The following is a 135886-nucleotide window of genomic DNA, read 5'->3' on the forward strand; positions in this document are numbered from 1 at the left end:
TGTGGCAAAGTGAAGTGGAGGGTAGGGAACCATAACACTTTGTATTGTATCAGCAATTCCATCCCAGCAGTAATCCAGTCACAAAATAAATAGTTAGCAGTCCTACATGCTTTGAATTTGTGTGGTTAGTATCTCCATATTTCCTGCTTGAGTTTCACTAGTGTTTTCACCATGTTAGGTAATGCATGTTTTATTGTGTAGTTTTGAAGATGAAACCCATGCTCAATCATAATGTGGCATGCTCAGTACAACTTGATCAGTGGTGATTCTTGAATAATATGCTGAATTGTCCCATTTGAGCCCTTGCCAGTAAAAATCACCTAGAAGAACAATTTAATTTTTTTTAGTTGACTGCTGTAATATGTTCCATGCTCACACTCACCTTCACATATAGAATGTTTCATTCAACAAGCCAGTTGACAGGACAAAACTTGAATGCTTGTCCTGTTGGGTTGCATAGCCAATTCAGATGTATTATCTGCCTAGTAAGATGTCACTTTTTATAAGTGTATAGCTTGACTGAACCAGAGAATATGTACTTTAGGTCCATTGTATATACATACCGCATGTAAATCATGAAGCATGTTGTAGAGACTCGCATCTCTACAGACACCTCCCTCTGAATTCTCCCACTTCTCTTACACATACCAGCTCTAATCCTTAGGATATGTTTTGCACATTGGTGCACATATAATTTCTATTGCAGGTTTTGCACGTGGCATCTCGCATTGTACACACACCCATCTGTCCATCCTTCTTATGTCCTTAGATGTCCATTGGTGCATTTTCCCACTATATTCTCATTTTGTTTAATTATTTTCCCTTGCTAACACATGGCTTTGTGTTACACATGCAGCCGAGACCCTATTACCTACTTTGTGTACTATTTTTAGCTTGTTCAGCTCATCACATCGGACCTGTGCACCTAGTGGCGCTTAACTATTTTACTTATACCATTCCTCTACTCTATATTTGGGGTTGATTTTTCACCCACTTTCTCTGCATACTTAGCTACAGAAGGGTTTTACTTGTTGTTGCAGTGACTATCTAAGTCTTGCATGCTAGTAGTCCGCCTTTCACTTTATCATCAGCCAACCTTAGTTGGGGTAATATCAGTTGTCTTGTCTTGTCTCTCTTTAGTCTTTATTGTTCCTTTGCACTTTGCTCTTGCTCGGGCACACTACTTTTGCATTGTGTATCTTGCACTTCACCTTTCACACTTGTGCATCCATATATTGTTTTTTGCATCGTTCTCACCTCGCGCTTCACACATTCCTTAGTCCTATTACCCTAGTAGTAGTTTTGTGTCCCTCTTTTTATAAGAGAGGTTTCCCTTGACTCAGACAGCTGCCCTTAGGTCAATATTTCACTCACACCTGGGACTATCTGTGTTTTCATGGCTTAGCACCAAATTTCCCTGCAGTTTAGATTCTTCATCTTCAGCATCATCTGACATGCATATTTGTGTTTTCCTATCAACTTGAACATGTAGATCCATGGCAATATTGAAGCCTCAACACAACCACTATCTTCTGAGTTTATTATATGATACAAGTCAACATACAGTAGTTCATCTGTATCCTCTATTGAACATGATTTGTGGATTGCATCCAGATGCTCCTTTGTCGACAGGTTGCCATAAATGAGGATAATGTGCTCTGACATGTCAACATTATGACATAAATTGAAACCAGCAGCTTAAGGCTCACTGATCTCCTCCTGCTTGAATAAACTATCTATTATATTGATGTTACTGTCAATTATGGATTGTTTTGTTTAAGAGAATCATAGATAGGATATCTGGCTGACCATGGTGCAGCTTTAGAAAATCAAAGTACTTTCTATGAAAAATGAGAATGTCTCAGACATGCCAAGCGAAGTTCTGCATGTGGGGTGACAGGTGCTGGCCTTATGCCTTCTTGTTGAAGGTACCCTCTTTATGGAAAATGTGTAGGTCCTTGAGTGTGAATTTTTCTGCCATAATGAAATTACTCACATCACTACTTTGTTCATGCAGCCTAACTGCTGCTGCACACCACAACTGTGTGGGATTCTTGACATCAAACAATGAAATTGCTGTTGCTGAGGTCAAGCTGATAAATGTTGATTGATGTTCAACAGTAGGCTGAGAGGTTTTGAAGTTGATATCAAAGTTATCATGTGTGAGTGCTATTTTTAATGTTCATATGAATTGTTTAATGTGGATACTAGCTTCAACTGACAGTGATGCTACTGCCTTTTCAATAGATGTGATGTTTACAGAAAGGCCAGTATGAGCGAGTAGGTTAATAACCTTTGCTGAAGTTCCTGTTGAATGGGCAAAGATGCATACACAAATGACTACTTTCTGTGGTATGTCTTGGTATTTTTTGCCTCCAAAGTGATGTTTAGTTTCTTACAATTAGCACCAGTGCTGCATTCTGTTTGCTGGTATTGTGCCAACACTTATGTGGCTTCTCTCTCTTTGCATCAAGCTCTTCATTATCACCCTGGTTCATAGTGTCATCATCACCTCCAATATCGCCTAAATCTTACTCCAGCTTCTTGTCTCCTTCTTCATGAAGTTCTCAGACAAGTTCTTCAACTTCAGCATCATTCAAATGTCGGCATTGTATGGAGTTTGCATCAAGAAGTGAAAATATGAGATAAAAGAGGTTTGGTATGATTTTTTTGATCTTCTGTGCCAGTGTTATCATGAAAGAGTCTTCTAGCTGTAATGATGTTGCTGTTGTAGTGAAGTGAAGGCCACTTCGCTGTAAAGAGTAAATCTCTGCTGGACTCAGCAGAAATAGTACTACCTAGACAACAATATTTAGGTAGATCTTTAGCACGACCTATACTGCTATACTTGTAGAGCAAGTGTGTTTGATCCTAAAGGGGTTGCTATATGGTATTAGTAGTATAAATGTGTCAGTAATGCAAATAATGAATGTCTGAAGCTATGAAACAATGTCTGAAAATAATCCAAAGACATCCAAGGGTACTTATCCAATGTTCAAAGCCAAAGTGCAATGTCCGAGATTTTCGGACTTTTGGACTTCATGAATATAGGTCAAAAACTATGTAACGAGTGTCAGGTTGCGAGTGGTGTGCACAAGTATAACAAGTGACGGAGTATGACAGTGAAGGAACAGTAATATTTCACAAATCAACTAAGAACTACAAGAATATTCTGAAAGTGACCCAGCTACAGGTGGATGGATAAATAAGAATCACTACAGAGTATTTATCTATCTATGTAGGAATCTGGAATACCATAGGCGAAGGTAGTAGTCCCACATTCGCTTCAATCAATAATCACTTAGGGGTTGACCTAGGGTCGCCGTGATGATCTTGAGTCGCTTACATACATGTTGATCTATTTGTTGTATGGCTCCCTTCCATGGTTAACTAGTGTCCATGAGAAGCTCTCTAGTTGTAGTTAATACCACCATTGAAATTCTATGCAATGGAATCCCTGTTGAGTTTCCAAGTATTCTCATCTACACACACTCTCTTACGTTCTCAGAAGACCCTGACTATGGGCATCTTCATTTGTTGCTTCACGGCCTTCGAGCCACATTGTCCACACCAGCTATGTGCTTGCTGGATTTCAGCCAGCCTGATGATCACATCATACATCCACCTCCAATCTCCCATGAACACTGGATGAACAAGGGGGTGTCCCCATGTTTGCTGGATGCAACACCTCTTTGCAGATCAACTCGTGTGTGAGTGATCTGTTTCATTCTCCTGTGATCTGAAGCTCAAGTGATTTCTAAGTTTGCACCCAACTACTTCAGCTCCACCCTGAAAAAAGACATTAGTTACTAGATCACGCTGTTGAATACTTGTATCTATCTGCACACAACCTGTACAAATGAACCTGATGTGGCCAAATATGTGTTGATGAATCATCAATCATCCAGATGCCCAATTCCCGACTCTCATGCAGTGCTTCTTATCTTTTTCACACTCATTTCCCTCCTTGCCTATCCTCGCAATATGTAAGTGTTATTCTTCTGCAGATCAGCCAGCCTGCCACAGAAACAAAATTGTCCTGGATATGTGTTTCTCAGGTCTGAGTCCTGACTCCCGACATCTACCTGAGATACCTCATTGACAGGCCAGCGGCCAGCCTATTGGATGATGCATGGGAACCTACCTTTCACAAACACCTGACTCCCATTTCACTAAAGATTCAAAATTCAATTAATCAGTTGTTGACTATGTGAATGAATGTAAGCTCAACTCATTAATGTGGTTGAAACACCTGCTTAGTGATACAAGCTGAAAACAGACAAAGCAAACCACCCGAGCTGACAACAATAGACCTCAGTACTGGGTATGAATCCTCACAAATATCTTACTAACACTCATCAAAGACACCAGCATATAGTAGAGGCTTGGTATTCATGAAGATATTCCCTACTGGATGGTGAATTGGGAACTTTTTATAAACATGCCATGTCCCTTTCGCTGGATGACATCGCTGTATTGCAATCTCGCTTCTGGACTTCAGCTGATTGACTCCAGGGATGCAGGTAAGCTTTACTTCACTTGATATATACTGATTGCGAGATTAAGTGCCCATCAGAATACATGTCTTATGGTGGTGGGCATTGGAGAAACCCCACTTACATGTTATGCTGCCTAGGACTACTCAAGTGAAGAAAATCTTATGGTATGTACCCTGGTCCCTGAGTGTATGTTCTGTTGTTCCCCTTGCGTCACATTATACTTATTGATGCTGTATTTAGACATGTTACTTTGTTTGTGTGACACATTGAAACTGTTGTCATTAGTTGACTCAGTACTGGAGTTTCCCCGTTATTTTCCCAGGACAAAGTTTTATAAAGACTGTCTTTGAATCTTCACCGTTACACTCACTTGAACATGCCTCCTTGCCAACAAGGGCAGAAGTCCCAGGTTGCCACCATGCCTACCCCTGCTGCTGTACCTCTAATTGTCCTCATTGCTGCTGCTGTTGCATTCAATGTAACTACACTTCAACACCCTCATAGACAATGACAACTGCCTCTGAGGTTCCGCGACAATAGCCCAGCTTGAGTTGGCACCAGTCATACAGCAGATGATGGAGAATATATTAGCATCGGCAACGTCTCTGGGGAAGAAGAGGACAACTTACCTGCACCTAGAGTCAGGGCTCCTCCAGTCACTGGCCCACTGCAGACAGCTACTAGTACCATTTACTCTACCCAAACTAATCCATTAGCCACGGGTATTCAAAGAATGCAGCCTAAAAGCACTACTGATATCTGTTACTTCTTTAGGCTAGATCCAGCTACTAATTGCAAGGTCTGCCAACCCTGTAAGTAAGTATTGTTTGTCATTCTTTCGCTCTTTCTTACATCCTTGTCCAGGGTGTTGCAAAAGGTGAACAGTTCACACAAAATCACCACATACAAGCACATGACTAGCACTTCTGCCCATTGTAAACACACTTTCTATTGCCATACCAACCTTTACATACAAGAGGCAGAGCGCCAGCACTGGCCTATTCTTGTAAAGTCAATCAAGGAGTGACTTAATGAAGGGTGGACTTTGGCAACCATCCATAAAAGACTTCAGGACCCTGCTTATGATATCAACTCACTTGGTCCCATCCCTAATCATAGATCTAATGATTCGCTAACCAGAATTGGCTTATCTCCAGATGATTACATACCAGATTTTAGCATTGATGAGATGCACCGTCAGTTAGTGAAGTTCATAGTTGCGGATGATCAGGCGAGTTGGTATCTACTTTCTATGTGCCTTGCTAATTGATTATCTGTAGGCAATAAACATGATTGAATGTGTGGAGTTTCAGCGCCTAATACATTTTCTGTGGAAGGATGTGAATGAGTCAGACATTCCTCACCATACAAAACTTCATGAATTGATCATTTTCGCATGACATGAGTATTTCCAGGTGTTAAAAAGTGATCTTGCAGTAAGTTTTTAGTTGTCAACACTGTCCTATCAAGTGTCTTATGTATTCTTACAGAGGGCGCAAGGCAAGATATCCTTTACATCTGACCTCTGGTTGGATCAGAAACTCTGCCCATTCATGGCACTCACTGCCCACCAAACCGCCAAGGAAGAGCAGACATCAGTGCTTGTCTTGAAGGCAGCTTTGATTGCTTTTTACCACATTCCAGGAAGCCATACTGGCAAATCTCTTGGTTCAATAATACTGCATCTCCTTGATCGTGCCAACATTGCAAAGGATGTTAGTGTTTAGCTGTACTATTTGACACACGCTGACTTTGTTTATCCTGGACACTTCACTTTGGACAATGTAGCAAATAATCAACATTAATGAAGGAGCTCTTCCGCTTACTCAAGGAATGCCAGATCAACTATGATCTGATCAAAAACAGAATTCCCTGTTTTCCACATGTGATCAACATATGCGTGAAACATATTGTCGATGACTACACCACGGCAGACTTTTCATGCGTGGAGGACGAATGGGATGTTTGTGATCAAACTATTAACAAGAAGGAATATATTGGCACTATCACTGGTAAAGCTCTCAAACAGGCCAAAAATGTTGTGCGCTCCATCTGTGCATCAAACCTACAATGTGCAAATTTCAGGGATACTATTGTGACAGGTAATGAAAAGCAATGGTTCCAAGGAAACAAAGGTGAGCCCATAAAGCTCCCTATAGTCGAACTGCTACTCGACGAACCAACATGCTGGGATTCAGTTTATGTCATGCTTAATTGTCTATGAAATCTATGTCAGGTGAGGCCTCATCTCACTAAACATCTGTCATGGACTAACAGTTACCCAGGCGGTTGATTTATTCTTTGAGTCTGCCACATCAGGAAACCTACAATTTTGCTGATGTTGCTGTTGCCTACTGAACTGTCTGATATCAGACATACAGGTAATGCAGTCATGCAGCAATTGCTGAAATCAGTGTCATGCCTAAAATCAGTGGTGAACAGCTCTACAGACACCCAGAGGTACTGTTTGTGTACAATTCAGGGTGCCAGTTTCTAAGAGATGTAATACATCAGATATGTAGTTTAGTTTGTATAACAGCCCCACAGCACATAACATAACATCAGGACATTGCAATGGTCAAAATATCAAAAATACAAAAAATCATATTCAAAGTAACTACTACATTGGCATCTATACTACTGACTAAGAGAGACACTAAAATAGACAAAAATGCGAAGATAGAGGCCAAAAAGAGGTTAGAGAAAGAAGAGACTTACTGAAAAGACTAAAGAATGCGAAAATAGATAGACTAGAAATGAGCAGGGAGTCAGTCTTCAGAGGAGAGGAGAGGAGAGGAGATAAGTGACTTACCAAAAGGACCAAAAATGCGAAAATATATAGGCTATAAGTGAACAGGGTCAGTCTTTAGAGGAGAGAATAGGAGAGGGGATAAGTGACTCACCAGGGCACCAATTCCAAAGTCCCATCCACACCAACACTCACATCAACACCAACATATCCCAACTTGAATATCCAGGAGCCTGGCCTAAGAGTAAGGGTGGGGAAAGAAAAGGATTGAAAGGAAAGAAAGAGAAGAAGACAAGAAGACTTGAATAATAGGGTTTGGGATAAAAATATTTTGGTAATTATTAGCAAGCTTTTTAGCCAGGTAGGTCTGGGGGAGTTATTAACTAGTGGATTATTAGCTGCTTTTTAGCCAATCACATGATGTTGATTTTTAGCAGGTGAAAAACTCGCTAATAATCCTAGCTAATTAGCCAATGCAAAAAACACTCATTCCCATACCTCCAGCCACTTGTCATCACTTCCATTGATATCCTCAGCCTCAGCCTTGCCCTTGCCCTTCCCTGTGCTGTCCACATTAGGCCACGATTCTGCCAACACTGCCAACAAACCATCCGCACTCAAATCTACCTCGGATTCAATGTCGAAGTCGGCATTTGTCACCATGGCTGCCACAGAACTTGTTTGAGCATGATCAATTGGGCTGGAGTGTGGAGGTTCCAAGCAGAAATATTGGTGAACACTTGGCAAAGCAGCCTGATGGGTGGAAGTGACGGACGGAATGGCAAACTTGACGAATGCAGAGATGGGAATGTCTGAGGCAGGGAAAAGAGTTACGGCCAGATATTCTGGAATCGAGTACATCTGCATGAATCCAACATCAGCGTGACCGTGATGCTCAATGTCGTCGTGAACCTCAATGGTATTCATAAGGGTGATCTTTTGGTGTGGGTGTGGTTGGTTGAAATGATTCGCAATGTTGAACGGCACGCACAGTGTGGCTCATACCTGGAAAATTTTAAAACCATTATCTATGGTAACTATTCGATCATATGTCAGTAGTAGAAGCTAGCCGGTCGTATTCCTGACCTGATCACTTGATATCTGAGGCACAGCCAGTTGTAGGGAGTTATTAGCATTATTAGCCTCGTGAATTTTGCGGCGAGATATTAGTGTGTTAATAGCTAGTTATTAACAGGCTAATTAGCATGTTGCTAATAAGCAGGGAGTTTTCTCCCAAACCCTATTGAACAATGTTAAAAGACTTGAACCATTGAACACATTTTTGATTATATAAGCTTTCCCACCTAATTTCAACCAACATCACATGACTGCTTAGATTATCAAAAATGCGAAATTTCACTACGTCCCTACAACACTATGGTACATCCACATTAGTGTAATAATGTAGTATATATATTGTATGCATATAATACAATACAATAGAGCTTATTTTAATATATATCTATCTAATATAACTATTCAAGAATCAGTATTGTACACCATCAGATAATGAACAAACATGTTAAATGTTGAGCTGATTGTAGTGTGTGGTGAGCGGGCATTTCCTAATTAGGCAATAGGGTGCTAGTGCAGACATCTGCACTTGTGCCTGACATACTATATATGGTGTCATTTGGTTTGCAAACTGTCATTCGTTGATTCTCAATTTAGACAACCTCAAATTTCTGGCAGTGGTAAGTCACTGAGATCTATTGAGTACTGAGTGATAGGAAATTGTATACACTGCAGAATTGTATATATGTACCTTCTGATAATCTAGAGGCTAGTCAAGCTAATATTGCTGAATGACTGACTAACTTTTTTTTTGAAAGTCTGATATCCCTGGATGTTCTGTAATTTTTTTGGTCTGATAATCTGATGTGTCTGCACAATTGATATGTGCTGATTGTTACTGATTGTTACTGATATCAGAAAAGCTGATGTTCTGAATGACTGTATAACTTTCTTTTGAAGTCTAACATCCCTGGATGTTGACGCATTAGCGCACGTGTTTCTGCGACTCGACCACGGCATGTCGGAGCTACAATGTTTGGCATTCAAACATCTCTATATATGTTCCATTTCCTGCTGTACTACTCTTCCCTCAGTCCATTGTATCACACTGAGGGTGAGTTTTATCTTTCTGTCTTGCTGTATCTATATTACTTACACTCATACTCAGGATACTGATACTAGTGTCTAGGTTCTTAAAGGTTATGAGCCCTGGCTCATTGTAATCAACAGCCGGAAACCTGCTAGACCAATCAGTGTTCAAACAACCTGATATGGACACTTGCGCCCTGAGCACGTACCTCCTATTTGACAGAACTTCCTCAAACATAGAACCATTGCCTCTTCGGGCAAAAGGCCTGAGCACACACATATATAACACAACAGAGACAATATTTCCCTCCGAGCTACCCTTAGCCTTAAACACCCATCATGCCGCCTCGTGCCCCTCATGCATGATCCAAAAGTTCTCAAGCCACACCTGCATTGGTACAAACCACCACAACCTCTGTAGCACAGCCATCGATCACAACTATACTCTTAGTCAAACTGACTTGAAAGAAATAGAGATTTTAGATCAAAGCAAGAATAACTGGGGATTATGGTCGGACAAAATGCAAAATTACCTTTTTCTTAAAGCATGGTGGCAGGTACATTCTCGGCCTGATTCCTCATCCGAACCCTGTCACTGACCCTTCCAGCGCCAGTCACTGGGACCTTAACAACCTCTGCATCATTGCAGTGCTTCGTACTCACTCCAGTCCTGAGGAACAAGAATTCCTTTGTCCTCATACAAACACTTACCTCGCTTGGGGGGCCCTTCGATCCTGCCACGAGAAAATAGGTCCCATTGCGCAAATTCTGATGATCCAACAGGCCCTAACCATGTGCTATCATCGGTCTGAACACCTCTCCACAACGCGCACTGAGATCAGTGATATGGTTAGATGCATATATGCTATAGGAATCCCTAAAGAAGACGACTTTACCACCATCATTATGCTCAATGCTATGAGTGACAAACTCCCTCATGTCAGAAACCATATTGCTGATGCCCTCTCCACCAGCACGTCTGCTGCCACCTATGGACCAGCAAACATTCGCTCATGCTTAGACATGGAACAACAGCTCCTTGACGCTGAGAAGAAAGGATCTGGCGATATTGCCATGGTTGCTAATAAGGGAAATCGTAGCCGAGAGGCCTGCCCGGGCAAAACCTGCACTGAATGTGGTACCCTCGGCCATTCGACTTGTTGTTCCACATGCAACAACTGGGGACATGTAGCTAAGGATTGTTTTGCCAAAGGGGGGGCTATGGAAGGCAAGTGTGATGAGGTTCCATCATGCAAATGCAATGCACATGAGGATAAGAACTCCACCAATACTAAACCTACCACCAAGTCTACTACAACCAGCAAACCTGGTGGATTGTGGTATGACACTGGCAGACGTGCTTACCTCCTCGATAGCGAAACTCACAAAGCCATATATGTCGCTAATATGCAGTCTTCTCCTACCCCCGAGCCTCCTTCCTCCACTCAGAAATTTGTGGGTCTCGCATATGACCCCCTTCCTTCTGCTCACATCCGAGAGCTTCCTGGCTCTGATGACAAAGAGTACAATGCTCTATTCATGGCTGTCAATGAGCTAAAGATGAGCATTGACTGGCGAACTCACACGAAGCATGTCGACTTCACCGGCATCACTTACAAGGCACCAAACCAGCACAAACACACTATTGTGGACCCATCTCTAACCCTTTTCTTTCTTGATAGTGGGGCCTCCATTCATATTAGTAACACTGAGTCCGACTTCTATTCTCTGTGCCCAGTTCCTCCCCGTGCTGTTCATGGCATTGGTGGATCATCCATTGCAGCTATTGGTATTGGGTCTATATGCCTTATCATTGCGAAGGGCATTCATTTGATGTTAGACCACGTTCTTTTCATTCCTACCGCCAGTGTGTTTGATCTCAGTGTCTGCCATTTGCGCTGCCCACTGCTGCATTGCATCGTTCGACGCCACATCCTGCTGGGTCCAGGGACAAAATGGTACCTGCATGCTTACAGGCTCTCTGACATCTTGTTGTCTATACACCTTATCCAGGGGACAACTCTCGGCGGATCATGCCCTCCTTGCTACACATCAACCAGACCTTCAATCCTGGCACCATTGCCTAGGACATGCTCATTATCGTGCTATCTACGATCTTGCACGTTCTGGCTATGCAACTGGTATGCCCATTAACCTATCTACTCAACCCTCCATTTGTGACGACTGCATTCTTGGAAAACAGACCAAGTCTAGCATTTCGAAGGTTAGAGTGGGGGTCCGTGCAGACAGACGGTTAGGCATAGTACACGTTGACTTGATGGAGCATCCCGATGTTGTATCCGCTGCAGGGAATAAGTACATAATGGACATCATAGATGATTTCTCTTCCTACTGTTGGGCCATCCCCCTCGCCTCCAAAAGTGACACTTTCAAATCACTTGTCACCTGGGAACGTGCACACGAACTTGAAACTGGTCTGAAGGTCAGGATTTACCGCTCAGATAACGGAGAACTCAAGTCTGATGCCATGCATGAATAACTCCTCACGTGTGGTACTCAACACCAGTTTACAGCACCGTATACATCTGCTCAAAATGGCAGGGTTGAACACCTCCACCATACGCTCATGGGATGTGCTCGTGCAATGCGCTCTGATTGCAAAGTTCCCCCCAATCATTGGGATGAATTTGTACTAACAGCATGTTACCTCTCCAACTGTACTCCTGTCATTTCACAATTAGGACATACTCCCTTTGAGAGTTGGTTTGGACGCAAACCAGACCTCTCTCACTTATGAGAGATAGGTTGTCGTGCATTTGTTAGTCGTGCATTTGTTTTTATCCAAAATCGCCACAATCCTAAGATCTACAACAGATCAATTGAATGTGGGCTTATTGGTTATTCCCTCGATTCCAAGGCATACCGGTATTATCATTGTGCCTCACATAAGGTTTTCATTTCATACAATGTGTCTTTCATTGAGTCTCACCAATCCAATGCTGTTCTACTACACCCTGGCGTATCAATCAGTTGGCAATCAGACTGACCCTGCGACCGACCCATTAGGGAAACCCCCATCTCGGTGCACATCGGTTGAAGATGACCCTGTCGACAATCTCTCCAACCAGGACAATGTTGCCGATCAGCTTCGTCAATCAACCCATACAATTATACCATCCAAACGACAATGTGCACTCGATGGTAAACCATATACCTCCGCAACACAATGAGCTGTCCTGGAATCCATGAAAGCCACAGAACGTCTGCAGGCCCTAAAGCCATCCATACCTTCTACTGCTGATGACATGGCTTTGTTCTCTGACCTCCTTGCAGCCATGCCAGATCATCTAGTGACAGAACACCCCGATGATCCTTCCACATATACTGAGGCAATGGCTTCACCCGACCCTGCTTCCTGGACCAAAGCACTCCAGGAGGAGTTCAATTCTCTGCAAGACCTTGGCGTATATAAGCTTGTACCACGCACATCTGTCCCAACAGGCCGAAAAATCATGAAAGGCCGACCTGTCTTCAAACTGAAAGGTGACCAAAATGGTCTTCCTGTTCATTTCAAAGCATGGTATGTATGTCGAGGATACTCAGCAGTCTGGGGTCAAGACTATACAAAAACTTCGGCACCCACTGCACGACTCGAATCCTTTTGTATCCTCGCTCATATAGGTGCCGCACTTGACTGGGAGATCGATCAGCTTGATATCAAGACAGCATTCCTCTACAGCTTACTTGATCCCGATGAGGTGTGTTACATGGAACAACCTGAAGGCTTTGTTGAGCCTGGAATGGAGGATCACGTCTGGGAGCTACAACGAGGGCTCTACGGCATGAAACAAGGTGGTCTTGTGTGGAATAGAACACTAAATGCTGCGATGCTTGCCTGGGGTTTTACACACCTGAAATGCAAACATTGTATGAATTACAGATGCACCGATTCCGGCACTCTCCTTGTTGTGATCCACATTGACAATTTCTTCACCATCAGCAGTACTAAAGATGCTATAACTGCATTCAAGGCTGAACTATGAACCAAATGGACGGTTTCTGACCTTGGGGATGCACACTTTTGCCTCGGAATTGCACTTGAATGCAACCATGCCTCTCATACCATCAAACTCTCTCAATGCGCTCTAATTGACAAGATTGTCAAGCAATTCAGACCTACAGATGCAGTCCCTGTCTCCACTCCCATGGAACCAGGTCTCCAGCTATCTCAAAAACACCACTCCCCAACCTCTGACGACGACCGTGCTCAGATGCCTTGTACACCTTACCAATCACTTGTCGGCTCACTGACGTATCTCACAATTGGAACCCACCCCGATATCGCCTATGCAGTACAACAGCTTTGCAAGTTCCTTGACAGTTCTGGTCAAGCACATTGGGAAGCTGCTAAACAAGTGGTCAGATACCTCAAGGGAACCTGGGAGACTTGCCTTGTTCTTGGAGGTGAACACACCACACGACTACTTGGATACACAGATAGTGACCTAGCAAGCTGTGTTGACACACAACGATCTGTAAGCGGGTACTGCTGCACCCTCGGTAGCTGGATTATCACATGGAGTGCAAGACAACAAAAGACTGTTTCTCTCTCGACCTGCAAAGCTGAATATGTCACTGCATCTGAGGCTGCCTGCAAAATCAAATGGCTGCATACCCTCCTCAGTGAACTCGAATTTCCCCAATTAGCTGCCACACCCCTGCTTTGTGATAACAATGGCAGCATTGTTTTATCTGAAGACTCATCATTTCACACACGTGTTAAACAAATTGATATCAAATACCATTCAATCTGTCAGCACGTCAAACAAGGTCGCCTAAAATTACACTACATCAAATCGAAAGACAATCTTGCCAACATATTCACAAAGGCACTCCCTCATAAAGACTTTGAACATCTTCGCAGCTGCTTGGGCCTCCAGTGAACTCATCGAGAAGGAGTCTACAACCGTGGATCAAGTCGAGAAGGAGTGTTGATGCATTAGCACATGTGTTTCTGTGACTCGACCACAGCATGTCGGAGCTACAATGTTTGGTGTTCAAACATCTCTATATATGTTCTATTTCCTGCCATACTACTCTTCCCTCAGTCCGTTGTATCAGACCGAGGGTGAGTTTTATCTTTCCGTCTCGCCGTACCTAGATTACTTACACTTGTACTCAGGATACTGATACTAGTGTCTAGGTTCTTAAACTGGACACTCTGTAATTTTGTTGGTCTAATAATCTGATATATCTGCACAACTGATGTGTGCTGATTGGTACTGATTGTTACTGATATCAGTAATACAGAGAAATCAGGACATTCAGCAGAATTGTAGGTTTCCTGATGCAATCAATGCTCCATATACAACAAAAAGTTGAGTCCAATAGAATGGCATTTCCTACAGGACTTTGAAGTAATTCTGGAAGTCAGAACCAATGTCTTCACAACCTATGTCGCATTTAACTATGTAATGTCAGCCCCCCCACAGAGCTCAGCAATCTATGTCAAGTGAGAGCACTCCCATATTAGGTAGTGCAGTTCCAGCTTTTAAAAGATTACTCGAGGATTGGAAGCAGTTTGTCGATGGCGCCCCACACTGTGCACCGCTTGTCAACATTGGTTTGACTTGGGTGGAGAAGTATGATGACCGGATGGCTTGCACGAATGCATATGTGTTACAAGAACATCTAGACGCTTGGGCCCCTACCATTTTTCTCCTAATCCTCCTCGTATCAGCCCTCGCGTCATACCCTTACCCCGACCTTACCCTTGTTATCCTCGTCATCCTCGCATTCCCTTTTGCCCTCTACCTGTCGCTTCAGCAAAGCCAGTACATCTGGCCGGGCCCTTTCGCTGACGAAGCATACCCGTGCTCCGTTTCACCACCTGACTGATCCTGTGGACAGTCCCTTTGCCCTTACCGTCCGGATAGTAACCTATGATCTGATGCACGACGCATCCCCTTTGCCCTTTTCCCTTTCTTGATCTTTGACTCGGTGCGCAGTCGCACATGCAACTTATACTTAGATCTGCAGCTGCACGATCGTGCCCCTGCATGTTTCACTTCTTATTCCGATCTTTGACTCATGTTCTTATCTAGCACGTTCTACCTCGACCGAACGTGCCTTCCTGTTATAGTCATACCCTTTAACGATTGCCTCTCCCGGTAGTACGAGTTATCACCCACTAATATGTCTCCTGTCCTCTATATAAACTCGCTACCATGTACTATATTCCCTAACTTGAATCTACTTGGTTCTTGACCTCCTACTCTCACCAGAGTGATCTTTCTGCCTCGCCAGCAGTCTATATTCTATCTTCTTATCTGCTCCTCGCGGATAAGCCTATAGTCTCGATCTTTACTCATCGACTTCGTTGACGAGCAAAGCCCCCGTTAACTAGTCGGACTTCTGTCCTTCTAAATTAACGACGATCCTTACGATTAACCTTCGGGTGTCGTAAGCCTAGGCCGATATAGCTTATCGTCTCGCACCCGCTTGACATAAGCTACCCAATTTGGACATAGGCGTCAAATCTTACTTGCCGAAGCCTCGCCAAGTAAGACCCCTAACCTTGGGCTAGCCCAAGGACGTCCTTGACCGTTGACGACACACGCTCTGTTTGAGCGTCGCCAACAGATACCATCCAAGTCGTAACAATATGCAGTTGCGATGTGTCAATCTCTCGTATTTTCATAAAAGTTGATGTCTTATAATTTATTTTATAGTTGTTGATCCTATGTGCCAAATGTCTTGGGCCATGGATCATTGGGATGAAAATTGAGTTAATTTAGCGAAGAAATTCATTCTCAAACTAGTACGTTTATTTAACTAATGACATCATGCACTCATATGTCCTGCAGATGCATACCAAGAGAGCACAAAGGACCCCTGATGTACCAGTTCCAACCCATCAAGTCTTGGGACTAGGGTCACGTATCTATGGACTTCCTGAGAGGAATGTACTGCCCAATTGCCACGATATTGTCCAGACAGTCGACCAGGAATTTGGGGCTTACAGCACAGCTAATATCAGCCCCGAGGGAACAAATGTACTCTTCTTCTGGCAGGTGAGAGTCTTATTCTCTCTTAAATTATATCTTTCATCATTGACCACGAGGTTTTGACAAGATGTCCAAGGCAACGTTCCCAACAGTATACGCCATCGCTATGGACTACCTCCCAATCCAGGCATCTGATGTTCCCTGTGAGCGGGTATTCTCATCAAGCAGCAAACCATATACAAAAAAACGCAACTCCATCAGCCCAGTCCTCATGGAGGCACTACAGATGGTGAAGTTCTCTGTAAAAAAGGAGCGACTCAATTTTACCAGAGATTGGGCAGCGTCACACTGGGCCATGGAAAGTGTGATGGTGTCTGACAATGGCTCTGGCAAGCTTTTGGCGCCTGTCTCCAGTGGAACTACGGGTGACAGTCGTGCATATGATGCTGTTCTCAAAGCCATTGCAGAGCATGAGTGTGATGATGTTGACGACCAGGTCACCATCTATGATACCTGATATCTCCTCGGTCTGAATGGATTTTTTCTTCATGTTTCTTAATTTTGTTTACCATCACATATCTTACAATTCTTTGTGTGCTATGTTTTTATATCTGATTTCAATTGTCACCTTAAATGCATCTGACAAGTCTCTTGGTCTAGGCTATCCAGATCTTCTTCAGTACCCTTCTGGGTGAGAACATCACATCCTCAGATTCTATTGAGTTCGAGTCATGCTGACCAGAGATGTTGCTCATCTGTTGACAATGACAGGATGTCGGTTTGTTGATACCATAGAAATCACTGATGCACTATTAATGGGTCTTCTGCAAATCCAACTTCAGTCAGAAAGAAAGGTGAGTTGTCCATCTTTGTGCTTTGCACAGTTGATGTTACTCTGTCTTATGTTGCTTAGTGTTTGAAGTGTTTGATGCACTCCTCTACATTTTTCCCATTGTTAAGTTATAGTTTTTTTTAAATCTGTGATGCCTGTTCCATTCATATGGCACTCTGAAGTCAACATTTTCATTATCATTATTGCCACTGGCCCTGGCAAATGCAAGAGTGATTGATGTCTGCATCATTGACCAAAGGTCAGTGATTCAATCACTTTCATTTCTGCTTTTAACTTGACTTTGCACTAGAGCTGGTGCCCGTGGTCGTGAGAGTCCTAGTAGCTATTTGTACTGTAAGTTTTGTTGCCTACTATGAGGGAGCTACTGGCCGTTTAGTAGTTGATGCTGAGTACGTGGTTGTTGCTCGCTATCCTGAGTCTATCATAACTCATTTGTGACTCATTAGTCAGGCCAAGGTCGAGTTTGGAGAGGTAATGGCCTCTTACCTAAAACTTAGCCCTGACGGGTTGAAAGTTCTCTGGCCTCAACCCGCCAATGACCCAAACACCCACAAAATCGCATCAATATTTGGCCTCGCTCAAACTTATGACACGACCTCAGGTGTCATCAACAATGTGATGTTGAAGTGCGTGATTTATTGTTCATTACTTACATTTACATTCAATAACAACTTGTTGAAGCTGGAGCATCTTCCTTCTGGGTGAGGTCACACCTTTACATGGGAATAGCCTTTTCTCATCTGTAGTCAAGGTTGGGGAGGCATCTTCTGGGTCATGCTCATGAGACACTATGGTCAGCTGCCAGTGCTCTTCTGAAGTCAGGTATATGTTTCCAGTGATTTGGCTAACATTAACCCTGAAACTGTTAAGTGCAGCTTTTTGCACTTGTGTTCTTAGTTGGTGCTACATTGGCACCAAATATAGCTGCCTTTGCAAGTTGTCATTTTTCTCATGCCTGCATCAAGCTGATTACAGTTTCAGAACATGTCCCCAGGTGACAGTATGATTAGTAGCAATTCTCGTGGTAGCTCCAACATTTACCAACCTCGAAGGGTCTTTACGTCATGACGGATATCTTCCCCTTCCATTTTCAAGTATGGAAGCTGAACATCTGAACTTCGGATTTTGTTATGTCAGAGAAGAAATTCCTTTAGTGGGAGAGGCATTTCTCACTATCTCATAGATCGCCTTTCCTATCACCATTCACATTTGGCTTTCTTGTTGCGTGTATGAGGTACATCTTATATATGCTGTCCTTGATTCAGAATATTTATCAATTGTTGGATAGCTGGAGGTGGGCCTATGCTATAGGATCTAGTTACGGTGCCATTGTATTATTTCTCATTGTGTTTTTCATGAAAGAAACGTACATTCTGATATACTGTTTTTTTGGGCAGCTGATGTTAACTTTGCTGAACAAGTATGTATGATCATCGCCTTGCATCACATGGTGAGTTGTAATGATTATTTTTTTTGAATCAAATTATTGTTCTTTGGGGTATGCTACCCTATGTTGGACACTACTAGCTAGTGTTACGACTTGGATGGTATCTGTTGGCGACGCTCAAACAGAGCTTGTGTCGTCAACAGGTTGAGGACATCCTTGGGCTAGCCCAAGGTTAGGGGTCTTACTTGGCGAGTTTCGGCAAGTAAGATTTGACGCCTATGTCCAAATTGGGTAGCTTATGTCAAGCGGGTGCGAGACGATAAGCTATATCGGCCAATGCTTATGACACCCGAAGGTTAATCGTAAGATCGTCGTTAATTAGAAGGACAGAAGTCTGACTAGTTAACAGGGGCTTTGCTCGTCGACGAAGTTGATGAGTAAAGATCGAGACTATAGGCTTATCTGCGAAGAGCAGATAAGAAGATAGAATATAGACTGCTGGCGAGGCAGAAAGGATCACTCTGATGAGAGTAGGAGGTCAAGAACCAAGTAGATTCAAGTTAGGGAATATAGTACATGGTAGCGAGTTTATATAGAGGACATGAGGAGTATTAGTGGGTGATAACTCGTACTACCAAGAGAAGCAATCAGTAAAGAGTATAACCATAAAAGGAAAGCACATTCGCATTGAGACACGGGTGAGGCAGAACGTGCTGGATAAGAAAGTGAGTCAAAGATCGAAATAGGAAGTGAAATGCGCAGGGACACAATCGTGCAGCTGCGGAGCTATCTATGGGTCGCATGTGCGACTGCGTACTGAGCCAGAGATCAAGAAAGGAAAGAGGGCAAAGGGGATGTGTCATGCATCATCTCATAGGTTACCGTTCAGACGGTAAGGGCAAGGGGACTGTCCACAGGATCAGTCAGGTGGTGGAACGGAGCATGGGTATGCTTCGTCAGCGAAAGGATCCGGCCAGATGTACTGTCTCTGCTGAAGTGATAGGTAGAGAGCGAAAGGGAATGCGAGGATGACGAGGATGACAAGGGTAAGGTCGGGGTAAGGGTATGACGCGAGGGCTGATATGAGGAGGATTAGGAGAAAAATGGTAGGGGCCCAAGCGTCTAGATGTTCTTGTAACAACTAGTCTATGGGGCCCCTGTGCCCCATGCCTCATCTCTGGGTTTGTGGGTGTCCCAGGATAGGATGGTACTTCCTGGTTTGCCATTTCTGCCAGCTGTTTTAGGTACACAACTTATCGAAGATGCGAGCATTTGATCATTGTAAATGTGTACTCAGCTGCCAAAGCATCCAAGACTGTAAGATTTTCTTGCAATCAAAATGGTTAGAGAGTCTGAATGTGTTCTAAACTAGGCTCAGAACTGTTCACTCAATTGTCCCTCCGTCTCTCACACACGTCCCCACAAATGGCTCAATATGCAAGTGCATTCTACTCATATATTCTCCATACAGCACAAGTTCTGCATACTTCTGCAACAACTAATTCCTCTCGCACCTTCCAACCTGACCTCTCCACACATCTGCAACACTTATTCCTCCTGCACTTTCCAACCCAGCCTCTTCAACACTGCACACCACCATCTCTTCATTGGCCATTCCTGGACTGATCTCTCACTTTGCGAAGCCTCTGCTAGCTTTGTTGCCCTTATCCTCTTCACCTAAGCCCGCTCTGCCTTCATCTTGCGAGTGCGATCAATGCTGCAATACAACTAATTTTCTTCAACTTAGCATTCTGAACATGGATCCAATCACTTACATTTTTTTGAGCACCCATCATGAGTTGTGATTCTCAGTATCAAATGTGCATTCAGTGACTTTAGGGTAGCATTGAATCAAGTAGGATCAAATCCGATCGCTAAGGCCTACAGCATATTTCCTGTTTTGGTGTTTGACCCGAATTTTCTATTCTACATCTACATATTTTGCAACAAGGTAAGCATCAGGTACAGAGACAATTTTGCAGATGCTCATGCATGCCTCAACCACGCATTTCTCTCACCACAAAACACATTTGTTGACGAATTCGAGGTATGATGACCTGCTGATGTGCGCTTCCCTCTGTTAATTGCTTTTCATCCTTAGATGATCAAGCATGGAGACTGGATGGTCTCTGACATTACTCACAATGCCTTTGATCTCAAGGGCAAGGTCATTGGCACCATTGGTGCTGACCATATTGGTTACTGTGTCCTCCAGTGTCTGCTTCCCTTTGACTGCAAGGAAGAACTGTTGTGATACACAGTTATTTACAGTAGGTAATGAAGACAGAGATACATCGAATATTGTGTAATATGTATAAAAGTCTACTTTGATAATAGTGTTGATAAATCACAACGACCAAAGGTCACCACTTGTAGAAAATATGGAGATGTAGAATATTCTGATTTTAAATTTGGCTTAAGCTGGCTAAAGCCTGTAAATATAGTTTCTTTGGCTGGACCGGGCCATGTATTACATAATGTATAACTACATACATGGCTTGGCTAACTATGGCTCCGGCTCCAGCTAAAGCTGGACATAAACCAGAACTATGGCAACACTAGTGACTGGACATAGGTGCGACAATATCCAATGATGTCCAATGCAATGTCCAATGGAAAGTGCGAAAGTCCAAAGCTAAGTGCATCAGATCTGATGCAGAAAGGCTTGTACATGTGCAGAAATGTGTCAGACATGTTTAGGAATGATTCAGATATGTTGCGGATGATTTGGAATAAGTAGTGTTTGATGTATGTGTTGAAAACACTGGTTCTGAGCTCAGCCTGAGGACCATCATTACATCGCTCTTGTGACAACTCAACCATCTCATTGTACAAGATTTTTATAACTGCATCAACAGGTGAAGGGCAGACAACTGGTGCACGAGACTTAGATAGTCACTGCAAACCATGAGTAAAATTCCCTTGTATCTAAGGACACAGAGAAAGTGGGCAGAAAATCAACCCAGAATATAGAGTAAAGGAATGGTATATATAAAGTAGCTAAGCGCCACTAGGCGCACAGGTCTGAAGTGACAAGCTGAACAGGCTATAAATAGTATGCAAGGTATGTAATAGGGTCTCAGCTGCATGCATAGCGCAAAGCCGAGCATTAGCAGGGGAAAACAATTAAGCAAAATGGGAATATAGTGAGAAAATGCACCAATGAACATCCAAGGACATGGGAAGGACAGATGGATGAGTGTACGGACAATGCGAGGACGGATGTGTGGTGTGTGCGAGATGTAAGTGGTTGCACATGGAATCTGTTACAAGAACATCTAGACGCTTGGGCCCCTACCATTTTTCTCCTAATCCTCCTCATATCAGCCCTCGCATCATACCCTTACTCCGACCTCACCCTTGTCATCCTCGTCATCCTCGCATTCCCTTTCGCCCTCTACCTGTCGCTTCAGCAAAGCCAGTACATTTGGCCGGACCCTTTCGCTGACGAAGCATACCTGTGCTCCGTTTCACCACCTGACTGATCCTGCGGACAGTCCCTTTGCCCTTACCGTCTGGACGGTAACCTATGACACGATGCATGATGCATCCCCTTTGCCCTGTTCCCTTTCTTGATCTTTGACTCAGTGCGCAGTCGCACATGCAACTTATACTTAGATCCGCAGTTGCACGATCGTGCCCCTGCGCGTTTCACTTCTTATTCCGATCTTTGACTCACTTTCTTATCCAGCACGTTCCACCTAGATCGAACGTGCCTTCCTATTATGGTCTTACCCTTTACCGATTGCCTCTCCCGGTAGTACGAGTTATCATCCACTAATACGTCCCCTGTCCTCTATATAAACTCGCTACCATGTACTATATTCCCTAACTTGAATCTACTTGGTTCTTGACCTCCTACTCTCACCAGAGTGATCCTTCTGCCTCGCCAGCAGTCTATATTCTATCTTCTTATCTGCTCTTCGCGGATAAGCCTATAGTCTCGACCTTTACTCATCGACTTCGTTGACGAGCAAAGCCCCTGTTAACTAGTCAGACTTCTGTCCTTCTAATTAACGACGATCCTTACGATTAACCTTCGGGTGTCATAAGCCTAGGCCGATATAGCTTATCGTCTCGCACCCGCGTGACATAAGCTACCCGATTTGGACATAGGCGTTAAATCGTACTTGCCGAAGACCCGCCAAGTACGACCCCTAACCTTGGGCTAGCCCAAGGACGTCCACAGACCGTTGACGACACAAGCTCTGTTTGAGCGTCGCCAACAGATACCATCCAAGTCGTAACAGAATCTGCGAAATAAAATATTGTGCTCTATTGTGCAAGATGTATCCTTAGGATTAGAGCTGGAGTTTGTAAGGAAGATGGGAGAATTTGAGGGAAGTGTCTGTGGAGATGTGAGTCTCTACACTGGTGCCTGAATTGACAATGGTGCCTTGGTGCTCTGCAGGTATGTTCATGGACTTAGCAATTACAGCAAGATCTGACATTATGAATGCATAGTTGTCCTGGGTTTCAGACTCCTTGGCAGCATTGGCACTCTGTGTTAAGAATGTGCTCAAGGGTCAAATTCAAAGGGCTTGGCTTCAGCTCATGCGCTGCACCCCTTACCTGAGTATGTGCCCCTAACTTCTGAAGGCTAATGGACGATGTCCAGAGTCTGATGTCCGAAGCACAAGAGTTCCAGCAGATGTTCAGGAACAGGTGATAAAACTAATCCAGATGATGTCCAAACTAGAAGGGAAACAGCGGAGGACTACCAGAGGTAGAGGCAGAGGTGATAAGTCTATAGGGATTAACCCAAAAACTTTAGCAGAGGTCAACAAGAGGAGAACTCAAGACAGACAGAGGAGGGAATGAGCAGAGTCTAAGATAATATTTGAACTAAGGTAGTCTAACTTTAGAGGGAACATACAAAGGGATAAGGCACAGAAGTTAGACGTGGGTCGGATCCAGATGATAGATAGAAGTCGGCCAGATCCGGAAACTTGGAAATGGTAATGGTTTGTGTGATAGGTCCAGGTCCGGAATGCGGGATATGACACTAATGGTAGGTAGCAGTGGCCGCCCCAGACCATTTTTTGTCAGTACTGTGGTAAGGATGTTGTATTTTTCTATCTATTGAGGATCACACTTGCAAGCCATGACATATTCTGTTATGACTTGGATAGTATCTGTTGGCGATGCTCAAACAGAGTGTGTGTCGTCAACGGTCGAGGACATCCCTGGGCTAGCCCAAGGTTAGGGGTCTTACTTGGTGAGGCTTCAGCAAGTAAGATTTGATGCCTATGTCCAAATTGGGTAGCTTATGTCAAGCGGGGCTCGAAGATAAGTGTATCTGCCAAGGCTTACGACACCCAAAGGTTAATTGTAAGATCTGTGTTAATTAGAAGGACAGAAGTCCAACTAGTTAACAGGGGCTTTGCTCATCGACGGAGTCAATGAGTAAAGATCGAGACTAAAGACTTATCCGTGATGAGCAGATAAGAAAGTAGAATATAGACAGCTGGCTAGGCTGAAGGAATCACTCTTGTTAGGAGTAGGAGGTCAAGAACCAAGTAGATTCAAGTTAAGGAATAGGATACATGGTAGCAAGTTTATATAGAGGAGAGGATGCATATTAGTGGATGATAACTTGTACTACCAGAAAGGGAACTGGTCAAAGGGTAATACTAGAAAAGGAAGGCACATTCGAGGTGAGTCATAGGCGAACCGGAACGTGCAAGTAAGAAATGAGTCAAAGATAGAAACAGGAAGTGAAACGCACAGGGGCACAATCATGCAACTGCAGAACTAAATATAAGTATACATGTGCGACTGCGCACCGAGTCATAGATCGAGAAAGGGAATAGGGCAAAGGGGATGCGTCGTGCATCGTATCATAGGTTACTGTCCGGACGGTAAGGGCAAAGGGGACTGTCCACAGGATCGGTCAGGGGGTGGAATGGAGCATGGGTATGCTTCGTTGGAGAAAGGATCTGGCCAGATGTACTGGCTCTGCTGAAGCGACAGGTAGAGAGCGAAGGGAAATGCAAGGATGACAAGGATAACAAGAGCGAGGTTGGGGTAAGGGTGTGATGCAAGGGCGGAGACGAGGAGGATAAGGAGAAAAATGGTAGGGGCCCAAGCGTCTAGATGTTCTTGTAACATATTCCAACACAATTGTGAATGTCTTATCTTTAGATGCCAATTTGTCAATGCTTATGTATCACTTTGTCTAGCTTTACCTTTACATACAATTTGGTAGATTTTTGGTCTGATCTTACCAAATAAATCTAGGAAAAGCATTGTCTCACCAATTTTGTGATGTGGTAAGCTCTAAATCCAACACTTGCAAGCTGGAGAAACTAGCTGAAGGAGGCTATGACAAAGTCTGTCTGGCCTCATGGGGGCATGGTGCCATCCCATCATGGTACAAATTATGTTTGATATTTTTATAGGTATATGATATCTTGTGATCAGATTCTACTGTTGTTTGAATGGTCTCTCCTGCCAATGTGTTGAATCCTGTTCAACTTTTCAAGCAAAATTCATGGTCTTGGATAAAATAAATTGCCAAACCTAACATGTCCCATCTGAGATGTTTTACTCATTCCACTCAAGGTAAATGAAGAAGACCATAGCATTGCAGGTTGCACATTAGTTCTTGGAGATATTCTCTCTTCGATTTGAAAGCACAGGATCTCTGAATACTTTTTGAGCTCGGCCATTCATAATACTGGGGCTGCAACTGCACTGTTTCTGGGATTAAGGAGATAAAATTATAGGAGTTGACAATGTAAAGTATACAGAACAAGATAGCAAAAGGCACATACTATTCTGCAGATACATTGCATGTCAGTTTATGGACGAATTAGGTACTACTAGATAACCTTGAACTATTGGAGCAATCTTGTCAGAAACGCCATTCAGAATGTCTATAGTCTCATTCTGATAGAAATGTCAGCCATGGATGATAGATGATCAGTGGACTTGGACTCTTACCCAAACAGTGTTCTGAAATTTACGACCCTCGTCGCTCAGCACAAAATCAGCGACCTCTATGAGGCGGCCAAGGTTTACGTATCCGGCTTTCATATTGTCTTCATTGTCTCGTCCGCCCACCGCAGCAAATACAAGCTGACGGCTACCTTGTTCGGCCGTCCACACCAAGAGACATTCATGGAAAGCGACCGCTATTCTGGCAGATGAAAAGGTCGGTTTCTTGTACCAGTCACGCCGTAATTGTGAATAACAGTATCCTGGGTTCACGGCCACAGCGCTGAGTGGTGTGATAGACTGCAACCTGTCCGTCAAGGCGCGAACGAAGAGAATATTCAACACTGAGTATGGGTCGGATTAAAACAGGAAACAAAGATAGGAGGCACGTACGCTTTGATTCATTATGCCGGGATCGCATGTGTCTGAGAGATATTGAGCATAAGGAATTCCTATGAAGATGAAGCTTTGTTTGTTTGCTTACTCAGGTATACACCACTCTTCGTTGCTCAGCGTTTCAAGTGGTGTCGTGGAAGCCTTGACCTCTTTCGCGGGTGTGACCCAGTAGTGGAGATCACTGGACACAATTACTAACCGCGAAGGTGTTGAAGACTTTCTCCCCGCAGCAACTAATTGCGGAATGAGGAGCAAAGAAAGAAGTGACGTTGCAAGATAATTGACTTGTAGTCTGAAGGGCGGATATGAGCCATAACAATGCGCAGAAAAAGTGAAATAGACCAACAGGGACTCCCAGCCATCAGCCGTGGGCTGGTAAACGAGCTGCAGGATTGCTGCGTTCATGACTAGGATATGCAAATCACCACCCTCCCTCTTGAATTTATCAGCAAATGCGGTCACTGATGCAAAGTTTGCAAGGTCGACTATCCAGAACTCGCATCCCTTGTATCCGTTCAATTTCTAAGTTCAAAAGATAGAAGTCAATCGTCTCACATCAAGTTTATACTAAACGATCATACATACCAGCCAAAGCGGCCTTCCCCTTGGCCTCGTTACGGCAGGCAATTATCAACCGCGCTGGTTGCATACGGGCAAAGTGTTTTGATGCCTCGAATCCAATGCCTACATTGGCACCGACGACAAGAACTGTTTTTCCAGATAGATCAGCGGTCTCCACTGGGGGCACCACCGACCATTGATCAATCACAGCTGCAAGTATTGACTTCTTCATGATGATTGGGAAAGCTTGCAGATTTAAAGAGTCCATTCTTACAACCTTTAATAGTACTACACGCCGTTCGGCATTTGGTCCACGTCATGCATCATGGAGGGGCCAATAGTAGTCACTGCATCAGTGCTCGATGTTTGTAATACTTAGTGGCGACTCGGTTGATGCAGATAAGACCTGTATCCAACGAATAGGATAGCTCCATCAAAAGCATAGGTATGCTCAAGAAGGGACCAACTGCAAGAATGCGTCAGCTAAAATGCATACGTAGTAATTTGGCACTTGCTCTTTGTCCATGACACTGCAATGACACTATACCACTTAGTCATGAGTGTAATGTAAGCCTGTGCTGGAACACTGAATGAGTCAGCTCTCCGCCACACAGGACCAATACAAAATAAGGCTTGAAGCCGGCTCGCTGAGAGACGACTGATATCCAGAAGCGATTTGAAGCAATTGAAATGCGCATGTGTAAAGCGCAGTCCAGACCACGATAGAGTTCTGTATCAGTGTACCAATATCGTATGGACGGAAGAACACGAGCTCCCCTAGTGATCAGTTGGGAGCCATTGGGAGGCAAGAGACGCGGCGTCAGGGAAAGAATAACTGTTAGAACAAAGATAGGCTCCTCCGAGTCGAGATGTTGCGTAGGCTGTGTTTGCTTCATCGACTTTCTCCCCTACCATCTCTGGCGATATTCGGTGGGGAGGGAGCCTAAGAGCTATCCAAGTCCGCTCCACCGAAAAACTGGCAAGACGGCTCAAAGCAGCATCCGAGTCACATTACAGGTGCATTCGCTTGCCATCGCACATTCTGCCCTCCTGGTGTTCTCGTTTAGACTGCCGTTAGGGACATTCTCAGCTTTCATGGGGGTATCGGGACAGTCACAACAAAACGAACCAGCAACAATGGCATCGAATTGTGGCTGGTTCATTTTATTGATACTTAAATGGCATCAAAATACCGCATCCCAGTACTTGAAAATTGCTGCCTGCGTCGGTAGAAACCTCGTCACTTGACTTGAATGTCAAGTTGGTTGTTCTTACCTGAGAGTTGGAAAGCTGGGTGTTGCTCAGTCACAGATGACAACAATGCAACCAAGTCAGCTGCCAGTGTATAAAGTTGTGTTCTTACTAATAGCGCTAGCGAGACTAGCGGGAGAGGCACGCTAGGTTACATCAGTACTAGTGAATTGTGAGTAAAGAGTAAAGAGACGCAGCACACCTCAGTAAGTTTGTAGAACAAATACTGACGTTTATGATATGAGACGACGCCGAAAGACCGTGAGATTAGACAATGGTACCGGCGAATGGACATGCGTGTGGTCAAGATACAAGAAGGTACAAAGACAGATCGCGCTGCATGTAGTGTAGAAAATGGTACCGGGTGATACGGACGGAGAATAAGTTTCTCTCTCTCCGAGCTTGCCCGCTGTCCCACGGTCAAATGGGTTTGCTCAGCACTTGGCTCTTCGTCGCACACAAATTCTTCCCCATCATCTTTGTCGTTAATCTACGTACGAACAAATAGATCGTCCAAAGGTCTTCAAACATTACGAGTCAGTGAGGTGGATGTAGAAGTGTGTGACTTAGGGTATTCCATAGAGCACCACGAGGTGAGTTGGCTACGATAAACATTAATTAAAATCAAGGTGGTTTTCTTTCATACTTGAGAGTCTGGGCGTTAATACTTATAATATAATCGCAGAACTGTCTGTGTAGCCTTTTCGAATTCATTATTGTCTTTGTGTCTGGCACCCATCGCTCATTGTCTTTCCAACCGTGACTATACACCTGTTCTCTCACTACTATGACTTCAGCGTGCTCTTGGCATGGTCTCGTCGGCATCCAATACACTACTCCTCATGCTTTGGAGCCTGGAAAGAGATTTTAGAAGATAACACATTTAATTCATCTCTTTTCGGCACAAGCAGATCTCATTCGAAACGCAACAATAATAATATTGCATGAATTGCTTGTAGCAAATAAAGCTGCATGGGAGTACGTCGACGTATTATGTTGTTGAGAACGGTTACAGCAAACCCTTTGGCGGCATTTTACTCATCGGCTTGGATGACTTTCGCCGAGTAGTGGCACCGTTGTCAACGGGACAGGTGAACTGGCATCCTTGCCTCCGTCAAATCATCTCCTCTGTGGAAACCTATGCGCATGTTCACTCTCACAATGCCTGTAGGAATCATTGGAGACACATCATACACCAATTTTGTCATACATTGGGACTGCTCAGGCGTTCGACAATACCTCGACCTCATCCAGCATATATCCAGCATATATCCAAACATCGCCGATGTTGTGGACTTCCTCTTCCCTCCTCACATTCTCTAGGGTCCCATAGCTTGCAGCGCATGTTCATATACCCGCGAAACATTTCTGTAAGACGAATTCAATGACATTATCTTGGATGCATTACCTGGCAATTATGGGTAAGCATGAATGGAAGATAATTGCCTATCTCGCATCACCTTCTGTTTCAATCCGGCTCATTTAAGCTGGACAGTGAAACACAAACTTGTGGCCTGCTTGTGCAACAACGTCCAATAGATGTAAAGAGCTGACGCTAGAGAAAGCCGTGCTTGACTTGCGGACAGATTCGTTTACACACGGACAGCGATACACCCGCGCTGTCAAGAGCACAATGTCGAGAGACATTCAAACGTTATTTGCAAGAGAAGGAAAGGGAAAATAAAAATGTAAACGTAATATACAGACATCTATTGTAATTAACATTAGGTCCTACGGAGCGCTTGTAGTTGTCCAATAGTAAAGGCCCGAATCTATAAAAGTAGGTCTCAGAGAACAAAAAAATAAAGGAAACAAATGGGGCCTGAAACCCACCATCTACGTTAGTATTCACCATCCCTCCAGATAGAACCGCTTGCCCTTAGACAAGGCGTTTCTTGCGAGATTCCCACATCTGCGATGGTTGTGAGGGCCTGTGAGGGCTGGTTCCGCCAATGTCGCCGCGGCGCATAGTGGCCTAGTTCGGATAGTAGAAGGTTGATGATTGGGAAATAACATGTGAGGTATTGCCGAATGTCGCAACGTCTGTTTCGATCATTGAGATTGGAAAGTGGTTCAAGGGTATTGTCTAATTGTTTAATGATACGTCGCAACGATGGATATTGTTCATGGTCCATCAAGGAAGCATAATTTGCTGCAGAGTGCTCTGTAGCACCCTGTAACACTCTGTAGCGCTGATGTCTTGTTGATGAGAGTTGAGCCTCATGCGACGGAGTGGGGACATACAACCGATCGATAACGCAAAAGCACCAGTACTGCCTTCGATCGATATCATGATGCATCCGACACAAAGTTTCCAAGCACGAGAGTATTGTCATTCTTTCACAACCCCTATCAGCAATTTTGAAAGCGACTCTACAAATCTGAGAAATCACCCTACTAGTACATAGAATTCGTACTGAGGGAACTAGGCTTCATCCAGGCATTATAGGCGCGTTAAATGTTACCCAAGTTGCTCATGGGCATTCTAAAGTCCCACTTCAGTCACCGACATCCATTCGACCAATCAGATCATGTGCTTACTTCGTTGTGCCGTGATGAACCTCAGAAGATATTCAATGGTTGGTCGAGCATTAAAGGGACTCCAGCAGCGTTCGATCATGCTCCAATGTTCTTCCGCGATCTTCGGCTCCTCCGGGCGTCTGGGTTTTTTGCCACCCACTACCATCACAACAATCTGCGTCTGCTGTTTGATGTAATAGTAAGGGACCTTTCCAGAGAGCACCTGAAACAAAGAAATACGTCAGTGAGCAGCTATGCAAAGGACTGTTCACACCTGTAACATGACGCTGCCAAATGAGTAGATATCAGCTTCTTTACTAGGGAGATTGAATGAGTCGTCTTGGTTCTCCGGTAAATCAAACAACTCTGGGGCCCCCCATCGGATATTTCCAGAGATGGTAGAAGAGAAAGTTGATGAACCAACGAATTCGGATATGACACCGGAAAGCCCAAAATCTGAAAGACAAGCGGTGCCATTCTCCATTATTAGAACATTGGACTGGAACATTGTCAGCGTATCATATTGGAAGAGCTGCACTCGACGAACCCCAGTGAGGTCCCCATGTACAATTTGGTTTGCATGAACTAAGGGAATATTCAATGTGGTTAGCACTGCCAAATATCAACATGCCGGACAATACGGACGATAACGTAGACCACTTGCGATATCGGATAACTAGCAGCAGAATCGTCTCAATCAGCTTTGGATAAATCGAACATGAACTCACAAGTTTGAATCGATCAGATATCACAAGGTCTTGATGGGACTCAAGATAGGTAGTCAAAGATCCGTTCTTTGCCCATGGACACACCATGGCAGCAAACGGACCGAATCCAAGTGCAACGCCATACAACGGAAGGATGTTGTCGTGGACAAGTTTTCGCCATATGATTAATTCCCGACGCAACCTCTGACGAAATCAACGTCATAGATTGGGTTTCTTAGACGTAAGACAAAAATACTTACCTTATCCTTCTTGATTCTATCATTCTCATCAAAGAAGTAGGATCTAATGGCTTTAACTGCCACGTTCTGTGGAGATTTCTTCAGTGAGGCTCCACTATCTGTTGCAAGTCACATCGGCGAACCTCTTCAGTGAACCATGTAGGTAATAGTAAGTTGCATTTCCAAATATCCCCGAAGCCTCCGTGAGCAATTGGATAGTTTGATTGCTTACGAAGATACTGGGTAAGGTTATCGAATGGTCTGATGGCAACAGAATAAGTGGGTCTCCGACAGACGCTCAAAATCGACATTCGTACCTTAGCTCCTCACCTCTGACTTGATCGACTGCAGTAGGCGACATTGACACCGTTTTGATATTGAGTGCGACTAATTGATCAATATAGCCTTGAAGGAAGAGACTAGTCAACAACACACGTATGAGTAAACTCGAGGATGACTGAGCACTTGAGCGCCGACGTGTTCACCGTGGACATTTCTTAGTTGCATCTATATCGGATAATCCATATCCGAGGGCCCAATGATACTCATGATTCTGATACCACCTGATGTGACCAGGAAGCACTAAACACACCATAACTCCATTTGTCATTCAACTATAACTTGCCTAGTGGGGGAGCAGCGCCCCAACTTCTGTTTACATACCTGGCGAGATAACGTTCAAGGAGGTGAAGATCTCGATTCTCGACTTTACATTTCCGTTCGCCCAAATCCTGAGTATTCGTCCGGCGAGGAAAAGGACGCACCGTTATGAACAGGCGGCGCCTCGCTGCCGCTTTCTTAAATCTGGATTCAAAAAGATGAGAGGCATTTAAATACATATCAACTCTAGACTTGGCATCATCCAATTAGAGTTGCTCACCAAAAAAAAAACAGACACGTGCACTCACGTGGGAAGCCTGATTTCTTGTTTTTCAGTGATCTTCTGTCTCAATATAAGTCCGTTGAATTGCGTATTTGAAGTTTCGAACGTGAGTGTACGTATAGTACTTACCGGTGAGGTGAGGAAATACACCATCACGGTAGTATTCTGTAGGTCCAGGATCGTTATCATATGTGTTAGCAACACTGCGGGTAGAATCTAGACCCACTTGTGCAGAACACTCTTCGGCGTCAGCTTTGAGACTCATCACGGTTGCAGACAAGTTGTGCTGGCACTGGTATGTACGTCATCTAAGTTGCCATACAAGGGTCACTTATTGCCGTAAACGCTTTCACAACACCAACCACGACCGTCGCCAGTACGAAGAAATATGCCGCGTAAAGATGCTGGCGGTGGACCTATTTCTGCTCAGGCTCAGCAAGATCTAGTCTCAGAGGGTATCGAAAACTTCGAGCTTCCTAAGAGTCTTGTCACGAAGATAGCAAAGTCAGCAGTAAGGCTTGTATTATATGTAGCACAATACTTCATGTTGATCATTTCTTCAGATGCCAGACAATGCAAAACTACAAAAAGAGACAGTATTGTCTTTGGTGAAGGGTTCGACGGTATTCATCAACTACCTTGGTACGCGAATACATCTTATGTTCACGTTTTACGGAATTGCTGATCTCTGCATTAGTGGCGACGTGTGTGCTACTGCTGGTTTTACACAATGTCTTCTGATATATCTCCTCAGAGCTCATGACGTGGCTATGTCCAAACAGCACAAAAGTATCTCCGCGTCCGATGTGCTTAAAGCTCTAGAGATGATTGAGTTTGGAGATCTTGTCGAGAATCTACAGAATGAACTCCAAAGTAAGACTCCACCCTCTTGTTCCCGACTTTCGCTGAGGAAGCGCAGTTTATAGAGATAACACGAAAGGAGACAAGAGTCGTAAATCCGGAACAGCAAGTTCCTCGCACAAGGGCAAGGCCAGAGAAAGTGAATCAGCGCCAGTTGTCTCAAAATCAAAGGGGAAGGACAAGGCGACGAATCTGCCACCGCCATTCACGTTCACCCCGCGGGCAGCAGTAGCATCTTCCGCGTCCCAATCAGACATGTACAACGCTCGGCCCGAACAGGAAGTTGACGACGAGATGGGTGAGCCAGGCGAAGGGGAAGACGAAGAAGATGAGGAGGACGAGGAAGATGTGGAGGATGAAGGGGAGGATGACGCACCGGTTGATATGATGGCTATCGAAGATGCGGACCAAATCGATGCTGCAGATTTGGCAGAACTTGAAGCTCTGCTAACAGCAGAGGACTGATCTTAATGTGAGTCCTGCAATGAAAATTTTTATGTACCATCACTACATCAGACATCGTGGACAGCCTTTGGCCCTCCTTTGTCATCGAATAGGCAATCTGAAGTTGGTGTATACGATATCATCAAAATTGATCCTGCCTTCCGTAGCTTGAGCCAGTCTGAACGAGCACAGTGCAAGTACTTCTCACCATGTAAGTCGCTGATTAGATGGTGTGATGCCAAGCTATTCATACTGGTAGGGAAAGTCGTCGAAATCACTGAGGCATCAAAGTGTGTCGCGGATGAAGACATGGGTCTGGTCGTATGAGATGTCCTTGAAGGCAATCTGCTTCAACGTGCTTCGACTTGCAATTTTCAAGTATTTTAATCCCTCTTCATACTTTTCTTCGTAACTGACAAAGACAAAAACACTTGTATTCCAAATCATAGACGCGAACGTAGTAAAAATGCCTGTATGCATTGAGCGACGACTTCTGTTTGGTGCTTCCGGGCTGGCTATTCGCACCAGAAACAAACACCTATTCGAACATCCAGGTTCTCCATTCCGAATCGTTGTGGTGTTGTGTCCAGCACGGACTGGACTTACTTACTCATGCTTCCGAGTCTGATTTGAGTGCCATCCAACGCGAGAGAGGCGGGACAAACCAAGATTCTCCTTGTTGATCAGTTCCTTCTTTATGGTAGCAGAATCCAGGAGTAGTGGAGAGGCTTAGGACCACCTCGCGTCTGGACTGCAATTTTCGGTGTGGTGAGTTTGACTGAAACCTCGTCAAACGTCTTTTCATTGCCGACGGTAGTATGACACGCTGATAAGAACGCGAACTCAGTGTGAGAATGTCGTTCTCCATAATAGCAAACAGCATTAGAGGGTCGTCTTTCATGACAAGACGTGAGTTATAGGGCTGCTCGCGATCTTGCTTTCCATGACAGGTAAGGTACACCTGCTCGTGTGTCTGCGTTGCCAGAATAGTGGTACAGTTGACCATTGCAGGGATAAGTTGTCTGACAAGCTCGAGCTCGTTGTCGACAGCCAAGAGCTCCGTGCTTTCCCCTGGCCTTTCCCTGGACGTTGACCCTATCCGATCGCCACCAAAGACAGGGGAACACGCTTATACATCGTCTGTCCAGATCTGATCAGAGCCGAAAGTGTCGGCGTGTAAAAACAAATATAGAGATCCTCGAGGCATGGCTCCTTCCCAGGGCAATCTGCTTTCGTTTCGAAAAGGGTGGGATGCATAGAGGAATGGGAATGGACGCGAGAGCTGTAGTTGGACACTACCAGATTCAAGAGTGGGATTTTAATTTCAGGTCATGCTGAAGGACGTTGACGAGGGGTAGCATGATCATCCCATACGGTCCTCAAGAGGACAATGAATGATTCCGCGGGACCGTTGGACCCATGATAGATGCGTGTCGTAATGCCCTGGCGAAGCGATCCTTGAGATTCTTTGAATCTGTACTTGAAGGGATTCGAGGGAACATGATCAGGATCGGTGACCACCTACAAAACAAAAGTCGGACTTTCTTTCCTCTTGCAAAAACACCAAGTTGTGAGTAGGTTTTCGGGGTCTTATCATTAAGTGAATGCTGTTATGCATATATAGGGTTTGAAGCTTTTCGAGTAAGATCCGAATGATAGCTTCCATAAATCACATAATTTTTCAAGAATGATATACATCAATGGGTTTCATAACAGTCGTAACTGTTCGGCTCGTTCAAGTCGGAGCACGAGGAAAAGCGTAATCAACACGTCTTGAGACCTGTCTCCATGTCCTCATCACCCTGCTTGTCTGCGCACGGTACTAGGTCGTTCCGGGCCGGCTTCCGCAATTGCTTGCACGCAGCCGGAATGAATCCTGTGATCTGTCGACCTATCATTCTCCAACTCGAGACCTCGGGTGGGTCCACAACTTTCTCCTCCTTATCTCGTGGTCCAGCTGTATACAAAGACCCAAACACTGATAACAAAAGCAAGGATATCGCAACTGCAACAGGCGTGCGAGTCTGGACATCTGTACTATTGAAAGTGATCTCGAAAACTGCAATCGAAAACAAAATTAGGCTAGCGAGTGGGATGAATACCAGGTATTGATGAATCAAAGAAAAACACTCTCACCTCCACATCAGCAAGATATACGGCAGGCTGCAGATAACAGCAAGCCTCTCAAGACCATACCGTTCGCGGAGGATCCGCTTCAAGACTATGATCTATGATCATTATGAGCAGTTTCAAGAATAAATCATGTCAGCCTCTTACCGCTCTCAGAGGAGTATCAGCACTCTTTGCGCGATATTGTTTGAAGATAATGAGCCCGATGATGATGCTGCCAATGCTGCAGACGATGGAGCAATATATGACAATCTGTGCCCCTGACCGCGAACCATCCGCACCCCTCGAGTCCACACTTCCAATTGTCAAAAATCCGATGCTCGTGCTAAGCAGGACAGTTGCCTGATATATAATTGAGCTGCGTAAACGATGGGGACTCCGTAAATCGTACCAGCAGATTGGAATCGCGGATGCTGATATCCACCTTGCTCACAAACTTCCTCCACCGTGCAAGTGAGAAATTGTCTCGAAAGCTGTGTAACTCCTCTGCGTAGACTTCCGCAGACTTCAGCATTAATGGAGACAAAAGCGCCATCAGCATAGAGCGTTGGTAAGGTTCCGAATTTGACTCAGAGTACTCGATGTCGAAATAGTCGTCGTTTTGACCATATGAACTTCGTAAGATGCCGATGTCTGACGCATCAGCAAGGACTCAGCAGAACGATCGATAGCAACAGATGAGACACGAACGATATAGTATCATGAATTTCGCTGCACCATGTTATGAGTCAACCAAGGGAGTTGATATTGTGTAAATTCATACCTATCGTCCAAGCTGAGCGCCCATCCTTGCTCTTGCCCAGAGCTAAGTTCCAACCAGTTGAGCATCAACAAATGAGTGTAGTTCCAATAGTCGCGTACGTTCGATGTTATTCACAAGTTCTAACATGGTCGAAATACTTTCTGCATCATAGGGCGATGTCGAGAATTTTGAAGTCACGCGATCTGTTTCGAATCGTCATCGACGGTATCTAAGACCAAGCAGCGTAAATACCAACCTGCAGATGCTTGAACTAAGATACTCTTGAGTTCACGGATGACAACCTCTGTGACGTTGAGAGTATTCGGAAACAGCTCGCAATGCTTCCTGTTCGAAGTCGCACTGCTCGATTGTTTGGCAAGTTGTCGATTACTTACCAGTACTGAGTTTCAGCACCTAAAAGACAGGGTGATTCGTACGCATAACCACCGAGCATGAACTTGAGCTTACTTACATCTAGAAGATGATTCCACAGGTCCATCGCATTCTTCTGATAAACAAGCAAGGTTGAAATCTTCCAGCCAAAAGACTCGCTTGTGAGTATGAGAAGCAAAATAATACCCGAAGGTGGGTCTTTGGTCTGCGCTGACGGTAGATGGGATCAAGTCCAGAACAATAGTCATCTCGGAATCGGCATCAGAAGGAGCCCTCTCCTTCAAATCGCGAAGTAACTGGGTGATGACGCTACGTAGGGCGCCCGTTTCATGGTTGGTATTGCTGCAAACTCTCTGTTTTTTTTTTGGTTAGCATGCAAATTGACGCACGTTGCACTCACCATCTCCTCGTGAAAGTAGTAAGAGCCAAAATCCGGATGTCGTATCCTGGTCCAGCCGGTGGTGAGTCCAGACAGTCTACACAATGCACATGGAGCATGCTAGATTAGAATAAAGGATTTGTGTTGACCCATGACCTTACTGATCATCCTGAACACTGACAGCGACCTGGGAGTGCTCTCTGAAGATGAGAGTGAATTTGCTAGACTGGCATAGAGAGTATGAATATTATGGGTGGGTGCCAATGAATACTGCATCAATGGGTCACTAAGCGCTGGACTTCTTTTCCGTCGTATGGTGGATGGTGCCAACGGTCGCAACGAGTAATCAGATGCAGAAGTCATTGACGCTGGTATGTACCGGCCAGTAATATGATACGGAGTGCCAATGCTTAGACCTCTATAAGCGAGACTAGTGACTAGGTTTTCGATATGCAGTTTCAAATTGGTTGAAGCATACTAGATATGGAATGTTCTAGACCTTCTCCCGAATCGGCTCCGGGATCGCAGTTCAACGGCTTCAACACGGGCAAGCTAACTTGAAGGTTTGACGTTTAACTTCGACTTGAACTTCCATGCGTCACGGTTGTACTACTACTCGCCCGGGCCTCGCAGCGACAATTACTTGAGCATGGTGACAGTGAGTAAATATTATAGAATTATCTTGTAACTTCAAGTTCGATGATTGCTCAGGCTATACGACCGGCGTACGCGTGAAAGAGATCATAGTCACAGGATATCCACATTGCTCGAGGAGTGCGCAAATTATCCAAACTGTACTGAACTAGGTATTGCACCATCAATTATGATCCCAACTTTGAAAGCAGAAACATCACTTACTGTCGCGAAGTGACGTTTGACCGTCAACCTATGTATCAACAACACACACCCGTAGCACTTTGACCGTGAAACATCTAATGTGCGCAGGTGAGACATTTGGTTGCAAATCGACCTACTCATACTCACAGTCGGTATACATGACCAGGCATTGCAGCAATCTGCATCTACTTTGCAATATAATCTGCTACATGCACTGGCACTGATAGACATATACGCTGATAAAGCTGCAATGGCGACGAAGGAGAAACGCATTTTCTGTGCGAGCTGATGTGGAATCGTTCAAGGGGGATCTCAAGTGATATATAAGAGGGTGAAGGAACGCTGTAGGAAGATGACCAGCTTTCATATCCTACATATACCTATGTGCGCGATTCTCAATTCGACAGAGTTCTGCCGCATGTGCCATGAATTACTGATTTGAACCGTCTTTGCAGCGTTCCTGCTAGACCATTTCATTCTGTGACCTGGCATCTGCTGGCTCGTTTCTACCGGTCGTGCCTATTTGCGCGTTGCTGGCCACGGCTGACTCATTTCAGGGGTGATTAACCAAACGTCCGATCGGAAGGAACCTGGAATTGTACGGTCGACGCAAAACCACCTTTAACCTGAGCAGTTTCAAGTTGGATGCGTACTAGATACGGAATGCTCTAAACGATCCTTCTTTCAATTCAGCTCCGGAATCACAATTAACATTAGCTTCAACACGGGCGAGCCAACTTGAAAATTTAACGTTTAACTTCGACTTGAACTTCCATGCGTCACGGTTGTATTACTCGCCACGCAGCAACAATTACTCGAGCACGAGAGCCAGAGGTGGCAGTGAGTAAATATTACTTATAGCGTTCACGTGAAATTGATAGTTACAGGATATCCGCATTGCTCGAGCAGTGCGAAATCTATCCAAACTGTACTAATTGGCCCTGAACTAGGTATTGCACCATCAATTATGAGACCAACTTCGAAAGCAGAAACACCACTCACTGTCGCGATGTTACATGTGACGCTCGGGCTGCTGGCTCGATTGTCAACCTATATGCACACCATAGCATCAATAATCTAATGTGTACAGGTGAGTCATTTGGTTGCAAAGGGACCTGCTCATACTCACGGTCCATCGACATACCAAGTTATCGCAGCAATCTTTATCTACTCTGCAATATGATGTGCTACATGCACTGGCACTGACAGACATAGACGCTGATAAGGCTACAATGGCGACGAAGGAGAAACGCATTTTCTTTGAGAGCTGATGTGGAATCGTCCAAGGGAGATCTCAAGTGATATATACGAGGATGAGGGAACACTGTAGGACGATGACCAAGCTTTTATATCCTACAAATACTTATGGATAATGGGCACGATTCTCAATTTGACAGAATTGTGAGCTCTGTCGCATGAATTACTGATTTGAACCGCTCTATGTGCGTGCTGCTAGATCATTTCATTCTGTGACCTGGCATCCGTTGGCTCGTTTCTACCGGTCGTGCCTATTTGCGCGTTGCTGGCCGCGGCTGATTCGTTCCAGGGGTGGTTAGCCAAACGTCCAATCGGAAGGAACAGGGAATTGTACAGTCGACGCAAAACCAGCTTTGAGCTCACTTGCCCACCATGACATACACGAGAGTCAGACCACTGCAATGGCGGTAGTGAGGTAGTGAGTAACTACTCATAGCTTCCACGTGAAATTGATATAATTATCTTGCAACTTCGATAAATAATGATTGCTATACACTCGTAAAAGAGATAGTCGCAGAATATGCGCCAGCGTTGTCAGAAAAACCGGAGCAGTATTTACCTCCCTTCCTGATTTTCACAGTTGCTCTACCCATACTCAGCTCCTGAGTAAACCAGTCCAAACTTTCCTACCGAATCTTATCTCTGTCTCCGCTCGTGAACGACGTGTGGACGCTGTCAGGCGTCTCACCATCCGTAGCCGTGACAATGCACGACCAGACGTGATAATTATGCATGCCGAGCGGCACTGCAAAACTCTCGCCGGTTATTTGATGGCGATAGAGCAGCGTGCTAAATATTCCACTGCGAGTCAAGCCCAGGATGAGCCTATCCTCTTCCTGCTGCCACTGCCCATCCCCCGCATAGCCAACCAAAGAAAATCCATTTTCTACGACCCCGTCGGTTTTAATGAAGAAACGATATGATTTAGGGATAGGGTCACGCTTGGAATCGATTATCATGAATAGCGATGTATCATCTTCTTGGACGTAAAGATCTTGAAAGGTGAATTCGGATGGAGCCTCTACGTCGTAAAGAAAGTTGGGCCAAAACCTGAGAAATTGTTCAGTTTGGTCTTTAACTGGATGGAGCAATAAACCGATTGGACGGGAGTGTGGTGCGCCTTGACGACAGCATCTTAAAGCCGCCTGATAAAAGGTGTCCGTACCGTGACGCACTGGCATGACAGGTAGGTGAATATTCAATCCGCGATTCGTCACCGAATACTGATGTCTGATGGATGGGGTAGAGCTTGAAAAGATACTTCTGAATGAATCTGAGGGAATTTTGACGATGTTGCGGGACTCTGCAAAATCATCCGGGGATGAAGCAAGTAGGCCACTTGTGTTCCTTCGATCTGATTTCCAAGCGAAAATGCTTTGATCGTTGGAGCTCTTCATGATTTCGATCTGAAGTCTGACGAACGCGTTTTCCCCCTCTCCATATATCGTAGGCATGTATACCCCAAATAAACCAAGCAGCGAATACGCCCGATCCTCTACCCTCGTCGTCTGCCTTCGCGAAGCCCAGAACATCCTCGTTGCTACACTGATCTCTCCTGGGTAGTTGGTAAGTAGGACACCGCGGACAATCCCCGTGATATTTTCGATCGAGGGAGCGAAGCTGGATTTGCTTCCTATCTCCTCCCAATCACGCGAGAAAAATATGACATTGTTGGGGGCAATAAGTTCCTGGAGGTCCACCCTCTTTTAATCCATTGGTTATTAGAAAACTCTGCCATTAAATCATCAGATCTGGGCCTTCTTGTACCACATGAACATCGAGTTGATCGCTTCGGAAAGTTCAGAGCTGCTGCTCTTATTGATGCAGCAAGTGTCTATCCAGACATAGCGATACCCGTCTTCGTGAGCCTGGACACGACAACCTTCAATCTTGGAATAGCCTGGCATACTACGGGCGTGAGGCTGGCCGATATCAGAGAACTGTACCTCACCATCACGCCATCGATGCGAGAGTATCGCATATTCTGGGATCTGACCGGTTCAATAACCGCATGTTGTCTCATCGATAATGTTAGATGGATAAAAAAAAATCAAGCAATGGAAGGGGGTACTTACTTTTCTGCAACGTCAAATCAATGATTAGAAATCAGGTCAGGGTCATGCGAGATATCAACCTGCTGAGTTGCTGACTGAACGTCAATCATCAACGCGCACTGGGGAAAAACTCGCTCACCCACCCAAATCAGAGTGATACAGGAACTAGCTAAGGGTTTCGCTGCGTTGGAGCTGACTCTTATCAATGATGCTGAGTGGAGCTGAGGGCAGGCATCGACCATGTACATAGTACCCAATTGTCCTGAATTGGCAAGTCAACTCCATCTACCGACCAATATGGATCAGAAGCATACCAGATCATGCAGGGTCTCCGAAATGCGCAACTGGCAATCTTCAAAGCTGAAACACTCAGGCCTCGGGATCCAGACACGATCACTAAAATTAAACCAGATATGCAGCTCAATGATATGTGATCGGAATCCACTTTATAGCTTCCAATAATTTTCTGAGCCTCAAATGTCAACGCAACACTAGTCAAGCAAGGACTCTTACAGGAGGAGAGAGGTCATTGATGAGAGCATGTTCGCTTCAGTAAATGAGATAAACAGATCGTGAATCCGGTTGTTGTCACAAGTATCTGTGTATTCCATTCCATCAGAAAAATGCTAAATTGTCATAGTTAATACGTACTGTGGGGCTTACAGCATCTTACAGCAGTGCTAGTGTCATGAATGAGCGCTCGCCAGCGACAACTTGAAATTAGTCTTGAATTGCTCGAGCCCAACATCACCTCCTCCTGATCAATGGGACCTGGGTCGTTGTAGGACGTGAATGATGTCAGGCTAGTAGCTGTAGCAATATGTATGACCAGACGTGTCAATTCCTGTCAATCCCGTACGGATACCGAGCGACACCGCAAAACCCTCCGGTGTGCCACCACTCCCAGGCCGTTGGTTTTGGAGAGAAAATATATGCAAGGTATAAAAAAGGTAGTGCTTGAGATCTTGTATCGGATCATGACCTGGGATGCTATTCCAGCTGACTGGTCTGGTTTGGTGAAGATTAATGGCAGGAAGCTCTTGCTCAGCGCTCATGATCAGTGACGGTCCGATAATTGTTCCCACATGATGAGATAACATCAAAACTCCGCAATTTATCACGATGTAGTCTGGGTGGAACCCTTACTAAACGGCGACTGCCGCATCAGTGAACGTTTGAAACGGTGAGCAGATCTGATGATATGGAACGATTGAAACTTATCACTGGAACCGCCTCATGGAATTCATGCCTCGCCAGGTGCGTTCATGATACTTGCCAGAATGTTAGTAACGATCGCGCTAATCTGTTGCGCTTGAAAATTATTACAGGTGTTAAATGAACATAGGTATTAGGCTAATACTAGTCCTCATGAGGGTCGTGCTGGAGAATACGCAAATATGATTAGATACCCGTCCAGGTAAATCAGACCAGGACTCGATCATGATCATGATGCAGTCGATGGGATACGTACTAAGCATCATTTTCACTCTAATTTGCTAGATTCCGACTTGTAACATGGTAACCCGTTCGGATACCAGAGGATTCGTACGTGATGGTCTTTTCGTCCGATTTCTCTAGCGCATTTAGCCGTGACTCGATCTATAATGCATTCAGGTTCAATCATGCCTGTGCACGATGCCTCGACTCTAACAATTGGGCCACTTCCGACGATCCAGGCTTCGATAAGAGATTGCCTTGACCGAGAATGCATTCTGCATCTTTCTGGGATGTTCATTTTTTGCATCGTGTCTTTCTTCAATGAGAACGATATGGCAACTATCGTTGATAGTTTTTACAGTCTACAGTGATAGCTGCAATAGTGCTCCATGAACTTCTCTGCTGAGACCTTGGTAAGCCTTTCGTCGTACATCAGATTGAATTTGACGGTCATTGTTTATAGGACAGTTTATGACACCACCTTCAAATTCTACAGATTAGGGTCATGTACTCTAGTCGCAAGCGCGTTAATGCGATATTTCCCAAGGAAGGTTACACTTGACCTCTCCTGTCACATCGACATGCAGAACAGCGGCACCGTCATCTTCAATGGTACTAATGAACGGCGTCTCTGAGACTTCGTGACTGAGTTGCAGCATCTGCCAGAGGGTCTTCACGGTTCAGTATTGGTTATTCTAGACCCACCAACAGACGTCGCTTAAACTGCTCCACGATTCGCTTCGTCCTCGATACCAAGGTGCGTTTCATTACGTCTTCATGCCCATTACCCATACATCAACATAGGCACATCCCCCTATTTGTAGGCGATTACTGCTCAGAAGGCAATGCCGAACACTCGGGGCCGTGGCAGTATCCTGTTCGCGAGAGCGTGGCTTGGGTATGGATTTCATGAGGACGGGGTTTACGTCCGGATTACGCGCCATTGTGGAGCATATTAACGGAGTTCAGCTTCGAGATAGGTGGCGTTGATCGTAACCCTCGAGTTGTCTTTGTTGCTCCGTCTTTGGGTTCTTGGAAGTCACCGGTATAATACGTGGCGTAGCTACTCCTCATCAAGTTTATCGTGTAGTCATGTCAGAAACTCCTTCATATACAATGGTAATTTAGAGATGATATCTATACATCATGTTCAAATCATTAATTAATGCTACATTGACGTCAAGTTATGAGAGTGCATGTGGTGTGATGCGAAAGTGATATCCAAGTGATTTCGTCGCCATACTAGACAATTAAAAAACGCACCAAAAGAAATATATACAATATGTTAATCTTCAGACGGGCGCCTCATCTGAGTGGGGCCAAATGTGACCTTCCCTCTCAACTCCGAGTCATCAGTGGTAGATGGTTCGCTACAACTGCCCTGGGGCGTCTGATCAAGTGTCATCCTAGGAGTAGTGGTACCACTTCGGGGTTCTTCATCGACGAACCGGACCGACCGAGTAGGTGAGACATCACGCGAATTATGTTCGCTGGTCTTTAGAGACTCCAACCGTCGGTGCTGGATGGAGCGACGGTAAGTGTGCCCTGATCCCTGGCGGTGAGGTGCATGGCTTCTCCCACGTTGGTCCTCATCCTCAAATGATGCGATCTCACCCGGCTCAGTCGTGAAGGCAAACGGTGGGTCCTGCTCCAGAAGCTGCCTAGCGTGGCTCGAGAACGTGCCGGCATCCCCCGTTGATTGTCTTCGTCGTTGATTCCTGACACTTCTAGCAGCAGCAAGATGAGTTCCGCTCTTCGTTTTCCATGATCTTGAACGCTTCCTGTGATCGCCAGGCAGCTCCCCAGACAAGCACGTAGGTCCATCGCCATCTCCACTTTTGTCTGAGGCCCATCCTTCTTCGTCTTCGTCACCTTCAGCAGGTGCGCCCGTGTTTTCATCACTTGAGCCACCCGCTTTAAATACTTCTGGGGCTTTTGATTCTAATGCATGTATATCATGCTTAACATTTTCTTGGGCATGTTCACTGGCAGGTCCCGAATGTATATCTTCGGGCGCATGATGTAACTTGCGAAGATACGCGCGACCTGCTTGTAAGGCGCCACTTTCTCCTACAGAGAACCGGGAGTGCACGACTCGTTCAGAAGGCTTGAATGCGTTATAAATGACTTCCACGTCAACCTGTAAATGACGTTAATGTAACAATCAGTATTGTCAATCAATCCACGCGCACCTCTTCGCCAGGACCACCTCGTCGCTCTATAATTTTATGCGGACCTTCCTTCCACTCCGCAGTCGTTTCCTTTCCATCAGGAGGTATCTCCTCCTTCATCTCTTCCTCATCCTTTCCAGGATCAGCTTCCGCGCGCGTCTCCGCACTGCTGGTCTCGCCTATTTCTTCTATCTCATCGGGCGACAGCGGCGACGCAGTGACCGTGCTCGCACGCTTGCTCTCCAACCCAGACTTTTCCTCTTCCGTCAGTCCGCCCTCACCGCGCTCAAGTCCAGCAGGGTCACGGTTAATGATAACATCTTCCGCACGCGTAATGTGCCGCGTATGCGTTGCCCAGTCGGGTACATTTGATGTGGCATGGCGGGACCACGTTCGAGACCCAACTGAATGCACGCGGCGGCCTAGGAGTGAGAATGGGATGGACAGACCATGAATAGCGACGCTGCAGAGTACCATGAATGCAACGATGGGTTGAATGGCAAGTGCCAGAACTTCAGTCTGGTTGGCCGGAGGATTGCTAGGTTTGGGTAGCTGCTGGGCTGCTAACGTAGAAATATATATGGCACCTGAATAGTAACGCATGTCACATCAGTATGATTGAGGGATGTGAGATCACTACACACCAATGCCTATGGGACCGAAATGGCCGCTGAAGACGGCTTCCCGGAAGGTCTTTACGTCAGGTATGAACTTGTAGAGCCCAATCATAACTGGCAACCTTTTTAATATCAACACCAAAATGGCAATAACGATGAGCCTCCACACGCTGAGTGAAACGGTCTCGTTGCTGAAACTATCAAACGGCATCCAGGCGCCGACATAAACAAAAGCAGCGACATTGAATAATAAGTCGATGACGGAACTGAACACTGATTCCTCTGTTTGGCGGTTGAAGAAACCGTCCCAAGCAAATGCTGTTCCGCAAGAGAACGCTGCCAGAAGATCATCGGAACCCAGGATAGTCATGATACCGATGGTGAGCAAAGCCAAGGATATGTACTGTGCAACGTAGGACTGCCGATCGACGAAGTCATTACGCTGGCAGAATTTCATAAGGTGTCGGAAGCCCCATCCTATCAAGGCGCCCACCGCCACACCTAAAATGACTTGATCTGTTATGACGAAATCAGTCGAGGAACTGTCACTGAATCTTTGATCTTACAGAGCCAGAGAAGAAGGAACCAATCTTCAACTGCACGACCAGTATTTGAGTCCAATATGAGATACAATGCGATGTACAGGAAGGGATACGCTGCTCCATCGTTGCAACCGCTTTCCGCTGCAAGGAGATGACGAAGATGAGCAGGGACGTGCTTGTCGGCATATTTGCCGCCAACGACTGCAGCAGCAAGGATCGGGTCCGTTGGGGTCAAGCATGCAGCGACAGCAAGGCTTGACAAGAACGTGAGGTCAGGTATCAATGCATAAATCAAGCCTGCCGACACAAACCAACCCTGGTGATGGTTAGAGAACGGATCAAAGACATGCTCATTATGTCACCCACCCATGTCATCACGGGAAATAGGAGATATAATAAACTTTTCCAGTGACGCTTCATATAAGCTTTTGGCAGCTCGACTCCGATTGCGAAGACTCCGATTGCGAGGACAACGCGAGTGAACTCAAGTGTGATTTCATTCACGGTATCCTCGGTAGTAGTGTCACCGCCCCAGCTGCGAGGATCAAATATGCCGGCACCATAAGGACCTAAAAATAAGGATGTTAAGGCAACGTGATTAAAAAAACTTTAGAAGCATGATCCGCCGAGCTCACCGATGATGACACCAAAAAGAAAAGCCCAGCATGCCTCGCCAATGTAAAGCTATACACAATGAGTATGAAGGTTGATATTTTCATGAATTATATTACCTTTTCTCGAATGAACAAAGAGAACATGCCAAACTGCAATGAATATCACAATGAGATACTGCAAAAGTGGACAGAGCGCGCTGTACTGACCACAACGACAAAACCTCCGAGACATGCGTAGGCAATATGTGGTATGGTTAATGCGAGCTGTGAAGATCAATGAGCGCTGCAGTCGGGTGCGGGAACAGTGACTTACCGGCCGGAATAGCATGACGTGCGGTGCCGAAGAATAGTGCTCAACCGGGAAGCTGGATAATAACGCGTGCAACTGGGTACTGACTGTGCCCACTGGGGGTTCGTAAAAGGTGGTGTGTTGGTCACAAGCCGTTGGCTGAGTTAAGATACAGGAAGATAGAGGAATGTGGAACGCGGCAAGTCGGGGTGGTACTAATACACCGAATCTTTAATCCGGTTATGTCAGCCTCGCCAAGTAAGAGTTGAAAGCCAAGACGCGGCCTGTCACCTGCCATGAAAACCATTCCACCTTTTATAGTAGCAACGCTCGGTGCGGGACATGATGTTGGCAGGTGTCGCATGTCGCATGTTCAATGCTGATGTCCCTGTTTAATTTTCGGCTCAGCAACGCTCAGGTCACCACCCCTCGACCCTTTACATCCGTTCATCAAGATAGATTATCCCGCCAATCGGATCCTGGGTAGTACAGATCAGCCATGCTACATTTAACTCGCAATCATGGGAGCCATGTGGGAACACCAGCTTCCTACACTCACGGGACTGCTGCCAAGTTCACTATCATGATGTGGGTCAATTTTTTCTCTCATAAACTTAACTTGAAAATCTAGGAATGGGAACTCATCTCCACTCCACCTACGTATATTTTGGGTAACATCGTTGCACGCTCGACAGCCGTGACCTCACCGTTTGACGTTCCAGAGTCCCCTGTCAACGGCTATCACTCGTTCGGATTTTCCAGACCTATTACTCAGACCACGCATAGTTCGTGCCTCCAAAGGGCCACTTGCTCCTCCAGATGGGCTTTGAACTCTCCTTACAATAATTGGCAGGTGGCGCTTTAGACATTAAGAATTTGCAGCTGACTCTCTATTTCAAGTTTGGCGATCGTATATATTTCGGTCTTTCGGAGGTCCCAGGTCCCTATACGAGCACACCCTCATCGCCAAGTACGCCCAGCAAGCGTCATTCCCTGACTCAGGGACTATCTTACTCACCTGACATTCACTTATCCGCACTAGGCTAAATTCTCCACCTCGTCGTGAGGCTGTTCGAGGATTCGCCTTGGCCCCACTTGGTTCTTTACATAAAACGCTCTGCGATTGCATGTTACTTCGTCCCGATAATTACCGGTGGCGGCAGTCTTAACGTAACTGTCTGTCGAAATGGAGCTGCTTATGAATATGGGGTTCATTGTGAAGACGCCGGACGGCAAGCAGCGGAGAGCTTATCATTGACTTATCAGCCGAATGCTTTTTATCCTATTATGGCGGTTATCACCAGGTGTTCCCGCTCCATACCTACTATCACTATGCAAGTGAGTTTCATTTAGAGTTCCTGCGGCGCGTTCATCTGTTTGCACATCATTGAGAAAGGGGTAAACCCTACTGCGGCATCCTTTCGTGCATTCATATTGCCATTGGGTTTCTGCTTCTTATATTCCATATACACCATAACGAGAACCACTACTCTTTCCAGAATTTTCTGTTACACCGTTCCTCATGCCCTAAGTAAATTTCGCAGGGATGGGAATATGCCATTGGGTGAGGGTCATTGAAATGAGTCCTTGAGGGCTGGACTCTTGACCTGAATCGTCCATGCGCCACTGTCGAGATCAGAGCTCAATAGACAGGAGGTATCCGCAGAGATATGACCAAGTCAACATGCCTTTTCACCATCTTCGTCCGCAGGCCTGGCTTCCTGAAGAGCGGTGCTCCTGTGAGTTACGGCGAGTTAAAAACCTGCAGTTCTGTGGGTGTAAAGTGACAAACACCACTCCACTGGGCGTATGCAATTGCGACGTTGGTTAATAATTCCGTGACAAAGATCATCAAGATGTTCGATTCGATCATAGGTTTTGGGAACAGCTAGCTCCATGACGCCAAAGTTGAGAAAGTTAACAACCCAAAATCAAACGCATACTCGAGCTTAACGAAATGAGATATAGCAGTCTTCCCTTGGAGGACAAAGGCATATCATTTCTTCATATTTCGTTTTGATATACTCTTCTCACTCCGGATCCTGCTCTGTTTACGAGGCGCGACAGTGGCCTTCTTGACAGCACCCGTCTTCCTCGCTCGTTCCCTATCCTTCTCCTTGCCACGCACAGGCACACCTTGCTTCGCAAGCGCTATTCTCGCTTTCTTCTTCGCTATCCTCCGCGCCAGCCGGTCAGTGTCTGCTGCTTTGATCTGCTTCCGCTCCTCTTTGGAGAGGGTCGCTAATTTTTCACCCAGAGAGGGATCGCCTTTTGGTATAGCCATGGGTGGCGCTGCACCTGCACTATTACTGGTGCTTGGAGTCTTTGAAGTGGCAGCTTTGTCAGTCGTAGAGCCCTTGGGGAGTATTTTGCAGCGTTGAACGCGTAATTTACGCTTTGCAAATTTAAGTTTCTGCTCTTCCATCGCAAGAATTTCGTCAACGCAAACGCGATCCTGGAAACGAACTTCAGAACGTCGCCTACAAGTGACGATCAAATACTGACCGTAAATTGCACATATGCGAAGCCCTTCCCAAGTTGAGTCTCCTTATCCCGCACAATTCTCACTCGTGAAACCCAATTCTTGGGTGTATCTAAAGCTTGATTAGGGGGTCCGCGTTCGGCAGTGATAAGACTTTCGAAGAAAACCCGCAGATCTTCCTCTTTGCTCGCAAAGTCAAGGTTACCTACGAAAACCGACGACTTTGGGTCTCCCGCAAAAGTGCCCGAGAGAGCACTTTGCTTTCCAATGCTATCTGCAGGTCTACCCAAAGAATCGACACGAATCGTGCGGTCCATGAAAACTGTCCCGTTGCACTTCTCGACAGCTAGACGAGCTGCCTCGTGTGGGTCCATGACTGGCGCAGGGGGAGGCAAATTTGAAGGCCGCTCTTTCGCAGGAGAGGGATATGCGAAGACGACGTATGCATTAACCGAATCAGCACTAGGGTGAAGTTCATGATTGATAAATGCAACTTTTTTTTTCTGACTTGGAGTAAGAAACTTCTTGTCGTTATTTGGCTCATCCGCTGCGGGATTAGTTTTGCGCCACGACGATGCTCGATCTCGGTCGCGTTGCCGTGTGCCGCTCTGTTCTTTCGCGTCGTCATCGGGAAGTTTACTGGTAGGGTTTTGAAATGCAACGGAGCGGAATCTTGTGGATTCGATTTTTGCGGTAGGAACGAGGGATAGAATGTGCCTATGAAGTTGTTTCTGCAAAGGCTGTCACATATTCAGTATGTGTGGTGCCAGTATTAGCTAATATTCAACGACTCACTCGCTTCTGAGCGACCTCGGACAAGAGGTTGCCCACGAAGATCGTACGCAAGTTGCGCTGCTCCTCGGACTCATCTGACGGAGCGAATTTCTCCTTGCGCGCGGACGCGCGTTGATTGGACTTCGCACCTAGCAGCGACTCGTGTACGAGCGTAGATGGCCCACTTTCCTCCTCGGAGTCAGAATTGTCGGCAGGTTCAGCCCCTCGGTGTTCGGCACTACTGCTCTCCAGGGCTGAAATCGTGTTTAATTTTTCTTCAGCTTCTACATCTCTGTTGTCGACCTTTTCTTTCTTGTTCTTCCGCAGCTTGGCGCGTTTTGGAGGAGGGGAATCGTGTTGTTGCGACTCTTTGGGTGCGGACTTGTGCTTTTTCAAATCACGCCTCTGCTCTACCTCCGATTTACGCTTTTTGTCACTGGATGCTGCGATATTGACATTATCTTGAACCTTACGAGCCGACATAATTCAATGTGGACCAGCGCAAAAAACATGAAAGTCATGACGCACCTGAGTGTGAAAGAGGGCATCTAATTCCGTATCAATAACTTTTTGGTTGCTCGTAGTTTTCCCTCCGAGTAGAAATGATGAGAGACTCATAATTGAGCTCCAAGTGAAGAAATCCAATGTTGAGACGACGAGGGTTGAAGGTCTTGGTAGAGTGGCTGGAGTCCTGCCTGCGACCTCTATTTTTGCCAGAAATAGTAATTTGGGTTTTGCTACAATAGCCTATTCTCCGCCTCTGAGCTCCCCTGAGAATGAAATGAACGTACTAGTGTATCCCAGCGCCCACCCAGCTGCCCCTTCTCTCGTTCAAACGCTTGCTTCAATACTCAAACCGCATTATCTACCACAGCTGCTAACACATTCTCAACTATCCGTACAAGAATATCCATGGCACACCTCTTGTGCCCTCCTCTTACTCCTCTCCCCTCCTACAGATCATACAGCTGTCCTTAAATATATCGAGTCCGGAGGTAGGATATTAGCGTTTGGTGTTGGCGTCAGAAAAGGTACTCTATTTAGTCCGAGTCATGACTTTGGATCGCTATCTGCGGGTCTTGGTCTGGGCATAGTAAAGGACACGACTATACTCAGAGTCGCTGATGGAAGCGCGTCCCTCTACATCTCCTTCTCAACTGCTACCGGAACAAACGCGGATGTACTGATAAACGAGACCGCGGTATCTGTATCCAGATTACCCATGTGTCCTTTGGACCTCGAAGTACGCATCCTCGGTCGTTATGTAGAGGGAAATGTGCCTGCTGGCATCTTATCTCAAAACGGCCTTGTCGCAATGTGGAATTGTGCCCCTCCCCTTCCCGATATCCTGCTGTCACAATCGCTATCTGCACTTGGTCTGCGCCTCGCCTCGCAGAGAGCTGATCCTAGTCTTGAGCCTCACATTCTGCCCCAGTTTCTTCTCGCTCGTCCGGATTCGTGGCAGGTGCAGCATCGTGTCGTAGAGGCACTGCTCGACCATTTAAATCTTGGGTCAGTTGTCAGCGATGAATCACAACCCAAGGGGGAGTCATTTGTGTTCGAAGATGCCAATGACAATTTCCACTTCCACTTCCCATCCTTCCCTTCCGAAGATAGAAACACAGGTCACCCCATACTCGAACTCATTCCACAAAATTTCCTCTCAAACCCGAAAGTCAAACACGTACTTGTACCTTCAAGGCCCCTCACTTCTGAGGATGAACGAATGTACACCCCACAATTCTCACCATCGGCCTTCTTCTGCGCCATAAACGAATTCCGCTCTAGAATCAAATATACCAGCCAAGGTACAAACCAAGATTCCTGGCGCATCGGCGAAGCACTCATATACGGCGAAGCAGTCTCCAGCACACAAACAATGTTTGACAAGTGCGTCTTGCCCAATCACGTCCACCATATCGCCTACTGACACCCTCTGAGCAGAAACCCATCTTTCCTCCGCGCACTTCCCTCTCCCATCGTCTCCCTCGCTACAGTACAATTGGCAGGACGCGGCAGAGGCGGTAATACGTGGCTTTCTCCTGCAGGGTGCTTGCAGATGTCACTCAAGATTCGTATCGGGCTCAAAGGGTCTTCGTCAGGTAATATTATCTAATTGTGTTTAACTATCTGATATCTGAAAACTGATATTACGCAGTACCAGGCCCAACAATCCTCCCCTCCAACCTCGTATTCATTCAATACCTCTATGCATTAGCAATCATCGATGCATGTCACGTCCTAAACCCCACCTCTGAATGGGCCCACAAAGTCCGTCTGAAGTGGCCTAATGACATTTATGGTCTCTTCCCGTCTTCCCAAAACAGCCCTATATCAGATTCAAAGTCAAAACCGGAACCACGGAAAATTGGCGGGGTACTGATAAACACGAGTTTTGGCGGTGGTGTAGCAGATATAGTAATCGGTACTGTACCTCCTCCTTTTTTGGCTCTAGTGACATGAAAGCTCACTTTTGATCCATCAACAAAAACAACAGGAAGCGGCCTCAACGTCCTAAATGCACCGCCCATAGCCTCACTTGCCCAACTCGCATCTACACCTACCCCAGGGCTCTCCGTAGAACGCGTGGCAGCAGCAGTTCTCACCTCCTTTGAGCGCATATGGAATTCGTTTTTGCAGAATGAGGAACAAGGCTTTCACCCGTTCATGGATCAATACCTCCGATCATGGTTACATTCGTATGTCTTTATCTTGCTTTCTGTCAATGCAATGTTTACCGTTCACTGATCATGCTTGTGGTTCGGACAGAGACCAGCTCGTCACACTAACGAACCGGACTCCGCACCAAAGTGTTCGCATCGTTGGTATCACTCCCGATCATGGGTTGTTGCGTACTGTGCCGATGGGTGGTGGAGAGTTTATCGATTTACAACCTGATGGGAATAGCTTTGATATGATGAAGGGATTGATATCGACAAAGAACAGGTAGGAAGGAAGATCAACAACGTACAGAACTGCTTTAAAATCATTGATCACACTGGTATACAAATGACGCCCAACTCGTTTCACACACTTTGTAGTTGAGATCAATCCTGGCAGTTCATATCGTCCTCACACAACATACTTGGATCGACCCTGCTGAGCAGAATTTTTTTTTTCGCCACATGATCGCAGTTGACAAGCGGACTACTGAATCACGTAGTTCTGTTACTGGATCCAGCCCTGACCTTCCTAGCCCAGCGTAGCAGGCGTGGGCAAGAAGAGCCTGTCATGTTGAAGGATAGTAGATACGTTGAGTTTATGCTACAGAGTTGAAGCGTGTGGTGCATAACATGGGAATGTGTCACCCTTAACGACCGTGACAGGCGTGCATTGCACTACAGTGGGCACTCTCTAATCCCTTTCTATCGGCCACCATTCCTGGCTTGGTTATATCCTGTGCGGGATGGTCCTGACCCGACTTGAACTCGACCTGCTTCCTGTGGACCAACGAGCACCGCTTCAATCCCATACACACGGTGTCCTCTCATCCAATCTGTAGACGTTCGCATCATGCCAGTTCGTTCTGTCGAGACTGTGATTGCAGGATTCGCTTATATATCATCGAAAAATAAAGTAAGATCTAGATGCATGTATGAGCTCGAGTTGAACGCACCTCGATATCACACACCTTTGATGTTGCTACAGCCAGCCTGAGTATCAATACCGGAAATATTTTGATGTCCCCAATGCATAAGACCAACTTGTGATGTATGTATATAAATCTACTAGTAGAAAATGTCAACGAGTGAACATTGCGAGCTAGCTCAGACTTACATGTATCATCCATATTATAATCATGATACATCTCCCGGCCATTATCATGAAAAAATTTCCCAGGTATGGTCCAGGTGATCCGAACACGCCCTATTATATCATTGCGCGACACTTCTGACTAGCCCTGCACCACTGGTATTATGTACAATGTACATAGTGTGCGATTCGGATAAATTGATTGAGCTGAAGTTGACTCGAGGTGTTGACTCCCATCGGAGTCTGATCTTTTCGTGGTGAATGACGTGAGCTGGTTCTTTGAAGTTTGCTGGAGGTCCGAATAATGATTACAGGGTCTACCATGAACTCTTCCATTCTATGTCCACGTTTTAACCGCATCCAAACTACACGTCGAAAACACGCATCGTGGACTAAGGTCTAAGCTTTGCTACTCTGGATCACTGGGACCGATATCACTACATACCGTCAATGGCTTCTCCACCTGAATACTCGTTTCGACCGTTGGCACCATCCGCTATACGAAGGAAAAGAAGTCCAGCGTTAGTGGTCCATTGTTGCAGTATTCACTGCCAGTGACACCCTCCCATGAGATTGATGCCCTCTATCACAGTCTAGCAAATCACTCTCATCTTCAGAGAGCACTCCCAGTCGCTGTTCAGGATGATCAGTAAGATCATCGGTCGACACCAATCCTTTATTCTAATCTAGCATGTTCCATGCGCATTGTGTAGACTGTCTGGACTCACCACTGGCTGGACCAGGATACGACATCCGGATTTTGGCTCTTACTACTTTCACGAGGAGATGGTGAGCGCGACGTGTGTGAATTTGCATGCTAACCAAAAAAAAAAAAAAAACAGAGTTTGCAGCAATATGAACAATGAAATGAGCGCGCTACATGGCGTCATCACCCAGCTACTTCGCAATTTGAAGGAGAGGGCTCCTCCCGATGCCGATTCCGAGATGACCATTGTTTTGGACTTAATCCCATTTGTTGACGGCGTAGACTCGGGCCAAAGGCCCACCTTCGGGTATTATTTTGCTTCTCATACTCACAAGCGAGTCTTTTGGCTAGAAGATTTCAACCTTGCTTGCTTATCAGAGGAATGCGACGGACCTATGGAATCATCTTCTAGATGTAAGCTCAAGTTCATGCTCGGTGGGCATGCGTACGAATCACCCTGTCTTTTAGGCGCTGAAACCCAGTACTGGTAAGTAATCGACAACTCGTCAAACTATCGAGCAGTGCGACTTCGAACAGGAAGCATTGCGAACTGTTTCCGAATACCCTCAACGTCACAGAGGTTGTCATTCGTGAACTCAAGAGCATTCTAGTTCAAGTATCTACAGGTATTCGCGTTGCTTGGTGTCAGATACCTTCGATGACGACTCGAAATAGATCGTCTGACTTCGAGATTCTCAACATCGCCCTATACTGCAGAAAATGTTTCAACCATGTTAGAACTTGCGAATAATATCGAACGTACGCGACTATTAGAACTATACTCGTTTGTTGATGCTCAACTGGCTGGAACTTAGCTCTGGGCAAGAGCATGGATGGGCGCTCAGCTTGGACGATAGGTACGGATTTACACAATCTCGACTCCCTTCGTTGACCCATACAATGGTGCAGCGAAATTCATGATGCTATATCGTTCGTGTCTCATTTGTTGCTATCGATCGTTCTGCTGAGTTCTCGCTGATGCACCAGACATCGGCATTTTACGAAGTTCATATGGTCAAAACGACGACTATTTCGACATCGAGTACTCTGAGTCAAATTCGGAACCTTACCAACGCTCTATGCTGATGGCGCTTTTGTCTCCATTAATGCTGAAGTCTGCGGAAGTCTACGCAGAGGAGTTACACAGCTTTCGAGACAATTTCTCACTTGCGCGGTGGAGGAAGTTTGTGGATAAGGTGGATATCAGCATCCGCGATTCCAATCTGCTGGTACGATTTACGGAGTCGCCATCGTTTACACAGCTCAACTATATATCAGGCAACTGTCCTGCTTAGCACGAGCATAGGCTTTTTGGCGATTGGAAGTGTAGACTCGAGGGGTGCGGATGGCTCAAGGTCGGCGGTACAGATTGTCATATATTGCTCCGTCATCTGCAGCATTGGAAGTATCATAATCGGTCTTATTATTTTCAAACAATACCGCGCAAAGGGTGCTGATACTCCTCTGAGAGCGGTAAGAGGCTGACATGATTTCTTCTTAAAACTGCTCATAATGATCGTAGATCATAGTCTTGAAGCGGATCCTCAGCGAACGGTATGGTCCTGAGAGGCTTGCTGTTATCTGCAGCCTGCCATATATCTTGCTGATGTGGAGGTGAGAATGTTTTGCTCTGATTCATCAATACCTGGTATTCATCATACCCGCTAGCCTTATTTTGTTTTCGATTGCAGTTTTCGAGACTACTTTCAATAAAACAGATGTCCAGACTCGCACTCCTGTTGCAGTTGCGATATCCTTGCTTTCGTTATCGGTGTTTGGATCTTTGTATACTGCTGGACCACGAGATAAGGAGGAGAAAGTTGTGGACCCACCCGAGGTCTCGAGTTGGAGAATGATAGGTCGACAGATCACAGGATTCATTCCGGCTGCGTGCAAGCAATTGCGGAAGCCGGCCCGGAACGACCTAGTGCAGTGCGCAGGCAAGCAGGGTGATGGGGACATGGAGACAGGTCTCAAGACATGTTGATTGTTCCCTTCCGAGTCGGACGATCCTCACAGTTACAGCTATTATCGTTGAACCCCCTCTAGCATTGTTGTATATCTCCCTTAGTGAATTATATTGCTGGACAGTGTGACTCATGGATCAAGTAACCAATTCCAGACCACAACTCAGGGAATCCTTCCAAGGAGTCTATCAACTTTCGAATTGTGTTCCTGGTTAGAAAACACCGAGGAATTCTTACCATGACATTACAAGTTTCAGTGATTGAACTTAGCCTGAAGTGTCTGCAGGACAAACACTCTGCATGAGTCCGCAGATGGCCAGACTCCCCTGTGAAGAATCACCTACAGCTCGGCCACAAAATCTATTCTAGCTGGCCCCTACTCCTGCGCTCTTTAAATTGAATGGTTCCAAATTGGCAGGTGTTATTTTAGAAGGCCTGAGTACTGAGATCATTCCGACCCAGGTTTTACTGATGTTCCTGTCATCCTTCACGGACAAAATTAACGTGTGCTTGGAACATGATGCAAAAGTTATACTCAGATTTCAGGCGTGAACGCAACCTCGCGTTCGGAACTGAATGAGACAAGATGAATTTTGAGGGGGAAAGGTCTGAACCATGACTGTGAAACACGGGTGAATTTTGTAACGTCCCAACCAATGCAGTATGTATGTAATGATGACGAGCACTTCAGGCTGAGGAAGCCTACTAAATACTGTACTTGGTATTGTGTTGGATCTATGATCTATCTAACCGCCAAGAATAAGACTTAGCACTAGTCAGTCCTTTATCCATCAAATTGAGTACTGTTTCTAATTGAGGTGGCGATAAAGAAACTGAACAATGTCATCGAATGATCTTTCGTTTTCCAGCTCTGCGTTTGGTTCATAATCGAACGAATGCTCTCGACCTGGTAGTTCCTCCAATACGACCTCTACGCCAGCCTTCAAAATTAAAGAGTGTAAATTACGAGACTCTTGCACGAGGACAGCCGTGTCGCTGGTTCCACGGATGAGGTAAGTTGCCGGCCAATCCGACGTGACGTTGAACTGAGGGAAAATAGTCTTGTGATCAGAAATGAGTGCCTCGTCGAAGGGATCTTCAGTATGAATAGCCTTGCGTAACATAACACTGAGACTTGGTTCATGCTGACCGGTGATATAGTCCAAGGCGACCCCAAGCTGTAGGTATAAGCGCAAGATTAGCATTCGTGGGTTCGCAGGATATCCCGGGATGTGATATGACTGTGGATGGTATACGAGTGGAGAGTCTGAAGTGCTTTGGAGATTGTTGAACGGATATATATATTCAGAGAACTGTGCGGGATCTAGCATTTCTCTCCCCCGGAAGAAAGATTGCATCTTGGGAGCGAGATATTGGTCTGTCTGAAATACGTATTATTAATATGATCAGGATCTTTCGGAGGCGAGAAGATGGGGCGTACCAGAAAATCGCCTCCCATACCATATAGGCTGAGAACTACTTTCGGTTTCGGGACTGCATAAATAGCGCATAGATACGCACAGAACCCGCCCGCGCTAGTTCCAGCTACACCGATCGACGTGGGATCGATGCGGAAACGTGAGCCAGAGCCAAGACCGGCCAGCTCCCGATCAATCTGAACATTCAAATCTCCCGCGACAAAAGCGATGGCGTCCTTCGCATCGGCAAGCACATTATGTCCAGTCCCTGGAGGAATAAGACGATAATCTACACTGATGAATATTATACCGCGTGCAGACAACCGGCCTTGGGGATCACATTAGTACATGGGTGTCATTGCAGTCATCATGGGGAAAGACAGCGGGGTCGGACTTGAAGCAAGGCTAAAACTGACTTTTCAGCCAAGTAGGGAACCAACTTCGTCTATTTCCTACGGTGAGACCCCCTCCGTGGAAGTAGACGACTGCTGGGTTATACTCAATCTGTCGGGTGGATTGTTGGTCAACGTCATCTGATGGAAGGTAGACGTCGAGAAAGATGCGTATTCCGTCGACCTCTTTATAACTAAAGGTCAAAGGACTGTCAACGTCGCATTGGCTTTCTGGCATTACTGATTCTCAGGCTGTTCTGAGCAGTGAGATCTGAGTGCTGAGGAAATGGGTTATTATTTATACAAAGACCTCAGGTGCGCGTGACACAGCAGAGCAGTTTCCGAGTGCGAGGGTAAAATGGGGGCAGTTATGATAGTACAAGTGGTTGATCACTGGTGCTGGTGATACTCTATGCATAATTCAGAGGCAATTTGGCAAAGTCCGTGTGAAGTTTGGCTTGAGGTGCACGTGACTCAACAATCACTGCCTGTCAGGCTGAACTCCTGGAGGAGTGGGCATCAACATCACGATGAGCAAACCGAAAGCGAAAGCTATCCAGACACATCAAACGGGGATATATAAGTCAGACTCGGTCAGAGTATGCATTACAACAGTGTCAATTTATGCGACGAGATGAAGCCGACATTTGCAGGACGTCGCCGAATCGTTAGGCATAGCCAACTTATCCGAAACAGTAGCATCTTCACTCGCTAGTGATGTCGAGTACCGCATTCATCAGGTCATAGAGGTGCGTTGTTTACGTCTAAATGCACTTGTCAAAAGCTAAGGAAACATTAGGAAGCTTCGCGATTCATGCGTCATGCCCGACGAACTACCATCACAGCTTCAGACATTGACCAGGCCCTTCGAGTTTTGAATATCGAACCTCTCTATGGTCACAATCCACACAACCCTCCTGTATTCAGACGCGCTCTGCCATTTCCGAATGCGGCTAATGTAGGCCCTGTCTACTTCGTGGAGGACGAAGAGATCGACTTTGATCGCGTGCTTCGAGAGGAGAAAATTACGCTGCCAAAAGGCGTCAGTTGGACCGCTCACTGGCTTGCAGTTGAAGGCGTTCAGCCTCTCATTCCTGAAAATCCGCCGGCAATACCGAAGGACGTCGATCAAGAAATTACAAAGTCACCCCCCCAAGTAAATGGCGCATTCCCATTGACCCCGCCATCAGAAAGCCGATCTGCTGTCAAGAAGCAGCAACAGCAGCAGCAGCAGCTGGTCAAACAAGTGCTATCACGAGAACTGCAGCTGTATTATACGCGGCTTACGGCGTCATTATTGCCACCTACTGCCGACTCTACTAAGCGAACAGCGGCCCTTGCGAGTTTGCGCAATGATGCTGGATTACAAGCGCTCTTGCCTTACCTTATTCGCTGGGTTGGAGAGAGTGTCGTGACTGCGTTAAAGGAGGGTGCTCAAACTGAAGCGGATGGTCGATCGTTGGAGGTTTTATTAGATGTCGTTAGCGCTATTCTCGAGAACAATACGCTTTTCATCGAGCCTTATGTGAGTGATATCCCAAACCCGACACAGTTCAGTAAAATGATATTTTACAGCTCCATCAATTATTACCAGCTATCCTCTCAAGCTCTTCTTCATTCTACGCTTCCACCATCACATGCCACCCACTTGCGCACGTCCGCTGCTCAGACGTTATCCCGTCTGCTTACCCAACATTCCACGACTTATCCATCCCTTTCACCACGAATTATGAAAACACTCCTTGTTGCTCTCATTTCTTCAGACAAGTCCAAGGGAACACGAGAAGGTGCCATCCGCGGCCTGGTGGGGATTGGAAAGGAGGCGGTAAGGAAGGGACTCGTAGAGGGTGGCGGAGTGAAAGTTGTGGGAAGTGAATGCACACCAGGGGAGACTGGCCCCCTCGTCGATTCCGTTATGGTCAGTATTCCTTTTATTCCGCGTGATCCTGCGTGTTCAGTATCCAACAGACTGCTTTGCATGTTCTACATCCCGCATCGGACATGCCTGAGTCATTCGATGCAATGGACGATGGGGATACTGTGACTATAGGGCAGTTGCAGGATGTTTTAGGCAATTTCTTCGCCGAGAAGCTTTATGGTGATAAAAGCTGGGCATTGGGTATTTTAGGTAGCATAAAACAGCAAAGTTAACTCTAGTCTATTACTATTAATCTTGCTGTCCGTTGTAAACAAATGACACGTTGAACAACTGACGAGTAGGCGCAATTAGTCGTAGGTTTGTTCTCGCTCAGGCGCTCATAAAACCATGGACGGCCCATTCATAGACGCCGAGAAAGACAGCTCCTCCTGCTGATATCCACATCGTTCTTGGCACTACACCTGCAAAAAGAGCCTTTGCGCCCTCTTGCACGTAGATCTGCCGAAGTCGCATAGGAAGACTTGGCACTTGCTGCTTCGAAGGGTCCTAGATACGCCTTAGATATGTCATCAGGATTCCCAACAGAGACCTACTCTAAGATCAAGCATGACGCGTGTTTTAAGGACATCGAGCGGCGTTGTTAGTGCTGCTGCAGTCCCTCCGGCTATGCTTCCACAGACAGCAGCCTCGTGTGCATATAGGGGTTTTCGGTCCACATATATCGATAATCGATGTTTGAGAAACTCATATAGCGGGAATTGAAGTGATGTAAAGGGTATCTTAGAAGTATAAGCACTAGATTAGTTGAGCATTCATACAGGGTGAGAATTCGATCGTTACCTCGCGCATGATAGTAGTCCAAAAACCACGATAGAATCCTCGAATGCCGTCATGTTCCAGGACAAGCGTTGCAGCTTTGAACGAAGATGTCGAAGCACCATACATTAATGTTTGGGTCCTGGTCTTGATGACTTCTGTAGGAACGCGTATCAAACAAGCAGCCTGACTCAGAAAATATTCATTTCCGGAAGATAAATGTTGCAAGTCAAGAACTTGCCATTTCTCCCACAGACGCTGACAGCATATGGTTCACAGGTGCAAGTTGGTCATGAAGAGGAATCGAGTGCTTCATGGCTTCATACGTAGAGAAGAATGCAGCAGCTGTGATCTCCACATCAGAACGACCATGACCTGACAGCCTATTCCATGCATACCTCCTGGGGCGCTTCCAACAACCACACTACCCACACCTTTGTAAATCCCGCGAAAACCGCCAGCCTTGACGAATCCCTGCGCAGACTGCAGACGGGTCTTGACGGTGTCTATCGGGAAGAACAGTATGTCGACCGCTGTTCCTGCCAATCCGCCAGCCTATGAGGGATATCAAGTTGGCACAGAACACATTTTCATCTTGCAAGGAACTTTGCGCACAACGAGAGACTGGAAGAATGTCGGTTTCCGTTCCGCTGCCATGATCACGGTCCACTCCGAAACTCTTTCGCCAAACTAGCATTTTTGTGTGACTTGTCTTAAAAATTACGTAATTGTAGTCTCCATCTGCTGAGTCATGGATATGACTTGACGATTTCTAGTTCGCTAGTTTCTGCTATTAAAAATTACTGACATGGATGATGCACTAGAAAAGCCGCGACCTCAGCTTGCGACAGTAAATTTGGATCCAGCTGAAGAAGAATCTTCGGGGGATGAAGATGGAGGTTTGGATTGGACAAAGCTACCGTGAGTTCTGAGCATCATACATGCATGTATTATACTAAGCGCAGCAGAAAGATTGGCACCGTGCGTCCGGTGATCCCAAAACGCGGAGAAAAAGATTTTGAGCCCGCTCCAGGAGGGGGTTCGGGTCTTCAAGTCCATGTGTTGGACCGAGCACGCGCTGCGATGTTCGACGCCCTCAAAGCTGATCGTGCTATATCTAGGTATTTTCATGTTTTACTTGCATCAATAGATATTGATCCACCGCATAGTAAATCTGCTAGCTATGGTATCTGGTTCCCCCAAATATCTCGCGTTCATGTCACCGTTGCCAAAGGTATTCACTTTTCTGTCATGGGTCATTCAGCAGCACGGCCCACATCGGTTGATGGCGGCTCAACGAAGCTGCAGAAAAGACTAGAGTTACTTCCTGAAGAGGCGCTCTATCTAATTGAAAGAGGCGCTTTGTTCTGCTGGAAGGATATCCCAGTAGATTTGACTGGCTTGGATGACATTGAAGGTGCTCCGATGTCTGTTCAACAGGCTTTTGCAGAAATCATTGGGAAGGAAGACCTGACACTTGAAAAATATCAGGTGATTGAAACCAGAGGTTTTTCACCAACAATACTCACTGTCGTTCATAGGTCTTTGCATACTTGAGGCGCTTAGGGTATGTTGTCACCCGCACAGATCCGCCAAGTCCTGGTTATCCAGTACCCCCACCTCGCCCAAGGAGTGAAGCACCTCCATCAATCTGCCGAACATTATTATCGATTTTTTCGCTGTTTACGACGAGTATTCTGAGATTTTGGAGAGGGCCGTCTAGTTGGTGGAGACCTCTCAGGATAAGTCGGTGGATACATCATGATAAATCATATGGTCGGAACAACTCTATTCCGCTCGACCCCTTCAATGACGAGTTTGTGTCTAGGCAAGGTCTTCAAGTCTTTGCGAGTCATACCTGCAGGTCACTCCGTCGCACCTTATTCAAGTCGTACGACTCCTGTTGCTCCCTCGTCCCCATACAAGATATTCTACAACATGTACAAGCCCTCGACCAACTTCCGTAAAAGTGCTCCCCCACAACCCGATTTCCAAATTGTCGTTATCAAGTATGACCATGCTTATTGTTGAGGCATACCAGCTGAACTTTGCGTAACAGCGCGCGAACCGCTTTTGTGCCCTCTCTGTACGAATTGACGGAGCTATTCAGTGTTCTTCCGGAAATCCCACCGCCTCTCCCACGAAAGCGCGGAGCACCTCCAGTAAATCAATCATCCCCTGCAGCAGGCGCATCGTCCGTCCACACATCAACATTCAGATATATTCTCTCGTGGTTGTTTCCATCATCAACCCCACAGCCTATGTCATCTCAACCACGGCCGCATCCATTTGCAGCACTCAAGGCTGGAAAAAAGAACATAGTTATCGCGGCTGTAGACTCGGGCAACATCAGTTTCTTTCGATTCAGTCAAGGCGCTTTTGAAGAATGGCCGACTCTTTAACATCTCTGGCGCTCGAGCTCTGGTCTTTTCGCCACGAAAAAGTACACGCTTATGTACAATATCATGTATACAGGTGACAGACTATTGTAGGACTTTGATCGGGTCAGCCGCTCCAAACAGCCCGGAATTTCACGTCTTAGCATACGGATTCAAAGTACTCCGGTTGAGTGTCGTTTGCAGGGCTATAGAGAAGTCGGGAACTGGTGTTCCCTTCCGCCATGGACGATGGAGTAGCTGAATCTGGATAATAGTGGATAATAGTGAGACAACCGTTTGAACCTATCTCCCCGCTGCCAGCTCATGTGTACTCGCGGCAACCCTTCCGGATAGTCGGCCAGGAACTCCAGCAGCATTTGTGTGTATTGTTGTTTCGAGACCAACGCACCTCGAAACCATAATTCACATAAATGCCTAAAGCTTCAGTTGTGCTATCATCTTCTCGGACAGTCGAGCGGTCAGAACAGTATTTACCCCAGTGCGTACGCTACAATACCTTGTGTATCTGCTTACACACTTATAACATATATGTTGTTGCCTGGTTTTTTGTTTCTTTGGAAAATGACATCGGCTGGCCTCAGCACTGTGTGAAAGTTGGTGCTTTCTTCATTCCATTCCGAGCTCTCAGCTGAAACAAGACCACGCAAACCCATTTCAGTAATAATCGATGTCTGGTGGAATAGTACAGAACATATCTCGTGTGGTGTAGGCGCTGATCTGCAAATTTCGCTGCGGAAGACGGAGCCGGGGACTTACCGTGACAACACATAACTTTACACGCGATGTCGGAGTCCCATACTAGATCCCACTGAAGTAAGTGTTTACTGAGTAAGTTACTAGTACTAGTACTGACAAGTCGCTACTTTTTTGCCTGTCCTGAACGAGACGTCTCAGATCGGACGGCCTCTCAATTCGAACTGAACCGAACTAGCAACCTCGCTACGATTGTTGCGTCAGTATGACATATTCATCTATATTTATGTGCCCGTGTATAACGCATCATATTCTTCGGACTAATTTCATCCATCCTTCAATCTCCCTTCAAAATTTGCAATACCAACAACTGCGAGAGGGCACCCACAAGCGCTAGCGGCCTCCGCGACGGTTGTTGTAATTTCCAACATTTATTTGGGAGATCTTAGGTGAACACACCCCGAGTCAGCGTAACTCATTTACAATCATCAAGACCATATGGTAGATATCCCGAAATCGAAATTCAAAGTATATTTTCATTCTGTCGATGATGGATCCCTACTTAAGTCGCAATTTTACATTCTCCTTCTCTACCTTTGCTTCATGATGTATCAGACCATGCTGGCAATCAGTATATGGTCCGTCTCAGTATGCCTTGGTGCATATGCAGCACCTTCTTCCGATGCATCACTGTACCAGAGCAAACTACGGGTGGCAGGTAACATACGATCGGCCATGCTGGCTTCTATCAGGACTAGGTAAGTCACCGTATGATGACTCAAATCAATTGCATCATGCTCAGATTTAGTTGGGAGCAAGGAACCGCAGCAGGCGCCATACTCGAATTCGACGACCCAAAGTACTCCGTCTTCGGATCTTCCCCATTCGTTTCTGATGGAACATTCCCCCTCTCGACTCTGCAGCTGGCGTATAGCGCTGCTGTACGGCAAAGTCCTGACGGTCGCCTCAGTCAGGAAATTGGTGATGCACTAGATGGTGCTGCGTTAGATGGTGCCTCCGCCGGCTCTGCAGTCCTGTTGGGTAAATATCACTTTGTTGTGCCGGAATTTTCAATTTTTGAACTGCTGAGACAGGCAGTTTGACCGATGGATCTCGGCAAGACTATTGGCTGAACGCGGCTAAGGCCCAACTAAATTTCGTGTGTTCCGCAGTTACTTCCGGCTTCTCGGACTGATCGGTGACCGCTAGATACTCAACGTAGCTCCTCGTACCTCTACTGGAGCTATTTCCCATCGTATCGACACGCGTCAATATTGGTTCTATGTTTACTATTTCAGATATATCTCGAAATACTCAACGTGAGGGCAGATGGTGTCTATATGGGGTTCCCCTTCATTGCATACTTTGGGGCAGTCACCAATAATGCAACTCTTCTCCAGATCGCATATGATCAATGCCGGTTGTACCGTGATGCTCTGATTCTAGACGGTCCCACTGGAAAACTCTGGGGACATATTTACTCCGACGATAATGGAACGTGGATAGATGAAGGTATCTGGGGAACTGGTGAGTACTCTCATGGGCCTTGGTTCAGATTCCGCATAAACGCAACAAGCAACTCACGATCACACGGAATTTATGCAGGTAATGCGTGGGCAGCACTTGGCATGCTGCGCGTTGCTGTGACGATTCAAAAGTCTGAGCACTCTGCAAGGATGACGTCACAGATTACTTGTCTTATCTCGTGGATTAAGGAAATTCTGGACGGCGAGTTTGCTGCCCTGGTAAGGACGAATCTTTTCTGGCTCCCTTCGCGGTTAACATCATGATCCCGACAGAGATCAGACGATTTGATCCCGAACTATATCACCGGGGGTCCGTCCTTTTCTGACGCAGCCTCTTCGGCTGCACTAGCCTCGGTGGCATATCGGGTCGCACACCTATTCCCCCAGGAATTCGGCACAAACTACACGCATGTGGCTACGAAAATACGAGATGCCGTTGTGGGCAATATCACGAACCTCGGTATCATGCAGCCAATTGCGAATCCCTTGCCAGATCCCTTTCCATATTGGAATGAAACAGGATTGCTCAGTACAGAATCGCAAGCATTCGGACTGATGATGCTTTCGGCTTGGAGAGACTGGATTGGTGTTTGATAGCGCGAGCAAATTCTTTTGTTTTCGGGCTATCCCTCATTTCCCTCATTGTCTGCCACGCTCATTTACAGCCATCCATTTGGATAACGCTAGGCCAAAAAAATTCTCCCTACATACACGCCGGTATTATAATGGTGCCGGGTCATGCGGCTCGCCAGAATGTCCCGGCATCACGAATGTCCCGGCACCACGAGTCCAGCTGAGCGACAGCGCTGATTCTCTCCTTTATTCGTTTTTCATTCCTCCACACTGTCGAGTTCGTCTTCCTTCACGCCTCCTCACTCGCACTCTCAGCTTTTTCGAACCCCACCCACCACTCCCCTTACCATAATCTCTCCAGTTTGTTAATCCACACACCGTAGTTCCCTCCGTTTTTACCAAAGTCTTTGACATGTTCGAATTTTGTGAGCAGGTATCCCGCCCTCTTAGCGGCTCCACCTGCTCGTATACCACGAGCTAACACTCGGCCCAGCCCAACCTGTTAGAACATGTTAGCGACCCTAAAGCGAGACGAAATTAGACTTGAGCTTCTTTTCTCCGATCAAATATGTAGTAGTTCTAGGAATTGTGTACTTGGGCTCATAGGAGAATATTTGGTTGTCGCCCGATACATGCCTCGAGGTACTGATAGATCGCATAAGTAGTAATACCAGACATGGACAGAAACCACGTTTTGATCAAGGGTGCGAGGTCGACCTGTACAAACCGGCAACCTCACCACTTCACCGGTCTCCCGATGCTAACAATAGGTGGTCCTTGATATTTAGCGAGCTCAGAGCAATTTGCTTTCGTTCTTTGGGCATGTATCGTCCCATAGTAGATCGAGATCGACTAGCTTCTAATCGGAAAATTAAAATTGTGTAAAATACCAGTTTGCATGTAGGAAAGAAAATTGGCTGTAAAAACAACCAAATTAAATTAAATACCTGGCATGTCGAAGAGCAGTGTTAAATATCTACCGACAAGGAGACTCGTCAAAAATTCAATATTCAGAAAGCGTGCGAGACGGCCATGATTAATACCCGGGCCCTCGACATTCTACTCTATACAGATGCATTTATATACGCGGCACAGGTCGCGTGCGCATTTATCATAAATTTGTCTTCCACAAAAAGAACCATGGGAAAGGGTGAAGAATTAGGCGAGTATTCGAGCACGCGCTGTCCCGGACGAGCTCGCGCGTTGCGTCATGCGCAGAAATACACCATTAATTTCGATTGATCCAAAAGCATCTTGATGTCTCTGCTCCACTGGCAGTACGTGACTTGGCTTGTGTATAGTATAGATATAATACCTTCTGTATTGGATGTCGGGATAAGAATTGAACAAATCAAGTGTCGTAAGACATCATGTAAAATCATAAACAAAATACAACTTTGAGGGACGAACAGCCGCGATGATCGTTAAGATAAGTGTGGTGCCGTACATACATACATATGGGTACCACGAAGTATAACTCTCATCCACCTATAGAAAACATAGTCCAAACAAAGACCCATCACGAAGAAGGGAAGGTGCAAAAAATTATGCGATAATCTTCATCAGGCCCGAGGGCTCCAGTTGGAAGATAACAGACCCTGGCATAAACCATGGGATCTGCTTCGCATTGACGGAAGGAGCCGTCATATAAAGTCAAGGCCGCAAGCCCCTGCAAAATGTTATCATGAGCGTCAAGATACGGTATAGATGCATAACAACTTACGACTAGGATAACCATGGAGAACGCCAACAGACACGTGTAGACTATATAACAGCAACCAGTTCCGTGGAACGGCGATAATACTCTTCCCAGTGGAAAGACGGATTTTTAACAAATTCCGCAACCGAAAGCAATTTCGGTAGGATTCTATTTTCAACGGGGCCTCCACTTCGGTGCGTGCGTACACACAAAGACCCACATACACCCGAGACAACTCAAGGTATAGTGAGTCCGACTCGAAGCTAGCCTCGCTGGATCGATAGCATGCAGCTACAGATTGACATTACGACAGAGCTTTGGATATTGCAACAGCCTGTGAATTATATGTCATGGCTTCCATGTCCTAGTTAAGGCCATGTGGGGGTAATATTCAAAAGCCCAGGGAGACTTGAGTCACGCCGCACCAAGCACGGAAGCACCGACAGATTCCCAGGGATCCTCGTACGCTTTGTTCGTGACTTGCCCCATGAGCAACGCATCGTGTGCGTGGGATTCGTTTAAGATATGATTGCGCGGTATGGCAATTCAGCGTGGCTATCGTGCACTCGTCAAAAATATGACTGCATGGTATGTGCGTTTCTGTGCGGGAAGCACTGATCTGGTCAACAATGACTGCGCGGTATGCGCGTTTTCTGTGCGAGTAAGCACTGATCTGGCCAACGGTATGACTGCGTGGGATGCGCGTTTCTGTGCGAGTAGGCACGATTCTGCTCAAATAATGAGTGCACGGTATGCGTTTGTCAAATGCTTTCTAGTTTTGCAGGCCAAGGAGGGCAATGCCGCACGCGAACGCACAGATGCACCGATAAACCACACGCCCGATGTATCGCGGCGTACAATCCTCGTATGCAAGAGACAAAGCCACTTGACCCTTGGTATCATTGTCATAGTAGCAATTGGTCAAGGGTCTGTGTCTGTCAAGTTTGTGATAGGCATCGAAGTCAAATATCGTGAAATATTGCTTGGGCGCTTTGATAGCTTTGGCATAGTCCTGCACGGTGAGTGAAACGACAAGGTACTGTCGGGAGGCATCTGCCTATCTGGATCGCTGCCTCGCTGCGAAATATGTATTCACAGAGGAAGCCGATAAGAGGGCTCACTTGCCACTCCCTCGTGCTTCCGACTCGAGGCTGATCATGAAACACAAGCGGAAAACTTGGACGTAGCAGAGGGACATCATGAAAGGGAAAGAAGAGAAGCGATGGGAAATGAGATATTCGAATCCCGATTTTGACAGGAGCGGAAGTTACCGGGTCTGAAATTTGAACTATGTAGTTTACATAAGCGACGCTGCCAAGCACAAATGTCAGTGACAGTTGATATGGAGGTTATCTCGCAGATTGCGTGGTCCAGTCGGAGCTTACATGGAGCAAAAGCCGACTCGATCAGCATCTCTGTCTCACCCGTTCATCGAGTTGATGAACGAGTCATAATATGACGCCCAAGGGCAAATTGAGATCTGGAACACGAATCAGTACAGCATCAATTTTACAAGACTATCGTACTACATATACATTGTACATGTATGATATATATTTGAACGGACAAGGATCCTCAAGCTTGGGTAGCTAGTGAATAGACAATAGATGGTGAGATATAGCAAAACCCTAAAAAAAACTAGTCAAGCATGGGTCTTTATACCCATGCTCGACGCTTACTTGATGTGAGCACAGGAGGAGTGCTTGGTGGAGTGAAAAACCCGCCAGCGGTAATTCCCATCGCTTCCACCCCCGAACCACTAGCCTTGCGAAGCGTCCCACGACCAATCGATATCGAACCTCTCCTAGAACTCCCCGGACGTTCTATGCTGATTGTCGAACGCGCTGTACTTCGGTGGGAGTGGACTGTACCATTTGGACTCTGGTCACTAACAGTATTTACGCCGCTTTCATTGCCTCCATTTCTCGTCACAGGTGCAAGAAACCTTCGTCGCCGAGGTTGGTATGGAAAGGTATTTGCATTTGCATCTGCGTCTGCACCACCACCTCCCCATACGCTGATCAAATTTTCGTTCGTGAGAGTAGTTCCCGACCCACTGGGCCCAATCGGCATGACCAACACCGCATCATCAATGTCTTCATCATCGCTCCGTAAACTCAATGGTCGGGCCTGCTTGAGCTGTGAGCTTGATGAACCCTCCGATGATGGTGGAGAAGGTGACCTTCGGATAGACGGGTGCACCGCCTCCGCGCGATCATGGACTTCATCAAATATTTCGTAATAGCGCTGGATGCAGAGCTTGACGATAGACCCCAGAGTAGTACCACCTTTTGAAGTGTCAGTGGAGGATGATGATGCTGGCTGTGTCGGCGTTGCACTTGCGGAGGGTGCAGTGGTCGTCGATGATTCATTTGTTATAGAACATAGGAGTACATCTTGCATCGGGTCTGAGCTTTTGACTAGGTTGGGACAAATGACAATAGCAAGATTGTGTGCATCCATGCGATTTACATTTGATCGTAGAGATACCTCGTGCAGCACATCTAAATAGGCGTTAGGTACATGTCTTTTAGCATATCACAGAAAAGCGTAGCTCACGAAATATGTTGCTCAATAAGATGTACATGCATGGCATCAGCTGTGGCAGGAGTGTGTCGCGAATATATGCCATGGCGAGCATGCTGGTTGTGTCATTCGATGGCGTCGGACATCGACGTATGTCAGGATACAGAGATTCTGGGAATGGGGGGTCGGGAAGGTCACGAAGATACTTCTTCAATAGGACAGCTGCGAGATGAGGGTCGTTAAAGCTTTGGAGAGAAACGACCTGGCCTGGTCAAGTGTCATAATATGCTGATACTATGTCGATGTAGAAAAATACCTCTGTCGTAGGCTTCTTGAACCTGTTTGAGTAACGCGGAACTCGGCGAGCGCCTGAAAATCCCTTCCTCGTTCAGCCCTATATATACATTTGATGAGTTTAGGCAAAACCACAACCATCCTCGATACTCACCAGAGGTCAAAAGGTCCTGGATAGAATCTTTCAGAACCCGCGGAATGCTACCCTTTTCGCCGTCGTGACCCATGAGTTCCTCCAAGGGCACGCCAAAGACGCTAGAGCAAATTGGACTTGGTAGTACGATACGGTGCTCCTGTTTCAAGTTTTCTCTATAGATGTGTTATCAAAAGTGTTGAACAAGTTAAAAGTGTGCTTACTTATACACCGCAGGTGGAATGTCAATCTGAGTCAATGGAACCTGGGTAGCAAGTTCTGACAGAGTGTCGACGTAGACTATTTTACGAAAGAACTTCGGGCTGTGCGACAGCGTTCAGCGGAATTAGAAATTATGACAACGGAATGTGAAAGACCTGACAACAGCACCTGCCAACGAGAAAAGCACTGCGAAGCGCAGGTCAAAAGGGCGCCCGACCGAACGAATAATTTCACCTACTTTTTGAGAAGAGAGAAGAGTGCACGATGAGCTGTACTAGACATTCAGTTTGTTGCATGGTGAGTAAGTGAAGTATCGCTGACCAGGCGCTTCAAATTCTTGCGGTACTTCCTACTCAGGCTTCGATATGCCTTCCAAACCCAATTCCAGCTTGGAGCGTAGCGATTGCCTGCTGCGAAGAATACTACAGTGTAATCGGATTCGACTAGAGAGAAGGAGGTGAGACCAGTAGATCACGGTGATAGCACTAGAGATGGACGAACCAAAGAGATCGAGGTATGACAAAATTCGCCTAACATGGGATAAGGATAATAACTGGTTGCGTTTTGCACAGACACGTACTGCAAGAGCAGGTCATAGGAGACCTCTTGCGGATCGGGTAACGCCGATGCACTGAGAATTACCCTATGCAACGTGCATTAGTGGTGAATTAGGACGAGCTGGTATCCGTCACCAAGGCCCAGGAGAACTTACATAGGCCTAGTCCTAGCAAGGAAACGAACTATGAATAGGTTGACAGCGCCACTAACCATGTATTGTACTCACTCAAAATCAACACCAGCCTGGAAAATGACCTTTCCCATAACCTCTTGTACTTTATCCCTTGCACCGGGCTCATGTCCCGTAGCACCTGGGGTATGCTTCCATGGTGGATTGAATACTTTTCTTCGAAAATGAGGACCTGAGTCGGATCCAAGAGGAGATGTTGGAGAAGATGCGGCGAGTGAAAGAGCAGCAAGTCTCTGCTTCAAACTAGGCGGCATCTTCGGGAAACGTTGTTACAAGTTGGAATGGTACAAAGAAGAAGCCGAAAGGGACTAGAGCTGAGTTGACTTTCGCCCACGAGACGGGTGCGTGTTGCTTGTTGAGACTTGAAGGCGTTCTTGTCAACGATGGTGAAACGTTGTAACCATACCGGTGCCTGATATTATTATTATACTATTAATGCACAAGAGCGCAAATTAGTTAGCGAATAAGAATAAGGATAAACAACAAGCAATGTACAAGGACTAAAAACTGCAATATTAATATGACTCGGAAGTCCAGATCCCTAGTAATATATGTACCCTCTCTGATGCGGCTGTAACCACGGTCCAGGTGAAAGGCAATGAGATCTAGCGTCAGAAAAGAAATGTCTATGCGAGGCGAGACTCGTCTTGGAATCATTCAGTGGCTAGGCAACGTCTAGCCAGGTTGCTCTCGGGCGAGGATTCGGGCTGCGGTAGTAGTCCCCGAAGTTGGCAGTACACCCTGTATGGTAGTGTTTGGGGAGCGAGATCGGAGCATGACATGGTCCTATTCACGAGTCGATGATAGGCTAGTATCGTCAAGGACGCTAGCTCTTATTAGTGCATCTTGGCGAAACTTGAAATGGGTTGACCGAGTCTCTAGATCCGCTGCGCATCTGGCTTAGTCGAATACTTTCAATCTAGATTTCAGGGTTCGTACGACACGGCACCGAAACCCATCCGAAATCAACTGCGGGTCAAGTCCTTCCGCGAGGTGTCTACTGTCTTCGAGTACTTGGGTCGCCGACCATGAACGACGCCTCAAGCAAACTGAGCAAATGCAGATCGGTGGTATCTTGATGGGGATTGTCCGTGGATGCGAAGCTCAGAGAGTGACGTGTTCGGAATGGCATCGGCCTATGCTATGAATCGTAGGTCCCCCGGCCCGGAAGCTCACCCCACATTTTTTCAGGGCCAATCTATGGTGCGCCGTGAACCTTATTCCGACCTGTCCCAACTCGAATACACGCTCCTCTCAAACGCCAGATCGTCTCGTCACCATGACCGTGCTTCTCAGTGTTGATTGATGTTGATTAACCATTTAACAGGATTTTCTTCCATTCCCAGCAAAAATATGCATACATTTTGCAGTGTTCTTGCGTGCTCTCAAGACATTCGACCAACTCCGAGTCAATGGCAATCCATTCGCCCAGTAACCCTGCAATCATCTCGCCTTGATCGCCGAAGCACGACTGTCTGGTGTACTAGCAAGAAGATTTCAGGAACCACGGAATGATAGTGGCTGGTCTATTCTAGTAAAATTATTGCATTTGATTTAAAAGCTGACTTACATGTGTACCTCCATCGCCATCGTCAGCATCAACGCTGAGCTCTGAGCAGCGTCGTCCGAGGTCATATATTGGCCGGGAGTCACGGTATGTCATATCATTTGTGGAATTGCAGTTTTCGGGTTTCTGATAATGCGTACATTGCAATGTAGAAGAAAATGGTAAACCACCATATGGTACCATTCCGGAAAATCATGGTGCCTTGTGGAACCTTATCATTTATCGTTTCCTTACACGAGACGTGAAGGTGGTCATGCGTTGGTTTAATTTTGGGAGAGATGTAAAGTTCTGGTATTATCCAGTACATTGTAGACTTGACTGATGTGTCCATAAGCAACTCGTTGCGCCAATGAAATGGTTCGAATACCTAAACACCGACTGACTGCGTTTTGGCATCATTCGATCTGCCGATAGAATCACATTCTCCGGCGTGCCCCTGTATCTCTCTGTAAGGGATCCCAGATATGTTGTCGTAAACATTATCGGCCGTGGGTGCACGTACGTGAAAATCCATTCAACTTGACACTCTTAGGGTCGCAGCATGACAAGCACCGGTTCATGCTATAACCGACTAAAAGTCAGTTCAAGCTGAGTCCTGACAGCTTCTCCTCGATGGCGCAACCGGGTCTCATCCAGATCGGAACATCCTATGGAATCCGCATTGTGAAACGTTCTATGCTCCTTGCCCAGGCGTTATCTTCGGCGTCCGGCAGTGTTCAGTGGCAAAGGTGTATATATATCCATACAGGACATTTGATAAGCGGACACATTCTAAGAAGTGAAGAACGCAGTGATGGACCACTTGAGGAGGAGGACGGGCCCGGATGACCCACAAGCGACATCAAAACCGTTAAGGGGCAGTACAGGCAGTGCCGAGGCAGTCAAACATTTCTCCCTTTCGTAATGATATCAAAGATCAATCACGAAATGTAAGAAGTCGACCTAACTAGGACAGTGGGATACATCAAAGGATTCGAATTTCATGATTCCATTCCATCGATACGAATCTGATGCAAAAAATGACACACCGATAGAGCTTCAACTTTCGATGATGAATTCTGATCCCATGCGGCTCCGCTCTCACAACTGGTGAAGCACTGGAACGCCATTACGCGCTGGTATGATCATCAAGCACTCTTCTTGCAGTGAAAGTTCAAACACATAGTAGTGCGCTCATCCGTCACGGAAGGGCCACCGTAGCGGTCTGCCGATGATAAGAGAACCGGCAGCCCCGCGGAATATCTACTCTGTAATGCGACTCGATGCCATGGTGACTTCAGTGGCGGAAAAACTGAGTGAGTACCAACTGAATGATTTGCGGGGACCTTATCAGGGAATCAGAGGGGGGATTATTGCCATAGAGAGACTGGGCTTCGCATGCATACGTGTATGTAAAAAGTGTTTTGAATGACCTTTACTTGGAGCTCTAGAAGCTCAAGGATGAGCCTCTGACCGGTTATAATTGCTAAAAAAAAAATTCTGTACCCGGTACTTACTCACCACCACGCCGTGGAGCTGACATGTGGATTAATTGCTGATCGGTATCTTCAGGCCACCCGCAAGATTGGGATGATTGCTTCTGGATGTCGAAATATCCAACAAGGGAGTAATGATGGCCGCGGAAGATAAGCACTTCCGTTAGATCCATTGAACTTGCCGAGAGGTGAGTCCACACTCAGTTTGAGCAAATCGTAAAACCTACCCCATCAACTTCCCAGGCCCCCACGACTCCGGCTATTGCCAATAGCCATTCCGGATTTGTTCCGACAACCTCAAAAACTTCAGTTCAGTTGCTCATAAAAGCAACAGAAAACTTTCATAAGATGGACCATCCTCGAGCACACTGATTTATTAGCCTCTCCCCATCCACCAAATCGACTTGGCAGGATGTATCACAAGTCCATGTTCCCCGACCTCCCTGCTGTGCCCGAGGCTAATGTCCACCATTTGTTCTTTAATCGACCAGAGCAGAAAGCCTGGCCAGATTATACGTTGTACGTGAATGCAACCACAGGTAAACAGTGGTCGTTCCGTCAATTCGCTGAACGTGTACGCGATGGGGCTACCGCTCTCGGAGCCGACGTCGAGCAAGGTGGCCTCGGTATCTCCCTCGAAAAGGGTGAGATCGTGGGGATCCTAAGCGAAAACAGCCTGGTATGCTTCTATCTCCCTCAGCTATGTATTATCAATCTATATACGCAGAGTCAGGACTATATTGCATTACTGCACTCTCTATTGGCAATTGCTGTGCCTTTCGCCATGATATCGGGGTACTCGACTCCTTTCGAATTCAAACATGCAGTGTCACTATCGCAAGCCACGCGCCTTTTTGTCAGCCCCTCACTACTACCCCTCGCTGCAACATCGGGCCTGCCACATGACCGAGTTTACCTGCTGGAAGGTCACGTCGAAGGTTGCTTGAGTTATGACGACCTTGTCAACCGCGCTCGACGCAATCGGATACCACGCATACCTGTAAAGCATGCCACGCGAGACACTTTGGCGTATCTGGTTTTCTCAAGTGGAACAAGTGGCCTTCCCAAAGGTGTGTGTGCTGCATCGGTTTTTGTATTATAACCGTCTTAAATCTGCCCCGATCATCTCAACAGCGGTCATGATATCTCATGGAAACCTAACGAATTCATTACTTCAGGTCAAGGTTGTAACAGAAGAAGTGAACAAATTCCAGAAAGTAACTTATTCATTTCCTCTTATTCCGAAATATGCTCAACACGCGAGTTAGCCACCCGTATGGAATGGTCTCAATGGCATGCAGGTGCTATTTAACGTTCTCCCGATACACCATACGTATGGGTTGCACATATCGTGTTTCCGGGTGTTCTTTGCGCCACTCACTGTCGTCTTGCTCCCGAAATGGGACGTCAATGCCTTCCTCAGCGCCATTCCGAAGTGTGCAAATTTCTCAATGCACATCTACATGATAGCTCATTCGTTTCAGGTATCGCGCCACCACTTTATACCTTGTTCCTTCCTTGGTCCATCAGCTCGTACATCGCCCTGAGTTCCAGGCCGCTGACTTGAGTACCGTCCAAGCTGTGCATTGCGGAGCTGCCTACTTGCCTGTGTCACTTTCGGAAGCTCTGCTTTCTCGTTTTCCGAACCTCGAGCGGATAGGTGAAGGTGGGCTGCAAATTATCTTTGGGCTTTACATTTTGTTAATCTATCGTAGGGTATGGGATGTCTGAAAGCGTGAGTATTGCCTCGATCAAACGTGTTTCTATGGCAATGACGCTCGCTCCTGACTTATCAGACGATATCTATTGCCAACAAACCCGTTCCCGGCGTGCTTAATGGGCGTGCGAAAAACAAGCCAGGCTCCACAGGCGTACTGCTTCCTGGTATTGAGGTTAAGGTAGTGCGTGAGGATGGAACGCTGGCTGCAGTGAACGAACCAGGAGAATTACACGTTCGATCGGGATGTGTTGCGCTTGGGTACCGTAATAATCCCAAAGCAACCAAAGAGACGTTTGTCGATGGATGGCTTCGCACTGGTGATAGGATACGAATTGATGAAGACGGCGTTTTGTTGTGAGTGTTTTGAAACACTTATGAAAGCCCTTCTGATTGCAGCGCAGTTACGAGGATAGAGCAAAGGTACGAGCTACTGAGGAAAGAAGTGGCCCTCATTTACCTACTTGACATGGTCATAGGACACACTCAAGGTTTCGGGATTGCAGGTCTCTCCCGTAGAGATCGAAAACACGCTCCTGGTACACCCAGATAAACTTATTATAGACGCATCGGTCGCGGGTGTGAGTGGTGGACGCACTCTTGACGAGCGGATACCCCGTGCGTGGGTCGTGTTATCTTCTGAGGGTCGCAAATTGGGAGCTTCTGCAACGGTAGCAAAGCTTGATGCGTGGGTGCGTGAGTCGTTGAGTAAATATAAATGGCTCCGCGGAGGCATCGAGGTGGTCGATATGGTATGTTGCCAGTTTTATTTTCAAAGGCGTTCATGTGCTCATGCAGACCGTCAGATCCCAAAATCACCCACGGGAAAGGTATTAAGAAGGCGACTGGTAGAAAAATATGAGGATGGGCAGAGGGCAGTTATGGCCAAACTTTAACGATTATCCAACGGAAACTTCGACATGAATTGTATATGGTACCTTGCAATTGTTTTATTACATTGCATTATTGAACAATGCGAACTCGGACATGCAGCGTGATAAATCTGATTTTTCAACGGTCGCCGCGTAACTCCATTCATCTTAATATGGTGCTAAACAGGCCTAGCTGGCAGTGAGGCCCAAGGGCTAGGGCAAGGCTAGTGCTTATTGAATTTGGTCATAAGTTGGCACTCCTACGTAAATCATGCTCTCACTACATGGTCCGGCTTCATTTGCAGCGGCAGGTGATTTCTGACCCGGCCCGGGATATAGTCACTGGACAGTTTTCAACCGGTGTCGCGAATCAATTCAACTTGGTTGAACGACCGATTTATTTCGTCGTTTATAGTAACTGTCTCTTTCCCAGTCTGCCCAGAGTTACAAGACGTTCCGACTAGTTCTTGATAACAGAACGACTGCGCAACATTAAAACAAGGAAACAAGAAGAGCGCACACGGAAATCAGCGTGTCATAATGGCTAGACAGACTAAAACAGCCTAGACTCCCTCCATGTGGAGTAGCCTCAGTAGTCAAGATTCCCGACTTTCACGATGCGACTACCATAAACAGTTCCGATCTAATAACGTACGAAGGGTGGCCTAGGACAACGCACTGGTCATTTTCTTATCTTCGTAGCGCTGCTAAAGCCTCGTAACATATCGGTGGTCAAGTATGTACTACAAGTCACTCTTCCCTGATCTGCCAAAGGTCCCTGAATCAAACATCCACCACTTTCTCTTCGACCGGCCTGAGCAGCGAGCGTGGCCAGATTACACATTGTTCGTCAATGCGGCTACCGGCCAGCGGCGTTCGTTCATGGAATTTGTCGATCGTGTCCGCGATGGCGCTACTGCACTAGGTGCCGATGTGGTGCAAGGTGGTCTAGGTCTTCATCCAGAAAATGGAGATCTTGTAGGCATTCTGAGCGAGAACTCCTTAGTGTGTTTCTGCGTTGAGTTTGTAAGGAAATAAACTCATTTTGTCAGGAATATATCGCTTTGGTGCATTCGCTGTTAGCTATCACAGTTCCATTTGCACTGTTCTCATCGTATTCTACACCTCACGAATTCGAAGCCATCAGTTCCCTCGCGCAGGCAACTAGGATTTTTTCCAGTCCCTCATTGCTGCCACTCGCCTTAACCTCAGGTCTCCCCAAAGATCGGATCTACATCCTAGAGGGAGAACGTGATGGTTACACAAGTTACTACCAGCTCGTCTCCTCTGCTCGCAGGAATAACATCCCACGGCTGCCAGTCCGTTATGCTAATAAGGATACTCTGGCCTTTCTGGTTTTTTCCAGCGGAACAAGCGGTTTACCCAAAGGTACGTATCTCTTTTCCGGTTTTAATCGCAGGAGCATGGGCACATCATATGTAGCATTTCTGACCTCGTCATACAGCCGTCATGATATCCCATGGAAATATCATCGATACTCTCCTAGGACTGATAGTACAAGCTACGGAAATGGCTAAAATCCAAGAGCTATGTATTCATCTGACGTTACTTTTTCGTTATCTCAACTCCCCACCAGCCACCGGTATGGAGCACCCCTGAGGGGCTTGAGGTTCGCTTCTGCATCCTCCCTGTCTACCACTCGTACAGCCTCTACTCGACCTGTTTTAACATCTTCCTCCAACCTTCCACGATAGTCATGCTACCGAAGTGGAATATCAATTTATTTTTCGACAGTGTCCCGAAGTAAGTACGATTGATAGCAACTGTGTTACTGATATATATACTTGTGCCACGATTAGATACTGTATCACGACGATAGGCCTCGTCCCATCGCTTATACACCAGGTGGTTCACCATCCCCGTTTCGAAACTGCCGATTTGAGCTCGATCAAAAGCATAGGCAGTAGCGCTGCGCACCTCCCACCTCAACTGGCCGCCCAGCTTTGTGCCCGCTTGCCAGGCATAGAAAGAATTAAAGAAGGTACGTTCCCCACTCCCATCTTGTTTCTTGATTATCGTACTACAACCCACTTATACAGGTTATGGTTTGTCCGAATTCGTAAGTGATCATCCACACTCATCACAACCCCACATCTTACTTCCCGGGGGGTAGCTAACAGTAGCTATGAAACCCCTGCCTAGCATGCTCGATGGACGGGCGAAGAGCAAACCTGGCTCCGTCGGAATCCTGTTCCCTGGTGTTGAAGCTCGTATTCTCCGTCCTGATGGATCTCTCGCGGGTCCAAATGAGGCGGGTGAAATCTTTGTACGCAGGGGCCACATGGTGCTTGGATACAAAGGAAATATCAAGGCGACACAAGAGACATTCGTCGATGGGTGGCTGCGTACGGGCGACCGGATGCGGATTGATGAGGACGGAGTGCTTTTGTGAGTCAATTTGGCGACAGCCGGCATGCTCATCACCACACGATGCTAACATACCCTTTGTAGCTTTGAGGACCGCATCAAGGCAAGCTTGTGTCATCTATGTATCATTATTGACGTTGTCCTGAGCCGTTACAGGACACACTCAAAATTTCGGGGATGCAAGTTTCCCTTGTCGAAATCGAGAACACACTTCTGGCGCAGTCGGACAAGCTAGTCGTCGATGTATGTGTTGCAGGTGTTTCGGGCGGGCGTACCTCAGACGAACGTGTCCCGCGAGCATGGATCGTGCTTTCCCCGGCAGGGGTAGCGCTCGGTGGGAAAGAGGTCGTGGGACGGCTTGATGCATGGGTGCAGGAGCGGCTAAGTCGGTATAAGTGGTTGAGGGGGGGAATCGCTTGTGTGACGACGGTGGCGTTGTTCCCTTTCTTTTCCACTTGTGTTGACTGAACGCTTTGGCAGATTCCAAAGTCGCCAACTGGAAAAGTGTTGAGGCGGCTGCTGGTGGATGAGTACGAAAGGGATGAGAAGGTACAGGCTAAGGCGAGATTGTGAAGATACATGATGGAAATGCGAGGCGCGCAGCTACAGCGGGAGAATTTCGTGATTACATGAGATTTTCTTAAAATATTGGCTACCATTATTTACCCCATTAGGGATGCTCAATTCTAAAACCTCGAGTTCAGTTCGTTTCATTTGACGTTATTTATGCAGTAAATAATTTTATTTCGCCTCCGTAAATTAGTTCTGAGGCCGGAAAAAGGCCGGACAGAGACCTGTCTCCCAGTCAAACATACTGGTTAACATTCTCAGAGTTGGCAATGAACTACGACAGTGATGGCAGACAACACCTTCCCTTTCGGTTCCCGAACCAAGTCCAGCATCAACAACACAATACTACGTCATACAGTCACATATCTGCAAGGTCAGACCACTTGTAGAAACACACTCGCATCAGCAACAGCAACATAGCGACAGCTGGCCTCTGGCCCTCAGAATACCGTAACAACTGGCAGCAAGCGTCAGTAATCAGCAATGTTACTACATAAATAACGTCAAATGAAACGAACTGAACTTGAGGTTTTAGAATTGAGCATCCCTCCTCAAAGTCCAGTGCTAGTGCTTATTGAATTTGGTCATAAGTTGGCACTCCTACGTAAATCATGCTCTCACTACATGTGTTGGAAATCTTGGAAATTGATCTCAACTGATTAGGATGCTTTGTAATAGTCCCAATATAACACGTGATTGGCAAAGCCATTGCAATAGAAGCCACAGTTTGGAATACATATTATAATGACGCCATAATATGCACCTGTAATGGTCATTACATTTCCAATTCCATTATATTTTCAATGATTTTGGTTGTAGTTGCAATTAATTTTCAATATAATGGTGATATTTGGCTTGCGCATTAAGATGGGTTTGCGTTGCACATGTCAATTGTTCCCATAGTATTCTGCCAATTACAACATAAATTTTATTGCGCATTATAATAAATGTAGTTGTACATTATGATCAATTTCGAAATGTCTGTAAATAATTTAAACATGCCATCTATCAAAGCCAGGTGGAGGTGCTGTCGAGTATCTGCAGTGGTATTCATACACGGCTTTGTAGGGTAGTGTTTTACTGGTGCTTGCAAGTCCCGCGTCCCATTCCTTTTCTGCGATTGCACCTCAGGATAAGGTGAGTCATCCTCTGCAAGGGTCAATAGTTGTGGTGACTGTCTGAATCATCAGTATCCAGAAAATGTGATGCAAGCAGGACATACATTTGCAGCAGGGTGAGGAGGTAAGGTTGAATTCAGAGCCTGAGGAGGAGATGTGGGCGAGTGAGAGCGGTGAGTACCCATTTCAGGAGAAGTTGGGGGGTCCAGGATTAGTTTTGGCATGGGGTGGGCTGCGATAAGGACAGCCTCTAGGTCATCTTGCTGAAGACCTGTCAGAGAACCTGGCTTCGATCACTCTGGATCTGAGGAAGGAGCGGGAGATGTAGAACAAGAAGAGCGAGAGCGGGCCATGTTTGCAGCTGGGGAAAGGAAGGAGAGCGAGGAAAGGCGAGAGGAGTGAACCACCACAATGGATAGCATTGGCGTGCAGCTATTATCATTTAACATAAGATGCAATACAGGTAGGTATGAAATATACTTACAGTGACATCAAGAATGTTGAAGCAGATGCTCTGTTCTCCTCAGCGCACACACTTGGCTCCTTCGTTGCCCACTGGGAGGCAGCAATGCAAGGGTCTGCAATTTCATCAAGGTACTGCACACCATTAGTGACAAATTGAGGCCACCGGTGGTGTCAGGACCAAAACACCAGATCTTCCTTGCATTGGCGACATCATCACAGGAGTTGATGGTACCAGCTTTGATTGCCTTGGCATCCTTCATCAAGAGGCATTGCCTTGGTGATCATGGACTCAGCCTTGACAGTTGTATGGTAGCTGACGACAGGGTCAGATACCTTGAGAGGAACACCAGTGTGGTCTTCTTAGAGATCCTACAATAAGAGTCAGACTAATGAGATATAGCAAATGAATAATTATAGCCATTTACCTTCAAGAAAATTTCTTAAAGTGCAGCTCACCGATGGCACCAATGACAATGTGCTCGCTGGTATAAGCAATCCAAGTCTAGTCACAGAGGCCAGACTCCAACAGATGCTTGAGACCTTGGACAAGCTTGGGTAAATCTGCAGCGTTCTTGACCTCAACAGCGACCTGTACGACAGGAGACATTATGATGGAGAACTTCTGAATCATGACGAACCTCATGTTGCAATGTCACATTGACAGTCGAGTGAGATTCTTCCACTCTTGAGAAAGAACTGGTCAATACTGTAACCGACTGTTACGACTTGGATGGTATCATACTATCTGTTGGCGACGCTCAAACAGAGCATGTGTCGTCAATGGTCGAGGACGTCCTTGGGCTAGCCCAAGGTTAGGGGTCTTACTTGGCGAGGCTTCGGCAAGTAAGATTTGACGCCTATGTCCAAATCGGGTAGCTTATGTCAAGCGGGGGCTCGACGATAAGCGTATCTGACAAGGCTTACGACACCCAAAGGTTAATTGTAAGATCTGCGTTAATTAGAAGGACGGAAGTCCGACTAGTTAACAGGGGCTTTGCTCATCGACAAAGTCGATGAGTAAAGATCAAGACTAGAGACTTATCTGCGATGAGCAGATAAGAAAGTAGAATATAGACAGCTGGCTAGGCTGAAGGAATCACTCTTGTTAGGAGTAGGAGGTCAAGAACCAAGTAGATTCAAGTTAAGGAATAAGATACATGGTAGCGAGTTTATATAGAGGAAAGGATGCGTATTAGTGGGTGATAACTCGTACTACCAGAAAGGGAACTGGTCAAAGGGTGATGCTAGAAAAGGAAGGCACATTTGAGGTGAGTCACAGGTGAACCGGAACGTGCAGATAAGAAATGAGTCAAACAACAGAATAGGAAGTGAAACATACAGGGGCATGATCGTGCAACTGCGGAACTAAGTATAAGTACACACGTGCGATTGCACACCAAGTCATAGATCAGGAAAGGGAATAGGGCAAAGAGGATGCAGCGTGCATCGTATCATAGGTTACTGTCCGGATGGTAAGGGCAACGGGGACTGTCCACAGGATCAGTCAGGGGGTAGAACGGAGCATGGGTATGCTTCGTCAGTGAAAGGGTCCGGCCAGATGTACTGGCTCTGCTGGAGTGACAGGTAGAGAGCAAAGGGGAACACGAGGATGACGAAGATAACAAGAGCAAGGTTGGGGTAAGGGTGTGATGCAAGGGCAGAGACGAGGAGGATGAGGAGAAAAATGGTAGGGGCCCAAGCATCTAGATGTTCTTGTAACACCGACGAGACCAACGATTCGGATGATACTAATAGCAGGATGATCTTCAATGCAAAGGCATTATAGTTTAAGGGATTCAGATATGATTCCAACAGTGTGTCAATGGACTAATATAAGTTCAAAAGAGAAACTAAATGCCAGCAATGTCTGTTGCAATGCTGACATAATCACCACACAGAGATTGTGAAAAGTCATGGTGAAATTGGTATACTTATTTGATTCATTGTATTAGTATGAAATATCATCAAAAAGAGTAGACACTTGACATCAGGACATCTGAATCTAAGTTTACTTGAAGAGAGATTGTGAGTAACTGTAACTATTATCATTAATCAGGAGATTCAGAATTTTAAATCTAAAAGTTGGCATAGTAGTATTATTTCTTTGAATGGCCGCGTCATTTTGGGGCGTCAGCATCTCTGCCCTGTAACACATTTGACTTTTTAGGCCGACCTGCCTTAGAACTACTGCTACCTTTCCAATAGTTTCATCTGAATCTGGTCCAGGTCCATGATGAACTTGAAGACTGGTGATCAGCGATGAGTTGCTTTCTGCTGCACTGGCAGTGAGGGTCGACATCATGGTGATAGTCAACAAAGGAGTAGAAGCCTCGTTGGCATCACATATAGCTATATTGCCTGTAGCTTTAGTGAGGACATCAATACCAGCGTTTTCATTGTCAGACAGAGATGGATCATCTTCTGTGTCCACTGCCACTAATCCGAGTTGAGCGAGACACATCTCTTCTTAAAGATCATCAGCAGAATCCTTACTGTTAGTGCTGCTGTGGTCTGGTTCGGTCCGGTTCAGGGGGTCCAGGACGAGAACCGAGAACCGAACCATGGTCCGGTTCTGCAAAATCTTCGAACCCAGAACCGGACCATCGAGAACCGTTCTTTGCGGTCCGGTCCAGTTTTTTTCTGGTCCGAACTCGAACCGAACCGAATTTTTTTCTATAGTGAGCGCAAAAAAAACATTGACAAAAAGCTAGTCTACACATTGAGTAGCTAGTCTAACATAGCCGCAAACTCTTCTGCCTCTGTAGCTGCTGAAACATGACCATTGTGGTAACCTGCCTTCAATAATTGGAGCGCGGAGAATGTAGCTGGGGCCAGTGCATTGCGGCGAAGTGTTGATGTGATCCCCCCGCTAGAGAAAGCACGTTCTGAGGGAACCGCACTGCCCTGAATTGGTAGATAATCGCGCGCAATACGAGATAGTGTTGGATACTGAAGTGAGTGTAGCTAATGAATAGAGTGAGCTCAGAATGTGATAATACAAAAAAAAAATGTACCCCCCACCACGCCACAATATTGTCTGTCTCTTCCAATGGTGAAGTGAGATATGATGAGAGTTCTTGAAGCGGGTCACGGGTGCGATTGTCTGCTGCTTGACGTGCTGTGACAGCGCAAATCCCGAAGGTCAGCTTGACGTCGAGGCAAATGATGTCGAAGTGTCGAAGCCACGGTTCGGAACGGTTCGGGAATGCTGAACCAAAACGGAACAGTTCGGGATGACCAAGAACCAAGAACCATTTACTGGTCCGGTTCTGGCTGATGTGAGAACCATGGACCAGACCAAGGAGAACCGGACCAAAAGTCCGGTTCGAACCGTGGTTCTGGACCGGACCGCAGCAGCACTACTTACTGTTAAGATCATGAGAGGGGCGAGAAGTGCGTTCAAAAACAAAGGTGTTGATATGCTTGATGATTGTCTTTAGGTGAGGCTTCTCCCAGTTGCAGATTAGCAGTTCTTTGAAGAATGCAAAGACCATGCTGTAGTTGATTTGAGAGGTCTTGCCTTTGCCTTCCTGGGGAAATTCCTGGTCGGGTGATAATAGAAAGATGTTCTATTAGACGATGAAAATATAATCAGCCAAGACAAGCGCAATGAATAAAGGCCTAGACTTACTGCAACAATAGCCCAAGCCACAGCCCCAGGTGTTACTTCTGTGACACCCCACTTAACTGCATTGGGCCAAGCACACCCTGTAATCTGCTTTCGTTTGAGAGTGATGTCCTGCCCTTAAGGCAGCAGCTTAGTGTCTATTGATACAGTGTAGATTAGATTTTAAATCTGAATGAAGTGAATGACAGTGCACCTTAGCAATAAGTTGCCAGTTACCAAACAGCGTTTTACGGCTGCGGTTGACAATGTTCCCTAGAAACAACATAGGTGGCAGAGTCAGATATGACTTGCCGGTGTAGCGATGGTCGCGGCATTGGGCTCAAAACCACGTATTTCCATACTCACGTCAACACCCGAAACATATGCGCACCTGTCCGATGCACTTTCGCACATGTCTGAGCCACTCCATATCAGATCCGGCACATCGGACCTTTGGACATCGCATCGGCCGATCACACTTCACGTGCACTTGTCCATCCCGTGTCCTGTCCATCCGAACTAGCCTCACTAGGTGCGTAGTCATTCCCGTGCATGTTTTCTGACATTTGTACCGCGTTATTACATGTCCGCAGCACCTTGTGTCTTATTACATAGGACATCGGACCCGAAATATATCGCTACTATCTTCGCCTGTAGTTTTCCGAATTTCTATGTACTTACTTAAATACTCTGTAGTAACCTGTAGCAATCATCATCCAGTAGTTAGGAGCCGTTTCCCGACTCTGTGGATCACCCAGAATATTCTCGTAGTTCTTAGTTGCATTGCAAAATATTACCATTCGTTCACCGTCATACTCCATCATTTGTTATACTCGCACATACCGCTCGCAATCCGACACTCATTATAAAGTTTCCGACCTATTATCGTGAAGTCCGAAAGTCCGAAATCTCGGACATTGCACTTTGGCTTCGGACATTGGATAAGTACCTTTGGACATTGTTTCGCACCATCGGACATTTTTTTATTTGCATTACTGACACATTTTTAAAAACTAATACCAAACAGCTACCCCTATAGGATCGAACGCACTTGCTCTGCAAGTATAGCAGACTAGGTCGTGCTAAGATCTACCTAAATATTTGTTGTCTAGGTAGTATGATTTCTGCTGAGCCCAGCGGGAATCAGCTTTCTACACCGGCTTTGCCAGTGGTGCCAAGTAGCTGGCAAATCTCAGGTTCTGTGTCATGAGCATATGAGATGGCAAAGTAACACTGAGGAAGCTCAAAAATCTGACCAGCAGCACTCCTGAGCTTGTTAAGCTCAGAGGCATGGCCAGCACAGACTGCCTTGGAGAACTGTAGATAGTGTCAATGGTACTAAGTAAGACATTGCATGATAATGACAAATAAATGTATTACCACATTCGAAAACCGATTCATTGGCACCAGGCGATGCAGGTGCTGAGGGAGCATGTTGTACAATTCTGCCAGAACTGCAATCTCCTGCAAACCTGTAGTAGCATACCGAGCAGCCGTATTGAATGATGGTGCAGGGTCAGGAAGTGTTGTTTTGAGCAGGGCTGCCAGCGGAGGGAACATATTGACCATGAGGCCGTATCATTTTGCACAGACCTTGAGTTCCGCTTTGAAGGCCAGAATGTCTTCAGAAACCACGTCATCCTTCTTGCAGCGACCCTTATTGGCTGATAGTATCTTATTCTGTTCCTCCACAATGCAGAGTCTTTCCTTCAGTGCCTGGTTTTCAAGCTGCACATTCTTGTCCCCCTGCAGACATCAATAAGGCTTCAGTGAGTGATACGAAAGGGAATCATGTACTTTTGTACTTCTGCTTCGTGTCTAGAATGGTGCGGTTTTCATTCAGCTGCACTGGTAGCCTGATGTTGAACAAGATTAGAGATTGACCCTTGAACAACACTATGCATAGATCCAGGCCTCTCATCATCAGATGATTCATCAGCATAATGAAGTTGAGACATGATAACAAGTCTAAGAGGAGGCAATGAAATCAGTGACACTTAATGTTGAAGTGGTGCTCATACCAACTGCACAACACCAGCTACAATTTATATGCAGTTTGGACAACAGTGGGAACATGTCAGACCAGTGCATATGGGGCTTGGTATTGGGGCATGGAAGACAGGTTGTGTGATTAATGATGTATTTGGAACCTTGATAAGCCTCTGGATGACATCAAATGAGTGGCTGTAGACTCGGATCATGAGAATGGACTCATACTTACGGTTGATTTAAAATGAGGATACTGCAATATTACTCTCATCCACCAAAAGCAGTATTGTTAGCGCAAGTGCAGTTGATTTAGGTGGAGGAACAATTCAATGTGCAATGTGAAGTGTGCTAGTCTTGGCACAGATAGGGCGTTGTGATGGAATATTAGTGTCACAGCATTGACACAGTATGAATGAGCCTCCAAACATACCTGGACCATACATAACAACTGCAACGAGCTGCGGTTGATGTCAAGAGACATTAAGTGTATTGGGGCAGACTCATCTGCTTGGGGTTTGTTAGACATGTGAATGTCGAACTTAAGCAAAGATTAACAGAAATTGATCAGTAGTTCCAACTCAAACATCCTGAATCTTACAGTTTGAGAGTCCCTGCCAGATGATTGAAGCTTGCAGGAAGAGTACATAATAAGGGCCCCATTGAGGATACAGTGTGGCATAAATGACATTGGATCTGTTGCATGTTGGGTTGCCAGAGAGATACCGAGCTTACTGGAAGTATCCACACCATAATTCTAAGTCTCCACCTAAGGTCTGTATGCCGGCATCTTTGGTAAAGAATGCATGTGTATTGTTTGGATATCTCCCGCCAAGAAAATGAGCAATTGTACCTAAATACTGATAAAAGCGCGACACACAAATTGGGTGCCTAGATGATTAATTAGACATTGATGGCTGTTAGAACCTGAGGAGTTTGCTTGGTCTGTTTTCCATCAACGAATCCATGCAAACCACTATAATTCGACAGTAGTATTAAGTGGAAAATTGGGGGGAGGAACTTGCTTGATAGAAGTACATACCTGGAGGACTCTGCAGGTTGGGACAGACCCATCCACTCGGAGTTTGTCCAACATTGGCGGCTGTCAGAACCTGAGGAGTTTGCTTGGTCTGTTTGCTGTTGATGAATGCTTGCAAACCACTATAATTTGACAGTAGTAAGTGGGAAATTGAGGGGGAACTTGCTCGATAAAAGTACATACCTGAAGGGCTCTGCAGGTTGGGACAGACCCATCCACTCGGGGTTTGTCCGACATTGGCAGCTGTCAGAACCTGAGGAGTTTGCTTGGTCTGTTTTCCATCAGTGAATGCTTGCAAATCACTATAATTCAACCATAGTAAGTGGAAAAATGGGGGGAGGAACTTTCTCGATAAAAATACATACCTGGAGGACTCTGCGGGTTGGGACAGACCCATCCACTTGGTGTTTGTCTGACATTGGCAGCTGTCAGAACCTGAGGAGTTTGCTTGATCTGTTTTCGGTCAATTAATGCCTGCAAACCACTATAATTCAACAGTAAGTGGAAGATTGGTGATGGGGACCTTGCTCGATAGAATTACATACCTAAAGTTGATCGAATCCATGGTGAACTTCTTCAAGGATACCTGGAGGACTTCACAGGTTAGGGCAGACTCATTCACCCAGGGTTTGTCAAACATCGACACGTTAACTTCAGGCTTTTTCACAATATAAGGTAGAGATTGATTAGTAGTTCCAACTTGAACACCCTAATGCTTACTATTTGAGAGTCTCTGCCAGACAATGGAAGCTCGCAGGGAGAGTACATCATGACAGTTCCATCAAAAATACAACTGTAGTGTTACAATAACATTTACTCCTATTCTATTTTTTTTTCTTCTTTTCTTGTAACCATGCCGCCAACTCTAGACTCATCTAGACTCGGCTATTCTCTTACCAAGCGGGCTGTCCGCACTTCTCTTCTATCTTGATTGTAACATAGATACTATCTTGCGCCGCATGGCGGTTTCACCTATCTTTGCTATCTTGATAGGTTGTACTCTTTTCCTATCCTTGTTACCTTTCTTGTCGCGGCTACACCGCTCCCTTCTACCTATATAAACCCCATGTACCATAGATGTATTCCTTAACTTAATCTACTGGGTTTTCCCCTTGAAACCTGATCTACTAAGGTCTCCACCCTTAGTAGCCTGAACTCTGATTCTAAGACAGCCACTCACTGTCTTAGCCTGAAACCCTTGATTGCGGTAGAAGTGCTAAAACCACTCACCGCCTAGGCAGAAGTGCTAAAACCACTCGCCGCTGATCCTGCATAGAAGCCACGGCTCGTGCAGTAGGAACCACCAGAAACCTTCCTTGTATTAGGAAGGCCGACAAACTGTTCGCCCGACAGGTCTATCTTGACCGGCAACAGCAGAACTATCCCAGTTGTAACAAAAGATTAAGTTCCTCACCCAGTACCTGTTTTCCAACAGTACTTTGACACCATTGATTCGATAACCGCGAACATCCTTGCCGCCGCATTTGGAAACATGTCGGGACCCACCGCATCATCCAGTGCCTGCCGCCACAGCAGCTGTAGCCGCCTATAACAAACCGACTGAAATCAAAATTGGAACACCACCGATTTTCGATGGTAACGAGAAGAACGCCAAAAGCTTTCTGCTCGCGATCACCGCCTACCTTGATATCAACAGTGAAATATACAACACTGACAAGAAATGCATCATTTTCGCCACTTCCTTCATGAATGAAAAGTCGGCACTCCTATGGAAGGAAGACTTCCTGAACCTAGCCCAAGACACCACGAGGCTAGACAAGAACAAGCAACCCATTGGGTATGGAACGTGGGAAGAATTCAAGAAAGCCTTCCTTAAGGCATTCACCACGGGGAAGCAGCCACCGAAGCTTGGATTAAGCTTAGGACCTTCAAGCAAGAAGGATCCTTAGAAGAATACATTGCAGAGATTAGACATCTCTTCCAATTGACCGGCCTAACCGAAGAAGGATCAAGGGTCCACTTCTTTACCGCCGGATTGAAATTCGGAATTGCCAATGCTATCTATAGAGCAGGCAATATCTCGAAAGATCTAGAAGGAATGATCACAACGGCTAGGGAGATGGATAATGCCTATCAACAAATCATAGCGCTAAGGCCGAAAAACCACAGCCAGAATCAGAAGAAGAAGAACCGGTTTGGACCTGAAAGGTACCAACCACGAGGAGACAAAGAAGCCATGGAGGTCGACCGCCTCTCAGAGAAAGAAAGGGCTGAACATATGAGAGCAGGCAAATGCTTCATATGCCACCAGACTGGCCACAGAGCCAATGATAGGGAACATCACCCAAAAGAGAAGAAACCAGCCCGTGAGGCCAAGCATAAGGAGGAAGATTCTGACGACGAAACTATGGACACCCGTAGGATGACTAAGAAGGGGGATTTTTAGAATGGAGGTCTGTATCGACGCCAGTCCCTCCCATTCCAGTTCGCACTGTACATCATGTTGGTAATAAAGAAGAGTTACGTATCCCTGCTACTCTCATCCCAACTAAACGTGCGAAACCAGTCGAAACCACCGTAGTCATCGACTCCGGCGCCGCCGGATCATTCATCAGTACCGAATTCATCGACTATCACGGAATTCGGACCAAGAAACTTTCGAAACCCTTCACCATGGTTACCGCCGACGGTAGTGACTGTCGCGGAGGAAAGATTAGAGAATATGTCGAACTCGGCATCAAGATTGACAAGCGGGTCATGTATGGAAAATTCAACGTGACCAAGCTTTGAACCAAGGACAACATCCTCCTTGGATTCCCCTGGCTGAAAGCCATGAACCCAGACATCAACTGGGCAGAAAACTGTCTCACCCTCAACGAGACCCCTAGATCTAGAGAAGTAGAACTCTGGATAGATCAAGAAAGGAAGGACGCAGGCTTCAAACCGCTTTTCAAACTGAAGCCTTACCCTAGGAAGGCCCCCAAGAATATCCTGCACCCCAAGAAGGTGCCTATCAAAGAACCAGCGACCCCCAAGAAGGCGCTAAACCCTGAACCTCCGACTTCAAAGAAAGTCCTAGCTACTCCTGAGCCTACCCGCCAGAAGAAGGAAGAATTCCGTGCCTCCATCAAGGAGATCCCCGATGAAGATGAACCTATCCCGCAACTGAACCCCGACCCAGACGAAGAAGATGAGGGATTAGAAATCCCGAACTTTGATCAAAAGTATGACGCTTGGATAAAGGATAACTTCGCACCAAAAGTCGAAGATTTGGCCTCCTTTTCCCTCACCGACAATGAATTCCTCATTGAATACTCCCAGGACGCCACCGCAGTACGCCTGATAGAGAATTTGGATTTGGACACTCCCCTCACCCGCGACGGTACATTGGCCTTTGAAACCAAGAAAATGGCAAAACCCCCCTCACTTCCAGAATACCTGAAGACTAGCAACAAGTCTCAGGAATTAGCTATGGAAGGTGAAATTGAGAAGAAGAAGAAAACTTTCGAAGAATTAGTCCCTTCTTACCTTCACGACTTCGCCGACCTTTTTGCCAAAGACGGTCTTAACTCCATGCCACCTCACCGACCCGGTATTGACCACAGGATTGAAACCAAACCAGGATACATTCCCAAATCCTCCAAGCTTTACCCTTTATCTGAGAAAGAAAGGGCTTGCGGTCAAGGCATTCATTGATGAACATGTGAAGAAGGAATTCATCTCCCCCTCGAAATCCCCTCAATCGAGCGGCTTCTTCTTCGTAGGAAAGAAAGACGGATCACTACGACCTTGTCAAGACTACCGGTATATAAATGAATGGACGATCAAGAACGCTTATCCCCTTCCCCTCATTCCACCACTCTTAGCGAAACTTCGTGACGCAAAGTATTTCACCAAGATGGACGTCCGATCCGGATATAACAACATTCGGATTCACCCTGAAGACAGATGGAAGGCAGCATTCACGACCGAATTCGGACTCTTTGAGCTGAATGTCATGTTCTTTGGTCTTTGCAACTCCCCCGGTACTTTCCAGGCCTATATGAACCAAACGTTCCAGCAGGAACTGAATGAAGGATGGCTCATCGTTTATATGGATGACATCCTGATATTTTCAAAGAACCTCGAAGAACATCATGAACGGACACGCCGGATACTAGATATCCTCAGAAAAGAAAAACTATTTCTGAAAGCGGAGAAATGCCTATTCGACGTACAAGAAGTCGACTACCTAGGAATGATCATCAGACCTGGCCAGATCGCAATGGACCCCACTAAACTCAAGGGTATCGCAGACTGGCCGACACCAAAAACCGTCACTGATGTACGATCTTTCCTTGGATTTTGCAACTTTTATCGGCATTTCATCCCTCATTTTTCTGACGTCGCGAAACCCCTGAATAACTTGACGAAGAAGACCCAGCCATTCTGCTGGACTGAAGTAGAAGAAAGCAGCTTCCAAGCACTTAGAAAGTGCTTTATGACGGAACCTGTCTTAAGAAACCCCGATCCTGCAAAGCAATTCGCTATTGCAACGGATGCCTCCCTAGTAGCAACTGGAGCAGTGCTACTACAGACCGATGAAAATGGCGCTTACCACCCCTGCGCCTATCTTTCTGCATCTCTTAATGCAGCGGAACGAAACTATCAGATTTATGACAGAGAACTACTGGCTGTCATCCATGCTCTGACAGCATGGAGACATTATCTCGAAGGACATGGACACCCCGTCATTGTATTCACAGATCATATGAACCTCCTCTATTTCAGATCTGCTCAACAACTGACCCGTCGCCAAGCACGCTGGCAGCTCACTCTGAATGAATTCGACCTCGAATTCCATCATGTAGCTGGAACTAAGCTCGCTGCTCCTGACGCTTTATCACGCCGTCCTGATCACCATCCCACCGAGACCGATAACCAGGACGTTGTCTTACTCCCAGACGACATGTTTGTTCGTTTAATTGATATTGAACTAGAAACGGCTTTGAAGGCCGACGACCCCACGGCAGATCCTATCATTAAAACTGCCAGCGATGCACTAGACGGGTTATGTCTACCCCCCATGAAGTCAGCATTATCTGATTGGAAATTTGATAACGGTATCTTGAAGTACAAGAGCCGTGCCTACGCACCCCCCGCTACCCGAAGCCGCATCCTGCAGCTTCACCATGATCATCCGACTGCCGGACACCCCGGCAGATTCAAGACAGAAGAACTAGTCAAACGTGACTATTGGTGGCCCCAGATGGGCACATTTATCAGAAAATATGTCGAAGGATGCGCAACCTGTCAGCAGATGAAGTCTGACACTCATCCCACTACTCCTCCCCTGAAACCGATCAGCTCTTCCGGTGTTCGCCCCTTTTCACAGCTTTCCGTTGATCTAATCACCGACCTCCCGGAGAGCGGAGGTTACGATTCTATGATGGTCGTGGTAGACCACGGACTTACAAAGGGGGTAATTATTTCACCTTGCAAGAAGAACATCACCTCCGAAGGAGTAGCGCAACTATTTTTCAAGAAAGTTTTCCTACGCTTTGGGCTCCATGACAAGCTCATTTCAGATCGCGGACCCCAGTTCGCATCGAAGTTCTCCAAAGAACTCGGAAGATTACTAGACTATGAAGTTGCCCTGTCCACCGCATATCATCCACAGACCGACGGACAAACAGAGAGATTGAACCAGGAGATCGAGACCTACCTTCGGATCTACTGCCGATCAAACCCTGAAGCCTGGGTACAGCATCTACCTATGGCAGAATTTGTACACAACCACCGAAAACACGACAGCACGGAACACATCACCGTTCTTCCTAATGATGGGCTATGAGCCTAGAGGCATCCCCTACGCCTTTCCCCCTACCGACATCCCCGCGGCCGAGGACCGCGTCACCAACCTCCAGAAAATAAGAGAAGAAGCGGTGTCTTGTCACAACATCGCTATGCAACGAATGGCCGAAAGGACGCACAGGAAGAAGTATGAACCATGGAAAGCTGGAGATAAGGTCTGGTTGTCAGCAGAGCATTTACTGACGCACCTACCCTCGAAGAAGCTGGCGCCAAAACGGCACGGCCCCTTTACCATTACCAAGGTGCTATCTCCCATCACCTTCACACTCCAGCTCCCGGAACAATGGAAAGTCCACCCCACGTTCCATGCATCTGAACTATCCTCCTATCGGGAGACAGAGGTCCACGGCCCGAATTTCATCGAACCCTCACCTGACATCATTAATGGGGTTGAGGAGTACGAGGTAGAAGCGATCCTCGCGCACAAAGGAACAGCGGCACGCCAGTCGCTATCTAGTATCCTGGAAAGGATATTCATCAGCCAGCAACGAATGGGTCAAAGAGGATGACCTAGAAAATTCCCAGACGCTTCTCAAAGCATATAAGAGAAGAATGAAACTCGCTTGAAAAACAGCAAGCCCAAGCAACCCCAGCCAAAGAAAACATGTCCACTGCCCCCTCCGCTCTTACCCTTGACTCCGCCAAACTTCAGAACCATATCATCCCCATTGCCCAGACTGAACGCTTTGTGCTAGATGAGCACTCCTCCCTTGCATCCTCCGTCTCCGACCCCTCATCATCAGAGGATACCGACGTATCACTTTCGTCCTCTCTTTATTTCACCGTCATTGATCGTATTGAGGGAGACGCCCTCTTTGAAGCAACACTATTATCAGAGCAACACGCACTCGAGCTGGAGAGAAAGCTCGCCGAACGCCCAGCAAGAAGTGCAGCAATAATCGCTGCCATCATTAACATCATCAGGACCACTCGCCTGATTGAACTATCCGCAAACCGAATTCCCCTCGCATCCGCACAAGAAGCACATGAAGTCATTCAGTGCCAAAGGCGCATCAGATCGATTGCGCTTCAGCTTCTCCCTGATAGCCTTAAGCCTGATCTCCTATCAGTTGTACACCTCATTGCCAACAGAACCGCGACTGAAGTCGCTCATCCGCCTTCTCCTCCTCGTCCTCACTCCCGTCTTCAGTCACCTGATCGTGACCCGTCTCCGATCCCAGTCAGAGCACCGCAACCACAGGTTGCCTCTAGAGGAAGAAGACCTACCGCATACCAGATCGCTCGGAAGCGCTGCATGAGAGAAGACAAAAAGAAAGAAAAGGAGGTCATTGACCTCACATCCCCTTCCCCACCGCCTCGCATCTCAGTAAAGAAACCTGGCTTCGACAACGTAAAATGCCGCATCTGTAAAGAATACGGGCATCGTCACAAGAACTGCCCTCAATACTCCTGCGTAGTATGTCATGCCATCGCTCCCGGACACCTCTCGGTCTATTGTAAAGACCTCAAAGGAACCTACCCACTTCCGATCGTCTATACAGATGACGGATTCTATGAAGCCCTCCGCAATTGGGAGGCAGACCAGAGAGCGTTCTATGAACAAGAATGCGAACAGGCCGATGAAGACTATCGGAACCAGCCTAGCTCCTCTACGGACCTAGATGACTTTAATAACGCCAAAGCAGACCCCGTCTACTACGACGACGCTAGAATGGATTGAAGTCGGAGACTTCAACGGTTACACCGGGGTAATGTTACAATAACATTTACTCCTATTCTATTTTTTTCTTTCTTTTCTTGTAACCATGCCGCCAACTCTAGACTCATCTAGACTCGGCTATTCTCTTACCAAGCGGGCTGTCCGCACTTCTCTTCTATCTTGATTGTAACATAGATACTATCTTGCGCCGCATGGCGGTTTCACCTATCTTTGCTATCTTGATAGGTTGTACTCTTTTCCTATCCTTGTTACCTTTCTTGTCGCGGCTACACCGCTCCCTTCTACCTATATAAACCCCATGTACCATAGATGTATTCCTTAACTTAATCTACTGGGTTTTCCCCTTGAAACCTGATCTACTAAGGTCTCCACCCTTAGTAGCCTGAACTCTGATTCTAAGACAGCCACTCACTGTCTTAGCCTGAAACCCTTGATTGCGGTAGAAGTGCTAAAACCACTCGCCGCTGATCCTGCATAGAAGCCACGGCTCGTGCAGTAGGAACCACCAGAAACCTTCCTTGTATTAGGAAGGCCGACAAACTGTTCGCCCGACAGGTCTATCTTGACCGGCAACAGCAGAACTATCCCAGTCGTAACACGTAGTGTGAATGGTTTTGGATCTGTGTGGTTTTGGAGGTGCATACGCCCTTGCCTTGTAAAGACATTTGGATGGGATGTGTGGTAGGTAGAACTTGATGGGACTCACCGAAGGGAATATGATAAAGAAACTGCCTCTAGGGTACATAAGATAAATGGGTCAATATTGTCCTCATCGTGATTAAAATATTGATATGGATGGGATTAAATGAGTGAATGAATGAAGATGCACGTTGTCAATGCCCAAGATCCTTGGCCAACCAGAAAGTACACCAGGCACAATTCCAGGTATAACCAAATCATCACCGTTGTTGTAAATAGAGCTTGAAGTAGTTCTTAATGCCAAATTTCGTGCAGGCATTGACTCGTCGTCGCTGAGAATGATACCAGAGTCGTGTGGCTTATACTTGGAGGGTAATAGTCTTTCTTGCATGTGTGGGTACTGTATGAATTGAGGAATTGAGGGTCTGAAGATTCAGAGAAAGCTTCAACCACCTAGAGTAAAGTTTTGTCAGTCTAAGCACAATGGAAAATTATAGAATTACCAATGCATGACTTCTCACCTTGGGTGATGCAAGAAGTTCAATGGAAACGGGCCTCAAATGTGCCCAATGCTTGATAATATGCCCTCCTGGAGAGATAGCTTCAGTGACCTCATCCTTTGAGCTACCTTTCTGTACCACTAGTGCAGCATTGATAAGGAGAGATTTCTTTGGGCTAATGGACTGGGATTTGCATTTGCGGAGCGCAGGTAGCCTGTGTACAGGTTCTCCAAGCAGATGTACTAAGAGGGGTGCACATGGTTGATGGGATGGGATGCAAAGGCATATGATCAGATTGTGCCAATTTGTGTTTGGTAATACCTAATAATACGCCCACACAATGCGCAGGCTGCAAATTGAGCTGCTTTGTAGCTAGTATGGTACAATGGAAATCCTTGACTGGCATAAGCAGTGGTTGAGTGGATGTGTGATGAAAGAAAGGGGAAGGTATAGTAGATGAAGAGGAGAGGAAAAGGATCACCCTGAACTTTGGGGGAGTTTGATAATGGGCTATGCAAAGTAACAGCCTGAGGATATTGGCGAGACACTCTGGTTGCATGCTCTAGTTCTGTAGTTTTGTACAGAACCTATGTACTGTGGGACAGATGTCGAGACAAGCGCCATCATTGTCGCCAGTATACTGGTTTTGTTACGACTGGGATAGTTCTTCTGTCAATAGTCAAGATAGACCAGTTGGAGTTGACAGTTCATCGGCCTTCCTAGTACAAGGAAGGTTTCTGGTTCAAGGGTTCTCACTACATGAGCGCTGCAGCTTCTATGTAGGATCAGCGGCGAGTGGTTTTAGCACTTCTACCACAGTCAAGGGTTCAGGCTAAGACAGTGAGTGACTGTCTTAGAATCAGGTATCAGGCTACAAGGGTGGAGACCTTGTAGATCAGGTTTAAAGGGAAAAACCCAGTAGATTAAGTTAAGGAATACATCTATGGTACATGGGGTTTATATAGGTAAAAGGGAGCGGCACAGCCGCGACAAGAATAGTAACAAAGATAGGAAAAGAGTACAACCTATCAAGATAGTAAAGATAGGTGAAACTGCCATGCAGCGCAAGATAGTATCTATGTTACAATCAGGAAGAAGAGAGATGCGGACAGCCTGCTTGATAAGAGAATAGCCGAGTCTAGATGAGTCTAGAGTCGGCGCTATGGTTACAAAAAGAAAAATGAAATAGGAGTAAATGTTATTGTAACATTAGCCTGGTGTAACTTGTTGAAGTCTCCGGCTTCAACAACTTTCCATCCTAGCGTCGTCATAGTAGACGAGATCTGCGTTGGCATTATTGAAATCATCAAGGTCCGTAGAGGAGCTTGGCTGGTTGCGATAGTCTTCATTGGCTTGTTCGCATTCTTGCTCATAGAATGCTCATTGATCTGCCTCCCAGCTGCGGAGGGCTTCAGTAGAATCCATTGTCAGTATAGACAATCGGAAGTGGGTAGGTGCCCTTCAGGTCTTTACAATAGACCGAAAGGTGTCCAGGGGCTAGGGCATGGCATACCACACAAGAGTACTGTGGGCAATTCTTGTGGCGGTGCCCATATTCACCGCAGATGCAGCACTTGATGTTATCAAATCCAGGCTTCTTTGCCGAGATTCTAGGCGGAGGAGATGGTGAGGGGGATGTGAGGTCTATGACCTCCTTCTTCTTTGGTTCTGGGGATGGCGTTGTTATACGCTGCTTTCCCCATGAGCAGGTGGTTCGGTATCTAGGGGATTTTCTGCCCCAAGTTGCAACCTGAGGTTGCAGTGCTCTGACTGGGAGCGGGGCGGAAGTCAAGTCATGATTTGGTGACTGATTACTGGGGCAAGGATGAGGAGGAGAAGGCGGGCGAGCAACTTGAGTCGCGGTTCTGTTGGCAATGATGTGCACAACTGATAGCAGATCAGGCTTAAGGCTATCAGGAAGGAGCTGGAGCGCAATAGAACGGATGCGCCTTTGGCAGTGGACGATTTCATGAGCTTCTTGAGTGGATGTGCTTGGGAGTCTATTTGCAGAAAGTTCAATTAATCGTGTGGTGCGGATAAGATGGATGATGGCGGAGATGATAGTGGCGCTTCTGGCTGGGCGTCTGGCGAGGACTCTTTCCAGCTTGAGTGTGTGTTGCTCTGATAGTAGCGTTGCTTCAAAGAGAGCATCTCCCTCAATACGATCAATGACGGTGAAATATAGAGAGGATGCAAGCGAGGAATCGGTATCCTCTGAAGATGAGGGGTCTGAGATGGAGGAGGCAAGGGAGGAGTTTTCATCAAGGATGAAATGTTCTTCAATGGTGATTGTGTTAGGAGGAAGAGTAGCCATTTGCTATTGTGTGGGTTTTCTGGGACTTGCTGGTATTCAGGCAAGTTTCGTCTTCTTCTTATACACTTGGAGAAGTGTCTGGGAATTCTCCAGGTCGGCCTCCTTGATCCATTCATTGCTGGCAGAAGAGTATCCTTTCCAGGATACTAGATAGCGGTGTCGTGCTACTGTTCCTTTGTGTGCGAGAATTGCCTCGACTTCATACTCCTCAACCCCATTGATAATGTCAGGTGAGGGCTTGATGAAATTCGGGCCGTGGATCTCTGTCTGCTGACACGTGGCACATCCTTCGACATATTTCCTAATGAAGGTGCCCATCTGGGGCCACCAGTAGTCACGTTTGACTAATTCTTCTGTCTTGAATGTGCTGGGGTGTCCGGCGGTTGGGTGATCATGGTGAAGCTGCAGAATGCGGCTTCGGAGTGCGGGGGGTGCGTAGGCATGGTTCTTGTACTGAAGGATACCATCTGTAAACTTCCAATCAGATAGGGCAGATTTCATAGGGGGCAGGCAAAGCCCATCTAAAGCATCACTGGCAGTTTTGACAATAGGATCTGCCGTCAGGTCATCGGATTTCAACGCCACTGTGAGTTCGAGGTCGATCAACTGTACAAACATGTCATCAGGTAGTAAAACTACGTTCTGGTTGTCTGTTTCAGTGTGATGGTGATCAGGGTGGTGTGATAAGGCATCGGGGGCAGCGAGTTTTGTTCCTGTGACATGGTGAAACTCGAGATCAAACTCATTGAGGGTGAGTTGCCAATGAGCCTGTCAGCGAGTCAGTTGCTGGGCGGATCTGAAGTAAAGGAGGTTCATATGGCCTGTGAATACGATGACCGGATGACCATGCCCTTCGAGGTAGTGTCTCCAAGCTGTCAAAGCTCAGATGACGGCCAATAGTTCTCTGTCATAAATCTGATAGTTCCGCTCTGCTGCATTAAGGGATGCTGAGAGGTAGGCGCAGGGATGATATGCGCTGTTTTCATCGGTTTGCAGTAGCACTGCTCCAGTTGCTACTAAGGATGCGTCAGTTGCAATAGCGAATTGCTTTGCAGGATCGGGGTTTCTAAGGACAGGTTCCGTCATAAAGCACTTTCTGAGTGCTTGGAAACTGCTTTCTTCTTCATCAGTCCAGCTGAATGGCTGGGCCTTCTTCATCAAGTTGTTCAGGGGTTTCGCAATATCGGAAAAGTGTGGGATGAAGTGTCAGTAAAAGTTGCAAAATCCAAGGAATGACTGAACATCGGTGACTGTCTTCGGTGTTGGCCAATCTGCAATGCCTTTGAGTTTGGTAGGGTCCATTGCAATTTGTCCGGGTCTGATGATCATTCCGAGGTAGTTGACTTTTTGTACGTCGAAAAGGCACTTTTCCGCTTTCAAAAATAGCTTCTCTTTTCTGAGAATATCCAATATCCAGCGTGTCTGTTTGTGGTGTTTTTCAAGGTTCTTGGAGAATATCAGGATGTCATCCATGTAGACGATGAGCCATCCTTCATTCAGTTCCTGTTGGAACGTCTGGTTCATGTAGGCCTGGAAAGTACCGGGAGAGTTGCAAAGACCAAAGAACATGAAATTTGGCTCAAAGAGTCCGAATTCAGTAGTAAATGCTGCCTTCCATCTATCTTCAGGGTGAATCCGGATGTTGTTGTAACCGGATCGGACATCCATCTTGGTGAAGTACTTTGCGTCGCGAAGTTTCACTAAGAGTGGTGGGATGAGAGGAAGGGGATATGCGTTCTTGATTGTCCATTCATTAATATACCGGTAATCTTGACAAGGCTGAAGGGATCCATCTTTCTTTCCAACGAAGAAGAAACCGCTAGACTGGGGGGACTTCAAAGGTGATATGAATTCCTTTTTCACATGTTCATCGATAAATGCCTTGACCGCGGTTCATTCCTTTTCAGATAGGGGGTAGAGTTTGGATGATTTCGGGATATATATCCAGGTTTCGTTTCAATCCTGTGATCAATACCCGGTCGGTGAGGTGGCATGGAGTTAAGACCGTCTTTGGCAAATAAGTCGGCGAAGTCGTGAAGGTAAGAAGGGACTAATTCTTCGAATGTCTTCTTCTTCTTCTCAATCTCACCTTCCATGGCTAATTCCTGGGACTTGTTGCTAGTCTTCAGGTATTCTGGAAGTGATGGAGGTTTTGCCATTTTCTTGGTTTCAAAGGCCAATGTACCGTCGCGGGTGAGGGGAGTATCCAAATCCAAATTCTCTATCAGGTGTACTGCGGTGGCGTCCTGGGAGTATTCAATGAGGAATTTGTTGTCGGTGAGAGGAAAAGAGGCCAAATCTTCGACTTTTGGTGCGAAGTTATCTTTTACCCATGCATCGTATTTCTGGTCAAAATTCGGGATTTCGAATCCCTCGTCTTCTTTGTCGGGGTTAGGGTTCAACTGTGGAACAGGTTCATCTTCATCGGGAATTTTCTCGATGGAGGCACGGAATTCTTCCTTCTTCTGAACAACAGGTTCAGGAGTTGGCGCCTTCTTAGAGGTCATCGGGTCTGGGATAGGCACCTTCTTGGGGTGCAGGATGTTCTTGGGGGCCTTCCTTGGGTAAGGCTTCGGTTTCTTGAAGAGCGGCTTGAAGCCTGCCTCTCAGTCTTTCTTCATCTAGCCATTCTTCTACTTCCCGGGATTGGGGTGTTTTGTTACGACTTGGATGGTATCTGTTGGCGACTGCTCAAACAGAGCTTGTGTCGTCAACGGTCTGTGGACTGTCCTTGGGCTAGCCCAAGGTTAGGGGTCGTACTTGGCGGGTCTTCGGCAAGTACGATTTAACGCCTATGTCCAAATCGGGTAGCTTATATCACGCGGGTGCGAGACTGATAAGCTATATCAGCCTAGGCTTACGACACCCGAAGGTTAATCGTAAGGATCGTCGTTAATTAGAAGGACAGAAGTCCGACTAGTTAACAGGGGCTTTGCTCGTCGACGAAGTCGATGAGTAAAGATCGAGACTATAGGCTTATCCGCGATGAGCAGATAAGAAGATAGAATATAGACTGCTGGCGAGGCAGAAGGATCACTCTGGTGAGAGTAGGAGGTCAAGAACCAAGTAGATTCAAGTTAAGGAATAGGTTACATGGTAGCGAGTTTATATAGAGGACAGGAAGCGTATTTAGTGGATGATAACTCGTACTACCAAGAGAAGTAAACAGGAAAGGGTATGACCATAAAAGGAAGGCACGTTCGAGGTGAGACACGGGCGAGCTCTGAACGTGCAGATAAGAAGTGAGTCAAAGATCAGAATGAGAAGTGAAACACGCAGGGGCACGATCGTGCAGCTGCGGATCTAAGTATAAGTCGCATGTGCGACTGCGCACCGAGTCAGAGATCAAGAAAGGTAATCAGGGCAAAGGGGATGCGTCGTGCATCATATCATAGGTTACCGTCCAGACGGTAAGGGCGAGGGGACTGTCCGCAGGATCAGTCAGGTGGTGAAACGGAGCACGGGTATGCTTCGTCAGCGAAAGGATCCGGCCAAATGTATTGGCTTTGCTGAAGCGACAGGTAGAGGGCGAAAGGGAATGCGAGGATGACAAGGATGACAAGGGTGAGGTCGGGGTAAGGGTATGATGCGAGGGCTGATACGAGGAGGATTAGGAGAAAAATAGTAGGGGCCCAAGCGTCTAGATGTTCTTGTAACATGTTTCATCCAAGGTAAGATGGCTTTCTGCCCAATTGATTGTTGGGTTCATGGCTTGGAGCCAGGGGAATCCAAGGAGGATGTGGTCCTTGGTTCGGAGTCAGGTCATATTGAATTTTCCATACATGACTCTCTTATTGATCTTGATTCCGAGATCTACATATTCTCGGATCTTCCCGTCTTTGCAATCACTGCTGTCGGCTGTGACCATGGCGAAGGGTTTTGATAATCTCTTGGTGCGAATATTGTGTTTCTCAATAAATTCGCGGCTGATGAATGATCTGGCGGTGCCGGAATCGATGACACCAGAGGTTTCGACTGGTTGCGCATGTTTAGTTGAGATGAGAGTGGCAGGGACACGTAACTCTTCTTTATTTCCAATACAATGTACAGTGCAAACTGGAATGGGAGGGACTGGCATCAATACAGACCTCCATTCTAAAAATCCTTTTTCTTAGTCATCCTTCGGGTGTCCATAGGTTCATCATCCGATTCCTCTTCCTTATGCTTGGTCTCTCTGACCAGCTTCTTGTCTCTAGGGTGGAATTCCCTATCATTGGCTCTGTGGCCAGTCTGGTGGCATATGAAGCATTTGCCAGCTCTCATATGTTCAGACCTTTCTTTTTCTGAGAGGTGGTCAACCTCCATGGCGTCTCTGTCTCCTCTGGGTTGGTATCTTTCCGGTCCGAACCTATTCTTCTTCTTCTGGTTCTGGTTCTGGTTCTTGGGCCTTAGCGCCAAGATCTGCTGGTAGATGTTGTCCATTTCTCTTGCGGATTGGATCATGCCTTCGAGGTCCTTTGAGACATTGCCTGCTCTATAGATAGCATTGGCAATGCCGAATTACAATCCGGCGGTGAAGAAGTGGACTTTGGAGCCTTCTTCAGTCAGTCCGGTAAGCTGGAAGAGATGTTTAATCTCTGCGATGTATTCTTCTAAGGATCCTTCTTGTTTGAAGGTCCTCAGCTTAATCCATGCTTCGGTTGAAGCTTCTCCCGTAGTAAAGGCTTTGAGGAAGGCTTTTTTGAACTCTTCCCAAGTTCCATACCCGATAGGGTTCTTGTTTTTGTCTAGCCTGGTGGTGTCTTGAGCTAGAGTCAGGAAGTCTTCCTTCCATAAGAGTGCTGCTTTTTCGTTCATGAATGAGGTGGCGAAAATAATGCATTTCTTGTCGGTGTTGTAGATTTCGCTGTTGATGTCAAGGTAGGCGGAGACCGCGAGTAGGAAACTCTTGGCAGTCTTCTCGTTCCCATCAAAGACTGGTGGCATTCCGATCTTGATTTCAATAGGTTTGTTCATGGTGGCAATAGCTGCGCTAGATGCTGCACTGGATGATGCGGTTGGTCCCGACATGTTTCCAAATGCGGCGGCAAGGATATTCGCAGTTATCGAATCAATGGTGGCGGAGTACTGTTGGGAAACAAGTACTGGGTGAGGAACTTAATCTTTTGTTACGACTGAGATAGTTCTTCTGTCAATGGTCAAGATAGACCAGTCGGAGTTGACAGTTCGTCGGCCTTCCTAGCACAAGGAAGGTTTCTGGTTCAAGGGTTCTCACTACACGAGCGCTGCAGCTTCTATGTAGGATCAGCGGCGAGTGGTTTTAGCACTTCTACTGCAGTCAAGGGTTCAGGCTAAGACAGTGAGTGACTGTCTTAGAATCAGGTATCAGGCTACAAGGATGGAGACCTTGTAGATCAGGTTTCAAGGGAAAAACCCAGTAGATTAAGTTAAGGAATACATCTATGGTACATGGGGTTTATATAGGTAAAAGGGAGCGGCACAGCCGCGACAAGAATAGTAACAAAGATAGGAAAAGAGTACAACCTATCAAGATAGTAAAGATAGGTGAAACTGCCATGCGGCGCAAGATAGTATCTATGTTACAATCAGGAAGAAGAGATATGCGGACAGCCCGCTTGATAAGAGAATAGCCAAGTCTAGATGAGTCTAGAGTCGGTGCTATGGTTACAAAAAGAAAAATGAAATAGGAGTAAATGTTATTGTAACAGGTTTTGTCATCTTCTGAATCGTCCACAGTGGATCCAGGGAGGGAGGAAAAGAATATTAAGTCTTAGTACATATAATGTTTCTACTATGATGAACAATATATCAACAAATGAATGTTAGTCATGAAGCCGCAATGATAGTTACTAGTCTAAGTGCCCAGCTGCAAGGTGCATTTGCTTCATGCACAGAAATATGTCACTGTCTACTGTGTCCATAACAAGAAAATCACCAGCTATAGTGGGATTGGCAGCAAGAGCGACTCCTCAGATGATTGATTCTGCTAGTATGAACTCACTAGCAGTTTCTCTTGGTTGCGATCTAACACGCCAAAACTTGAGGTGTTTGTCCTTCTGGAGACGCCTCCCAATTGGCATGTTGTATGGATGTACAAAGGTGATGAAATAGGATGTGTCGTTGACATTACATGTAAAGAGGAATAGGAGCTGTGCAAAAAAAACACTATTTGTGGTGTTAATGATGATGCAGTCATATCAGGGAAGATTGTGGAATCTCAGGCTGCAATGGAGATAGTCCATGGTCTGGCAGAAGTCAACTAGTGACTCGTAGTTAACCTTAAGGAATTGAAGCTCTGTTATCTGCTCAGTATTAGTCATGTGTAAGCACCATCATTCAATTTGTGAGACTTACTTCGTCAGAAGGTAACATGGTCACCTGCTGCAAGACAGTGGGCAAAGCATTTAAAAATGCATTGAGGTTGGTACAAAACCACCTGAAGGAATGGTTGTCAATATGTTGTTCCTCAATTGCCTCAAGAGACTTTTTCGGTTGCCTTGATCTAAATTTGATATGGAAATTGGATGTGATGTTAGTATCCGGGCCAGTCTTGTTGATCTTGTCTTCAGCCATCCGAGCATCATATGCAGCCAGTTCATCCACTTGACCATGTATAAACTTGGAAACGAGAGACCAATGGTCTGCACATAAAATTTGTATTTAATAACCTAGATTAAAACTAATAGAACCAATGATATTGAAAAGAGAATGATGTACTTGTGGTGTGACATCTTTGAAATTGGTTTGTTGTTGATATGACCCTTTTAGAGGACCATGACACTTCTCATTTGGCTTTGTATTGTAGTTGCGAGTTACTCCCTCAGCCTCAATGTTGTTAAATAAATGGGCAGCTAGATGGATCTTCGGGAATGACCAGTTTTTGTCTGGCCGTAAAACTTTAGACTTGCGGATATATTTCTAACAAATCAATCTGAGAGTGAAAGGTTTATCAAAAGTCTAATATGACATACATTCATTAGTTCCGAGAAATTTTGAAGGGCTTCTTGTCCTGCAGCAATCATTTTCGTGGTATGCAGGAATACATTGAAGGAAAAGGTAAGCAATTTTACATTCATCATCATTTGGAAGAACATCATGGGTCACAAACACTATCAGCTGGTTCAGCAGTATGTAGCCCTATGAGTAGAAGACACTTGCACTTGAATAAAATATCATTTACCTTGAAAATATCTTCGTATTTACCACCATCAGAAAATGTTATAGCCATGACAGCATCAAAATGATTCATATTGCACCAATGTGGCAGTGTATCAAAACTACAAGTGAGAAATGAGAATGAATTGTGTTATGAAACTTTAATTGACAAGTTTACTTCTTGTCAACTTTTACGGTGAAGTTGCGTCCCAAAAGACCGACCAGTATTTGTAGCTCTTGCCACATGTGGTCCCCAAAGAGACCTCGGAGGACAGTGTGAAGGTGGTCATAGCATAGTGCGCAATGCACATTAGTAGTCTTGGGATCCATTTCATGAAATGTGTTCTAAAAGTGAGATGGTTACAATAGATCAAATTAAATAAAACACTATCATACATCAACATCACGAATTGACTGTCCCTTGAGTATTGCCTCCCGCTGTCCTTTGTGGCGCTCTGCCCTTGCCTTGATCAAAAGGTCATTTGTTGCCTGGCATGTGCGAAGAATATAGTTATGGGGCATGACAGAAGACAATTTGTCCTCAGGGATCAGGCAGATTGGGCACGGAAATTTGCTCATCACACCTCGAGTAAGGGACATTACACTCCTGGACCACAAAAAAAGTTAGATAACATATCAATAAACTTAAAAAATGAAACCTGACTGCTCCTTGTAGTCCACAGATAATATCAACACTAGTGTATAGAAGAGCCTTGCAACATTGTCCCAGCAATTTGCCCATTGGCCATGCTTCGAAGGTGGTATGATTGATGCGAGCACTTTCTTGACAGCAGCATGCCACACAGCAACTTTGAAGTTAGCAAATTGTTGGGTCCCTTTGTATTTTGGGTCATCTTTGACCTACAGAGTGATGGTTAGCTCTTGATGCAAATTTGTGATGATCAGCATTGAAACATACCAGCAGGAGCCATCCGACCACTCATCCCCCACCCACCCCATTTCCATTTCTGATGGCAACAGGAAGGTTTGCTATCCAAGCAATTATGGGATATCCCTTCTCGGGCCCAAATGATGATAGCTTCGACTTGTTGGCATATAGAATGAACACCAATGGTTTTCCTTCTGGAGGGATCTGGGACTACATAATTTTCCTACATGTCAATGGTATGTCATAGTATGATACAGAAATACATACCTGGCATTCCCAGAATGCATCTGCAGTCCATGGTTCATTGATGAACCTAATAAACGAGTCTCCATCAAATTTCGATAGCCGCTGAGCATTGAAAATGAAATGAGGGCCAATATCAGGGTGTTGCAAAAGATCTACTACCCAATCCCAAAGGGAGTGAAAATAAACAGTGTATTCCATGTCATTGCCATCAATGTTTGCACTTTGTACGGCCAGGGCTGGCACAGCAACTGTAAAAAGTAGAGTTATATTAGCAGAATCATGTTGATATTGATCCACTGACCTTGTACAGGCGGGATTGACGCCCATAGCTCTGTGTCTTCTCCTGACTCCCTTGCTCATTGCTCACAGGCTCTTTGGTGATGGTCGAAGCCTTTGGGCTTGAAACTGCATTCACAGGTATCACAGACTCTATGTCTGTCATCCAGTACATATTGCAAATGTGCAGACATGCTGCAGTGGTGCGCTATGCAACACTGACAGAAGTTCAGGATTGTATACATGTAGAGTACTGGTAGAGTACGGTGAGAACCATATGAAAGATGTCGTTGGATGGAACTCACACGCGATTGCAATGCATCAATGAGGAACATGTCCGCAGACTGTGTCATGATATTAATTCATATGTCAGATTATTATTCACATTGCAATAATTACCTACACTCACTTGAGAGCTGATGACCTGACAGTGGTGCACTTATGTGTGATGACAACAAGTCTAATAAGGAATATTAGCGGCACTAGGTACTGGAGTTATTAGAGGCTGCTGGAGGACCAGGGATTATTGTGTGGATAATAGAATCTGTATGCATGTTATATTACATAAAATAGGCCATTGCATTGGAACTGACTCAAATTGCAAAGTCTATATCAATATTATTAAAATATTATCATATCTACGTTGTATTTGCAAAACTTTGAGCTGTGTTGCAATTAGGTCACGTGTATTGCAATGAGGGTGGGAAATTTCCGACATGGTCCGGCTTCATTTGCAGCGGCAGGTGATTTCTGACCCGGCCTGGGATATAGTCATTGGACAGTTTTCAGCCAGTGTCGCGAATCAATTCAACTTGGTCAGTGAACGACCGATTTATTTCGTCACTTATAGTAACTGTCTCTTTCCCAGTCTGCCCAGAGTTACAAGACGTTCCGACCAGTTTTTGATAACAGAACGACTGCACAACATTAAAACAAGGAAACAAGAAGAGCGCACATGAAAATCATCGTGTCACAATGGCTAGACAGTCTAGACTCCCTCTACGTGGAGTAGCCTCAGTAGTCGAGATTCCTGACTTCCACGATGCGACTACCATAAGCAGTTCCGATCTACCGCACGAAGGGCCTAGGACAACGCACTGGTCATTTTCTTATCCTCGTAGCACTGCTGAAGCCTCGTAACATATTGGTGGTCAAGTATGTACTACAAGTCACTCTTCCCTGCTCTGCCAAAGGTCCCTGAATCAAACATCCACCACTTTCTCTTCGACCGGCCTGAGCAGCGAGAGTGGCCAGATTACACATTGTTCGTCAATGCGGCTACCGGCCAGCGGCGTTCGTTCAGGGAATTTGTCGATCATGTCCGCGATGGCGCTACTGCACTAGGTGCCGATGTGGTGCAAGGTGGTCTGGGTCTTTGTCCAGAAAATGGAGATCTTGTAGGCATTCTGAGCGAGAACTCCCTAGTGGGTTGCATTTTCCTGCGTTGAGTCTGTAAGGAAATAACCTCATTTTGTCAGGAATATATCGCTTTGGTGCATTCGCTGTTAGCTATCACAGTTCCATTTGCACTGTTCTCATCGTATTCTACACCTCACGAATTCGAAGCCATCAGTTCCCTCGCGCAGGCAACTAGGATTTTTTCCAGTCCCTCATTGCTGCCACTCGCCTTAACCTCAGGCCTCCCCAAGGATCGGATCTACATCCTAGAGGGAGAACGTGATGGTTACACAAGTTACGACCAGCTCGTCTCCTCTGCTCGCAAGAATAACATCCCACGGCTGCCAGTCCGTTATGCTAATAAGGATACTCTGGCCTTTCTGGTTTTTTCCAGCGGAACAAGCGGTTTACCCAAAGGTACGTATCTCTTTTCTGGTTTTTATCGCAGAAGCATGGGCACACCATATGTAGCATTTCTGACCTCGTCACACAGCCGTCATGGCATCCCATGGAAATATCATCCATGCCCTCCTAGGACTGGTGGTACAAGCTACGGAAATGGCTAAAATCCAAGAGGTATGTATTCATCTGATGTTACTTTTTTGTTATCTCAACTCCCCACCAGCCGGTATGGAACACCCCTGAGGAGCTTGATGTTCGCTTCTGCATCCTTCCTGTCTACCACTCGTACGGCCTCTACTCGACCTGTTTTTACAACTTCCTCCAACCTTCCACGGTAGCCATACTACCGAAGTGGGATATCAATTTATTTTTCGACAGTGTCCCGAAGTATGTACGATTGATGGCAACTGTGTTACTGATATATATACTTGTGTCACGACTAGATACTGTATCACGACGGTAGGCCTCGTCCCATCGCTTATACACCAAGTGGTTCACCATCCCCGCTTCGAAACTGCCGATTTGAGCTCGATTAAAAACATAAGCAGTGGCGCTGCACACCTCCCACCTCAACTGGACGCCCAGCTTTGCGCCCGCTTGTCAGGCATGGAAAGAATTACAGAAGGTACGTTCCCCACTCCCTTGTTTCTTGATTATTGTACTACAACCCATTTATACAGGTTATGGTTTGTCCGAATTCGTAAGTGATCATCCACTCATTACAACCCCCCATCTTACTGCCCGGGGGTAGATAGCGGTAGCTATGAAACCCCTGCCTGGTATGCTCGATGGACGGGCCAAGAACAAACCTGGCTCCGTCGGAATGCTGTTTTCTGGTGTTGAAGCTCGCATTCTCCGTCCTGATGGATCTCTCGCGGGTCCAAACGAGGCGGGTGAAATCTATGTACGCGGGGGCGCCATGGTGCTTGGATACAAAGGAAATATCAAGGCGACACAAGAGGCATTCGTCGATGGGTGGCTGCGTACGGGCGACCGGATGCGGATTGATGAGGACGGAGTGCTTTTGTGAGTCAATTTGGCGACAGCCGGCATGCTCATCACCACACGATGCTAACATACCCTTTGTAGCTTTGAGGACCGCATCAAGGCAAGCTTGTGCCATCTATGTATCATTATTGACGTTGTCCTGAGCCGTTACAGGACACACTCAAAATTTCGGGGATGCAAGTTTCCCTTGTCGAAATCGAGAACACGCTTCTGGCGCAGTCGGACAAGCTAGTCGTCGATGTATGTGTTGCAGGTGTTTCGGGCGGGCGTACCTCAGACGAACGTGTCCCGCGAGCATGGATCGTGCTTTCCCCGGCAGGGGTAGCGCTCGGTGGGAAAGAGGTCGTGGGACGGCTTGATGCATGGGTGCAGGAGCGGCTAAGTCGGTATAAGTGGTTGAGGGGGGGAATCGCTTGTGTGACGACGGTGGCGTTGTTCCCTTTCTTTTCCACTTGTGTTGACTGAACGCTTTGGCAGATTCCAAAGTCGCCAACTGGAAAAGTGTTGAGGCGGTTGCTGGTGGATGAGTACGAAAGGGATGAGAAGGTACAGGCTAAGGCGAGATTGTGAAGATACAACGGTACTTTTTTGTAATTTTAAATAGAAGATATTTCGAGTGCAAGTGAGTACTTTCAACTGCGACGTGCAGCATCCAGAAACATGCAAGCGAAGATGATTGCAATCGTGTGCACTTCCGCTCTGGATCATGATAATTGCAATTCACTGAGCTTGATGATCTCCGGTGAACATAATTGATTTCTTCGAGTCACCGACTTTGGAATTCGACACGTAACCGCCTGCATCATCTCACCTATAAAGCCAAGGAAAACAATGTGATGACCCATAGCAATATATGTCCTTCTCGGTCTTCAGCAGTTCACTGATGATGTCAAGGCGACGCGGGAGACATTCGTGGACGGGTGGCCGTGTACGGACGACCAGGTGTCAATCGAAGAGGACGGGTTGCTTTTGGTCAATTTGACGACAGCCGACACCATGACGCTCATCACTATATAACGACTGCACCGACTTAAGCTTAAGGCAAGCTCGCAGTGTCTACATATCATTATTAACACTGTCCTGAGGTGGCACAAGACACATTCAAAATTCCAAAGATGCAAGTTTCCTATGTCGAAATCGAGAAAATGCTTCTGGCGCAGTTGAACAAGCTGATAATCGATGCAGGTGTCGCAGGTGTTTCGGGTGGGCGTACTTCGGATGAAGGGATCCCGCGAGCAGGGAGGAGTGACTATTGAAGTCGGTATAAGTGGTTGAGGGGGAAATCACGTGTGTCACGAAGAGACGGTACCACCGGCCTGAAATTCTCTTTCTTTCTTTCTTGGGTTAATGGGACGCTTTTAGCATTCCAAAGTCGTCAACTCTGGTTGGTCGGCTCCAAACCGCCACAAGCGTCTATGGTCTGTGCTGAGTAAAATCTGTTGGTGCTAGTCTGATGGCGCTAGTAACCCGGACAACTTCTGACCACAAACGTAAGTTACAAGTTTGGCTTTATCTTGTCGTATAAAAAGCCAGGTCAGTCACAGGACCTTGAATATTCTCAGCCACTGTCAATATCACCGTGCTGGTTGTTAAAGCATGTATCACAAGTCTCTTTTCCCTGACCTACCAAAGGTCCCAGAATCTAACGTTCACCACCTGCTTTTGAACCGGCCTGACCAGCGGGAGTGGTCAGACTACACATTGTTCGTGAATGTGGCTACTGGCCAACGGCGTTCGTTCAGGGAGTTTGTCGAGCGTGTTCGTGATGGCGCTACTGCGCTGGGTGCTGATGTAACCCAAGGTGGTCTAGGGCTTTGTCCAGAGAATGGAGATCTTGTAGGCATTCTGAGCGAGAACTGCCCAGTGCGTTGCATCTCATTGTTCAGTCGAGATTGTGAATTGAGCCTTTTTTCAGGACTATGTAGCCTTGGTGCATTCCCTACTGGCTATCACCGTCCCCTTTGCGCTCTTCTCATCCTATTCAACGTCACACGAGTTCAAACACGCCAATTCGCTTGCGCAGGCGACTAGGATCTTTGCCAGTCCTTCGTTACTTCCACTCGCTTTGACTTCAGGTCTCCCAGCAGATCGGATCCACCTTCTAGAGGGAGAGAATAAAGGCTATACAAGCTACGATCAGCTCGTCTGCACTGCTCGAAAGAATGGTATCCCACGTTTACCAATCCGTCATGCCACCAAGAACACCCTGGCCTACCTGATCTATTCTAGTGGAACAAGCGGTCTTCCCAAAGGTATGCGTCTGTTTTACCACTGGTCTCGTTTTCGAATCGAGAAAGATAGATGCACCGTCTGACTATATTGTACAGCCGTCATGATATCCCATGGAAATATCGCTACTATTACCCTCTCAACAATGGTTAACGGTATGGAAATGGCTAAAGTTCAGACTGTATGTCTTTCGACGCTACCTTCTTGGTCTCCCTGACTTCTCTGCTAGCCATCAGTATGGAACACCCCTGATGGGTTACAAGTAGTCTTCACTGTCCTTCCGCTCTATCACTCTATCGGCTTTTGCACGTCTTGTTTCTTCAACTTCTTCAATCCCTCCACAACTGCCATGCTCCCGAAATGGGACATCGAAACATTCTTTGACAGCGTCCCGAAGTAAGAGCTTCTACCGTGTCATGTGGTACCTCCAGTACTCATTTAGAGTACGTAGATACAGAATGACGACCCTGATTCTCGTCCCCTCCCTTCTACACCAGCTCGTTCACCATTCACGCTTCAAAACTACTGATATGAGCTCGGTTAAATCAGTCGGAAGCGGTGCCGCGTACCTCCCGCCCCAGCTCGCCGCGCAGGTTTGCGCCCGTTTCCCAGACATTCCAAGAGTTACCGAAGGTGCGTCTTCCACGTATCGCGTGCAAACCCCTGGTGCTACTGTCAATCTTCACAGGTTATGGCATGTCGGAATTTGTAAGTGATTCTCCTCATCTGCTGCTTCCGCTGACATCATTGTCTGAAATAGACAATGGCCATCTCGATGAAGCCCATCCCTGGCATGCTCAATGGGCGTGCGAAAAACAAGCCTGGCTCTGCCGGAATTCTCGTCCCTGGCGTCGAAGCCCGTGTTGTCCGTCTAGACGGATCCCTAGCAGGCCCGAACGAGCCTGGCGAGCTTCTTGTCCGCGGAGGCTCTATGGCGCTGGGATACAAAGGAAACGAGAAAGCCACTCGAGAAACGTTTGTCGACGGATGGCTGCGCACGGGCGATCAGATTAGGATCGATGAGGATGAGGTGCTTTTGTAAGTTGATTTGATGAATAAGATATGCCCACTCATGCTAGGGGTCCTGTTTGCAGCTTCGAAGACCGCACCAAGGCAAGTTGCACCAATCATAAACGTGACTCGTTTCGTATTGTACTGACCCTGGTGCTTACAGGATACGCTCAAGATCTCGGGCATGCAAGTTTCTCCTGTCGAAATCGAGGATACGATCCTGGCGCAGCCCGACAATCTCATTACTGATGTGAGCGTCGCGGGCGTCTCGGGTGGGCGTACCTCGGACGAACGCATCCCACGTGCATGGATTGTGCTGTCTCCTGCGGGTGCAGCGTTGGGTGAGAAAGAGGTTGTGACACGACTCAATGCGTGGGTGCAGGAGCGCCTGAGTAGGTATAAGTGGTTGAGAGGGGGCATTGGGATTGTGGAGACGGTAGGTTATTGTCTTATTTTCTTTTTGGGGGTGAGTCGATTGAGCCTTTGGGTAGATTCCGAAGTCGCCAACTGGAAAGGTGTTAAGACGGGTGTTGGTTGAGGGGTATGAGAGAGATGCGAAAGCGAATGCCAAACTGTGAAGCATCACGTATGTATATTTCTCATATGTGTTCTCAATGCCCTTGACCGATGGGTCGTCGTTGATCACCCTGCGACTTGCTATTGTGTTGTGTACTTGCTGTGGAAGATAAATTAACATCAAATAACACCGACTCGAAGATAGTGTGACAGGAGGTGCTAATCATGACTTGAGGGAGAAGATATCCATGTTGAATTGAGTGGATGTAAAATGTGAATTAAAATTCATCCAACGATAAATAAGTGGCTATATGCAATAACAATTTAAGCTATTGAAGGTTTCATGGGTCTTGCTCGTCAAAACTATCACAAGTAGACGATTTCTAGGTACTTATGACTGATGTTAAAGGCTGACTCACTGAGTCGGTATGTTCGGGAAGTTAACCTCGACCAAGCCCTCCTGACGTACAGGCATCCACGGTTCAAAGTGTTGCTTTCGGGAAGAGACGTTCCCGAGCCCGACAAAGTCAGTTGATCTGGGTTTACATAATGGTGGTAAAGTCGAGCGTAAGGAATGTCTAGGCACCCGGAATAGGATGAAGCCGGCCGACTTGCCCCTGATTCCTAGGATCTCGCATGACCCATGACTGACGAGTGAGTAGTTGACAATGCCGAGAGCATACTGGTCGGACACAGCGGGCAGTCGAGTGTAACGCGGGACACGTAATCATATGTAAGCGAATGGAGGTTGAGAGGGAGTATCACCAGAGGCACTCGCAAGCCAAGGCCGGTCATGGTCATCTCCAGTCGCCTACTAGTCAACTTTAATTCTCGATGATCCACGAAACTCTGTGGTGATCGAGGAATAGCATGCGAAGTGTGATGTTTCGCAGCCTCGCCTTTCCAGTTGAGCACAGAAGGATCGCCAGCCTGCATGATGGCCTCGATGAGCCTACAGAATGCGCGGTCTCCCCCTTCTCCGTACGCAATCTGCAGGCTGACATCAAAAATATCCACGAGGGAATTGGCCACATCTTCGACGCGTGTTGTTTTGCGTCTGGCTGCCCAGGTCATCCGTTCGTCCACCTTGGATGGACTAGGATAAAACCGGCGAAGATCATCTTGAGGAATGCCAGTGGCTCTTTCCAGAACCTCCATTAATTATTTCTCTTGCCAAGGTTTGTCATCATCCGTCATGGGCATCCACCGCTTGTTGAAGAATTTGATGAGGCAGGGCGCAAGGAGTTCTTGCAATGTCCAGCCTCTCGTCGTCCATTCATCGTCCAATATATCCTCGACGATCATGCTTTGTGCCAGATGGACGATACAGATGTATGAATTGCGATACCACCGGAACATGGAACGAATTGACTCGTCGAGCTCTGTACTGCTGTTTCTGTCGATGCAACAGGTATCTGACCACGCAAATTCCATTCCATGCTCCCTGGCTTTTGCGCAGAAGTTCAGCAGCTTCTCGTATCCCGGGCCTGTCGCTGCGCCGGCCTTCATCTCTTCATAAGTCGGTTCTCCCACATCCAACCATCAGTGAGACAGAATGGCGTACTTGACCTTGTGAGCAAGATACGGCCTCGGATACCAACTGTAAGAAGTGTCCCATTGAAGGACAGATCTTCGAAAGTGGTTCTTCATGTCAGTACGCCCAACGAACTTATATCTGACAGGCGGATGAGGCGGATAGGGATGTCGTTCATTACATAGCGCGGTCAAACTCATTGAGGCGGTCTTCGAAATTCTCGAGCATGACAGATCGCTACTAGTCACAAACGTGAATAAATTTAAGTGAAGAAAATGTAATACAACGCAATTTACATACCTGCACGGATAAAATTCTGCCGACAAGTTTGTAGCGCTGAAAAAGGTTCCTGAGCTTAAAATCAATCAACTATGAACCAAACATCAGGTGAGGCTTCGTTACTCACCTGAGAGCAAACAACAACTCGAGACGAGTGTTTGTTGGGATAGTAGAACACCGACAGTCTAAGTTATTTGGGAACCGAAAATGTCAGTTCCTTGGTGCAATCGACAATTGAAACACCACCTCAAGTGTCCTCATAGTACGATATGTGCCTAGTGCTGCCAAGACACACGAGAAAAATAGCATTGGCACCTGCGTATTTTATACTTTTTAACGAGACAGGGTGCTGTACAATCAAACCTGTACGAACCTGTACAGGCTTCCATGCCGCGTGTTTCTGATAGGCTGGTGGATTTGGCAACGTTAAGGTGTCGAACAAAAGGAACATTCTTGATGGAACGGCGAGCGTCTCGGATGTTTCGGTCCTGCCAGTGGGGCCGTTGGATGAAGCTACAGTGTTGTAAGTTGATCAGAAGTCTTATCGCCACGCAATGCGCAGGTGTTACTACAACTTAACTTACGTGACAGGGGTCCGACTCGGAGTCAAGTCCATTTGCGTGACGGAGTCCCTGACCGTTTGGTGTCTTTCCTGCCGTCATCCTGCCCTGGATCCTGGAAAACCTCCTTGATGACAAGATCGAGGCTTGCGGCAAGTTCGACGGCTCGAAACCTAGCCGAACTTATTATGTAAGCTTAGTAGTTGTTCTTCATCCGTTTGTTCTTGTTTTTTTAGCCTGCTTATCCACATATTGCTAACTCTGAATCCCTCTTAGACTAGTAAGCATCTCGCTTACACAAGCTGGGCGTGCGTGGAAACAGCGGATTGGAGACCGAGCGCACTCGGCTCTGGTTCCGAGAGTAGTGCAGACGATGACAAGGCGGAGGTGGTGTCACTTGATACGGCTCTTTGACTGAGAGTGCGTGAGGAGTGTCGGGGCTCGTGTCACAGGTGAGCTTGCATAAAGGTTTCATGATATCCCTAGCAAGTTGGAGGTACCGTCCTGGCATTGTCTCGGTGTTTTTCTATCATATGCCATTCACATCTGCCCTTCCTTTCTATCTATTTCGAGTACTTATTATCACGTATCACAACTTATTGTGTACATTGTGTAATAATCAGTCTTAGGACAGGGTTACCACTGGCAGCGTACGCGCAACTCGACTGTAACTTCAACTGGTGTCAAATAACGACATGTGGGACCCATACTGTATTACGCTGACGTAACTACTGGGCGGCTAGTGACCGGCCGTGACCCACGAGTCTAACGTTATAACACTATCACAGAATTTGTGTCATTAGCCAAGGTGGACACGGTGACTCATCATGGATCCAAAAATCGACATTCTGGCAGTCGCAGTGCCCATGACCAGGATGAGTCACAGCATATGTAGCATCATGATACACTAGTGACGAGCATCTTCCCGGTGAGAGGTATTGCTCTTCTGTCGCAACTCCAGAGAAATTGAATAATCTAATGAAATAAGAGGACGAATCAGCAACGGATTTGAAGGATGTACGGTTACGCTGCAAGAGTGCACAACTCGAGTCACACCCTCATTTAATCTAACCCTTGCGTGGTCTGATTTCCCGAATCCTCGCGCCCCAGTAGCGATCTCACGGGCATTGGCCCATCAAGAAGCAATGATCTTTTGAATACTGGTAGGTGATCTCAATACAAACAACCACAATTGTACGGCAAGGTCACTATGCAGCTAATACAATCATCCTGATCATTGATCATATCATCGACCCTTGATAACGATCATACGGTTCGCTTGCTTTAACTTTCGGTTGGTATTTCGGCAAAGTCCCTCGCTCAATGCGGATCGACCAAGACTACTTATACCAAACAGACTCGGAGATCGTTCATCATTGAAACCGGCCTTACTAGTCCGGCGGTTAATACTTTACGTGGTCCATATTGGTTCCGTAAATTCATTGACAAGAGTCGATTCCAGTCGGGTGGTGCTCATAAATCGGACAACTTATAACCACAAACGTACAAGTCTGGTTCCGTCACAGGACCCTTAATATTCTCAATATAAAGCCTCGGGCATCGCTTATCAAAGTATGTACCACAAGTCGCTCTTCCCTGACCTACCAAAGGTCTCAGAATCTAATGTTCACCACCTGCTCTTGGACCGACCTGACCAGCGGGATTGGCCAGATTTCACATTGTTTGTGAATGTGGCTACTGGCCAACGGCGTTCGTTCAGAGAGTTTGTCAACCGTGTCCACGATGGCGCTGCTGCATTGGGTGCTGATATGACGCAAGGTGGCCTAGGTCTTCGTCCAGAGAAAGGAGACCTTGTAGGCATACTGAGTGAGAACTGCCTAGTGCGTTGCATCTCATTGTTCAGTCGAAACTGTGAATTAACAAGGACATTTTTTCAGGACTACGTAGCCTTGGTGCATTCCCTATTGGCTATCACCGTTCCATTTGTGCTGTTCTCACACTATTCAACGCCGTACGAGTTCAATCACGCTAATTCGCTAGCGCAGGCGACTAGGATCTTTGCCAGTCCTTCGTTACTCCCACTCGCTTTGACTTCAGGTCTCCCAGCAGATCGGATCCACCTTCTAGAGGGAGAGAATGAAGGCTATACAAGCTACGATCAGCTTGTCTGCACTGCTCGAAAAAATGGTGTTCCACGTTTGCCAGTCCGTCATGCCACCAAGGACACTCTGGCCTACCTGATCTATTCTAGTGGAACAAGTGGTCTTCCCAAAGGTATGCTTCTCTTTTTGTCACTAGTCTCGTTTCCGAATCACAGAAACACACAAGGTCTGACTATATTGTACAGCCGTCATGGCATCCCACGGAAATATCACTGTTTCTATCCTTTCAACAATGGTAAACGGTATGGAAATAGCCAAAACTCAAGCTGTACGTCTTTCGACGCTACTTTCTTGGTCTCCCTGACTTCTCTGCTAGCCACCAGTATGGAATACCCCTAATGGGCTACAAGTAATTTTCAGTATCCTTCCGCTCTATCACACTTTCGGCCTTGGAACGACATGTTTCTCAAGCTTCCTCAATCCTTCTACCATTGTCATGCTCCCAAAATGGAACATCGATGAATTTTTTGACAGCATCCCGAAGTAAGTGGATATTTATCGTGTCCTGTAGTACTTCTGGCACTCATTATGAGTATGCAGATACCGCATCACGACTCTAATACTCGTCCCCTCCCTTCTACACCAGCTCGTTCATCATTCACGCTCGAAAACTACTGATATGGACTCGGTGAAGGAAATCATGTGTGGCGCCGCACATCTCCCGCCTCAGCTCGCCAACCAGGTTTGCGCCCGTTTCAAAGACATTCCAAGAATTACTGACGGTGCGTCCTCCACCCTGGTGTTATTATTTAAACTAATTTTTACAGGTTACGGCATGTCCGAATTTGTAAGTGATCTATCTGCTCCTTCCAGCTCGCTGACATCGTTTTCTGAGATAGACAATGGCTATTGCCATAAAACCCATCCCTGGTATCCTCGGTGGACGTGCCAAAAACAAGCCTGGCTCTGTTGGAATTCTCAGCCCAGGTGTCGAAGCCCGCGTTGTCCGTCCCGATGGGTCCCTGGTAGGCCCGAACGAGCCTGGCGAGCTTCTTGTCCGCGGAAACGCTGTGGCACTGGGATATAAAGGAAACGACAAGGCCACTCGGGAAACGTTTGCCGATGGATGGGTACGCACGGGCGACCGGATCCGGATAGATGAGGACGAGGTGCTTTTGTAAGTCGATTCGACGAGCACGATATGCCTATTCATGCTAGGTCGACTTGTCCTGTTTGCAGTTTCGAAGACCGCATTAAGGCAAGTTGCACGGACTATTTACACAACTCGTTTCGTTTCGTATTGTACTGACCTCGGTCCTTAAGGACACGCTCAAGATCTCAGGGATGCAAGTCTCTCCCGTCGAAATTGAGGATACGATCTTGGCGCAGCCCGATAAACTCATTACTGATGTGAGCGTCGCGGGCATCTTGGGTGGGCGTACCTCGGACGAACGCATCCCGCGTGCATGGATCGTGTTGTCTCCCGCGGGTGCAGCGTTGGGTGAGAAAGAGGTTGTGACACGACTTAATGCGTGGGTGCAGGAGCGCCTCAGTCGGTATAAGTGGTTGAGAGGGGGCATTGGGATTGTGAAGACGGTGGGCCTTTTCCTCATCTTGTTTTTGATACGTTGACTGAGCCCTTGGGTAGATTCCGAAGTCACCGACTGGGAAGGTGTTAAGACGGGTATTGATTGAGGGGTATGAAAAAGAAGTAACAGTGAAAGCAAAACTATGAAGCGTCACGTAGATATGTTTCCTGTATGTTTTTCTCGATACCCTCGATAGATTGTCATTTTGTAGTATTCGCCATATCATTTGTGGACTGATAGTGATAATAGTGCCTTCAGTATATTTGTTTTTGAATTTTGGAGCCTATACTATGTAGTCAGGGCACGAGGCAACCTTGAGGCTACTATCATGTATTGAACGAGCTGATTGCCACACCTAGCCACAAACTGTCACATTAGCACCGGGTACGGTCATTCAATCGAGGCTCAAATGGTGGTGCCTCGACTCCTCATGGAACGATACATAAAACCCAACCTGGTGAGAACTGATGCGCTTTCGCCCTCATAATTGATCACGGACCACGTCCGAGTTACATTGATGCATCATACACTATACAATAACGAGCTATGGCGTCTGAGTCCTCTGCAGAGCCTACCATCGAGGAATCCTCAACCCCAGCATAAGACAAAGGACCAATTCCGGAATATAAAGTACGTATTTGAGGGACATGTGAACAAGGATTGGAATTTCGTTTTCTTGTACGACAACGTCTACATCGTCAGGATGCGGTGGTGGAACTGCAGCAGAGATCTTATTGTTGAGGAACCTTGGGGAGCCAGGGAAGGGGATGGCGGCAACACATATGCAGTGTGCACTGACGCTTTCACCGGATGGGAAGAGCGTGCGGAAGGAAGGGCGGAGGTTTTCAGCGGTGGGGTGCTATTAATGAAAAGATCGAAGGTGTTTGAAAGGGGCATATCAAGGCGGTGCGCTGGCAGTCGCTTTCGTGACTACCCAGTGGAGATCACATTTCCGGCGAGTCCGATGGAAGAATCAAAGCCGAACTGGAGGAGTTCGAAGCCTGTTGTAGCAGGTGTCGGACCGGTTTAAATTTCAAGCAATTATGACGACCAGTTCAACACTGTTTTCAATTTCTGGAGAAATGTCCGAATCCTTACATTCGTCTTGTGCAGAAGTCCTCTGTGTGCTAGGCTGAAGAATGACCTTGCCGCTCTCCTCGGTCCTAACAAGGGATTTGGGGCTAGACTCAAAGATATAAACCTAGATCCCGAATCGTCAGAGTAAGCCGAATAACGTGCATTCTACATGTACCCGAGGGTGACGCGTTTATTCACCCACCTCTGCCTTTATTTGCGGATGATCGACATTCCAGTGCCGCCACACGCGACCCAAGTTAGTCTCGAGTACCTACAAGTGAGAATGATTGACCTTAGTTACATCTTTCTGCACTAGTCTCCTTGTCAATAAGAGTTGATCGCCATGTATGCTGACAAGTATGCACATCGTCAGTGGAAGTGCTTGTGCTTACTATTTCGCCTGTCGAAACCATACAGTTATCTCATTGCATGGCCTGCCACATCATGATATATTTACACAGTGCCCTCCAATCCTGAGCCGTGATGGCGTCCTTTCTCGCCGCTATTCATGTATTGGTTGGAGAAAGGAAGATTTCAAGATGCCCAGGATCTTCCATTACTAGTAGCTCGGGCCCTTACCCCTCTTTTCTGTTGCACTAGAGCAATCAGTTGGTCGGTGACTTGAGAACGAAGCAAGAGACGACCAAGAGCTCGTCCATATGACTGATAACTTGAAGGTGAGGTATATTTCGACCCACTCTGTCACGGCTTCTTGTTTGACTTCTCTGGTACTATGACGTAGAGTTGGACTTGCTAATCGGTGGGTTGTTGCGCATCCGGAGAGTGTAATCCAGCTTCGTCTAGCTCGAGTCGCCGACACCATCTAGGTTGGGCTGTGGTGCACTGGCAGCCGCTCCGGGAGTGTGAGACACCCGGACGCCGGAATACTCCGGCAGCATTAGATTGATGGTGGCGCTAATATGAAATCCAACGGCTTTTTCTTTTGCACACCAGAATACTTACTACTCCACCCAATCAGGGCGGAATCAAATGTCCACTCCATCATGCAAATTTTGGCACCTCATAGCGGTACATTAAGCATGAAAGTATCGTGATACACCATCATCCCCCACTCGCTCACACCCACCGCTCAAATATGACTGTAGTCCCAAATAATCCCAGTTGGTGGCCAGTAATCGATTCAAATATCACTTTCAGCTATTGGACGAGTTCGTAGTATCAAGGCGTCTAGTTCTAACATTGACTTGCAGTCTTGTAGTTGCTGCTGGCGTGTTGGTGGTATATGATTCTGGTGAGCGGGACATTGTTCGAGAACCGCTGATATTCTTATAATATTTCCAGTACTAATACTGGGACAAGAGGTAGGTCGATTTTATCGCCAGAGCAACCAACTCACAAAGAATGGCATCATAGATTGAACTGATATGGGTGAGTTACAAGAGTCCCGCATCAGAAGAAAGGCAATGAATTTGTAACAGAAGCAACGCTGGTCCCTCATGACTGTGCTGTATTTGGTTGTTCGTACCTCATGTTGTGCTATAGGATGATTGGCAAATTGTGTTGACTCTGCAATGTTCTAGGTACGCTACATTGAAATACCATATCTTGTGTATGTCTTGAGGCCAATAAATTATTGATACTGTGCTAATGTCTCATCTCTCACGATTAGTGTTGATGTTTTGGGTATGTCTTGTATGTGCTGTGTTCGATTCTTCTGACAAGCGACACACAGAAAATATGCCGCCTGTCTCCCTGACAGATGCAGTGAGTATCCCACAATCATCTCATTCCTATCTAATGAGCACGCTGATTTGTAGGGGTGAGTGAGATTCTGACCATTGAACTTGGCTCAACATAATGACAATAGGTGTGAGTCATAGCTTTTGATACTAGTACGAGAGCTTTTCACTTACTGGGTGTTTCAGGCAACATTGTGTACTACGCACGGAATGGGATAGGGGTGGTCGTATATGCCATGTTGAGCGGTGAGTTACCTAGCTGAAATACCTCTGCGATATTGACTCGATTGAAACACGATGCCAGTCATCATGATTGCTCGCATACAAGCCATGTATCAGGGATCTAGAATGATGCTCATCTTCCTTGTTACCGTCTTTTTGGTTGTTACCATTGCCTGTGGAATAATCATGCCAATATCAGTCAAGGATGTTGTACGGGGTAAGCTTTACTAGTTGGTTTGAAGAACACGGCTTATTGGATGAACACTAGAGGAGTTGATACTCTCTGGCACGTATATGTGCAATTATCGATATGAAGGGGACGCCCATCTTCTGTTTTCAATGTATTGGATGCTCTACACTGCTTGGGAAGTCCTCGCTCTGTGTCTTGCAGTCTGGATTGCCGCGAAACACTTCCGTGACCTGCGACGATTTGGCCCATCGACAGGATCGGCCATCGGGGATTGTTTCAGAGTCCTGATAAAATATCACGTGCTTTATTTTGCAAGGTGAGCTTGTAATGCGAATCTGGCCATCTTTTCTGCTCGAATTCTGCGCATGTTAGCTCTGTCGGTGTCACTTGTATTCAGCTTGCTAATGAATCTCCACTCAAGGTATGCTGACCTTTCGCTGATATTTGCTGGTAACCACTGCTCATCGTTTGTGTAGGAATCTGATTCTATGGAAGTTCAGATATTCGATATTGCTTTTCAAATTTTATCGGTCCTGCAGGCGTTTGTGTTGGGACCACGGCTCATTCTTAGCGTTCGAGAATATCATGCCAAACTCGTGGCCGACTCCGACGCAGAAATAAGCATGAATTCGATTGTCTTCCAGGAGCGTATACATGTATCAACTAGCACCACTGTGTAGGAACATGATTGCTGAGTGGCCTGCAGGGAGGAGAAATTTAGTCGAGCATGCGTCGTGCTATTTATTTAACACAAGCAGTGACCTTCCGAGTCGGTCGTTGCTTTTTATTGGCACACCCGTGTCATTTCACTACAAAAGCGGACAGATGAACATCATTATTTGCACCACCTTTCTCCTCATTTGCTCCGAAGCTAAATTTGAAAGTAGTTGCCTAAGCTAGTCTCAAAGGAAACTGCGATTCAGATATTCACCATCCAGCTTGAGCGGTAACTCGAAGGATGGAAAGAAAACGCGAGACAGTGATACTTGACATTGTTGAGCAGTCGGACTTCAACGAATCGACAATGTAGAGCTTTTATTCGTACTCGTGTACCATTTATTTGAGATCCAGTCGACGGGGAGGAAATCTGGGTACAGTAAACATCACTAAGCATTCTGGTGTTTGTTCAGGTGCGTCAATTTCTCGGAAGCTGTATTAGCTCCACAAGTAAAAATGATGACAGATACTTAAGTCACCGACGTCAGGCGAAGTAATGTAACTGTCGTATTTCCAATAGTGTTTGCTCTCATGTTGATACCCCAACGCATTTGAAACCCGAGTAAGCCACGGAAGGTGCGGGCAGTAGTCATGTACAACTGATAGTGTCGTGGAATACAAAGGAAGGGCCACTTGCAAGTGAAAAGGAGGGCACGCCAACAGATTGCAAATATGCAGCAGGGTGGACACAATTGACAGCGAGCCAGTAGCTACGAGTGCTGATATATTTTAGATTAGATATCCTTAGCGTTGTGTGCAAGGTGGCTCCACACAGTGGGGGCGTGTGGGATATAAGTATTTATTTGATTCCGACGTGGTGCATGGGAACGATGACTATGCTGGCACAAATGGGGGACGTTCGGATGGGAGTAGATATTCTGGGATCGAGAGGTCTTTCTTTCAATCATGATGCATCATGCATGCGGGTAGCAGGATTTGACGTTCAGATTCACCCACGGAGATATTTTTTGATGGCTGAATCCATAACCAAATTGCCAAATGACAGTCTGCTGGCATCGCATGTATCATATATTATATGGTCGAATGAGAGGCTATTGAGGGAATTATGGTGGACTATGGACGGATAGGCTCTTCCAAACAGCATAAGGAACGCGATTCAGCATATAAAAGCAAGCCGCCGTCTTCCTACTAACCTTTCAGATTTCCATATCAAAATCTTCATACACAATGCGTTTCTCCTTTGCAATTGTCCTCGCCACCGTTGCTGCGTTGGCGCTATCAAGCTCCGCCACGCCAGTTGACGCTGACGCCAAGGACTGTCCCGCCTTTTGCTGGATCGACAACAATTGCAGCGACTGCACTTGGGGGCTTTGCGTGAGTATTGGTGTTTTGGACTTCATAATATGACTCACCTGTATGGCAGAAATTTCCTTTCTGCACAGTGAGTTGTGTTTCTGCTTTCATATCGGTGCAATATGGCCGTTGGTACTGACGAGCGGGTTACTAGTGATTTCTGGAGTTTGATCGTGGCACCGTCAGAAAAACATCAAGTGGGCGTGATTTTCGTTCGACCCCAGCATAAGACAAAGGACTAATTCCGGAATATAAAGTACATATTTGAGGGACATGTGAACAAGAATTGGAATTTCGTTTTATTGTACGATAACATCTACATCGTCAGGATGCGGTAGTGGAACTGCAGCAGAGGTCTTATTGTTGAGGAACCTTGGGAAGCCAGGGAAGGGGATGGCGGCAGCACATATGCAGTGTACACTGGCGCTCTCACCAGATAGGAAGAGCGTGCGCAAGGAAAGGCGGAGATGTATTCAGCGGCGGGGTGCTATTAATGAAAAGATCGAAGGTGTTTGGAAGGGGCATATCAAGGCGGTGAGCTGGCAGTCGCTTTCGTGACAGTGGAGATCACATTTCCGGCGAGTCCGATGGAAGAATCAAAGCCGAACTAGAGGAAAGGGCCAGAGTTCGAAACTTGTTGTAGCAGGTGTCGGATCACCGGGCCAGTTTCAAGTTCAAGCAATTAGGTGCACGACCAGTTTAATGCTGTTTTAATTTTCAATTTCTGAAGAAATGTCCAAACCCTTATATTCGTCTTGGGCCCGGGTGCGGAAATCCTGTGTGCTGAGTTACGAAAGATGACCTTGCCGCTCTCCTGATCCCAACACGGGATTGGCGCGTAGACTACAAACAACTGCAGCTAGACTCAGGGATCGTCCCGAACCGTCAGAGTAAGCCGACCGACGTGCGTTTAATATTCTACATTCTCTAATAAAGCAGCAGGTACCCGAAGATGACGCGTTGATTCACCCACCTCTGCCTTTATTTACGGATGATCAACATTCCAGTGCCGCCGACCCGAGTTATTCTCGAAGCTTACCTACAAGTTTTGGAAGTGAGAACAATTGTCCTCAGTCACATCTTTCTGCACTAGTCTCCTTGTCAACAAGAGTTGATCGCCATGTATGCCGACAAGTATGCACATCATCGGTGGAGGCGCTGGTGCTCCAGCTTCGTCTAGCTCAATAGGGTTCGGGAGAAAACTCGTTGCTTATTAGCCGGGTGCTAATTAGCGAGATATTAGCAAGCTAATAACACGCTAATAATTCAATCCCAAAAATCACCATGCTAATAATGCTAAGAACTGCCCATGGCTGCCTGTGCGTCATATATCAGAGGTACATTGTCAATCAGGTGATTCAGGTCAGGAATCGTGTCGGAAGGCTAAATTCCTGACATATAATGAACTAGTTACCATATATTTATTTCAAATTTTCTAATTGGTGCAAGCCTGCGCGTTCAATGATAATCCTTAGGTCCTAAGTTCTGTCAAATTTTCAACCTTGAACCCATGCAAGGTATCACCATGGATGTCATCGAGCTGCACGACGACACTGAGCGTTCCAGTGAGTATACTTCTGGGACACTGATGTACTCCGACATTCCGGAGTCCCTGACTGCAACACTTTTCCCTCCCTCAGACCTTCCCATCTCTGCATTCATCAAATTTGCGATTCCATCTATCACTTCCATCCCTCAGGCTAACCTGCCGAACATTGAGCAATACTTCTGCTTGGAACCCCCACACCCCATCCCAACTGGTCACGCACTCCTATCTTCATTACCAATCCCAATGGAGTCAATCAAAAGAGAATGTGATTCTCAAAAAACTAACTAGTCATGAGGCTCAGCAATCGTTCCTTCGGCAATTTGAACGTTACGCACATGGACAGTATCCATTTGATACCCCCCTCGAAGATGGTCAATCAACACTGTCATGGTGAACGCACTTAACAAGAATTCCTGAGGGAAATATCCTCGCGGTCAGTCCATTTGTTGTATACACAATCTGGTTTGCTCACTCCGGTAAAGACCCTCGCTGTCAAGGTATTTTCCGTCCGACCAAGCTCAATGCCAGAAGAGCGCACAATGTCAGTATTCACGCGGATGAACTCTGCGCTGCGAAATCGTCAAAATGTTAGTACACTTGTGAACATGACACAGATCCGGCAGTGGTACATGTATGATTCTACTGTAAGTAAACCCCCAAGTTTCTTTGGCTCACACTCACACAAGCATAGTCCAAACATCCAGAGCGTCCGAGCATCAATTTTTATGGCCTCGACGCCCAACTGTTTGGGTCCGGACCGAAAGTAGGCAAACAGCACCATGATACGAGGAACAGCTTGTTGTCGACCGAAAGTGCTGGAGGAGATGAAGAAATCGAAGATGATGAGTCCAGTTCTTGGTTGGACAATGCGGAAGAGAGTTTCACCGCATGCAATGATGCTGATTTCAACGTCGAATCTGAGATAGATCTCAGTGCAGAGAGATTGTTGGCTGTATTGGCGGAGGTAAGTCCTGGTGGCACACACAAAGACAAGGGAAAAGGCAAAGTCACAGCTGAGGTTGAGATCGAGGGGAATGATAACGTCGATAACGACTGGCCGGAAGAATGGGATCCATGAGCGGCTAGCTAGGTCATTAGCAATGTTTTTGCCCGCTAAACACAACGTCACGTGACTTGCTAAAAAGTGGCTAATAATCCGCTAGTTAATAACTCCCCAAGAGCCGCCTGGCTAAAAAGCAGGCTAATAATTTGTCGATTAATTTTATCCCTAACCCTATAGCTCAAGTCGCTGACACCATTTACTAGCTAGGTCGGGCTGTGGTGCAGCCGCTCCGGGAATGTGGGACACCTGCTTACGAATTCGATCGTGCCGTATGGGGTCTGCAATGGTGAGTAGGTATGAAGAAAGATTTATTCAAGCAAGGACGTGGTTAGGGAAAAATGAATGCGGGGAACTGACAGCATAGATGCCGGAATATTCCGGTGGCTGTGGCGCCTCTGTCACGGTATTAGGTCACGGTGTAGTAGATACTAGATCGATGGCCCTACATAAATTACTCCTGGTTGCTAGTACCACCAACGACTGCGGTCTATCTTAGTACTATGTAAGTCGTGGCGCTAATCAACGGCACACCGGAATACTTACTACTTCACCCAATCAAAGCAGGATCAAATGCCCACTCCATGATGCCATCATGTAAATTTTGGCAAAGGAGCCCTGATAGCGGTACATTAAGTATCGTGATGTGACACCGCATTCCCCACTCGCTCTCACCCACCGCTCAAATATGACTGTAGTCTTCAACGATCCCAGTTGGTGGCCAGTAATCGATTCAAATATCACTTTCAGCTATTGGATGGGTTCGTAGTATCAAGACGTCTAATTCTAACATTGACTCGCAGTTTTGCAGTTGCCGCCGGCGTCTTGGTGGTATACGATTCTGGTGAGCGGGACATTGTTCAAAAACCGCTGATATTCTCATGATATCTCCAGCACTAACAATAGGACAAGAGGTAGGTCGATATTATCGCCGGAGCATCCAACTTGCTAAGAAAGGCATCATAGATTGAACTGGTCTGGGTGAGTGACAAGATCCCCGTATCAGAAGAAAAGCAGGAGAATACAATTAATTCACGACAGAGGCAAGGCTGGTCTCTCATGACTGTGCTGTACTTGGCTGTTCGTACTTCATATTGTGCTATATGATGGTTGGCAAATTGTTCTGACTCTCCAATGTTCTAGATACGCTATATTAAAATACCATATCTTATGTACGTGTCGAGGTCAAGAAATTGATATTGTGCTAATAGTTCATCTCTCACAATTAGTGTTAATGTTTTGGGTATGTCTCGTATGTGCTGTGTTCAAGTATTCTGACCAGCGACACACAGAAAATATGCCGTCGGTCTCCTTAACAGATGCAGTGAGTATTCCACAATCATCTCATTCCTATCTAATGAGTACGCTAATTTGTAGGGGTGAGTGAGATTCTGACCATTGAACTTGGCTCAACATAATGACAATAGGTGTGAGTCATAGCTTTTGATACTAGTACAAGAGCTTTTCACTTACTGGGTGTTTCAGGCAACATTGTGTACTACGCACGGAATGGGATAGGGGTGGTCGTATATGCTATGTTGTGCGGTGAGTTACCTAGCTGAAATACCTCTGCGATATTGATTCGATTGAAACACGATGCCAGTCATCATGATTGCTCGCCTACATGCCATGTATCAGGGATCTAGAATGATGCTCATCTTTCTTGCTACTATCTATCTGGTTGTTATCATTGCCGGTGGAGTAATCGCGCCAATAGCAGTCAAGGATGTTGTATGGGGTAAGCTTTACCGTTGGTTGACTTGAAAGAACACGGCTTATTGGACGAACCCAGAGGAGTTGATACTCTCTGGCACGTATATGTGCAATTATCAATATGAAGGGGACGTCCTGTTGCTGTTTTCAATGTATTGGATGCTCTACACTGTTTGGGAGGTCCTCGTGCTGTGTCTTGCAGTTTGGATTGCCGCAAAACACTTCCGTGACCTGCGACGATTCGGCCCATCGACGGGATTGGCCATCGGGAACTGTTTCAGAGTCCTGATAAAATATCACGTGCTTTATTTCGCATGGTGAGCTTGTAATGTGAATGTGGCCATTTTTTCTGCTCAAATACTGCATGTGTTAGCTTTTTTGGTGTCACTTGCTTCGAGTTCTTTAATGTATCTTCACTCATGGTATGTTGATCTTTCGCTGATATTTGCTTGTAACTACTGCTCATCGTTTCTGTAGCAATTAGATTCTACGGGAGTTCTGACATCCGATGATGCTTTTCAAGTTTTATTAGTCCTGCAGATGTTTGTGTTGGGACCACGTCTCATCCTTAGCGTTCGAGAATATCACGCCGAACTTGTGGCCGACTCCGATGCAGAAATAAGCATGGATTCGATTATCTTCCAGGAGGGTGCACATGTATCAACTAGCAGTAATGTGTAGTGACATAATTGTTGAGTGGCCTGCAGGGAGGAGAAATTTGTTCGAGGATGCGTCGTGCTATTTATTTAACACAAGCAGTGACCTCCCGAGTCGGTCATTGCTTTTTATTGTCACACTTATGTCATTCCACTACAAAAGCAGGCAGATGAACATTATTATTTGCACCAGATAAGCTTGAAAGTAGTTGCCTAAGCTAGTCTCAAAGGAAACTGTGCGATTCAAATATTCACCATTCAGCTTGAGCGGTAACTCGAAGGATGAAAATAAAATGCGATACAATGGTATTCTAGATTGTTGAGCAGTCGGACTTCAACGAATCGACAATGTAGAGCTTTTATTCGTACTCGTGTACCATTTATTTGAGATCCAGTCGACGGGGAGGAAATCTGGGTACAGTAAACATCACTAAGCATTCTGGTGTTTGTTCAGGTGCGTCAATTTCTCGGAAGCTGTATTAGCTCCACAAGTAAAAACGACGACAGATAAGTCACCGACGTCAGGCAAAGTAATGTAACTGTCGTATTTCCAATAGTGTTTGCTCTCATGTTGACACCCCAACGCATTTGAAACCCGAGTAAGCCATGGAAGGTGCGGGCAGTAGTTATGTACAACTGATAGTGTCGTGGAATACAACGGAAGGGCCACTTGTAAGTGAAAAGGAGGGCACGCCAACAGATTGCAAATATGCACCAGGGTGGACACAATTGACACCGATCCAGCAGCTGCGAGTGCTGATATATTTTAGATTATCCTTAGCGTTGTGTGCAAGGTGGCTCCACGCAGTGGGGGCGTGTGGGATATGAGTATTTATTTGATTCCGACGTGGTGCATGGGAACGATGGCTGTGCTGGCACAAATAGGGTTTGGATGTTCGGATGGGAGTGGATATTCTGGGATCGAGAGGTCTTTCTTTCAATCATCTTGCATCATGCATGCGGGTAGCGGGATTTGACGTTCAGATTCACCCACGGAGATATTTTTTGATGGCTGAATCCATAACCAAATTGCCAAATGACAGTCTGCTGGCATCGCATGTATCATATATTATATGGTCGAATGAGAGGCTATTGAGGGAATTATGGTGGACTATGGACGGATAGGCTCTTCCAAACAGCATAAGGAACGCGATTCAGCATATAAAAGCAAGCCGCCGTCTTCCTACTAACCTTTCAAATTTCCATATCAAAATCTTCATACATAATGCGTTTCTCCTTTGCGATTGTCCTCGCCACCGTTGCTGCGTTGGTGCTATCAAGCTCCGCCACGCTAGTTGAGGCTGATGCCAAGGACTGTCCCGTCTTTTGCTGGATTGACAACAATTGCAACGACTGCACTTGGGGGATTTGCGTGAGTATCGATGGTTTGGACTTCATGATATGACTCACCTGCATGGCAGATATTTCCTTTCTGCACAGTGAGTTGTGTTTCTGCTTTCATATCGCTGCAATATGGCCGTTGGTACTGACGAGCGGGTTACTAGTGATTTCTAGAGTTTGATCGTGGCACCGTCAGAAAAACATCAAGCGGGCGTGATTTTCGTTTGATTGGGAAATGCTAGATGAGACGTGCACGGATAATGATATATACTGCTGTACATATCAGTCCACCACGCAGCGTCAGTAAATGTTACTCCTGCTGAATCGCCGTGACGGACATGAGCCTGCATATTGAACAATCATAATTCATAAGTACTGCACCTAATAAAAAAAACACACCTACTATGTCCCTTATACCACTCTCTCCTTCGAATGTTGACTCTAATTGTTTTGAAAACGTCCGACAAGATCTAGATAAGCACAAGGTAAGCAGAAAAGCTGATTCTGGTTATCGCCTATAATATATGTGCCTGTAGTATATAAATTCGTAAGTATAAGTATGGACTAGTATATATGCTTACTATACTATGTGCGCACGAGTATGTCGGGTAAGCCGTTATCGTGTCAAGCGGTAAATCGTTGATCATGAGTGCAACGATCCGATTCTTGCCCAGCATACCAAATAGGTTATGTACAGCTGTAGCCATTAAATTGAGTAACCATGTAAAAAGTTTCAATTCATACGGACACCCCAAGATGTTGAGCACATTTGATACCAAGTTGACAGCTGGTTAGAAATGCGAATGTTCTGGAAGTTGTTCCTGTTGTGATTCGAGGCGTATGTCCGATCAGTGGACACATGTGCAAGTACTACGCTAGTAGTATGTAGCGGAGAACATGATCAGTGTAGTAAAGTACTACGAGCGGAACTCACCGAAATAGATGATCGCCTCTTCAGTGAACCTATCTCAGTCTGCCATCCAAAGAGTATGGGATTCCACACCATTAATTGCTCATAGACATTATTAACTGGAAAGATCTGCTGGCATGTTGCAGATATCATAGCATCTGGTTGAAGGCACAAGCACGTAGTATAGTACGTAGGAATTACAAAAAAAATGGCACTGCAAGACAATCCAGTGACGGCGTCGGACGACATTTGATGTTCTTGACTTCGCTGACTGCAATCATAAACGAACATCGATTAGGATCGATTCGCGCACGAGAACATGGTCTAGACGTTCACAGGGTGGCAGTCGTCACTGCACAAGATATGCGAGAGAGTTGTGAGAACAGGCTAAATGTTTCATCGAGGTCAGATGGGACGCCTCGCTGCTTGAATCTGTCTTGAAGGCTGTTGGCAAGACTGCTGAGAGCTAACGATCGAAGAGAATGGCCGGCAGGAAGAAGGAGTAGTGCAGCCCGATTGAGTTCGATGGACTCATCAAGGTCAAGCTGGACCCCATGCTACATGAATCTCTCTCGAAGGCTTTCAGCGAGATCATGGAGAGACTGCGATCGATTAGAATGACCTGGAGGATGAAGTAGTAGTGCAGCCCGAAGAAACTCGACGCCCTCATCAAGGTCAGACGGTACGCCCCACTTGGCGAATCTTTCTTGAAGGCTGCTGGCGAGGTTGTTGAAAGAAGACGATCGAAGAGGATGACCGGGGGGACGAAGGAGTAGTGCAGCCCGATCGAGCTCAATGGACTCGTCAAGGTCAGATGGGACGCCCCGCTGAGTGAATCTGTCTCGAAGGCTGACGGCGAGATTGTGGAGAGAGTGTGATCGATCTGAATGACCGAGGGGACGAAGGAGTAGTGCAGCTCGATGGAGCTCGATGCACTCATCAAGGTCAGACGGGACGCCCCGCTGACTGAATCTGTTCCCAATGCTGTTGGCAAGATTGTTGAGAGTGTTCGATCGACCAGAATGACCGGGGGGACAAAGGAGTAGTGCAGCCCGATTGAGTTCGATGCACTCATCAAGGTCAGACAGGACGCCCCGATGAGTGAATCTGTCTTGAAGGCTGGCGGCGAGATTGTGGAGAGAGTGCGATTGATCAGGATAACCGGGAGGACGAAGTAGTAGTGCAGCACGATGAAGCTCGATAGAATCATCAAGGTCAGACATGACACCCCGATGAATGAATCTATCTCGAAGGCTGTTGGCGAGATTGTTGAGAGTGTATGGTCGATCCGAATGACCAAGGGGACGAAGGAGTAGCGCAGCTCGATGGAGCTCAATGCACTCATCAAGGTCAGACGGGACGCCCTGCTGACTGAATCTGTTCCCAAGGCTGTTGGCGAGATTGTTGAGAGTATGTGGTCGATTGGCATGACCGGGGAGGCGAAGGAGTAGTGCAGCCCTATGTAGCTCGATGGACTCATCAAGATCAGACAGAACACCCCGCTGAGTGAATCTGTCTTGAAGGCTAACAGCAAGATTGTTGAGAGAATGTGATCGATCACAATGACCGGGAGGACGAAGTAGTAGTGCAGCCCTATGTAGCTCGATGCATTCATCAAGGTCAGACAGGATACCCTGCTGAGTGAATCTGTTTAGAAGGCTGACGGCGAGATTGTTGAGAGACTTTGGTCGATCAGAATGTCCGGGAGGACGAAGGAGTAGTGCAGCCCGATGGAGCTCTATGGACTCATCAATGTCAGATGGGGCGCCTTGCTGCATGAATCTGTTTCGAAGGCAGATGGCAAGATTGTTGAGAGACTGTGGTCGATCAGAATGGCCGAGAGGGTATCTGTTCAATGCCGCTCGACACTGTTCCACATCGTCTGTCATGCTGTAACACCACAACTAAGTTACACGAGGACTGTCAGGAACACGGGGTGGATGGAGCTGAATAGCGCAAGTGGGCGCAAGAAGATGACAAGTTATCTGCGCCTTTCATTAGCAAAGTCCAGGTAGATAAGTATGAATCGCAATGCGCACGCACATAAAAATCAGAGCAACGAACTTGGTTGCGATGAAGTAGCGGAAACCTGTGCACACTGCAAGCTCCTTGGACCTGTACTCTTACGTACGCTTGTTCTCGCTCAAACTCACCAGTCGCATCGCTTGGATACACATAACCATAAATTATAGCACCATAAGGGAACAGCCAGCGCAGGAGAAGACGACGAGGAGGAAGGTGAACATGCCATAATGATGATGTAAGTCGTATTTCGGCTCTCTGTCATCTCAATACGACTGTCAGTGTTCCGTGAATGATAAGCACTGCGCAGAAAAGACAAAGGGACAGACAAGGAACGAACCTCCCGCCGATACTGATAGCACAGATGATCGAAACACTCCATTTTGATAGTTATATTTCTTCTATGTACAAGTAGGTGGCTATCTGAGCTTAAGGGACAGCACAACTCAAACAACTTCAAGAAGCCCAATGGTATGGGCTGCGTCATGTTCCATAGCTAGGTCTATACCTTTCGCTGGAGCCTCACCGTGATGGGGTGCTCGTATTGACTCGAGATCGAGAGCGACACGGTGTGTCAGGTATTAGAACTTATGTAGCTCTGTTGAGGATACGACCGACGTACCAATGCTCTTGTGGCTTAGAACACTTTAAATCATGCAGTGTTGACGAGTTATTATCTGAGTCTGAATAACCACGCACCCGCCGACTTTTTCCACCATGAAGAC

General features: G+C 46.3%; 34 protein-coding genes across 34 annotated transcripts; 18 read left to right on the forward strand and 16 right to left on the reverse strand.

Annotated features, from left to right (window-relative positions):
• Positions 1–4917: 4917 nt before the first annotated feature.
• On the forward strand, positions 4918–6226 carry EDB93DRAFT_1250525 (uncharacterized protein; the record flags this gene model as incomplete). Its single annotated transcript, XM_041453026.1, has 3 exons — positions 4918–4977; positions 5915–5935; positions 5990–6226. The coding sequence occupies 3 exons, from the start codon at positions 4918–4920 to the stop codon at positions 6224–6226; spliced, it is 318 nt and encodes a 105-aa protein (XP_041307497.1).
• A 910-nt stretch (positions 6227–7136) lies between these two features.
• EDB93DRAFT_1104064 (uncharacterized protein) lies at positions 7137–8175 on the reverse strand (the record flags this gene model as incomplete). The annotated part of the gene is made up of 5 exons (XM_041447382.1): positions 7137–7155; positions 7218–7225; positions 7312–7342; positions 7403–7464; positions 7747–8175. The coding sequence occupies 5 exons, from the start codon at positions 8173–8175 to the stop codon at positions 7137–7139; spliced, it is 549 nt and encodes a 182-aa protein (XP_041307498.1).
• Positions 8176–9909: 1734 nt separating this feature from the next.
• On the forward strand, positions 9910–10389 carry EDB93DRAFT_1048794 (uncharacterized protein; the record flags this gene model as incomplete). Its single annotated transcript, XM_041444652.1, has 1 exon — positions 9910–10389. A coding segment is annotated over one exon (480 nt), but the record flags the coding sequence as incomplete, so codon positions are not given.
• Positions 10390–17083: 6694 nt separating this feature from the next.
• Positions 17084–17996, forward strand: EDB93DRAFT_1281974 (uncharacterized protein; the record flags this gene model as incomplete). The annotated part of the gene is made up of 7 exons (XM_041454456.1): positions 17084–17173; positions 17334–17410; positions 17462–17505; positions 17552–17561; positions 17619–17798; positions 17854–17873; positions 17924–17996. 7 exons carry the CDS (start codon positions 17084–17086, stop codon positions 17986–17988), a joined length of 486 nt encoding a protein of 161 aa, XP_041307500.1. The 3' UTR covers positions 17989–17996.
• Positions 17997–25357: 7361 nt separating this feature from the next.
• Positions 25358–26687, reverse strand: EDB93DRAFT_1226546 (uncharacterized protein; the record flags this gene model as incomplete). The annotated part of the gene is made up of 5 exons (XM_041451224.1): positions 25358–25450; positions 25505–25842; positions 25892–25923; positions 25983–26416; positions 26463–26687. The coding sequence occupies 5 exons, from the start codon at positions 26685–26687 to the stop codon at positions 25358–25360; spliced, it is 1122 nt and encodes a 373-aa protein (XP_041307501.1).
• Positions 26688–30230: 3543 nt separating this feature from the next.
• EDB93DRAFT_1085526 (kinase-like protein) lies at positions 30231–31140 on the reverse strand (the record flags this gene model as incomplete). The annotated part of the gene is made up of 5 exons (XM_041445917.1): positions 30231–30449; positions 30501–30725; positions 30774–30811; positions 30872–30902; positions 30955–31140. Coding segments are annotated over 5 exons (699 nt in total), but the record flags the coding sequence as incomplete, so codon positions are not given.
• A 1303-nt stretch (positions 31141–32443) lies between these two features.
• Positions 32444–33381, forward strand: EDB93DRAFT_1104070 (histone-fold-containing protein; the record flags this gene model as incomplete). Its single annotated transcript, XM_041447383.1, has 5 exons — positions 32444–32566; positions 32619–32697; positions 32753–32759; positions 32810–32928; positions 32975–33381. The coding sequence occupies 5 exons, from the start codon at positions 32444–32446 to the stop codon at positions 33379–33381; spliced, it is 735 nt and encodes a 244-aa protein (XP_041307503.1).
• A 1600-nt stretch (positions 33382–34981) lies between these two features.
• On the reverse strand, positions 34982–37455 carry EDB93DRAFT_1146902 (uncharacterized protein). The gene is made up of 12 exons (XM_041449510.1): positions 37180–37455; positions 37026–37101; positions 36705–36978; positions 36628–36646; positions 36489–36577; positions 36352–36435; positions 36254–36295; positions 36181–36201; positions 35882–36123; positions 35638–35832; positions 35497–35588; positions 34982–35442 (listed from the first exon to the last, which is right to left on the reverse strand). The coding sequence occupies exons 1-12, from the start codon at positions 37278–37280 to the stop codon at positions 35124–35126; spliced, it is 1554 nt and encodes a 517-aa protein (XP_041307504.1). The 5' UTR covers positions 37281–37455; the 3' UTR covers positions 34982–35123.
• Positions 37456–39724: 2269 nt separating this feature from the next.
• Positions 39725–41400, reverse strand: EDB93DRAFT_1104072 (HET domain-containing protein; the record flags this gene model as incomplete). The annotated part of the gene is made up of 5 exons (XM_041447384.1): positions 39725–40243; positions 40274–40799; positions 40866–41082; positions 41174–41177; positions 41296–41400. 5 exons carry the CDS (start codon positions 41398–41400, stop codon positions 39725–39727), a joined length of 1371 nt encoding a protein of 456 aa, XP_041307505.1.
• A 1985-nt stretch (positions 41401–43385) lies between these two features.
• EDB93DRAFT_411404 (Sodium/hydrogen exchanger family-domain-containing protein) lies at positions 43386–47289 on the reverse strand. Its single transcript, XM_041456289.1, has 9 exons — positions 46847–47289; positions 46741–46797; positions 46651–46683; positions 46555–46603; positions 46286–46488; positions 45944–46235; positions 45405–45893; positions 44782–45347; positions 43386–44729 (listed from the first exon to the last, which is right to left on the reverse strand). The coding sequence occupies exons 1-9, from the start codon at positions 46859–46861 to the stop codon at positions 43875–43877; spliced, it is 2559 nt and encodes an 852-aa protein (XP_041307506.1). The 5' UTR covers positions 46862–47289; the 3' UTR covers positions 43386–43874.
• A 1529-nt stretch (positions 47290–48818) lies between these two features.
• Positions 48819–50561, reverse strand: EDB93DRAFT_1085496 (uncharacterized protein; the record flags this gene model as incomplete). Its single annotated transcript, XM_041445915.1, has 3 exons — positions 48819–49277; positions 49328–50044; positions 50100–50561. 3 exons carry the CDS (start codon positions 50559–50561, stop codon positions 48819–48821), a joined length of 1638 nt encoding a protein of 545 aa, XP_041307507.1.
• Positions 50562–50825: 264 nt separating this feature from the next.
• Positions 50826–53208, forward strand: EDB93DRAFT_411674 (class II aaRS and biotin synthetase). The gene is made up of 5 exons (XM_041456290.1): positions 50826–51968; positions 52023–52180; positions 52237–52503; positions 52576–52777; positions 52848–53208. Exons 1-5 carry the CDS (start codon positions 50860–50862, stop codon positions 53026–53028), a joined length of 1917 nt encoding a protein of 638 aa, XP_041307508.1. The 5' UTR covers positions 50826–50859; the 3' UTR covers positions 53029–53208.
• Positions 53209–54281: 1073 nt separating this feature from the next.
• EDB93DRAFT_1147000 (uncharacterized protein) lies at positions 54282–56526 on the forward strand (the record flags this gene model as incomplete). Its single annotated transcript, XM_041449511.1, has 12 exons — positions 54282–54352; positions 54424–54480; positions 54545–54631; positions 54674–54961; positions 55060–55163; positions 55213–55296; positions 55353–55394; positions 55447–55467; positions 55525–55766; positions 55816–56010; positions 56060–56151; positions 56206–56526. The coding sequence occupies 12 exons, from the start codon at positions 54282–54284 to the stop codon at positions 56522–56524; spliced, it is 1602 nt and encodes a 533-aa protein (XP_041307509.1).
• Positions 56527–57120: 594 nt separating this feature from the next.
• Positions 57121–58726, reverse strand: EDB93DRAFT_1147002 (Alpha/Beta hydrolase protein). Its single transcript, XM_041449512.1, has 3 exons — positions 58339–58726; positions 57946–58250; positions 57121–57886 (listed from the first exon to the last, which is right to left on the reverse strand). The coding sequence occupies exons 1-3, from the start codon at positions 58550–58552 to the stop codon at positions 57314–57316; spliced, it is 1092 nt and encodes a 363-aa protein (XP_041307510.1). The 5' UTR covers positions 58553–58726; the 3' UTR covers positions 57121–57313.
• A 118-nt stretch (positions 58727–58844) lies between these two features.
• Positions 58845–60465, forward strand: EDB93DRAFT_1250542 (TATA box binding protein associated factor-domain-containing protein; the record flags this gene model as incomplete). The annotated part of the gene is made up of 4 exons (XM_041453027.1): positions 58845–58913; positions 58968–59063; positions 59114–60232; positions 60283–60465. The coding sequence occupies 4 exons, from the start codon at positions 58845–58847 to the stop codon at positions 60463–60465; spliced, it is 1467 nt and encodes a 488-aa protein (XP_041307511.1).
• A 155-nt stretch (positions 60466–60620) lies between these two features.
• Positions 60621–61676, reverse strand: EDB93DRAFT_1147016 (mitochondrial carrier domain-containing protein). Its single transcript, XM_041449513.1, has 5 exons — positions 61625–61676; positions 61408–61564; positions 61251–61354; positions 61034–61195; positions 60621–60972 (listed from the first exon to the last, which is right to left on the reverse strand). The coding sequence occupies exons 1-5, from the start codon at positions 61664–61666 to the stop codon at positions 60763–60765; spliced, it is 675 nt and encodes a 224-aa protein (XP_041307512.1). The 5' UTR covers positions 61667–61676; the 3' UTR covers positions 60621–60762.
• A 76-nt stretch (positions 61677–61752) lies between these two features.
• On the forward strand, positions 61753–63502 carry EDB93DRAFT_411799 (tRNA-splicing endonuclease subunit sen54 N-term-domain-containing protein). The gene is made up of 6 exons (XM_041456291.1): positions 61753–61930; positions 61978–62130; positions 62179–62500; positions 62551–62785; positions 62838–63018; positions 63069–63502. The coding sequence occupies exons 1-6, from the start codon at positions 61818–61820 to the stop codon at positions 63409–63411; spliced, it is 1347 nt and encodes a 448-aa protein (XP_041307513.1). The 5' UTR covers positions 61753–61817; the 3' UTR covers positions 63412–63502.
• Positions 63503–64719: 1217 nt separating this feature from the next.
• On the forward strand, positions 64720–66221 carry EDB93DRAFT_1240627 (Six-hairpin glycosidase-like protein; the record flags this gene model as incomplete). The annotated part of the gene is made up of 7 exons (XM_041451784.1): positions 64720–64859; positions 64910–65142; positions 65196–65260; positions 65311–65378; positions 65426–65628; positions 65707–65846; positions 65901–66221. 7 exons carry the CDS (start codon positions 64720–64722, stop codon positions 66219–66221), a joined length of 1170 nt encoding a protein of 389 aa, XP_041307514.1.
• Positions 66222–66543: 322 nt separating this feature from the next.
• Positions 66544–67938, reverse strand: EDB93DRAFT_1104083 (uncharacterized protein; the record flags this gene model as incomplete). The annotated part of the gene is made up of 5 exons (XM_041447385.1): positions 66544–66699; positions 66928–66960; positions 67656–67688; positions 67798–67869; positions 67924–67938. The coding sequence occupies 5 exons, from the start codon at positions 67936–67938 to the stop codon at positions 66544–66546; spliced, it is 309 nt and encodes a 102-aa protein (XP_041307515.1).
• Positions 67939–68437: 499 nt separating this feature from the next.
• On the forward strand, positions 68438–69086 carry EDB93DRAFT_1104084 (uncharacterized protein; the record flags this gene model as incomplete). Its single annotated transcript, XM_041447386.1, has 3 exons — positions 68438–68491; positions 68684–68918; positions 68998–69086. 3 exons carry the CDS (start codon positions 68438–68440, stop codon positions 69084–69086), a joined length of 378 nt encoding a protein of 125 aa, XP_041307516.1.
• A 469-nt stretch (positions 69087–69555) lies between these two features.
• On the reverse strand, positions 69556–72076 carry EDB93DRAFT_1085572 (uncharacterized protein; the record flags this gene model as incomplete). The annotated part of the gene is made up of 12 exons (XM_041445919.1): positions 69556–70403; positions 70459–70692; positions 70742–70819; positions 70874–71028; positions 71077–71175; positions 71230–71260; positions 71313–71343; positions 71396–71517; positions 71576–71604; positions 71655–71717; positions 71787–71798; positions 71859–72076. The coding sequence occupies 12 exons, from the start codon at positions 72074–72076 to the stop codon at positions 69556–69558; spliced, it is 1920 nt and encodes a 639-aa protein (XP_041307517.1).
• A 3200-nt stretch (positions 72077–75276) lies between these two features.
• EDB93DRAFT_1226580 (uncharacterized protein) lies at positions 75277–77477 on the forward strand (the record flags this gene model as incomplete). Its single annotated transcript, XM_041451225.1, has 10 exons — positions 75277–75543; positions 75598–75934; positions 75999–76081; positions 76133–76299; positions 76349–76530; positions 76580–76599; positions 76661–76938; positions 76986–77004; positions 77061–77333; positions 77388–77477. The coding sequence occupies 10 exons, from the start codon at positions 75277–75279 to the stop codon at positions 77475–77477; spliced, it is 1716 nt and encodes a 571-aa protein (XP_041307518.1).
• Positions 77478–78191: 714 nt separating this feature from the next.
• EDB93DRAFT_1337359 (uncharacterized protein) lies at positions 78192–81931 on the forward strand (the record flags this gene model as incomplete). The annotated part of the gene is made up of 18 exons (XM_041455360.1): positions 78192–78458; positions 78506–78842; positions 78919–78968; positions 79051–79217; positions 79274–79455; positions 79514–79533; positions 79588–79862; positions 79926–79977; positions 79998–80270; positions 80322–80390; positions 80516–80544; positions 80605–80784; positions 80818–80884; positions 81231–81282; positions 81365–81390; positions 81480–81548; positions 81627–81702; positions 81810–81931. The coding sequence occupies 18 exons, from the start codon at positions 78192–78194 to the stop codon at positions 81929–81931; spliced, it is 2313 nt and encodes a 770-aa protein (XP_041307519.1).
• A 1563-nt stretch (positions 81932–83494) lies between these two features.
• EDB93DRAFT_1250550 (uncharacterized protein) lies at positions 83495–84455 on the reverse strand (the record flags this gene model as incomplete). The annotated part of the gene is made up of 2 exons (XM_041453028.1): positions 83495–83821; positions 84189–84455. The coding sequence occupies 2 exons, from the start codon at positions 84453–84455 to the stop codon at positions 83495–83497; spliced, it is 594 nt and encodes a 197-aa protein (XP_041307520.1).
• Positions 84456–85353: 898 nt separating this feature from the next.
• Positions 85354–89191, reverse strand: EDB93DRAFT_1104089 (uncharacterized protein; the record flags this gene model as incomplete). The annotated part of the gene is made up of 13 exons (XM_041447387.1): positions 85354–85563; positions 85626–85733; positions 85816–85874; positions 86858–86918; positions 86982–87065; positions 87195–87347; positions 87623–87639; positions 88021–88048; positions 88468–88478; positions 88630–88748; positions 88810–88897; positions 88992–89110; positions 89172–89191. The coding sequence occupies 13 exons, from the start codon at positions 89189–89191 to the stop codon at positions 85354–85356; spliced, it is 1077 nt and encodes a 358-aa protein (XP_041307521.1).
• A 16193-nt stretch (positions 89192–105384) lies between these two features.
• Positions 105385–108454, reverse strand: EDB93DRAFT_1104090 (uncharacterized protein; the record flags this gene model as incomplete). The annotated part of the gene is made up of 12 exons (XM_041447388.1): positions 105385–105473; positions 105537–105684; positions 105890–106176; positions 106204–106453; positions 106716–106812; positions 106869–107035; positions 107087–107297; positions 107355–107551; positions 107646–107789; positions 107847–108073; positions 108123–108309; positions 108407–108454. The coding sequence occupies 12 exons, from the start codon at positions 108452–108454 to the stop codon at positions 105385–105387; spliced, it is 2052 nt and encodes a 683-aa protein (XP_041307522.1).
• An 804-nt stretch (positions 108455–109258) lies between these two features.
• Positions 109259–111479, forward strand: EDB93DRAFT_1250559 (uncharacterized protein; the record flags this gene model as incomplete). The annotated part of the gene is made up of 9 exons (XM_041453029.1): positions 109259–109525; positions 109580–109916; positions 109993–110075; positions 110125–110288; positions 110345–110526; positions 110582–110601; positions 110653–110919; positions 111063–111335; positions 111387–111479. 9 exons carry the CDS (start codon positions 109259–109261, stop codon positions 111477–111479), a joined length of 1686 nt encoding a protein of 561 aa, XP_041307523.1.
• A 1026-nt stretch (positions 111480–112505) lies between these two features.
• EDB93DRAFT_1250560 (uncharacterized protein) lies at positions 112506–114727 on the forward strand (the record flags this gene model as incomplete). Its single annotated transcript, XM_041453030.1, has 9 exons — positions 112506–112772; positions 112825–113161; positions 113237–113319; positions 113368–113534; positions 113590–113771; positions 113827–113846; positions 113899–114168; positions 114313–114585; positions 114641–114727. The coding sequence occupies 9 exons, from the start codon at positions 112506–112508 to the stop codon at positions 114725–114727; spliced, it is 1686 nt and encodes a 561-aa protein (XP_041307524.1).
• A 279-nt stretch (positions 114728–115006) lies between these two features.
• On the reverse strand, positions 115007–117557 carry EDB93DRAFT_1337362 (uncharacterized protein; the record flags this gene model as incomplete). Its single annotated transcript, XM_041455361.1, has 11 exons — positions 117336–117557; positions 117063–117211; positions 116852–116991; positions 116606–116663; positions 116500–116548; positions 116381–116436; positions 116230–116309; positions 115873–116191; positions 115318–115761; positions 115085–115201; positions 115007–115028 (listed from the first exon to the last, which is right to left on the reverse strand). Exons 2-11 carry the CDS (start codon positions 117092–117094, stop codon positions 115007–115009), a joined length of 1317 nt encoding a protein of 438 aa, XP_041307525.1. The 5' UTR covers positions 117095–117211; positions 117336–117557.
• Positions 117558–118612: 1055 nt separating this feature from the next.
• Positions 118613–120836, forward strand: EDB93DRAFT_1104094 (uncharacterized protein; the record flags this gene model as incomplete). Its single annotated transcript, XM_041447389.1, has 10 exons — positions 118613–118879; positions 118937–119273; positions 119347–119429; positions 119478–119644; positions 119702–119883; positions 119929–119948; positions 120001–120278; positions 120341–120398; positions 120425–120697; positions 120750–120836. The coding sequence occupies 10 exons, from the start codon at positions 118613–118615 to the stop codon at positions 120834–120836; spliced, it is 1752 nt and encodes a 583-aa protein (XP_041307526.1).
• A 312-nt stretch (positions 120837–121148) lies between these two features.
• EDB93DRAFT_413134 (uncharacterized protein) lies at positions 121149–122023 on the forward strand. The gene has a single exon (XM_041456292.1). The coding sequence runs from the start codon at positions 121208–121210 to the stop codon at positions 121718–121720; it is 513 nt and encodes a 170-aa protein (XP_041307527.1). The 5' UTR covers positions 121149–121207; the 3' UTR covers positions 121721–122023.
• Positions 122024–125784: 3761 nt separating this feature from the next.
• Positions 125785–126697, forward strand: EDB93DRAFT_1104095 (uncharacterized protein; the record flags this gene model as incomplete). Its single annotated transcript, XM_041447390.1, has 4 exons — positions 125785–125935; positions 125981–125998; positions 126239–126444; positions 126641–126697. 4 exons carry the CDS (start codon positions 125785–125787, stop codon positions 126695–126697), a joined length of 432 nt encoding a protein of 143 aa, XP_041307528.1.
• Positions 126698–127839: 1142 nt separating this feature from the next.
• On the forward strand, positions 127840–128955 carry EDB93DRAFT_413402 (uncharacterized protein). Its single transcript, XM_041456293.1, has 3 exons — positions 127840–127892; positions 127942–128103; positions 128151–128955. The coding sequence occupies exons 2-3, from the start codon at positions 127981–127983 to the stop codon at positions 128535–128537; spliced, it is 510 nt and encodes a 169-aa protein (XP_041307529.1). The 5' UTR covers positions 127840–127892; positions 127942–127980; the 3' UTR covers positions 128538–128955.
• Positions 128956–133563: 4608 nt separating this feature from the next.
• On the reverse strand, positions 133564–135187 carry EDB93DRAFT_413559 (TPR-like protein). The gene is made up of 2 exons (XM_041456294.1): positions 135183–135187; positions 133564–135124 (listed from the first exon to the last, which is right to left on the reverse strand). The coding sequence occupies exon 2, from the start codon at positions 135026–135028 to the stop codon at positions 133697–133699; it is 1332 nt and encodes a 443-aa protein (XP_041307530.1). The 5' UTR covers positions 135029–135124; positions 135183–135187; the 3' UTR covers positions 133564–133696.
• Between the last annotated feature and the right edge of the window lie 699 nt (positions 135188–135886).

This window comes from Suillus bovinus, assembly GCF_016758785.1.
Source record: "Suillus bovinus strain UH-Sbo-P2 chromosome Unknown EDB93scaffold_29, whole genome shotgun sequence".
Classification (NCBI taxonomy): domain Eukaryota; kingdom Fungi; phylum Basidiomycota; class Agaricomycetes; order Boletales; family Suillaceae; genus Suillus; species Suillus bovinus.

Coding starts and splice junctions, on each gene's coding strand:
- EDB93DRAFT_1146902 (XM_041449510.1), bottom strand. CDS start 37,280: ATGCAGTATTCATTGGCACCCACCCATAATATTCATACTCTCTATGCC. Junction 37,102..37,179: donor ACTCCCAGGTCGCTGTCAGT/GTTCAGGATGAT, acceptor TGCATTGTGTAG/ACTGTCTGGACTCACCACCG. Junction 35,589..35,637: donor CTGATACTCCTCTGAGAGCG/GTAAGAGGCTGA, acceptor TAATGATCATAG/ATCATAGTCTTGAAGCGGAT.
- EDB93DRAFT_411404 (XM_041456289.1), bottom strand. Junction 46,684..46,740: donor TCGGAGGTTTTGTCGTTGTG/GTCAGTACAGCG, acceptor TATTCATTGCAG/TTTGGCATGTTCTCTTTGTT. Junction 46,236..46,285: donor TATTTCCCGTGATGACATGG/GTGGGTGACATA, acceptor AACCATCACCAG/GGTTGGTTTGTGTCGGCAGG.
- EDB93DRAFT_411674 (XM_041456290.1), top strand. CDS start 50,860: ATGAACGTACTAGTGTATCCCAGCGCCCACCCAGCTGCCCCTTCTCTC. Junction 52,504..52,575: donor TGTAGCAGATATAGTAATCG/GTACTGTACCTC, acceptor CAAAAACAACAG/GAAGCGGCCTCAACGTCCTA. Junction 52,778..52,847: donor CTCCGATCATGGTTACATTC/GTATGTCTTTAT, acceptor TGGTTCGGACAG/AGACCAGCTCGTCACACTAA.
- EDB93DRAFT_1147002 (XM_041449512.1), bottom strand. CDS start 58,552: ATGCCAGAAAGCCAATGCGACGTTGACAGTCCTTTGACCTTTAGTTAT. Junction 58,251..58,338: donor GTTCCCTACTTGGCTGAAAA/GTCAGTTTTAGC, acceptor GTGATCCCCAAG/GCCGGTTGTCTGCACGCGGT. Junction 57,887..57,945: donor GTATGGGAGGCGATTTTCTG/GTACGCCCCATC, acceptor TACGTATTTCAG/ACAGACCAATATCTCGCTCC.
- EDB93DRAFT_1147016 (XM_041449513.1), bottom strand. CDS start 61,666: ATGGCAGCGGAACGGAAACCGACATTCTTCCAGTCTCTCGTT. Junction 61,355..61,407: donor TGTTGGAAGCGCCCCAGGAG/GTATGCATGGAA, acceptor TGGAGATCACAG/CTGCTGCATTCTTCTCTACG. Junction 60,973..61,033: donor GGACTACTATCATGCGCGAG/GTAACGATCGAA, acceptor TATACTTCTAAG/ATACCCTTTACATCACTTCA.
- EDB93DRAFT_411799 (XM_041456291.1), top strand. CDS start 61,818: ATGGATGATGCACTAGAAAAGCCGCGACCTCAGCTTGCGACAGTAAAT. Junction 61,931..61,977: donor TTGGATTGGACAAAGCTACC/GTGAGTTCTGAG, acceptor TAAGCGCAGCAG/AAAGATTGGCACCGTGCGTC. Junction 62,501..62,550: donor TGACACTTGAAAAATATCAG/GTGATTGAAACC, acceptor TGTCGTTCATAG/GTCTTTGCATACTTGAGGCG.
- EDB93DRAFT_413134 (XM_041456292.1), top strand. CDS start 121,208: ATGCATCATACACTATACAATAACGAGCTATGGCGTCTGAGTCCTCTG.
- EDB93DRAFT_413402 (XM_041456293.1), top strand. CDS start 127,981: ATGCCAGAAGAGCGCACAATGTCAGTATTCACGCGGATGAACTCTGCG. Junction 128,104..128,150: donor GGTACATGTATGATTCTACT/GTAAGTAAACCC, acceptor ACACAAGCATAG/TCCAAACATCCAGAGCGTCC.
- EDB93DRAFT_413559 (XM_041456294.1), bottom strand. CDS start 135,028: ATGACAGACGATGTGGAACAGTGTCGAGCGGCATTGAACAGATACCCT.